We start from the raw sequence: 144,179 nt of genomic DNA, 5'->3' as shown, positions 1-144,179 counted from the left end.
TGCGCTGACGCGTTCAGCAGGCTTCCACTGGCCACCACTGAGGGGGCAGCGGAGAAAAGCGGTGAGATGGTCATGGCCGTTGATGCCTTTGACAGCGCAGGCTCCCCCGTCACAGCCCACCAGATCAAAATCTGGACCAACAGTGATCCCCTCCGATCTTTGATTAAGAAATGTGTCCTGACTGGGGATTGGGCGCCTGCACACGGAGCATGCCCTGAGGAGGTCAGACCGTTTCACAGGCGGATGGATGAGCTCTCCATCCAAGCCGACTGCCTACTATGGGGCAGCCGGGTAGTCATGCCCCAGAGGGGCAGGGAAGCTTTCATCAGGGAACTCCACAGCGAGCACCCAGGCATCGTGCTGATGAAGGCCATTGCCCGGTCGCATGTTTGGTGGCCGGGAATTGATTCAGGCGTGGAACACTGTGTTTGCAGGTGCACGACGTGTGCCCAGCTGGGTAATGCCCGCAGGGAGACCCCGCTCAGCCCGTGTCCCTGGCCCACCAGGCCATGGTCATGCATTCACGTAGACTACGCGGGCCCGTTCATGGGGAAAATGTTTCTCATTGTGGTTGATGCGTACTCGAAATGGATCGAGTACATCATTTTGAATTCGTGCACGACATCCACCACTGTGGAGAGTCTACGTGCGGTCTTTGCGACCCACGGTTTGCCGGATATCCTTGTTAGCGATAATGGCCCATGTTTCACTAGCTACGAATTCCAGGAGTTCATGTTGGGTAATGGCATCAACCATGTCAGGACAGCATCGTTCAAGCCGGCCTCCAATGGCCAGGCGGAACGTGCGGTCCAAATCATAAAACAAGGCATGCTCAGGATTCAAGGTCCCTCCCTTCAATGCCGCCTATCGCGCCTCCTGCTGGCCTATAGGTCCCGACCGCACTCGCTCATGGGGATCCCGCCCGCGGAGCTCCTTATGAAACGTACACTCAAAACTCGGCTGTCCCTCATTCATCCTGCCTTGTCCGACATTGTTGAAGGCAAGCGCCAGTCCCAAAATGAGTACCATGATCGTAATTCAAGGGGGAGATGTATAGAAATTGGTGACCCCATATTGTTCTCAATCACGCTTTGGGGTCCAAATGGCTTGAAGGTACTGTAATAGACAAAGAGGGGAATAGGGTCATCGTGGTTAAACTTAACAATGGGCAGATATACCGCAAGCATCTGGACCAAGTAAAAAACAGGTTCAGCATGGACGCTGAGGAACCTGAGGAAGATAATGAGATGGTATTCACACAACTGCCAGTGAACGAGCAACAAGAACATTCAGCAGCATGCACAGTCCCTGCGGGCAGCCCGGACAGGCCGGAATCACCACAGGGGACAGACACGCAGGCCAAGGCTCAACAGCCAGAGCCCCAACTGCGGCGCTCCACGAGGGAGCGCAGACCACCCGAAAGACTTAACCTGTGATCCCAATAAGACGTTGGGGAGGGGGGGGGGGGGAGGTGATGTCATGTATATAACCTTCATGTAACAACACTGCAATACTGTATATACTTGAGAAATGCACACCTTGACCACAGGGTGTGAACTTGTGGGAGACACTCCTCACCTGGTCATCCAGGTATATGAAGGGAGGTCCCACGCAGGGTCATCACTTCTTGGTCCTGTGAATAAAGGTGCAGGTCACAGAGTGACCTTGTCCATAGAATGTGCCTCGTGTGGATTTGTGGTATTGTGTAAGGACTTTACAAAAGATGCCATGGCACTATTTTGAAGAAGAGCAGGAGAGTTCTCACTGCCGTTTTGGCCAATATTTATCCATCAATCAACACCAATGACAGATTATCTGGTCATTATCGCAATGCTGTTTGTGGGACCTTGCTGCATGCAAATTAGTTGCTGTGTCTCCTTACAACATTACAACAGTGACTAAAGGATTTCATTGGCTGTAAAGCATTTTAGGATCTCCTGAGGTCACGAAAGGCGCAAGTCTTTTGTTGTTTCTTTAAGTATGCGCTTCATGCAGGTGCATTTTAAGTTAGTCACAGGCAAGATGGAACTGGTGGGATTTCTAATAAGGGGGCTCATCTCTTCTGAGTCAAAAATTAATGTAGAGATAAAAAGGAATGCTGAAAATATTACATTTTTTAAAAAGAAAATGTTGGAAATTCACAGCAAGTCAATCAGCATTTGACAGAGAAAAGATTAATATTTTTGATGTGGCCCTTCACCAAATCATGCAGGGTCAAGCTGGAATTAAAGAACAAGCCAGGACATGCCCAATGGAGTAAATAAAGTAGGAGAGAACAACAGGTACAAATAAGAGTTTGAATCTATAAACTGCATTTAGAAAGAGGCAGTAAATGGGTTTGAAAGACTGTAAGCACATTTTAAAATCATGGAAAGAATTGTCAAGTACTGTATGACAGAAATAAAAATAGGAAATACTGGAAATACTCAGCATCTGTGGAAAGAGAAACAGAATTAACCTTTCAGGTCGATGATCTTTCGTCAGACTTGGCAAAGGTGAGAGATATAACAGGTTTTAAGCATGGATAGCACGCTTCAGAAGGTGGTCTCCTCGCAGCTTAAGAGTGTGCAGGCAGAGAGGGAATGGGTGGCCACCAGACAGAAAAGGATGATCAGGCAGGTAGTGCAGGCGTCCTCTGAGTGCATCTCGGCTCTCCAACCAGTATTCTGTTCTGAGTACTGGTGGCGGCGATGGTTCCTCTGGGGAGTGCAGCCAGAGCCAAGTCCATGGCATCACGGGTGGCTCAGCTGCACGGGGGGAAGGGGGAGAGGGGAGGAAGAAGATTGGAAGAGCAATAGTGGTAGAGGATTCGATAGTCAGGGGAGCAGACAGGCGTTTCTGCGGCCGCAGATGTGACTCCAGAATGGTGTCACCGAAACGTTAACTCTACTTTTCCCTCCACAGATGCTGCCTGATCCGCTGAGATTTCCAGAATTTTCTGTTTTTATTTCAGATTCTAGCATCCGCAGTATTTTGCTTTTCTTTTGGTATGTTGCCTCCCTGGTGCCAGGGTCAAGGATGTCACTGAGCGGCTGCAGGACATTTTGAGGGGGGAGGGTGAAGAGGCAGAGATCGTGGTCCATATCGGTACCAATGACATAGGTAGAAACTGCAGGCAGATTTTAGGGAGCTACCAGAAAGATTAAAAAGCAGGATGGAGGGCTTTAGATTCCTGAGGCATTCGGACCATTTCTGGGGGAGGTGGCAAACTGGACCAGTTACACCTCAACAGAGCCGGGACCAATATCCTCGCAGAGGGCTTTGCTAGTGCTGTTGGAGAGGATTTAAACTAGCTTGGCAGGGGGTTGGGAACCTGAGAGTAAATTCAGAAGGGAGAGAAGTAAAGCTCCTTTTGGAAATGTAGGGGAGGACGAAAACCCCCTCATTTTACCCAGAAGGAAAAGGGCTGTGGGATCAGTCTGTGCTGTGAATTGAAACCGATGGAAGGAAAACTTTGGGACACAAATGGAGACCCCCCCCTCAGTGTTTGGACTCATAGAAAAGGGAATTTAATTTGGAACTATCTACCAGAAAGTTTGAAATCCTAAAGTGCACATGGAAGAAACTACGAACTTTAATCGAATTTGGGATTTTTTTAAAGGTCTGCAAGAAAAGGGGTGGAGTCAATATCAAAAGGGCCAGTTTGGACATTGGAACTAATCAAATTGTCTGGGAACTGTATACCCTCGAAACTTGCCCCTTGAAAACATTAGCATTTAAACAATGCCACATACATATTCCAACACCTTTTTCATCAGGCAGAGAAATATCTGGCTCAGGCCAGACTAGCACAATGGCTACAGGAGGCCAATGCAATCAACACCCACTCAAACCTTGAGTAGGTTAACATCAGTGGGGAAAAAAACCTAAAAACCTCAAACTGCTGCATTTTTCAAAATCAAAAGTCCACCAATGAGAAGAATCGACTTCAGCAGGGGAGGCGGACTGGATAATCTGGCTATAAAAAAGGGGTTTCTGACGTAGTGGTAGAGAGGAGTGATGATTTTCCCTGCCCTCGTGATTCAACAACCACAACCACAGGCCTCTCGACACTGAAGGAAAACCAGTGTCCGAAGACACCAAAGATAGAAGAAACAAACCACCAGACTGCGGAAGGCACAGTAGTGAGTATAACCTCTGGTCCCCAGAACTCCCAACTCAGTTAGGCCAGGAAAGGTGGGAGGTTGGGCATTGTACTGCTATACTGGTGTAAAGATTTTCGTTGTGTCCGTTTAGTGGGATTTAGGGGGATTGTTTTGTTGGTGTATTGCTGTTTGTTGAGTTACACCTTGCCAAATAAATTGGAAGCCTAAAGTTCCTCTTGGAATCACCTTGTCTCAGTTCTATTGTATTACATCTCCTGATCGTGAGTCTTATGTCAGAACCGTGTAAGGGAAGCTAGGAGCGCCTCGAAAATGCTCAACTGTGTGTCACAGGCTAGGGAAGAAGGGGTTAGGAGTGTTTGACACTCACAGGTGCCTCACAGGCTAGGTATAAGCTGTGGGGACGCACGAGTCTCAAAACCCCCTTCATAAGCTGTGGACACAGTCTGTCCAGGGGTGCTCTTGCAGCACTCAGGGTACCTCACAGGCCAGGCATAAGTTGTGAGGGCAGAAGCCCAGAGAGAGACACCCAAGGCACAACAACAACCCTGTGAAAACCCCTTACAGAACATGGCGACCACGAAGGGACTTAAGCAAACAGGAGATGTTAATATAACAGATGAGGTGATAAGAGAGGAAACTAAAATGGAGGAGAGAATTTCCTCATACATTTTTGGCAAGGTGAACCTCACCAAACCTTGGGTACAAGCCCTCACTCGGGCAGAGCGCCCAGTGGATGCTGCTGCCCAGTGGACAGCAGGGAAGGACCACAACCACAAGGTGGAAAAGGCCATCTGGCTTATCCGAAAGCTCGATCAGCGGGTGAAGGACTTGGAACAGAGTCTTCAGAAATCAGAGGAGCTCTCTGCTATCCGGGCTGCGGTTGGGGACAACCTGCTGGCCGAATTAGCTGGGGAGCAGCAAAGGAACCGGCAGTTGGAGGAGACCTTCCGAAATAGCCGGGACTATCTTCAGTGTCAGGTCACTGAGGCCAAGGGTAGTGAGGGGTCCCTCCGGGAACAGAACTCTCGGTACACCCAGAAAATTTGGGAACTGGAGAATAAATTAAAAGACGTACAGACAGCCTATAAAGTGGCCAGTCGCAGTGAGTTTGCAGATCACGGTCCCTGCCAGGAGAGGATTAAAACTCTCACCCACGCTCTATCCCAGGCAAAGGGGATGGTCGCCCTGATAGGACCTGGAGGGTCCACAGGGGACAAAGGAGAGTATTGGGGGTAGAGGAGAATCCAAAGGCAAGAGACGCCCGACCACCTCCTGAGGCACCGGTGGTTTGTCCGGTGGGGTACCAGGAGGGGCGGGGCACGCAGGTAGTAGCATTCCCAGGGCTGGGGGCAGGACCAATGTATCCCGCTCGGCAGCAGGGATGTGAGGCTCCAGCCGAGGGTCAGTTAAAGGCTGGATCAGGCGACCAGGCACTGTCTGCTGCACCGGGTATGGTGGGACAGCCGGAGGTAGAGGGACCAGCGCAGAAAGATCCTGAGCCAGGGCGGATGTGCCCGGTCAGGCAGCGCAAGTACGGTCCTCCACAGGGAGGTGGCCAAGGTCGGGGAGCGCTGGAGAGCGACTTTATTATTCCCCATGGAGTTCAATCACTCAGGGCCATGGTGGCCCATTTGGCCAAACTCACTCGCAGCGGGGACCCGTCTATCCACTTCATGGAGGTGATGCAGGCAGGGGAAATTAATGGGTGCGACGAGGAAGAGACAGCCAAGCTGCTGCTCTTCTCTCTGGACAGCAAATTGTACCAGGCCCTACCGGCAGAATGCCGGAGGGGACAGCGTACATTTACTGAGGTCCAGAGGGCCGTCCTTGAGGCTATGGGCTTCGATGACGGCAGTCCTTTCGAACGGGTCGAAAGGACAAGGCAGCTCGCAGGGGAAACCCCGCAGGCGTTTGCGGACAGGCTGTGGGTGGTATACCATGCAGCCTGTGGGGAGCTCCTCGACCGGGCGAATCTTTCCGCGGTACAGACTGGCCGCTGGCTGAGGATGCTGGTGGCAAACTGCTTGCCCCGGTTCAAGGCCAGGGCAGAACTGTGGTTCGATTCCCGGGACCCCAACCTCACCGAGGAAGCAGTGGTCAGGCAACTGGCACTGGTCCAACGGAATGGAGGAGGGGAGGAGGAGAAAACCTCCAAAGGTCGGGTAAATGAAGTAAAGCCCAACTCGATTCCCAAAAGGGAATGGCACCAGGAGGGTGGCCGCTCGATTGATAAGGAGGGTGTGTGCTACGGGTGCGGGAAAGCTGGGCATTTTAAAAGGGATTGCAGGAGCCCAGTAAAGAGATATGGGGGGAGAAGTCCTTCAGGAGCCGCCCAGAGTGGGGGAAGTGGAGTGAGCTCCTCACTATCCCTTGACCAGATAGTAGCTGCAGTGAGGACAGCGCTGGAGGGGACTGGGAAGGTAGCCAAGGCAACAGGCAGGAAAGCACCAGCAACACTGCCAGTACAGAGGCCGTGACTAGCCCAGACCCAGCCTGCATACCTGTGCCCACTAGAATATGACCCCTGGGGACGACCCTGGGTCAAGATGGAGGTTGAGGGTGTATTGGGTACCTACCTTTTGGACACTGGTGCTTCCAGCACGATAGTCCATTCGGAGGACCTCGCAACCTCACCTCTATCAAACGGGGTGCCGTATCAACCAGTTGGGTTCACAGGTAATGAGAAGGCTGGGTTTTTCTCAGTCCCGCTTGCAGTTTGTTTAGGAGCACTCCAAACACAATGGAAGTGCGTCCTGATGAACTGGGAGCAGGTGGGAAAAGGGATTTTGGGGGCTGATTTTATCATCGCTCGCCAGATCCTAGTAGACTTGAGGAATCACTGTCTATGGGGCACAGTGGGCACGGGAGCAGAGGGAGAAGTCATGGTTATTGATAAGAAACAGGGAAAAGGGACTCTGTGTACAATGAAGCCAAAAAGGGGTTACGACCTGGAGGTTCTGGTCTGTAACACCCCGGCCGAGTACCGGGCCTATGTTCAAGCAAATCTTGCAGCATTTGCCACCCATAAACACGACTGTGGGAGAGTCACAGGAGTGGAGGTTCGAATAGATGGGGATCCCATGTCGCGCCCGCAAAAGCAATATGGCTTTCCCCGAGAGGCAGAAGCAGACTTGGAGACAGCTTTAAGCTCGCTTGTCGAGCAGGGTGTTTTGAGACCCATAGCCATCCATGTCAACTCCCCGCTTTGGCCGGCTAGGAAACCGGACAATTCTTGGAGGGCTACGGTGGATTATAGGGTGCTCAATAAAAACATCCCAGCTTGTGCCCCCACAGTAGCGGCGGTTGCGGATCTGATAGGGGAAATCCCTGCATCCGCAACCACGTTCACAGTGTTGGACATATCCAACGGGTTCTGGTCTATCCCTGTACGGAGGGAAGACCAGTACAAGTTTGCCTTCACCTTCCGGGAACAGCAGTATACATGGAGTTGCCTCCCACAGGGCTTTCATAATAGTCCCAGCATCTTTCACCAATGCATGGCGAACTGCTTAAAAGGCTTCAGCCAGCCACACCAGCTGGTCCAGTATGTGGACGACCTGTTGTTGTTCACAGACAGCAGTGAGGAACACGGTCCACTGCTGGCCGAACTGCTGGTATTACTGAAGGAAGGGGGTTTTAAAGTTAACCCCAAGAAAGCCCAGATAGGTCTAGGAGAGGTAAAATTCCTGGGCCTGACGATAAGGGCAGGAGAAAGGGCCATTGATGAGGCTAGAAGAAAGGCAGTGCAGGAACTCCCTGTCCCTAGGGATGTGTCGGGGGTAAGGTCTTTCCTGGGAATCACTGGCTACTGTAGGGACTTCATCGAGGACTATGCAGCCACTGCCGCCCCTCTGCTCAGACTCCTACATAAGGGGGTCGAGTGGGAATGGGACAAGGGCTGTGAGGCAGCATTTGTCCGTCTTAAGAGAGACCTGCAGGTAGCACCAGCCCTCGGGGCAATTGATGGGGGGGAGGAATTCTTCCTGGAGGTGGCAGCCAGTGGTGACAGTTTAAGTGCAGTGTTGCTCCAGGGGCGAAACGGTCAGCTGAGACCAGTGGTGTACTCCTCCAGGGTCCTCACGGAGGTAGAAAAGGGATACTCCAATTGTGAGAGGCACTTGCTTGCCATCCACTGGGCAGTAAAGAGAGCTCAGATCTTTACCGGAATATCCCCCATTACACTCCTCACCCATCATACCCCGACGCAGATGCTGTTGGACGGGAGGATTAAGGACGGGACAGTGAGCAGTGCTAGAATCACTCGCTGGACCCTCCTCCTCTCCCAAATGACTTTAAAGGTCAAGGGCCTCTGCGAGCCCAGGCTCGCAGCAAATTTAATCTATCCAGGGCAGCCGCATCGATGCTCTGTGGAGGGAGTATGGGACATTAACTTTGGATTTCGGGCAGGGATACACCCCACAGGCCGCGAGATCTATGTTGATGGCTCCAGTTCAGTGTCCGCGGGTACAAGACTCACGGGCTGCGGAGTTTGGGATCCCAAGGCAGGAATTGCCTTGGCTCTTAAACTCCCATGCACCCTGAGCGCCCAGCAGGCGGAACTCTCAGCGGTGATGTATGTGGTCACACACCCCGAGGAATTCCCTACCCCATACACGATTTGCTCGGACAGCATGTTCACTTGCAATTCATGTACAGAGTATCTGGCGATTTGGTCACGCCGGGGGTACACCTCTGCGGATGGGAAGCCCCTTGTGACCAAACCCCTGCTAGAAAAGATCGTGGCTGCAGTGGGAGAAACCGGGGATGTATATATCCATAAGGTAAAGGCCCACTCCAAAACTGAGCCACGGGGGGAAGGTAACCAGCAGGCAGACCTGCTGGCAAGGGAAGGTGCTTGCACAGGTCGCCCATGGGACCCATATGAGGCAGGCAGGATAGCAGCAGCAAGAAGCAAGCCAGGGACACAAGGGAGCGTAGGGGCGGCTGCGGCCCCGGACCTTAAAGTAGTCCAGATGCAGGATCCGACCCTGAAGGCTGCCCTGGCTGCTATCAAAAGGGGGGAAAAGGCAGAGGGCCCATACAGTGCTGTAGATATTGCTGTGCGGGAAGGCATGTTGTTTAAAGGGGACAAATGGGTAGTGCCGCCACAACACCGGAGGGAATTCCTTCAGCTGGCCCATGAGGGTCCAGGTGCGGGACACCCTGGGCCAGAATCTACCTGGCAACGGGTAGAAAAGGCAGGGTGGTGGCCAGACCTCCGGGAAGACGTCCGCAACTTCTGTGCGGGCTGTCTGGTTTGCGCTGCAAACAATCCAGACCCTCAGAAAAGGAAGGCGTCTATGGGACACGTCAGGCGGGTAGAGGGACCATGGCAGTCGATCCAGATCGACTGCATCGGACCCCTACCGGCCGCCCAGGGAGGTTATAAATACTGCCTTGTCCTGGTGGATGTGTTTTCCAAGTGGGTGGAAGCCTTCCCTTGCCGAACAGCTACCGCGGTGGGGACTGCAAAAATCCTGGTGAGGGAGGTGTTCTCTTGGTGGGGTCTACCTCAAATCGTGGAGTCCGACCGAGGAAGCCACTTCACCGGCCAGGTGATGCAGGTCACCCTAAAGGTGCTGGGGATAAGAGCCAAATGGCATGTCGCCTACAACCCTCAGTCCTCAGGCCCCATAGAACGCCTGAACCGGACCCTAAAGGAAAGGCTGCGCAAGGAGACGGGAGACTCACCGAACAAGTGGGTGGAGGTCTTACCGTTGGTCCTCATGGGAATCCGGGCCAGTCAGTCAAAGAGCACAGGGTACTCACCCCATGAGCTGATGACGGGCTGGATCATGAGAACCCCAGTGCATGTGTTGGCGCCAGTTCTCACCGAAGGGCAGCTCCGAGAGGTGAACCGGGACCGGTTTGTCAGGAACCTGTTTGAACACCTGAAACAGATTCACTGGCAGGCTGCTAGTAACATGGGCAGACAGCATCAGAGTAACCGATTGCTGCTAGAACCCAGCAAACACCACGAATGGGAGATAGGGGACCAAGTCATGGTGAGGAACTATGCTCGGGTCGGGGTTTTTGAAGCATTATATATGGGACCATACAGCATAGTCGACAAGGCTAGCCCTATGGTCTATGCGGTTCGACTGCCTCGCCGGGTGAAGTGGTATCACATTAATCAGTGTAAATTGTTTGACCCCAAAAGAGGTAAAAAACAGAGGGGACGAGCAAGGGAAGGGAATCAGGCACTGGGGGAAGAACAGGCCCCAGTGGATTTGGAGGCTCCGGAGGAGGCAGTGGGCCCCGAAGCTCTACAGCTGGGGCTGGTTCATTGCTCCTGTAAGGCTATCCCACCACTGGGTAGAGGTTCCCAGCCCACTAACAGAAGTAGGGAGAAAGGCTCTACCATTAGCAAGGTTCAAGGGGAAGCTGAACCTCCCATGGTGGATCAGCTGGGGCTAGCCCAAGAGGTGGAGGAGATGGCACTGCAGCCCATAACGTGGGACTCTGCACCGACAGTAAGGAGGAGTAACAGAGTGCCACAGCCCAGGGCGCCGTGGTCCCCTGTTAACTTAGCCTCCCACCCCAGACTGATACGGCGAAAGACAACAGGGAGGGTGCTCTGTTGCACTAGCAAGGGTCTCCCACCGATTATCCGGGGCTCAGGACGGCCTTGGAGGGCAGCACAAGACTCATTAAGGGGGACCATATGAGCCCCTCAGCGGAGGACATCCTGGTCCCCAGGGTACGGTCAGCCAAGTGGTTGACGACGCCTGTACAGTGACAGGATATAGCCTGGCCACCCGGGGACGGGTGGCGGTGTGTATATTTTCCCTTCCTGTTTTGTTACTTTGTGTTGTGAGTATATGTGTTTAGGTAAGGCAGTTACGGTTGGGTACAGCATTTTTGGAACATGTTACGTGGGCCGAGCCTGGAGAGGTCTCTCAAGGCAAGGCCATGTTCTTCTTGCCTTTCAGATGTCAATACCTCCCTACTGGACGTTAGTGATGCTGGTATCGCTAAGGATCTGCACCGGGCACCGAGGGGACACCGAGGACTCCCTAGTTTTCGGATGCTCCGGGGGCAGAGCGCCGACAGTGACCACGGGAGAAGGGACTCCGGTGGCGGATGGCCGGGTCACCTACTCCCATGAGGGGAAATGGCCTGGGTGGTTGGGATCGAACTCCACCAAGTACTCCAACCATAAGGACTTTACCTACGGAGAGGCCTCCATCCCCTGCCCGGAGATCACTGTGGCCACTTCCAGAGTGAGAGTGACAGAAGGCAGGAAGGTATGCCTAACTTGCCAAAGGGACATACCTCTGGGACGGTGGTGGTGGCTCAGAAAGCTCAAGAGGGACATGGGAGACCGACACTCGGACTGGGATTGTCTGGATAATGATACCTACCGAACCATCATGGGGTCATCTGGCGGGGTCACGGTGTGCTGGGAGAAATGGTGGGCGTACGACCAAGGAATTTATTTGTGTATGTGGGGATCCACTCGCGTGTGTTCAGAGGGAGTCTCCATTGCTTTCTATAGGTGGTGGCAGGATGTCGGGGATGGGGTGGTATGGGATCGCAGCGGGGAGGCGTGTGTGACCCCCAATCCCCGGGTACCAGTAAACACCACCGAACTTGTAGTTCGGGAAAGGAAGCCCCCACCCACGGCCAAGCCCACCATCCCACACGAGTGCCCGATAACAACCAAGGGGCCGGGGAATGGTTTAGTGTTGGTCCCTACCGAGAAACTATTTTATCAGGGGGTACACTACGCAGTGGCATCAGTGGTGCTAAATCTGACAGAAGTCCGCCTACCTACGTGGTGTCCCCGGGAAACCGAGCTGTTATACCAGGCTCTGCTGCGGGAGATGTTCCGGAAGTTCTATGAACTGGACTTCGGGGATGTCAAAGTGACAGACTTGTATAAACAGTGGGATAGGGCCGAACCGGGCAGGCAGAAGCGTGGCACTTTAAATGACATTCTTACGGGGTTTAACACCGGGGCGTCCGCCATAAACAGTTTGGATAACATGCAGCTGGCCCTCCAGATAAATGGGTTAAAGAATCAGCTGCGCAAAGTCCTGGGGGACGAGAATACCATAGTGGGATCCGCGCTCCACGAAGAGGTGGCAATGACAGTTCACTTAAAGGAGATTATCTCTCAATTGGAGGCGCAGGCCAGGGCTGTAAACGCCTTGATTCGGGAGGATAGAAACGCCTCCGATCAAGCCGCCCAAAATGAGGTGTGCGTGCTCTATGGGGCCTGGTTGCTGGGAGAGGGACGGAGTAACCTCGAGGATCTGAGACAGGGACAGGTCCCCTCCTGGATCAGCAACCAGCACTTAGCAGCACTGCACCCTTACGATAATGTTTTGAGTCCTTGCCAACTTCGTGTAGCGTCGGAAGCCTACCCGGTACCGGTGGACTGTGGAAAGTCAAATCATACCATCATGGGTGTGGTGGTCAGGATGCCCGTGATGGGGGCGTCCCCACGACCAGCACCCCTGTACCGAGTGGAGAATGTGGGAGTCATTCGTGGAGGGGTGCATGTTCGATTCCAAGAGGTCCCACCTTATGTCACAATGTGGGAGCACACTGTGACAGGTACAGACATCTCGGGTTGTCGGAGCAGGGGAGCACAGGTAATCCTGTGCCCCCAGCACTTGAACGCTTTTGCAAGGCCACAATGCGTGTTCAGCACTGCTGGGGCAGAGCCTATCAATTGCACAATGGAGGTAATGGCCCCTAACCACATGCCTCCACAGGTAGCATATGTAGGCGGTGGGACATATTGTGTCACCACAAGTGCCCAACGGTATGAACACGGACCGGGAAGGTGGTGTCCAATTCCGTACAGCAGCTTTTGCTTTAAACCCAGGGCAGAGGTTCAAGTGGCACACACCAGAATCACACCCATCCCTGAACCTTCCACGATTCACCTCACGGTACAAAACAACCTCAGCCATCTACAACAATATGTCGCCCAGTTTGGCTATCCCATTGCCCCACTACCTGAGAAACTTACAGCCCTCCTCCAGGCAGTGGATTTGTCTCAAAAACATTTTTACACCATGGAGCAGAAAACTGAAATTCTAGCAGGGGATATTGCCCAGATTAAACCCCCAGCATGGTGGGATTTGGGAATACGGGCAGACATACCTGCATGGATCCGGGTGGGATCGCATGCCTTAGTAATCGGCCAACTCCTGATTGTAGCTTATCTGCTAGTTACAAGCTGTAAGCTCAGGAGAAAAAGAAAAAGAACGCAGTTCCTCAGGCTACTACACAGCCAGGAGAGCCGTTGCTAAACACTCAAGGTGTGTAAACAAAGCTTGACCGCGACACTTAGGCGGTTTTGTTATTTCCAGGGATGACTGCGTTTTCATACATGGCTCCTGGGGAGTTTGCAGGGCAGGTTTCTTTGTTTTACGTTTGAGACCGAAATGAGACTCAATGTACAATTACTGCTGTAACCTTAAGTACATATATGTATGTTGCTATCGTGTATTGTAACCTGTTGGATTTCTGTGTTTAGTACTGCGTTAAAAGGAATTACGATATATATCGACGGGATCAGTTTAGAGTTAAACTGGGGAAAGTTGGGCAATTTGGGAGACCTAGGGTTTTCCCACCACCCTGAACTTTGACACACTCGAGTGGTGTCTGACTGTGTCAGATGGGGGATTATGTAGGGGAGGACGAAAACCCCTCATTTTACCCAGAAGGAAAAGGGCTGTGGGATCAGTCTGTGCTGTGAATTGAAACCGATGGAAGGAAAACTTTGGGACACAAATGGAGACCCCCCCCCCCCCCAGTGTTTGGACTCATAGGAAAGGGAATTTAACTTGGAACTATCTAAAGGTCTGCAAGAAAAGGGGTGGAGTCAATATCAAAAGGGCCAGTTTGGACATTGGAACTAATCAAATTGTCTGGGAACTGTATACCCTCGAAACTTGCCCCTTGAAAACATTAGCATTTAAACAATGCCACATACATATTCCAACACCTTTTTCATCAGGCATAGAAATATCTGGCTCAGGCCAGACTAGCACAATGGCTACAGGAGGCCAATGCAATCAACACCCACTCAAACCTTGAGTAGGTTAAGATCAGTGGGGAAAAAAACCTAAAAACCTCAAACTGCTGCATTTTTCAAAATCAAAAGTTCACCAATGAGAAGAATCGACTTCAGCAGGAGAGGCGGACTGGATAATCTGGCTATAAAAAAGGGGTTTCTGACGTAGTAGTAGAGAGGAGTGATGATTTTCCCTGCCCTCGTGATTCAACAACCACAACCACAGGCCTCTCGACACTGAAGGAAAACCAGTGTCCGAAGACACCAAAGATAGAAGAAACAAACCACCAGACTGCAGAAGGCACAGTAGTGAGTATAACCTCTGGTCCCCAGAACTCCCAACTCAGTTAGGCCAGGAAAGGTGGGAGGTTGGGCATTGTACTGCTATACTGGTGTAAAGATTTTCGTTGTGTCCGTTTAGTGGGATTTAGGGGGATTGTTTTGTTGGTGTATTGCTGTTTGTTGAGTTACACCTTACCAAATAAATTGGAAGCCTAAAGTTCCTCTTGGAATCACCTTGTCTCAGTTCTATTGTATTACATCTCCTGATCGTGAGTCTTATGTCAGAACCGTGTAAGGGAAGCTAGGAGCGCCTCGAAAACGCTCAACTGTGTGTCACAGGCTAGGGACGAAGGGGTTAGGAGTGTTTGACACTCACAGGTGCCTCACAGGCTAGGCATAAGCTGTGGGGACGCACGAGTCTCAAAACCCTCTTCATAAGCTGTGGACACAGTCTGTCCAGGGGTGCTCTTGCAGCACTCAGGGTACCTCACAGGCCAGGCATAAGCTGTGAGGGCAGAAGCCCAGAGAGAGACACCCAAGGCACAACAACAACCCTGTGAAAACCCCTTACAGAAAGAAGAAAATTGGAAAGTGAATTTGGAAGGCAGAGGAAACAGAGAGAAAATAGACAACAAGGGAGTTTGGCAGTGCTAAATGGTATATATGTTAATGCAAGGAGTCGAGAGAATAAGGCAAATGAGCTGAGAGCACAGATAGACACTTGGGAGTATGATATTATAGCTATTACTGAGACATGGCTAAAAGAAGGGCAAGTATGGCAACTCAACATTCCTGGTTACAGGGTTTTCAGACGGGATGGAGAGGGGGATAAAAAAGGGTCACAGTATTAAGTAAAGAACAATTACAGCTGTGAGGAGGGATGATATGTTAGAAGGATCATCAAATGTGGCCACATGGGTTGAATTGAAGAACAAAAAAGGAGCGATCACACTGCTGGGAGTGTACTATAGACCCCCAAACATTCAGAGGGAGATAAAAGGGCAAATATGCAGGAAAAATTCTGAGAAGTGCAAAAACTATAGGGTAGTAGAAGTAGGGGATTTCAAGTACACAAAAATTAGTTCGGATAGAAGTAGTGCGAAATGTATAGAGGGAGCAGAATTCCTAAAATGCATTCAGGAGAACTGTTTCAGCCAGTATGTAGCAAGCCCAACAAGGGAAGGGGCAGTTCTGGACTTAGTTTTAGGGAATGAAGCTGGGCAGGTGGAAGGGGGAGAATCCGTGGGAGAGCATTTTGGTGAAAGTGATCATAATTCAGCTAGATTTAGGGTAGTTATGGAAAAGAACAAAGATAGACCAGGAATAAAGGTTTTCAATTGGGGAAAGCCAATTTTACTAAGCTGAGAGGTGATTTAGCCAAAGTCGACTGCAAACAGCTACTGAAGGTAACAGAGCAGTGGAAGACATTCCTGAAGGAGATAGTGAGGGTTCAGAACAACTATGTTCCCTTAAAGAAAAAGGGTGTGACTATCAAATCTAGAGCCCCCTGGATGTCAAGGGGCATACAGGATAGGATAATGAAAAATACTGACCAATACTGAGGGCTCAGTACTGCAGAAACCATAAAGGAGTATAGAAAGTGTAAGGATGAAATTAAAAAGGAAGTTCGGAAGCCAAAGAGAAAGCATGAAAAAATGTTTGCAAGTAAAATCAAGGAAAACCAAAAATATTTTATCAATACATTAAGAGCAAGAGGATAATTAAAGAAAGTGTAGGGCCTATCAGAGACCATAAAGCTAATCTGTGTGTGTGAGGCAGAAAAAGTGGATATGGTTCTTAATGAATACTTTGCATCTATTTTCACAAAGGAGAGGAACGATACAGACATTGCAATCAGGGAGGAGGAGTGTGAAATATTAGATGAAATAAACATAGTGAGAGGGAGTATTAAGAGGTTTAGCACTTTGAAAATGGATAAATCCCCAGGCTCGGATGAAATGTATCTCCCAGGCTGTTAAGAGAAACAAAAGAGGAAATAGCAGAGGCTCTGACCATCATTTTCTGGCGACAGGTGCTGAAGGACTGGAGGACTACTAATGTTGTACCTTTGTTTAAAAAGGGAGAAAGGGATAGACCAAGTAATTATAGGACAGTCAGCCTAACCTCGGTGGTGGGAAAATTCTTGGAGAAAATTCTGAGGGACAGGATAAATCTTCATTTCGAAAGACACAGATCAATTGGGGACAGTCAGCATGGATTTGTTAAGAAAAGGTCATATCTGACTAACTTGATTGAATTTTTTTGAGGAGGTAATAAGGGGGGGTCAATGAGGGTAGTGTGTTTGATGTAGTGTATATGGATTTTAGAAAGGCTTTTGATAAGTTCCCACATGGCAGACTGGTCACAAAAGTAAAAGCCCCTGGGATCCAAGGCAAAGTGGCAAATTGGATCCAAAATTGGCTCAGAGGCAGGAAGCAAACAATAATGGTTGATATGTGTTTTTGTGACTAGAAGGCTGATTCTAGTGAGGTTTTGCAGGGCTCAGTACTGGATCCCTTGCTTTTTGATGTATATATCAATAATTTAGACTTGATTGCAGGGGTATGATTAAGAAGTTTGCAGATTATTAAAAAATTGTCTATGTGGTTGATAATGAAGAAACTGTGGACTGCAGGAAGACATCAATGAACTGGTCAGGTGGGCAGAACAATGGCAAATGCAATTCAATCTGGAGAAATGTGAGGTAATGCATTTGGGGAAGGCTAATAAGGCAAGGGAGTACACATTAAGTGGTAGGATACTGAGAAGTGAAGAGGAACAAAGGGACATTGAAGAACATGTCCACATGTCCCTGAAGGTAGCAGGCCAGGTCAATAATGTAGTTAAGAAGGCATACGGAATACTTGCCTTTATTAGCCGAGGCATAGAATACAAGAGCAGCGAGTTTATGCTTGAACTATATAAAACACTAGTTAGGCCACAGCTAGAGTACTGTGTGCAGTTCTGGTCACCGCATTACAGGAAAGATGTGATTGCACTGGAGAGGGTACAGAGGAGATTTACGAGGATGTGGCCTGGACTGGAGAATTTTAGCTATGTAAAAAGATTGAGTAGGTTGGGTTTGTTTTCTTTGGAACAGAGGAGGCTGAGGGGAGATCTTATTGATGTGCATAAAATTATGAGGGGCCTAGATAGAGTTGATAGAAAACATAGAAATATAGAAAAATAGAAAATAGGTGCAGGAGTAGGCCATTCGGCACTTCGAGCCTGCACCACCATTCAATAAAATCACAGCTGATCATTCAACTCAGTAACCCTTTCCTGCTTTCTCTCCATACCCTTTGATCCCTTTAGCCGTAAGGGCCATATCTAACTCCCTCTTGAATATATCCAATGAACTGGCATCAACAACTCTCTGCAGTAGAGAATTCCACAGGTTAACAACTCTCTAAGTGAAGATGTTTCTCCTCATCTCAGCCCTAAATGGCTTACCCCTTATCCTTAGACTGTGTCCCCTGGTTCTGGACTTCCCCAACATCAGAAACATTCTTCCTGCATCTAACCTGTCCAGTCCATCGTCAGAATTTTATATGTTTCTATGAGATTCCCTCTCATCCTTCTAAACTCCAGTGAATACAGGCACAGTCGATCCAGTCTCTCCTCATATGTCAGTCCTGCCATCCCAGGAATCAGTCTGGTGAACCTTCGCTGCATTTCCTCAATAGCAAGAATGTCCTTCCTCAGATTAGGAGACGAAAACTGAACACAATATTCCATGTGAGGCATCACCAGGCCCTGTACAACTGCAATAAGATCTCCCTGCTCCTATACTCAAATCGCGTAGCTACGAAGGCCAACATACCATTTGCCTTCTTCACCGCCTGCTGTACCTGCATGCTAACTTTCAATGACTGACACCCAGGTCTCGTTGCACCTCCCCCTTTTCCTAATCTGCTGCCATTCAGAATATTCTGCCTTCGTGTTTTTGCCACCAAAGTAGATAACCTTACATTTATCCACATTATACTGCATCTGCCATGCATTTGCCTACTCCAAGTCACCCTGCAGCCTCTTAGCATCCTCCTCACAGCTCACACCACCACCCAGCTTAGTGTCATCTACAAACTTGGAGATATTGCATTCAATTCCTTCATCTAAATCATTGTTGTATATTGTAAATAGCTGGGGTCCCAGCACTGAGCCCTACAGCACCCCACTAGTCACTGTCTCCCATTCTGAAAAGGACCTGTTTATCCCGACTCTCCGCTTCCTGTCTGCCAACCAGTTCTCTATCCACGTCAGTACATTACCCCCAATACCATGTGCTTTAATTTTGCACACCTCGGGACCTTGTTAAAAGCCTTTTGAAAGTCCAAATACACCACATCCACTGGTTCTCCCTTGTTCCCTTTCATAAATCCATGCTGACTTGGACCGATCCTGTCACTGCTTTCCAAATGTGCTGCTATTTCATCTTTAATAATTGATTCCAACATTTTCTCCACTACTGATGTCAGGCTAACTGGTCTATAATTACCCATTTTCTCTCTCCCTCCTTTTTAAAAAAGTGGTGTTACATTAGCTACCCTCCAGTCCATAGGAACTGAGCCAGAGTCGAAAGACTGTTGGAAAATGATCACCAATGCATCCACTATTTCTAGGGCCACTTCCTTAAGTACTCTGGGATGCAGACTATCAGGCTTAGGGATTTATCGGCCTTCAATCCCATCAATTTCCCTAACACAATTTCCCGACTAATAAGGATTTCCTTCAGTTCCTCCTTCTCACTAGACCCTCGGTTCCCTAGTATTTCCGGAAGGTTATTTGTGTCTTCCTCCGTGAAGACAGAACCAAAGTATTTGTTCAACTATCTGCCATTTCTTTGTTCCCCATTATAAATTCACCTGATTTTGACTGCAAGGGACCTACTTTTGTCTTCACTAATCTTTTTCTCTGCACATATCTATAGAAGCTCTTGCAGTCAGTTTTTATGTTCCCAGCAAGCTTCCTCTCATGCTCTATTTTCCCCCTCCTAATTAAACCCTTTGACCTCCTCTGCTGAATTCTAAATTTCTCCCAGTCCTCAGGTTTGCTGCTTTTTTGGCCTATTTATATGCCTCTTCCTTGGATTTAACACTATCCTTAATTTCTCTTGTTAGCCAGGGTTGAGCCACCTTCCCTGTTTTATTTTTAGTCCCTTACTTAGGGAGTTTCGTATCTGGCATGCGAACTATGTGGCCTGCCCAGCGAAGCTGATCGAGTGTGGTCAGTGCTTCAATACTGAGGATGTTAGCCTGGGCAAGGACACTGATGTTGGTGCACCTGTCCTCCCAGGGGATTTGCAGGATCTTGCGGAGACATCGTTGGTGATATATCTCCAGTGACTTGAGGTGCCTTCTATACATCGTCCAATGCCTCAGATCCATACAGGAGGGCGGGTATTACTACAGCCCTGTAGACCATGAGCTTGGTGGTAGATTTGATGGCCTGCTCTTCAAACACTCTTTTCCTCAGATGGCCAAAGGCTGCACTAGCCACTGGAGGTGATGTTGAATCTCCACATCAATGTCTGCCTTTGTTGATAAGTGGCTCCCAAGATATGGAAAATGGTCCACGTTGTCAAGGGCCGCGCCGTGAATCTTGATGATTGGAGGAGGCAGTGCTGTACGGCGGGGACAGGCTGGTGGAGACCTTTGTCTTACGGATGTTAAGCGTAAGGCCCATGCTTTCATATGCCTCTGTGAATACATTGACTATATCCTGGAGTTCAGCCTCAGAAGGGCATCGTCCGCATACTGCAGCTCAACGACAGAGGTTGGGGTGATCTTGGACCTGGCCTGGAGGCGGCGTAGATTAAACAGCTTCCTACTGGTTCTGTAGCTTGGTTCCACTCCAGCAGGGAGCTTGTTGGTTGTGAGGTGGAGTCAATGCATCCACAATCCCTGCCGTTACTTCTCTTTAGACCCTAGGATGCAAGCCATCAGGTCCAGGGGATTTATCTGCCTTTAGTTCCATTATCTTACTGAGTGCCACCTGCTTAGTGATTGTGATTGTGCTAAGTTCCTCCCCACTATAGCCCCTTGACTATTCATTGTTTGGAATATTGTTAGTGTCTTCTACCATAAAGACTGATACATAGAAACATAGAAACATAGAAAATAGGTGCAGGAGTAGGAGTAGGCCATTCAGTCCTTCGAGCCTGCACCGCCATTCAATGAGTTCATGGCTGAACATGCAACTTCAGTACCCCATTCCTGCTTTCTCACCATACCCCTTGATCCCCCTAGTAGTAAGGACTACATCTAACTCCTTTTTGAATGTATTTAGTGAATTGGCCTCAACAACTTTCTGTGGTAGAGAATTCCACAGGTTCACCACTCTCTGGGTGAAGAAGTTTCTCCTTATCTCGGTCCTAAATGGCTTACCCATTATCCTTAGACTGTGACCCCTGGTTCTAGACTTCCCCAACATTGGGAACAATGTTCCTGCATCTAACCTGTCTAAACCCATCAGAATTTTAAACGTTTTTATGAGATACCCTCTCATTCTTCTGAACTCCAATGAATACAAGCCAGTTGATCCAGTCTTTCTTGATATGTCAGTCCCACGATCCCGGGAATCAGTCTGTTGAACCTTCGCTGCACTCCCTCAATAGCAAGAATGTCCTTCCTCAAGTTAGGAGACCAAAACTGTACACAATACTCCAGGTGTGGCCTCACCAAGGCCCTGTACAACTGTAGTAATACCTCCCTGCCCCTGTACTCAAATCCCCTCGCTATGAAGGCCAACATGCCATTTGCTTTCTTAACCGCCTGCTGTACCTGCATGCCAACCTTCAATGAATGATGTACCATGACACCCAGGTCTCATTGCACCTCCCCTTTTCCTAATCTGTCACCATTCAGATAATAATCTGTCTCTCTGTTTTTACAACCAAAGTGGACAACCTCACATTTATCCACATTATACTTCATCTGCCATGCATTTGCCCACTCACCTAACCTATCCAAGTCACTCTGCAGCCTCATAGCATCCTCCTCGCATCTCACACTGCCACCCAACTTAGTGTCATTCACAAATTTGGAGATACTACATTTAATCCCCTCGTCTAAATCATTAATGTACAGTGTAAACAGCTGGGGCCCCAGCACAGAACCTTGCGGTACCCCACTAGTCACTGCCTGCCATTCTGAAAAGTCCCCATTTACTCCTACTCTTTGCTTCCTGTCTGACAACCAGTTCTCAATCCATGTCAGCACACTACCCCCAATCCCATGTGCTTTAACTTTGCACAGTAATCTCTTGTGTGGGAAGGGGGGAGGGGAAGAAAGAATAAATGGGAAGGTCTGTGATGGGGTGGAAGGCAGAAATGATCCCGACAAAAGAGATGATGGTGCAAGGCAAATGGGGATGGTAATGGGACAAGTAAAGAAACAAAAGGTGGATCTAGAAGAGATATAAATGACAATAGCAGAATCATAACCAACAGCTGCTATCCGAAAAAATGGGAGCGGTGGTTATGATCTGAAATTATTGAACTAAATGTTGTGTCTGGAAGGCTGTAAAGTGCCTAATCAAAAGATGAGGTGCCATTCCTCGAGCATCTGTTAAGCTTCATTAGAACAGTGTAGAGGGCCAAGGACAGAGAGGTCAGAGTGGAAGTGGGGCAGAGAATTAAAATGACAGGCGACGGGAAGCTTGGAGGCACGCTTGTGGACTGACAGCAAAGCAATATAGAGACCGCATCGTGAGCAGAAAACACAGTATACTAAATTGAAAAAAGTACAAGTAAATCGTTGTTTCACCTGAAAGGAGTGTTTGGGGCCCTGGACAGTGGGACGGGAGGAGGTAAAAGGGCAAGTATTGCATATCCTGCGCTTGCATGGGAAGGTGCTTTGGGAAGGGAAGGGGTTGTTGGGGGTGATTGAAGAGTAGACCAGGGTAGCACAGAGGGAATGGTCTACCTTTTTTATCCAGGTTTTTTTGTCTCTCTTATCTTAATTCGCTTTCATACTCAACAAACTCTTCATACTTTCAAGAGTGCCTGCCCTCGCTTTGAGCTCCATGTGAGCTTTTAGTAATGTGACCAGGGAATGAACAGCAAACCCTGCCTGGTAATTGTTTTATGTTTCTGGACTTAGTCCTTCATACTTCAGTCTTTCTCTTGTTTTAAGCTTGATATCAAGCTAATTAATTTTACAAAGGGAGGTACTCACAGAATCAGACAGCACAGAAACATAGAAACATAGAAATATAGAAATTTACAGCGCAGAAGGAGGCCATTCCAGGCATAGACCATTCAGCCCATCGTGCCTGTGCTGGCTTTTTAAAAGAGCTAGTCCCATTCCACTGCTATTACCCCACAGCTCTGCATATTTTCCCCCTTCAAGTATTTATCCAATTCCCTTTAAAAAATTCTCAAGCAGAGTGCCGGGCTAACCGATCGCGGCAAGGACCCTACGTCCAAAGCGGCAACGAAGTGCACAGCCCATCTACCCTTTAACTTGCACCCCCCAGGGACACTAATGGGAGGCACAAATGACCCGAATTTCTCCTCCCTACTCTTCCCAACAATCCTCCTTATCCTGAACACTGAAAGAACATTTCCTACTGTACTAGTTTATCCCAAACATTGGAAGAGCATTCCCTACTTACTATTATGACATTTCTCACTCCAACAATCCATTTGTTCTTTAAGTGAGATACAGCCTTTAGTGCTGTATTATACACAGTTGCATGCTGTGGATTTGTGCCTATTATGAACTAGATTGAAACTTCAAACTTTTTTATCTAGATCCCTAAAGTGTTTAAAAATGGCTGAAAATCCTTGGCCTCATTCCACTGGCAGAAGTATGATAGAGTGGACGTCAGTGAACTCTAGTCCTGTTGCTGTCAAAGTATCCGGGGTCAGGGGACATCACTGATGGGCACTCACGCCACTATAGGCACACTTTGGTGGGAAAGATGACAGGGAAAGTGGCACCTTAGCTGGCATCACAAGTACAATAAGCTATATAATTTAATGCTCAATTGACTCCTTTGTCATGGAGGTAATTTCATTTTTTTGTGTTGGGGTGGGGGGCGGGGGGTCCTGATCCCAAGGTAGGCTCACATCCAGCACAAAAAGTGCCTATATGCCAGCATCATCCTGAAGTCCAGAGCACTCGGGCGTAACTCGGCCATGATTGAGGAAATTCCTGACTTGGGAATTTCTTCTTCCCAGCCTCACTTCCTTAGACATGATTGACCATCTTTAGGGCAGATGGAGGTTTTGTCTCAAACAGATACAGACTGAAACTCACTCACTAGGGCTGCGTATTTGGATCCCAGGAATAGTTTGCCACCTCAGCTGCACTGTTGATGGATTTACACTGAGAGTGGCCAACTGGGCTCTGCAGGCACTCAGTCCATAGTGTTGGACTCTCTGTACTCCCATTCATCAACTGTTTGCATTATCCTAAATATATATTCCTTCAGCTTGAAATGGGTCTTAGGTGAAAACACTAAGGGGGAGAAATTGGCCTCCTTTGCGCCTCCTGTTAGTGCCTCCCAGGGCGATAACAGGGCACTACCGGCTCTGCGACTGGGCACAGCAAGAGTACCGACGCCCGTAACATCCCTTGCAAGTTCACGACGGCGGTAAACCCTAAAGTCATGATGTCCTGCGCCCCAGAGATCGTGAAGTCATCCAGTGTGAGGCGCCCCGGTACCGCCCCAGATGCAAACTTCACATCTGCCCCTGCAGCAGTGCTGGTTGTCAACAGGGGCAGCTGTAGGAGGTGTTGTAAGGTAGGCCGGCCGCTTGGGGAGCGCTAGTTAAAGGGATTGCCGGTGAGGTAGAGGAAAAATCTTTATTCAGCCCTCAGGTAATTTTTTTTTCAATTTTCCTCTGCCGCAATTGAACAACCCTGCACTCTGTTAGAATGCTTGGGACTGATCGTCGCGGATTGCAGATGCCGTTGGCGAGGAGGGGATTTGATTTCTTGCAGAGCCTGCAGCAATGGCCTTTAAGGAGGGAAGGTGTCTCTGATCCTGGCAGCGCTGCACTGGATATTGTGCCGTGACTGCAACTGTTACCTGATTTAGCGCTTCAAGGGAAGTGGTAGCACTTGATTTAGCGCTCCACTTCCTTCCAAGTGCCAAGTCCATGACACCAGGGGTGGCTCTGCTGCACAGGAGGGCAGGAAAAAGAGTGGGAGAGCTATAGTGATAGGGGATTCTATTGTAAGGGGAATAGATAGGCATTTCTGCGGCCGCAAACGAGACTCCAGGATGATATGTTGCCTCCCTGGTGCAAGGGTCAAGGATGTCTCGGAGCGGCTGCAGCACATTCTGGAGGGGGAGGGTGAACAGCCAGCTGTCGTGATGCATATAGGTACCAACGATATGGGTAAAAAATGGGATGAGGTCCCACAAGCTGAATTTAGGGAGCTAGGATTTAAATAAAAAAGTTGGACCTCAAAGGTAGTAATACTACCAGTGCCACGTGCTAGTCAGAGCAGGAATCGCAGGATAGCTCAGATGAATACATGGCTTGAGGAATGGTGCAAGGGGGAGGGATTCAAATTCCTGGGACAATGGAACCGGTTCTGGGGGAGATGGGACGAGTACAAAGCGGATGGTCTGCACCTGGGCAGGACTGGAACCAATGTTCTAGGCGGAGTGTTTGCTAGTGCTGTTGGAGAGGGTTTAAACTAAAATGACAGGGGGATAGGAATCAATGCAGGGAGACAGAGGGAAGTAAAAAGGGGGCAGAAGCAAAAGGTAGGAAGGAGAAAAACAAGTGTGGGGAGCAGAGAAATCAAGGGCAAAAATCAAAAAGGGCCACATTACAATACAATTCTAAAAGGACAAAGAGTGTTAAAAAAACAAACCAGAAGGCTCTGAGTCTCATGTGAGGAGCATTCGTAATAAGGTGGATGAATTAACTGCGCAAATAGCTGTTAACGGATATGATGTAATTGGGACTATGGAGACATGGCTTCAGGGTGACCAAGGCTGGGAACTCAATATCCAGGGGTATTCAACATTCAGGAAGGATAGACAGGAAGGAAAAGGAGGTGGGGTAGCGTTACTGGTTAAAGAGGAGATTAACACAATGGTAAGGAAGGACATTAGCCTGGATGATGTGGAATCTGTATGGTTAGAGCTGAGAAACACCAAAGGGCAGAAAACGTTAGTGGGAGTTGTGTACAGACCACCAAACAGTAGTAGGGAGGTTGAGAACGGCATCAAACAGGAAATTAGGGATGCGTGCAATAAGGGTACAGCAGTTATCTGGGTGACTTTAATCTACATATTGATTGGGCTAACCAAACTGGTATCAATACTGTGGAGGAGGATTTCCTGGAGTGTATAAGGGATGGTTTTCTAGATCAATACGTCAAGGAACCAACTAGAGAGCAGGCCATCCTAGACTGGATCATGTGTAACGAGAGAGGATTAATTAGCAATCTGGTCATGCGAGGCCCTTTGGGGAAGAGTGACCATAATCTGGTAGAATTCTTCATTAAGATGGAGAGTGATACAGTTAATTCAGAGACTAGGGTCCTGAACTTAAAGAAAGGAAACTGTGACAGTATGAGACATGAATTGGCTAGGATAGATTGGCGAAAGATACTTAAAGGGTTGATGGTGGATAGGCAATGGCAGACATTTAAAGATCACATGGATGAACTACAACAATTGTATATTTCTGTATGTGTAAAAATAAAAAAGGGAAGGTGGCTCAATTGTGGCTAACAAGGGAAATTAGTGAAAGTGTTAAATCCAAGGAAGAGGCATATAAATTGGCCAGAAAAGGCAGCAAACCTGAGGACTTGGAGAAATTTAGAATTCAGCAGAGGAGGACTAAGGGTTTAATTGGGAGGGGGGAAATAGAGTATGAGAGGAAGCTTGCTGGGAACATAAAAACTGACTGCAAAAGCTTCTATAGATATATGAAGAGAAAAAGATTAGTGAAGACAAATGTAGGTCCCTTGCAGTCAGAATCAGGCGAATTCATAATGGGGAACAAGGAAACGGCAGACCAATTGAACACATACTTTGGCTCTGTCTTCAAGAATAACCTCCCGAAAATACTTGGGGACCGAGGGTCTAGCGAGAAGGGGGAACTGAGGGAAATCCTTATTAGTCAGGAAATGGTGTTAGGGAAAGTGAAGGGACTGAAGGCCGACAAATCCCCAGGGCCTGATAGTCTGCATCCCAGAGTACTTAAGGAAGTGGCCCTAGAAATAGTAGATGCATTTGTGGTCATTTTCCAACATTCCATGGACTCTGGATGTTGGGGAAGTCCAGAACCAGGGGACACAGTCTAAGGATAAGGGGTAAGCCATATAGGACCGAGATGACAAGAAACTTTTTCACCTAAAGAGTTGTGAACCTGTGGAATTCTCTGCCACAGAAAGTTGTTGAGTCCAGTTCGTTGGACATATTCAAAAGGGAGTTAGATGTGGCCCTTATGGCTAAAGGGATCAGGAGGTATGAAGAGAAGGCTGGGGTGGGGTACTGAGGTTGAATGATCAGCCATGATCATATTGAATAGTGGTGCAGACTCGAAGGGCCAAATGGTCTGCTCCTGCACCTATTTTCTATGTTTCTATGTTTCCTGGAACGCTAAATCGGAAGTTCACGTCGGCTTCACTTGCATAGCGCGCAGCGATATTTTCGCATTCCCGCAAAAGTTATTGCCCCAAACGGGGGGGTTTGCACTTTCTAGCCCAAAGAAGTTTAGTCCTTGGACTACTACAATTTCAGATCACAGAGTACTTACTATCAGAATCTTTACTGACCTTCACCACTAAATGATATCTGTATTAGTCATTATACTCAGTTTCCGATATGTTGTCATTTTAGTACATTCTCAATCTGATAATATTGCATGTTTATTTTAAAATAGATTAGACAGAGGAAGTGTTTTCATTTCAGTATCACTGGTAATGTGTTGTTCCAATGTGTGTAACACAGTACTGCTGTAAGGGGAATATTGCAACAGACTTGTCCATGAGGTTAACAAATAAATGGTTGATTTCTTTTAATTACCGGTAGTTTTTTTTTACTTCTGCTAACTTTTAACTTTTCATATTTTCCAATTTCTTTGTTATTTTGGCGCAGACATTACATAAATGTCACAACAGGTGCATAAATTGAAACTCAGAAGAAGCATGGAATGGCGATGCAAAATACCAGTACATGATGCCATAGAATGGCGAAGTTTCCAAGCTTACGTACAACATTCATTGCATGGTGAACTTATGATCCTGGTTGGGCCATTTGGAGACATGCTGTGCAGACTGAAGTATTTCTAACAGGGGAAAATTAATGGAGGAGCCACATCCTGATAACTGCTTTAGGAGTAACAAGCCTGTATGTTGTTAACAGGCTGCTTATTGCAGACTCAACAGACTGTGTGGAAAAGGGAAGCTAAAGATGAGAGAAATACAAAGTAGCAAAAGATCCTGAGGTAATTCACAAAAGAACTGATTGCACACAGAACTGCAAGAGTTTGGGTTGGTGACTAAAAACATGCTCGAAGAGATGACTTTTAAGGAGGATTTGAAGGTGGGGAGATATGACAAGCTGAAGAGGTTAACTTTAATTTTTATAGAGCCATTAACGTAACAATTGTCGAAGGCACTTCATAATTAGGCATTTGGAAAACAGTTGACAAGCCAGAAAAGGAGAGATTGAGAGGGGTGATCTTAAAGATCTTAAAGATCACACATTTTCTAATTGAATGTCGGAACAGGTTTGAGGGGCTGAATAGCCTACTCCTCTTCCTATGTTCTGAAAGCTTAGTTAAACAGATGGGTTTAGAGAAGGCTTTTAAAGGGGACGTGTTTAGGGAGAGAATTCCAGTGTGTAGGACCCAGGGCTTGCTGCCAATGCTAAAACAAAGGGAGGGACAAGATGATAGAGGGAGGAAAGTAGAGTTAAGGAATAATATAGGACTGGAGAAAGTTATAGAGTAGGAACGGGGAGGGAGGCCATGGAGGGAGAGATTTGTAAATTAAGATAAGGATTTTCAACTCAATCTGTTGGGGCACAAATGAGTCAGTGAAGGCCAGTGAAGACTGAAATGATGAGTGACAATAACTTGATATGACAGAAGATGTAGACAACAGATTTTGAGTTTGAGTTTGCGTTGGTGCAGCTTGGAAAGCAAGCTAGAAAATGTCAAGCCTGGAGTTAACAAAAGTACAAATGAGGATATCAGCAGTGGTGTGTGTAAGGTAAAGAAGTGGGGGGGTGCGGGGTGTGAGCGGGGTTGATGTATGAGGAGGCAGTGGGTAGTCTTGATGATAGACTGCCAGGCTCTGATTGTCATGTGTCTTACATTATTATATATAACTGTATCCTAACATGCTATACATGACTGTAATAAGATATGACCTGTAACCATCAGCATACCTTACCACCAGGGGGTGCACTTGCAAGAGACAGGTATATAAGCACAGGTCTCAGGCAAGTAAAGCATTCAAGAGCTGTGAAATAAAGGTGCAGGTCCAGAGTGACCTTGACTTCACTACATGCCTCATGTGAATCTGTACTGAGGGGACAGGACTTTACAGTGGCGACGGGTTACGGGATTACAGAATCCACAGAATGGCGATCAACGGATCAGATGAAAAGTACAATGCGGGAGACACTTGGGAGGACTTTATACAAAAGGCTCCAACAAAGCTTTGTAACCAAAGACTGGTTAGGCAACGATAAGGCAGACAAGAGACGAGCCCAGCTCTTGACCAGCTGTGGCTCGAAAACATACGCTTTAATGAAGGATCTGTTGGCACCCGAGAAACCAGCAAGCAAGTCGTTTGAAGAATTGAGCACACTGGTAAGAGCCAGCGAGCAGCCTACACATGGCCAGACACAGGTTCTACAACTACAGATGCTGTGTGGGCCAGAGCATACCCGACTTCGTGGCGGAACTTCGGAGGTTGGCTAGTTTATGTGAGTTCTCCGATGAACTGAGGAGAGAAATGCTGAGAGACTTTTTCATTGAAGGAATAGGCCACGCAGGCATATTCCGAAAGCTCATAGAGACCAAGAACCTGACCTTAGAGGCAGCAGCATTGGTTGCACAGACATTCTTGGTAGGGGAAGAAGAAACGAGGTTGATTTACAATGCAGGTAAGACAACTAACGAAATATTGGAACAAGAAGTTCACAGCACTAAACCAGCTGCTACCCCCACACACAGACAAAACATGGAGAACAGACTTTCGACAGCAGGCAGAAGCCAACAAGGGCCACAGGAACGGCCGTTCACACCTCATCAACCCACAATGCGAGCAATCAACTACAAACTGAGAGAAGCTCAAGAGAGATCAGCCAGACGCAGCTCATTCTTTGGGAACACTTTAAACAATAGTGTGGGGGTGGGGGTGGGCACTCGAGGTGTGGGTGTGGGCACTCGTCAAGGGGATGTCGATTTTCAACAGGCTATTTGCAGAAATTGTGAATATACAAGGCATTTGGCCCACATGTGCAAAAAAACGGCAGCTCGGCTGGTATATGAATCAGATGAGTCGGAAAGCGGACCAGAAGATGGTGGGGACAGTACCCGGGACACCGATGTACAGCAGGTCAACACGATCAATGGCCACTACTCCTACAACAGGACACCTCCTATAATGATGAGGGTCCTACTCAACGGGATATCTGTCAACATGGAGCTGGATACGGGAGCGAGTCAATCTCTCATAGGCGCTCAACAATTTGAACAACTGTGGCCGCATAAAAGAGACAGATCAAAACTCACAAGGGTCGACACCACACTAAGGACCTATACCAAAGAAATCGTACCAGTCCTCGGCAGCGCCATGCTCTCTGTCACACACAAAGGGACAGTGAACCGACTTCCCCTGTGGATTATCCCTGGAGACCCTGCAGCACTGCTGGGGAGAAGCTGGCTGGCAAAACTAAACTGGAAATGGGATGATGTCCATGCCATGTCATTAGAGGAATGGACCTCCTGCTCAACAGTTATAAAGCGATTTGAACATCTCTTTCAGCCAGGTGTGGGCACTTTCAAAGGGCCAAAGTCAAAATCTACATCACACAGGATGCTAGACCAGTCCATCACAAGGGCAGAGCTGTACCCTATGTGATGAGGAAAAAAATTGAACATGAACTAGATAGGCTTCTGCGGGAAGGCATTATATCACTTGTGTAATTTAGCAACTGGGCAAGTCCCATCGTCCCAGTCATGAAGCCTGATGGGTCCGTACGATTCTGTGGGGTCTACAAATCTACCATAAACAGAGTCTCCCTACAGGACCAGTACCCGCTGCCCAGAGCGGAGGACTTATTTGCCACATTGGCTGGAGGTAAACTTTTCTCAAAATTAGACCTCACATCTGCGTATATGACACAAGAATTGACCGAGGAATCCAAGCTACTCACCACCATCAACACACATCGAGGCCTTTTCATGTACAATCGATGCCCATTCAGCATCAGGTCGGCAGCTGCCATATTCCAGCGCAACATGGAGAGTCTGCTCAAGTCCATCCCGGGGACGGTTGTATTTCAAGACGACATACTTATCACGGGCAGGGACACCGACTCCCATCTCCATAATTTGGAGGAAGTACTAAAGCGGTTGGATCGGGTAGGCCTACGAGTCAAGAAATCCAAGTGCCTGTTTCTCGCACCCGAGGTTGAATTTTTGGGCAGAAGGATTGCCGCTGATGGAATCCGCCCAACAGAGTCCAAAACAGAAGCAATTCGCCTGGCACCCAGGCCACGGAATGTCTCGGAACTGCGCGCCTTTCTCGGGCTACTCAATTACTTTGGGAACTTTATGCAGAACTTAAGCACGCTGCTGGAGCCTCTCCACGTGCTACTCAGGAAGGGGTGCGATTGGTTTTGGGGGGACGCCCAGGAACGCGCCTTCAATAAGGCACGCAACCTTCTGTGTTCCAACAGTGTTTTCACTTTCTTTGACCCAGGTAAAAAGCTAGTTCTCACATGCGATGCGTCAGCGTATGGGGTCGGGTGCGTTTTGCAACATGTCAATAGTGCGGGCAAATTACAACCCATAGCTTATGCCTCCAGGTCACTTTCGCGGGCGGAGCGCGGGTATGGAATTGTAGAGAAGGAGGCGTTCGCGTGCGTGTACGGTGTCAAAAAGATGCACCAATTCCTTTTCAGGACCAAGTTCGTGTTAGAAACCGACCACAAGCCCCTCACGTCCCTCCTATCCGAGAGCAAGGCAATAAACGCCAATGCCTCGGCACGAATTCAATGGTGGGCACTCATGCTGGCGTCCTACGACTATACCATAAGGCACAGACCAGGCACAGACAACTGAGCCGACGCGCTCAGCAGGCTACCCCTGGCGACCACGGAAGGGTCTGACAAACAGGACTGTGAGATAGTCATGGCAATCAATGCCTTTGAGTCCACAGATTCGCCCATGACGGCTCGCCAAATCAGAGCCTGGACGGCCAGCGACCCCACGTTATCCTTAGTAAAAAGATGTGTTCTAACCGGTGACTGGGCAGAGGCTCGCGATGCCTGCCCCGAGGAATTAAAACCCTTTCACAGGCGCTGCATGAGCTATCACTACAAGCAGACTGCCTGATGTGGGGCAGCCGAGTAGTCATGCCTCTGCGAGACAGAGAGGCATTTGTCCAGGAGCCCCACCGCAAGCACCCGGTGATCGTTCTCATGATCCCACGTCTGGTGGCCTGGTATTGACGCGGACTTGGAGCTCTGCGTCCGAAGGTGCACCATTTATGCCCAACTCAGTAATGCCCCCAGGGAGGCTCCACTGAGCCCCTGGCCTACCAAACCGTGGTCGCGGGTGCACGTAGACTATGTGGGCCCATTCATGGGCAAAATGTTCCTCGTAGTTGTAGATGCATTTTCAAAGTGGATCAAATGCACCATTTTAAACTCGAGCACAACCTCCACCACTGTGGAGAGCCTCGCAACCATGTTTGCTACACACGGAATCCCTGACATATTGGTCAGTGACAATGGTCCGTGCTTCACCAGTGCAGAATTCCAAGACTTTATAATTGACCATGGCATAAATCACGTCAAGATGGCACCGTTCAAGCTGGCCTCCAACGGCCAGGCGGAGAGAGCAGTGCAAATCATTAAACAAGGCATGCTTAAAATCCAAGGTCCCACGCTGCAGGGTCGCCTGTCGCGACTGCTGCTGGCATACAGATCTCGTCCGCACTCACTGACTGGGATCCCCCCTGCGCAACTGTTGATGAAAAGGACTTTAAAAACAAGACTCTCATTAATCCTCCCAGACATGCACGAAATCGTTGAGGCAAAGCGCCGTAAGCTGACTGAGTACCATAACAGAAATTCGAGGGGGAGATGGAATGAGATAGGGGATAAAGTGCTTGTACTAAACTATGGCAGGGGTCCCAAATGGCTTGCAGGGACAGTAACGGGCAAGGAAGGAAACAGGCTATGGTAGTACAAATGGACAATGGCAAAACCTGCCGGAGATATGTAGACCAAGTCAAAAGCAGATTTACCAACAACACTGCGGAACCAGAGGCAGACTACAATGTGGAACTCGCACCACACCTGGTGGACAGACAGAGGGAACAACCTGAGGAAAGGGCAATCCCAACAGACAGCCCAGGCGAGTCAACAACAATCACAACAATCGAAACAGACAGCCCAGGCGAGATACCAGCAACCACACCCAAAGTAAAACAGACACCAAGGCAAACAACTGAACCACAACTCAGACGCTCCACACGAGAGCGTAGACCACCTGAGAGACTGAACCTATAAAGACAATAAGACCTTGGGGGAGGGTGATGTTATGTATATTACATTATTATATATAACTGTATCCTAACATGCTATACATGACTGTAATAAGATATGACCTGTAATCACCAGCATACCTTACCACCAGGGGTGCACTTGCAAGAGACAGGTATATAAGCACAGTTTTCAGGCAAGTGCAGCATTCCAGAGCTGTGAAATAAAGGTGCAGGTCCAGAGTGACCTTGACTTCACTACATGCCTCGTGTGAATCTGTACTGAGGGGACAGGACTTTACACTGATATCAACTTCAAAGCATGTTTGGAGCAGGGTGGAGCAGGGAGGGAGGGGAGGGTGGGGGGGTGGGGGAAGGGAGACCAATATCGTGTGGGAAGCGCAGAAGTAATTTCAGCTCATCTATCTGTGGTATTTTAACACAGCCACCTCATTATAATATTACTTCCGGATTTGGCATTGAATGCGCGGCAGTGGGCGTAATGCACACCCATAGGATGCAATCTCAACTCAAGTATTTAATGCGCCAATCCAAAGATGGAATTTGGAGGAGTTGGGAAGTTTTGCAGAGACAGCAATTGGAGAAGGTGGGCCCAAGGCTGCATCCCACTTTAACAACACCTCGCTTAATATACGACTGGTGGGGGGTAATGAGGAGACGGAGAGAGTACTTTTCCGCAGCAATGGGAGGAAGAAACTTGCTGCTACTACAAGAAGGGGTGGCTGGATGTGGCCTAGGAGGTCAGCAGCAGTAGCATTGTGCCATGCTCCCGGCTTCAGCGAAGGAAGCGCTTTAATGACTAAACCAGGTCAGGAAAGGCAAGTACAGTTGCACATTCACCTACATCCCGTTTTGCACATCACAACCCCCCTCTGTTTTGTCAAGCCTACTCCATCGCATCACTTCTCACTCAATTACATTGCAAGCACAGCCACCCTTCTCTTTCTCATCCCCATCTATCCATCCATCCACCACTGACACTTACCCTCATCCTTATGTAATTTCCCACCTCTCCCTGATAGTCACCTTCACCAAATGCCCTACATCCATCGGATGAACACATGCCATTATAGTCATTCTTAGGTCTGTTCTTTCCCCCCTTGCAGGAGAAGAGAGCACAGAACACCAAGGAGAGGGAGAGAGGCAAAAGTAGTCCTCCACAAATCTCATAGCTGACAACTGTAAAGGAGGAAGTGCTGGAGACAAGTGGCATCTTGGTGTCCCTGGCCATCACGATATAGACGTCCCAGCTACCTGGTAACAGAATTAAATAACATCCACCCACATGCCATACAACACTCAATCACGTTAACTTGAGTTCAGCATCGAGTGAAATATCATCTTTATAATGATAAGCTGCAACATTCTTACCTTGCCAGTACTAATTCATAAATTTTCGCTCCACCAGGGCAATCGATGGACCTCATGGATGACGAATCCTCAGATGAGCTGGTTCCCTCTGAGGGTGCACCATCACAGGGCTCGTGCTTACCATGTGCCAGCGCAGATACTCACACTTCAGTGGGTCCAGTTAGACAGATAGTTAGGTATGACTCACAGTTCACAAGTAAGTAAGAGCAGACAATGGTGGAAGGAACAGCTGTGGAGAGTCCACTTCAGAGGGTGCAGCCCTCTTCAAGCTCTGCCCAGTTGGGCACAGGTGCTATACCCCAACAGCTGTCGATGAAGAGGATAATCATTGAGGGACAGCATGAAATCTGCAATGTACAGACAGGCCTTCCATGTACAGTGTCCACGATTGCAGAGAGAATGGAGGAGTCCACCTCAAGCATGAATGGGTTGATGTCACAGAGCATTGCAAGCATGTCGTCTTCCATGGAGAGTGGCCAACCCCGAAGCACATCAATCACGCCAATAATAAGTCCATGCAGGTCTTGACCATGGTCGTGCAGACTCTGGATGGCAAAATATCTGGCACCTTAAATAGGATGACAGACATTTTAGCCTTGGTCTTAGAGCACATCACTGCTCTGAACCAAACTCCTCTCCAGCAGAGAGGTAGGAGTGAAGTGCAGTTGGCCCACAGGGATGATGGTGAAAGGGGACATTGAAGTGGGGGTTTCACACAAAGTGCGCCCACTCCCCACCCCCCAAGTCAGTAACCAACATGCTACCTCCTCTCCCACAGGCCAAGTCTGCCACTGCACAGATGCAAGTGGAGCAGTCTTTGGCGGAGCTCTCATGGGCTCCAACAACCACAGGTAGTTGGCCAAGAGCATCTCAGCAGTCAGAGCAGGGATCTGAGCAGTCTGCCTCAAACTCTGCTGAAGCCACAGGGGTTGCACCACGTAGGAGCAGTAGGAAAAGGAAGAGTGAAGTTTTGTTCTGACGAAAGGTCATCGGCCTGAAATGTTAACTCTGTTTCTCTCTCCACAGATGCTGAGCTGATGAGTTTTCCAGCATTTTCTCTTTATATTTCAGATTTCCAGCACCCGCAGTATTTTACCTTTGTTGTAAAATATTGTAGTTGCACAAGGGTATGTACATGGGGTGGATGAAAAAATTTTACTTTGCTAAGTTTCCGTTCTGTAGTAGAATCACGTAAAATGTATTACTTTGCAGCATTTCCCCATGTTGCCCATTCTGTGAGGTGTGCTCACTCCCCAAGCAGCAGTGAGCACACATCACAGATGGTATGCAAAAGCTCACTTCAAAGTTAATACTGTACTCCTATACCAATAAAGATTGATTTCAATGCAAGTAGGAAACACTAATCATAGACTCCTTTCTTTGTCTCAAAATTTATCAAATTAAGGTAAAGTTATTGGTAATGTACAAATAAATAGGGTTCTCGCATCCAAAGGTAGGTCAGGACACTCATGTTAAATTGATCAATTTGTTTTTATTGTGAAAGGCACAACTTATTTTTAGAATCATAGATTTTAACATCAAAGGGTTGAGGAGACCAGCAAGCACCCCCATGTTTGATATCCTGTGGATGCTTGGCAACCTGATACAAGTGAGATACACATTTGATCTCCTTTGTTCCTGGTTGCACAAAGAGATGGATAGTATATGTTGGACAGCTGCGCCCCGATGCATCAGTTCTTCAAACACTGTAGAGATAAATTGTTGGAGACTCCATTGGCCCAAAGAAAATGCACATACAAGTTATATTACAGGCTAGATCCAAGTTCAGTATTATCGAATTACTGACCGAATTAACAAAGGATCATGTAATTTGTTATTTTTGTATCAAGGGGGTAAAATTCTGTAAACTACTGATTGGCAGCCCATCCACTGTGGCTGCAGTGTCTACCATCCACAGAATACGCTAGAGCAACTCACCAAGACTTAATTGACAGCACCTCCCAAACCTATGACCTCCGCCACCTAGAAGGACAATGTGCATGGGAACACCACCTCCGCCAAGTACCCCTCCAAATCACCCATCAACCCAACTTGGACATATATCACATTTCCTTTCTTGTCGCTGGGTCAAAATCTTGGAACACCTTACCTAACAGCACTGTAGGAGTCCCTTTACCACACACACTTCAGCAGTTCAAGAAGGTGGCTCAAGGGCAATAAGGGATGGTCAATAACTGCCAGCCTTGCTAATGACGCATATATCCTGAGAATTAATTTTTTTAAATCTGCTGTATAATCTCTTGTTGATGCTTGTTATTTTTAATTAACCTATTCCATGGTTAAAGCCTAAATTTCAATCTGCCCGCTTTCCGAACTCTAGGAGATCATGAGGGCTCTAATCTATCCATTGAGCTAAATAAAGTAATAAGGATTTCTACTTAAACCCTAGGCAATGCTATGTAATCAGATATTCTGCATTCAAGGTCACACTTCAGTCCACATGGACCAGGAGCTCACTATGATCCTTGACACTGAATAAAGATAGATATGAGTAACATTCCAAAATGTAACATAAGAACATAAGAAATAGGAGCAGGAGTAGCCCATTTGGCCCCTCGAGCCTGCACAGCCATTCAGTAAGATCATGGCTGATCTGATCATGGACTCAGCTCCACTTCCCTGCCCGCTCCCCATATCACTTTACTCCCTTATCACTCAAAAATCTGTCTATCTATTAAATATATTCACTGACTCAGCCTCCACAGCTCACTGGGGCAGAATTCCATAGATTTACAACCCTCAGAGAGAAGAAATTCCTCCTCATCTCAGTTTTAAATGGGCAGCCCCTTATTCTGAGACTATGTCCCCTAGTTTTAGTTTCCCCCATGAGTGGAAATATCTTCTCTGCATCGACTTTGTCGAGCCCCCTCATTATCTTATATGTTTCAATAAGATCACCTCTCATTCTTCTGAACTCAAATGTGTATAGGCCCAATCTTCTCAACCCATCTTCATAAGTCAACCCCTTCATCTCCAGAATCAACCTAGTGAACCTTCTCTGAACAGCCTCCAATGCAAGTATGTCCTTCCTTAAATACGGAGACGAAAACTGTACACAGTACTCAAGATGTGGCCTTACCAATACTCTGTACAGTTGTAGCAAGACTTCTCTGCTTCTATACTCTATCCCCCTTTCCATAAAGGCCAACATTCCATTTGCTTTCCTGATTACTTGCTGTACCTACGTACTAACTTTTTGTGTTTCATGCACAAGGACCCCCAGGTCCCTCTGTGCTGCAGCACTTTGCAATTTTTCTCCATTTAAATTATAATTTGCTTTTCTATTTTTTCTGCTAAAGTGGATAACCTCCCATATTATTTTCCCATATGATACTCCATCTGCCAAATTTTTGCCCACTCACTTAGCCTGTCTATATCCCTTTGCAGATTTTTTGTGTGCTCCTCACAATTTGCTTTCCCACCCATCTTTGTATCATCAGCAAACTTGGCTACATTACACTGAGTCCCTTCATCCAAGTCATTAATATAGATTGTAAATAGTTGGGGACACAGCCCCGATCCATTATTAATTCCCCAGTCTCATCCTCTCGGGGACCAACATTTACTTTAGCCACTCTTTTCCTTTTTTATGTACCTGTAGAAACTCTTACTTGTTTTTATATTTCGTGTTAGTTTACTTTCATAATCTATCTTCCCTCTCTATCATTTTTTTAGTCGTTCTTTGCTGGCTTTTAAAAGTTTTCCAATCCTCTGGCTTCCTGCTAGTCATGGCCACATTGTATGCCCTTGTTATGAAATATCTCCTTAAATGTCTGCCACTGTTCATCAAGCGTCCCATAATAATCTATTTTCCCCGTCCACTTTCGCTAACTCTGCCTTCATACCTTTGTAGTCTCCTTTATTTAAACTTAGAACACTCGTTTGAGAACCAACTTTCTCACCCTCCAACTGAATTTGAAATTCAACCATGTTATGGTCACTCATTCCTAGAGGATCTTTTACTACAAGATAATTTATTAATCCTGTCTCATTACACCGTACTAGATCTAAAATAGCCTGCTCCCTGGTTGGTTCTGCATTGTACTGTTCAAGGAAACTATCTCGGATAGACTCTATGAACTCTTGCTCAAGGCTACCCTGGCCAATATGAAGGTTAAAATCGCCCATGATTATTGCTGTTCTTTTATTACAAGCCTCCATTATTTCTTGATTTATACTCTGTCCAACAGTGTAGCTACTGTTAGAGGGCCTATAGACTATGCCCACCAGCTACTTTTTCCCATTATTATTCCTTATCTCCACCCAAACTGATTCAACATCTTGATCCTCTGAGCCAATATTGTTTCTCACTAATACACTGATCTCATCCTTTATTAACAGTGCTACCCCACCTCCTTTTCCTTTCTGTCTGTCCTCCCGAATTGTCAAATACCCCTGAATATTTAGTTCCCAGTCCTGAACACCTTGCAATGTCTGTAATGGCTGTCAAATCATACCCATTTGTATCTATTTGTGCCATCAACTCATTTATTTTGTTACGAATGCTTTGTGCATTTATATAAAGAGCTTTTAAATTTGTTTTTTTACCATTTTTTTCCTGCTTTGATCTCACTCTTTGATTCCCCTGTATGCTTATACATTCTGTCCCTTCCTGGCATACTCTGGTTTTCATTTCCCCCAGTGCTATCCTAATCTATTGCCTTCTCCTTGTTCCTTGACTTTTTACATTTTCGCTCACCTGAATCCTCCCCCACTAATTAGTCTCAAGCCCTCTCCACAGCCCTAGTTATTTGATTCGCCAGGACCCTAGTCACAGCACGGTCTAAGTGGAGCCCATCCGAACAGAACAACTCCCCCTTACCCCAGTGCTAGTGCCAGTATCCCACGAACCAAAACCCATTTCTCCCACACCAATCTTTGAGCCACGTGTTTAACTCTCTGATCTTATTTACCCTATGCAAATTTGCTCGTGGCTCGTGTAGTAATTCAGAGATTATTACCTTTGTGGTTCTGCTTTTTAATTTGGCCCCTAGCTGCTCATACTCTCTCAGCAGAACCTCTTTCTTTGTTCTATCTATGTCGTTGGTACCCACGTGTACCATGACAACTGGATCTTCCCCCTCCCACTCCATGTTCCTCTCCAGCCCTGAGGAGATGTCCTTAACCTTGGCACCAGGCAGGCATCACAGCCTTCGGGACTCACGCTCACGACTGCAGAGAACCGTATCTATCCCCAGTAATGTCCGTAGCACCATACTGTGAACGTATGGTGTTACTGCACCAGAGTGTTTAATAAACAGTCAGGTCACCTGACAAAAAGCAGGCTTCCACAGACTTCTAGAGAGTTCCAGGAGCTGTGGCCATCTTAAAGACTTGTGTGTAGTGTGTGCTCTGAGAATCTATCACAAATGGCGACGAGGATGGGATATTTCGGATAATATAAAGCTGAAAATGTTGTTGGTGAAGGATTCAGCAAGATGACAGAGAGACTTTGAGAGCTCTATTTTGATTACAGCTACAAATTTGAGGTAAATTACAAGCACACTGATGAATTTCCAGAGTCAAAATGGCTGCACCTATGGGAGTGATGGGGCATTTAAGGGAATATAAACGTGACCGGGAAAGGTTCAAAGCATATGTGGATCGGCTAGAAATGTATTACACTGCAAATAACATAATCGAAGTCCCAGAGAATGCAAACCAGAATCGGGCGGTGTTGGAATTAAAAAGAGCGATTTTCTTAACTGAAACGGGGCCTGAGTTGTACGAAATGCTGATAAATTTTCTGGTGTCTGCCGATCCAAAGACACAATGCTTAAGGAGATTTTAACTAAGCTGGAATAGCACTATAACCCCGTACCCTTGGAAATTGCTGAAAGCTATCGTTTCAGTATACGAAATCAGAAGGCCGATGAAAATATCAGTGAGTACATTGTAACATTAAAAAAGCAATCTACTCACTGTAATTTCGGAAACTTTCAGAACCGAGCATTGCAGGACCGTTTTGTTTGTGGGATGAAAAATGATGCGATCAGAAGAAAGTTATTGGCAATGCCTGACATGCCTTTTGATATAGCTTGCCAGACAGCTAGGTCGATGAGCATGGCCGACCAATATTCCCGAGAATTTCATACCATTTTCAGTCGTCAGACAACCGAGGTGAATCGCCTGCAGGTTCAAAGTAAAAGGCGGTGGGGGCCCAAAGTCTCAGAAACTGGAAATTGTAACAGAGCATTGAAGTCCTGCTATCGGTGCTGTAGAATTTACCAATATCTCGCAACGATTCCAGGTACCTTTCCCCTGCAGAGGAGAAGAATCCCTTTCTGGACTTTTAAAATGGAAGGAAAACTTTGGGACACAAATGAATTTTAAAGGGGCAGACGAGGCCTGCAGGGGATAAAAGGGGGTGCATTCATGGAGACACCCCCCCCCCCCCCAGTGTTTGGACTCATAGGAAAGGGAATTTAATTTGGAACTATCTACCAGAAAGTTTGAAATCCTAAAGTGCACATGGAAGAAACTACGAACTTTAATCGAATTTGGGATTTTTAAAAGGTGTATGTTGGGTCTGCAAGAAAAGGGGTGGGGTCAATATCTAAAGGGCCAGTTTGGACATTGGAACTAATCAAATTGTCTGGGAACTGTATACCCTCGAAACTTGCCCCTTGAAAACATTAGCATTTAAACAATCAACGATGGAAGAAACATTTATCACCGCACCCGGAGGACCCAAATGTCACATACATATTCCAACACCTTTTCAACAGGCATAGAAATATCTGGCTCAGGCCAGACTAGCACAATGGAGAGCTCACCAACTTTGAAAAGCCTATTAACGCCAGATTAAAACCACTTAATCAAGTTTCAGTTAGCTGGGCTAGATTTGGTGGGAGATAAGGAAGCCTTTGGTGGGTATATCTATTCCCAGTTTTACCAAGGAACAGAACACAGAAAGCAGGACACAGACTCGAACAGCAGAACACAGACTCAAACACAGACAGACACAAGCAGCCGGAGGTGGGGAGGTGGGGAGTGAAGAAATGGAGTAGTGAAGGAAACTACAAGAAAGCATCAAGGACCGAGGCCAACGAAATGGAAGGTTGTCAGCAACCAAATTGACAACCCGGGCCACCACAACCACAACCAGCGAAACGACCAACCAAAACCAACTCAGCAAAAACCGAAGAATCAACACTTATTTCCACTCTACAATCTACTTCGGAATGACCAACGGGTGAGAAATTACCAAAAGGGACTAACTAAAACTATTCCTAACCAAAGAAAGTGGGTACTTACCCCATACATCCAAAACGCAACTTACCGCATCAACGGACGCTCCCCAACCAGAGACTACGCAGTCCGAAGTCCTCTCCTCCGACCGGGGTATGGCTCGCCTAGAAGGCCAAGTGCAGCGAACCCAGAAACCGCGATTCACCGGCAACTGTCAAAAAGGGGATTGGTGAGCATGGCCCTGAACCCACAGAGCTATAACTTAGTTAGTTAGGGGAATTGGGGGAGGGAGGCTGGGATAACTTGTGTAAATGTATCTGCATTCTCCTCTTTACCCCATTTAGAGTTTAAGCTGTATTCTTTTCCCCACAGGCTGCAATTTAACATTTTATTCAATGTGTTGTACCCCTCAGTGTGTATTGGTCTGTGTGTGTTATTAAAGGTTTGCCTTTTACTTCTTTTTAAACACAATAAAGCCATACCTGCTTCCCACCTTGAAACCGATTGTCTGTCCAAGTCTGTCACAGTCCCTTCATAATTCCAGTGTCTAGAACCAAGGGTGTGGGAGCGATTCGGAACCGCTCATATAAGGTCAGAAGGGAAAGCTGACCCCCTGCAAACCACCCCTTACAGTGCCTGGGACAACACATTGCTCAAAGTTGTCCATATGTGAAGGCAGAGTGTTTCTTCTGCAGCAAAACTGGGCATCTTGTGAAGGTATGCCGACTGAAGGGTAAACCAGCTTTCAAAGCTATGAGTCCAGCATTCAAAGATGAGTAGAAATCCCCAGAGACTAAATAGCATGGAAGAACAACAACAGGACGAGGAGATGTTAGAGTTACACGTCATCAGGAGCACGAGGTTATCCGACAACGATTCGAAAAGTAGCAAAATCCACATAGATGTTGCGGGATTCAAGATACCCATGGAAATCGACACGGGTGTATCCATGAGTGTAGTACCAGAGTTGCTGTACCGCGACAAATTATGTGATTTCCAACTGGAGAAATCCAAGATAGAGCTACCAAACTACTTGGGAGAGAACATTCCTGTCATAGGTCATGTCACTGTACCGGTGAAATACAAGGATCAAGTTCAGAGCTTGCCTCTAATAGTAGTGGCAGGAAATAAGCCTGCCTTACTAGGAAGAAATTGGTTGGGATCACTGAAGCTAGGGATAGTGGGTCCAGTGAGAAAGAGGAACTGAAGGATATCCTTATTAGGCGGGAAACTGTGTTAGGGAAATTGATGGGATTGAAGGCCAATAACTCCCTGGGGCCTGATAGGCTGCATCCCAGAGTACTTAAGGAAGTGGCCCTAGAAATACTGGATTGGTGATCATTTTCCAACAGTCTATCGATTCTGGATCAGTTCCTATGGATTGGAGGGTAGCTAATATAACACCACTTTTTAAAAAAGGAGGGAGAGAGAAAACAGGTAATTATAGACTGGTTAGCCTGACATCAGTAGTGGGGAAAATGTTGGAATCAATCATTAAGGATGAAATAGCAGTGCATTTCGAAAGCAGTGACAGGATCTGTCCAAGTCAGCATGGATTTATGAAAGGGAAATCATGCTTGACGAATCTTCTGCAATTTTTTGAGGATGTAACTAGCAGAGTGGACAAGGGAGAACCAGTGGATGTGGTGTATTTGGACTTTCAAAAGGCTTTTGACAAGGTCCCGCATAAGAGATTGGTGTGTAAAATCAAAGCACATGGTATTGGGGGTAATGTACTGACATAGCTAGAGAACTGGTTGGTAGACAGGAAGCAGAGAGTCGGGATAAACGGGTCCTTTTCAGAATGGCAGGCAGTGACTAGTGGAGTGCCGCAGGGCTCAGTGCTGGGACCCCAGCTCTTTATAATATACTTTAACGATTTAGATGAAGGAATTGAGTGTAATATCTCCAGGTTTGCGGATGACACTAAACTGGGTAGCAGTGTGAGCTGTGAGGGGGACGCTAAGAGGCTGCAAGGGGACTTGGACAGGTTAGGTGAGTGGGCAAATGCATGGCAGATGCAGTATAATGTGGATAAGTGTGAGGTTATCCATTTTGGGGACAAAAACACGAAGCAGAATATTATCTGAATGGCAGCAGATTAGGAAAAGGGGAGGTGCAACGAGACCTGGGTGTCATGGTACATCAGTCATTGAAAGTTGGCATACAGGTACAGCAGGCGGTGAAGAAGGCAAATGGTATGTTGGCCTTCATAGCTAGGGGTTTTGAGTATAGGGGCAGGGAGGTCTTACTGCAGCTGTACAGGGCCTTGGTGAGTCCTCACTTGGAATATTGTGTTCAGTTTTGGTCTCCCAATCTGCGGAAGGACATTCTTGCTATTGAGGGAGTGTAGCGAAGGTTCACCAGACTGATTCCAGGGATGGCTGGACTGACATATGAGGAGAGACTGGATCAACTGGGCCTTTATTCACTGGAGTTCAGAAGGATGAGAGGGGATCTCATAGAAACGTATAAGATTCTGATGGGACTGGACAGGTTAGATGTGGGAAGAATGTTCCTGATGTTGGGGAAGTCCAGAACCAGGGGACATAGTCTTAGGACAAGGGGTAGGTCATTTAGGACTGAGATGAGGAGAAACTTCTTCACTCAGAGAGTTGTTAACCTGTGGAATTCCCTGCCGCAGAGATTTGTTGATGCAAGTTCATTGGATATATTCAAGAGGGAGTTAGATATGGCTCTTACGGCTAAAGAGGTCAAGGGGTATGGAGAGAAATCAGGAAAGGGGTTCTGAGGGAGTGATCAGCCATGATCTTATTGAATGGCGGTGCAGGCTCGAAGTGCCGAATGGTCTACTGCTGCATCTATTTTCTATGTTTCTATGTTTCTATGGATTGAAGTGAGATTTTCCGTGTTGAAACGAGATTTGCATCAACGGATGATGTTATCAAGAATTATCCGAAGGTGTTCTGCGAAACGGGCAGTCCAATCCAAGGCTTCAAGGCAGTGTCAGGGTACAGAAGGTCGCTAAATCGGTTTACTGCAAGCCACGTACCATATGCATTCAAGGAGAAAGTTGAGCAACAACTCAAAAGACTAGAGACTGAGAACATTATTTCTAATATAGATCGATGTAATTGGGCTACACTCATTGTTGTTGTACCGAAGTCCTATGATAAGGTAAGATTGTGTGGTGATTATAAAGTGACCGTAAACCAGGTTCTAGAAGGTAATATCCTCAAATGTAGATTTGTTCTCAACACTGAAAGGTGACCAGATCTTCTCAAAGTTGGATCTTACGAATGCCTACTTACAGCTTGAACTAGATGAGGAGTCCAAGTCATGCTTGACTATAAATACTCATCTAGGTCTATATCAATTTAATAGGCTACCGTTTGGAGTGTCTTCTGCCCCTGCCATATTCCAAGGGGTAATGAACCAGATTTTGCAAGGTATTGAAGGGGTAGCATGTTATTTCGATGACATACTGATTTCAGCACCAAATAGGCAAATTCATAATAATATGTTGAATTAAGTCCCCAAATGGCTAGAGAAGCACTGAGTATGAGTGTCTGCTCATGAGTGTGAGTTATTTCAAAACTCAGTGGAGTACTTAGGGTACAGAGTAGACAAAAATGGTTTACATTCAACCATGAGAAAGCTGGATGCAATCAGAAATGCACCCATTCCCAAGAATGTCACTGAACTTTGATCATTTTTGGATCTTTTGAACTATAATGGGAAGTTCCTACCAAAATTTGGCTCCAGTATTACATCCGCTGAATGAACTATTGAAAAAACAGGTCCATTGGAGTTGGTCAAAAGAATGCGATACAGCATTCAAGGAGTGTAAAAGCGAATTGGTAGAGGGCACCATGTTAGTTCACTATGATGTATCTAAGGAGATCAAGCTAGCATGTGATGCCTCTCCATATGGAGTTGGGGCAGTGATCGCTCATGTATCACGTAGTGGGAGAGACCAATTGCTTTTGCTTCACACACTCTCAGTGCCAGTGAGAGTAATTATGTGCAAATCAAAAGGGAAGCTTTGACATTCATCTTTTGCGGTCAAGAAGTTCCAAAAATATTTGTATGGTCATAAGTTTACCATCGTTACGGACCATAAGGCCCTGACAGCAATCCTCCATCCAAAGTCCCCAGTTCTAATATTAGCTGTAGCCCGAATGCAGAGATGGGCTTTGATTTTGTCAGAATATACATATGATATTGAATACAGACGATCAGCTGATCACAGTAATGCTGATGCTATATCCATCACAAGTTACACCCGATAGGGAAGAAGTATTCCATTCTTCATACATTGATGAACTGCCAGTCACAGCTGAAGAGATTGGCAGAGCAACCAAATGTGACCCAGTGATGTCAAAGGTGTATGATTATATTGCAAGTGGCTGGCTAAACCAGGTAACAGACAAAGATATTCATCCATTCTTCATTCGTAGGAATGAATTATCAGTCGATAAAGATTGCATCATGTGGGGTGCAAGAATGGTTATACCAAATAAATTCAGATCCAAATTATTAGCAGACCTCCATGACCAGCACCTGGAAATGTGCTTGACCAAGAGTTTTTCACATAGTTATTTATGGTGGCTAGGTCTTGATAAAGATATAGAGTACATCGTGAGTCAGTGTACGACATGTCAATCGGTAAGCAAGCAACCACCATCAGTATCATTACAGCCATGGAAATGGGCTCCCAGGGTGTGGCACAGGCTGCGTATCGATTTTGCTGAGCTAGAAGGACAACAATTGTTCATTGTGATTGATAGCCATTTGAAGTGGGTTGAGGTGTTTCCAATGGGGAAAATAACAAGTAAAACATTAGACATTTTGCGAAGTTTATTTTCTTCATTTGGCCTCCCAGAAGAAATTGTTTCTGATAATGGACCACAATTTCATTCAGAAGAATTTGCACAGTTCACAAGCACAAATGGTGTGAAACATACCAAGGTTCCACTGTACCACCCTGCTTCGAATGGTGCAGCAGAGCGCACTGTACAAATTGTAAAACGCGCCCTCATCAAACAGATATTGGATCCAAATCCAAAGAAACGACAGTTGTCATTGGATCACAAATTGGCTAATGTTCTAATTACGTATCGTAATACTCCTCATAAAACTACTTGTAGACCACCAGCAGCGTTGTTTCTCAAACGACAGCCATGAACCAGATTCTCGTTGCTAAAACCAAATTTGGCACAGTCCGTAGAAGAGACACAATTAAGACAGAAAGAGAATTATGATAGAGGTAGAGTAAAAGATAGAAGTGTGAAATTAAATCAGAAGGTGAGAGTGAAGAACTATCACCATAAATGGGTAAAGTGATAACTAGGAAGAGTGGTAAAGATATGTGGTCCTCGCACATATTTGGTCAAGATGTTTGATAATGGACAGGTTAGATTTGTTCATGTTGATCATATTTTACCTACAGACATGGAAGTAGTTGAAGGTGGGAATGATTCAATTATTTCTGACATCAGATAGTTTTGATACACCAGTAGCATATCCTAGTGTACTGGAAACAAATCCAAGAGAAAATCAGAATTTAAGTCTGAGTCCGAGTCGGGAAAACAAACCATCTAAAGTTAGAGAGAGTTCAAATGGAAATCAAGGACATCCCTTGGAAGAAAACTTTCCTTGGGATCAGCCTCGATTGAGTTTAAATACGACACCATGTTTGGAAGGTTTTGTTCGAGAGTGAAGGTATCCTCTTCGAAACAGAAAACAACTGGTTACGCTTAATTTGTAAATATGGCAAAATAAATCCATATCCTTTGTTATGTATAACCATGCAAGTTATGTATGATGATTGTTGTTATAATAACTTTTTCATTGAGGGGGGAGAAGTGTAATGTCTGTAGCTCCATACTGTGAACATATGATGTTACTGCACCAGAGTGTTTAATGAACAGTCAGGTCACCTGACAAGAAGCAGGATTCCACAGACTTCTAGAGAGTTCCGGGAGCTGTGGCCATCTTAAAGACTTGTGTGTAGTGTGTGCTCTGTGAATCTATCACACCCCCTAATGATACTGTTCCTTACCACTACAATGTTTCTTTTTACTCCCGCCACTTGAATGGCCCCCTGTACCACGGTGCTATGGTCAGGTTGCTCATCCTCCTTGCAGTCCCTGCTCTCGTCCGCACAAGGAATAAGAGCCTCAAACCTGTTGGACAAGAGCAAGGGCCGAGGCTCCTCCATCACTACTTGCTGAGTCCCCATACCTGCCCCGCTTGTAGTCACACCCTCCTGTCCCTGACCACGGACCAAATTTGAATTAATTAATCTAAGGAGTGTGACTGCCTCCTGGAACACGGCGTCCAGGTAACTCTCCCCCTCCCTGATGTGTCGTAGTGTCTGCAGCTCGGACTCCAGCTCATCAACACGGAGCCAAAGTTCCTCGAGCTGCAGACACTTGCTGCAGATGTGGTCGTGATGAACCTCAATGGGATCAACCAGCTCCCACATGCAACAGCAGAAACACATCGCCTGTCCTGCCATCTCTAATGTATTTAATTAATTAGATTTAGTTTTTAGTTATTAATCCCGGCCGCTAATCTAAGGCCCTTAATTTAAAGCAAGAAAAGAGAGAAAAACTCACCAACCAATCACTTCCCTGCCTTCCTATGATGTTGAATGTAGTCGCCCTGTTCTCCTTTGTTGCCCGCTCTTACCTGCTCGCACTGCTCCCTGTGGTGGCTGGGTTGTATGCTGTTTTGGACTGCTCCCTTTATTCTCCGCTGCCGGTATGGTGTTCCCTCACAGGTCGGGGTGTCGGCGCTACACTAACATTATAGCAAAAGTCATGGGTTTTAAATAAGTGTGGTGGAGAAGCAAAACTTAGCATTGTTGACATACACATACCCTGTACTTACAAATAACATTACTGAGGAGTAGCAAATATCTGAAAATTAAGAGGGTATAAAGGATTGAATCTTATGGGCACTCCAGAAGTGACTGTGCAAAGCACGGGGAAGAAAGCTATTACCAGAAGTATGCTGGCTACATTTGAGCAAAAAGAAAAAGGAAGACTTGCATTTATATAGTGCCTTTCATGACCACTGAATATCTCAAAGCGCTTTACAGCCAATGAAGTACTTTTGGAGCGTAATCACTGTTGCAATGTGGGAAATGCAACTAGGAATCAGACTGTCCGAGAATGATCCCACAGAAAGGTGATGTGGAGGATGGAATGGTGAACTAAGGTATATTGAACCTAATCTGCTTCATTTGTTTTTTCACTTTCATCAAATCAAACATTTATTTGATTCAAATTGCCTGTATTTCAAGTGAAACCTGCTGACACAGGCCTACTCGTGTGTGTGTTGGGGGGAGGGGGCGGGGGAGGGAAGAGAAGAAATGTTTAGGATTTGTGCTACCTACTGATTTGTGAATGTTAACTGGTGTCCATGTGGACCTATAGCACAAGTCCCGGAACAAGTCCTGAATATTTCTTCCCCCTGCCAACAAACACACGAGTAGGCCTGTGTCAGCAGACTTCACTATATACAGGCAGTTTGAATCAAATAAATGTTTCATGGACAATACCATTTTAAATTACTGTCAGACACATTACTTAAATCACTGAACCAGGTACACATACTGCCTGGTGAGAAAACAACGAAAGAGATATTTTCAGGCTCCAATCTAATTATACCATGCAGGCTGATCAGCAAGCTGTCAAACTTGGTCATAAAAGCCCTGGCAAAAATGTTTTCTTCTACCCCCGTCCATCACCTTCAGGAGGTAAGTAATCAGAAGTAACCATCATACAACTGTCAGAAATCATGGTATCATCAACAAAGGCACCCCTTAGCAGTAAAACTTCTGTTTTGTCAGTGCACTTCACAAATGAGCTGCTTAATCCTATTCTCTTGCATTACTTCATCAGAACATTGTTCATTAGAGGCACAGCAGGTTTCTTGAGAAAGCTTTTTTCTCAGGATAAGTTTGAACATGTCTCTGGTATTTTCAAATGCTCTGTTCTATAGTCTTAAGATCTGCTTTATTTCCTAAGCCATGCAGTGTCATGTTTGCCTTTCCTGTAGCAAAGTGTAGAATATGAAATATATCAATTAAAAATTATTAATGAGGACAGAAATATAAAGCACATTAATGCTATCCTATAAATTACTTCTCAACAGCAGAATAAGTGACCTTGAAAAATATATTTTAGGCTTAAATTAGGCTTAAAACAAAATGTGATTTTAAAAAAATGTTCTTAAAGGCGTGCATCAAGAGGAAGATAGCAACAACAATTTATATTTATATAGCACCTTTAACATAATAAAACATCAAACATTTCTTCAATGTTTACATCCTGACAGCATTAAGCATTCCCTAGTCAGATATAAGAAGTTTCATGCAGAGTAAAACTCCATCCTCAACAGATCTCAGGAATGAAATTGGTCAGGGGTGAAATTCAGCACTAGCGCAAAATGGATATTATGGCTCCAACATTAGCAGGTGGTCGGGAATGGAGTCAGGTTGCTCGATTCTGCTATTTTAACCCTTATCTTCTCCTGCCTGTCTGGTTGGGTTAAAATAAAGGCTAATGAAACAGCAGCCCATTTTACACCCCGCAGAATTTTCTTTTCCACAATTTCACTCCCCAGTTCAACTCTAACCTCAGGAGAATCCCTTGGGACATTTCATAGAATCAAAGAAATTTACTGCACAGAAGGAACCCATTCAGCCCATCACATCTGTGACAGCCAAAAAAGAGCTAGCAAGCCTAATCCCACTTTCCAGCTCTTGGGCGTAGCCCTGTAGGTTACGGCACTTCAAGAGCATATGCTGTAATGTGGTGACCAGAACTTTACGCAGTACTCCAGCTATGGCCTAACTAGTGTTTTATATAGTTCGAGTATAACCTCCTGGCTCTTATATTCCATGCCTTGGCTAATAAAGAAAAGTATCCCATTTGCTTTCTTAACCACCTTAACTACCCATCCTGCTACATTCAGGAATCTGTGGATGTGCATTCCAAGGTCTCTCTGTTCCTTGACACTTCTCAGTATCCTACGATTTATTATGTATTCCCTTGCCTTGTTAACCCTTGAATTCCATTTACTACTTTTCTGCCCACCTGATATCTTCCTGCATTCTACAGCTTTCTTCTTCACTATCAACCACACGGACAATTTTTGTATCATCTGCAAACTTCTTAATCATACCCCCTACATAGGAACATAGAAAATAGGTGCAGGAGTAGGCCATTCGGCCCTTTGAGCCTGCACCGCCATTTAATGACTTCATGGCTGAACATGCAACTTCAGTACCCCATTCCTGCTTTCTCGTCATACCCCATGATCCCCCTAGTAGTAAGGACTACATCTAACTCCTTTTTGAATATATTTAGTGAATTGGTCTCAACAACTTTCTGTGGTAGAGAATTCCACAGGTTCACCACTCTCTGGGTGAAGAAGTTTCTCCTTATCTCGGTCATAAATGGCTTACCCCTTATCCTTAGACTGTGACCCTTGGTTCTGGACTTCCCAACATTGGGAACAATGTTCCTGCATCTAACCTGTCAAAAGCCGTTAGAATTTTAAACGTTTCCATGAGATCACCTCGCATTCTTCTGAACTCCAATGAATACAAGCCCAGTTGATTAAGTCTTTCTAGATATGTCAGTCCCGCCATCCCGGGAATCAGTCTGATGAACCTTCGCTGCACTCTCTCAATAGCAAGAATGTCCTTCCTCAAGTTAGGAGACCAAAACTGTACACAATACTCCAGGTGTGGTCTCATCAAGGTCTGTACAATTGTAGTAACACCTCCCTGCCCCTGTACTCAAATCCCCTCGCTAAGAAGGCCAACATGCCATTTGCTTTCTTAACCGCCTGCTGTACCTGCATGCCAACCTTCAATGACTGATGTACCATGACACCCAGGTCTCGTTGCACCTCCCCTTTTCCTAATCTGTCACCATTCAGATAATAGTCTGTCTATCTGTTTTTACCACCAAAGTGCATAACCTCACATTTATCCACATTATACTTCATCTGCCATGCATTTTCCCACTCACCTAACCTATCCAAGTCACCCTGCAGCCTCATAGAATCCTCCTCGCAGCTCACACTGCCACCCAACTTAGTGTCATCCGCAAATTTGGAGATACTACATTTAATCCCCTCGTCTAAATCATTAATGTACAATGTAAACAGCTGGGGCCCCAGCACAGAACCTTGCGGTACCCCACCAGTCACTGCCTGCCATTCTGAAAAGTACCCATTTACTCCTACTCTTTGTTTCCTATCTGCCAACCAATTCTCAATCCACGTCAGCACATTATCCCCAATCCCATGTGCTTTAACTTTGCACATTAATCTCTTGTGTGGGACCTTGTCGAAAGCCTTCTGAAAGTCCAAATACACCCACATCAACTGGTTCTCCCTTATCCACTCTACTGGAAACATCCTCAAAAAATTCCAGAAGATTTGTCAAGCAAATCCATGCTGACTTGGACCTATCACGTCACCTCTTTCCAAATGCGCTGCTATGATATCCTTAATAATTGATTCCATCATTTTACCCATTACTGATGTCAGGCTAACCGGTCTATAATTCCGTGTTTTCTCTCTCCCTCCTTTTTTAAAAAGTGGGGTTACATTGGCTACCCGCAACTCCATAGGAACTGATCCAGAGTCTATGGAATGTTGGAAAATGACTGTTAATGCAGCCGCTATTTCCAAGGCCACCTCCTTAAGTACTCTGGGATGCAGACCATCAAGCCCTGGGGATTTAGCGGCCTTCAATCCCATCAATTTCCCGACTAATAAGGATTTCCCTCAGTTCCTCCTTCTTACTAGACCTTCTGACCCCTTTTATATCCGGAAGGTTGTTTGTGTCCTCCTTAGTGAATACCGAACCAAACTATTTGTTCAATTGGTCTGCCATTTCTTTGTTCCCATTTATGACTTCCCCTGACTCTGACTGCAGGGGACCTACGTTTGTCATTACTAACCATTTTCTCTTTACATATCTATAGAAGCGTTTGCAGTCCATTTTAATGTTCCCTGCAATATTCCTCTCGTACTCTATTTTCCCTGCCTAATCAAACCCATTGTCCTCCTCTGCTGAGTTCTAAATTTGTCCCAGTCCCTGGGTTCGCTGCTATTTCTGGCCAATTTGTATGCCACTTCCTTGGCTTTAATACTATCCCCGATTTCACTTGATAGCCACGGGTGAGCCACCTTCCCTTTTTTATTTTTACGCCAGACAGGGATGTACAATTGTTGTAGTTCATCCATGCGGTCTGCAAATGTCTGCCATTGCCCATCCACAGTCAACCCCTTAAGTATCATTCGCCAATCTATCCTAGCCAATTCACGCCTCATACCTTCAAAGTTACCCTTCTTTAATTTCTGGACCATGGTCTCTGAATTAACTGTTTCATTCTCCATCCTAATGTAGAATTCCACCATATTGTGGTCACTCTTCCCCAAGGGGCCAAGCACAACAAGATTGCTAACTAATCCTCTCTCATTACACAACACCCAGTCTAAGATGGCCTCCCCCCCTAGTTGGTTCCTCGACATATTGGTCTAGAAAACCATCCCTTATGCACTCCAGGAAATCCTCCTCCACCGTAGTGCTTCCAGTTAGGTTAGCCCAATCTATATGCATATTAAAGTTACCCATGATAACTGCTGCACCTTTATTGCATGCACCCCTAATTTCCTGTTTGATGCCCTCCCAATATCACTGCTACTGTATGGAGGTCTGTACACAACTCCCACTAACGTTTGTTGCCCTTTGATGTTCTGCAGCTCTACCCATATAGATTCCACATCATCCAAGCTAATGTCCTTCCTAACTATTGCATTAATCTCCTCTTTAACCAGCAATGCTGCCCCACAACCTTTTCCTTTTATTCTATTCCTCCTGAATGTTGAATACCCTTGGATGTTGAGTTCCCAGCCCTGATCATCCTGGAGTCACGTCTCTGTAATCCCAATCATATCCTATCTGTTAACATCTATTTGCACAGTTAATTCACCCACTTTATTACGGATACTCCTTGCATTAAGACACAAAGCCTTCAGGCTTGTTTTTTTAACACCCTTTGTCCTTTTAGAATTATGATGTAGTGTGGCCCTTTTTGTTTCTTGCCTTTGTTTACTCGGCCTTCCACTATTGCTTTTTACCTTTCGACCATCTGTTTCTGACTCCATATTACTTCGCCCTATCTCGCTGCATAGGTTCCCAACCCCCTGCCATATTAGTTTAAACACTCCTGAACTGCATTAGCAAATTTTACCCCCAGGACATCAGTTCCAATCCTGCCCAAGTGCAGGCCGTCCCTTTTGTAAAGGTCCCACTTCCCCCAGAACTGGTTCCAATGTCCCAGGAATTTGAATGTCTCTTGCACCACTGCTCAAGTCACGTAGTTATTCTAACTATCCTGCTCCCTCAACTCTGATTAGCACGTGACACTGGTAGCAATCCAGAGATGACTACCAGTGAAGTCTAAATCATTGATATATATAAAAAGCAAGGGACCCAGCACTGAACCCTGTGGAACCCCACTGGATACAGCCTCCCAGACACAAAACACCTATCAACCATTATCCTTTGCTTCCTGCCACTGACCCTTTGCTTTACTAATTTCCTTTGGAATTTCACCTCTGCACTTTCCATACTCCTCTAGGCTTCCTGCAGAATTTAGCTCTCGGTATCTGACAGAATAGAAACATAGAAAATAGGTGCAGAAATAGGCCATTCGGCCCTTCGAGCCTGCACCGCCATTCAATGACTTCATGGCTGAACATGCAACTTCAGTACCCCATTTTTGCTGTCTCGCCATACCCCTTGATCCCCCTAGTAGTAAGGACTACATCGAACTCCTTTTTGAATATATTTAGTGAATTGGCCTCAACCTTCTGTGGTAGAGAATTCCACAGGTTCACCACTCTCTGGGTGAAGAAGTTTCTCTTCATCTCGGTCCTAAATGGCTTACCCCTTATCCTTAGACTGTGACCCCTGGTTCTGGACTTCCCCAGCTTTGGGAACATTCTTCCTGCATCTAACCTGTCTAAACCTATCAGAATTTTAAACGTTTCTACGAGATCCCCTCTCATTTTTCTGAACTCCAGTGAATACAAGTCCAGTTGATCCAGTCTTTCTTGATATGTCAGTCCCGCCATCCCAGGAATCAGTCTGGTGAACCTTCGCTGCACTCCCTCAATAGCAAGAATGTCCTTCCTCAAGTTAGGAGACCAAAACTGTTCACAATACTCCAGGTGTGGCCTCACCAAGGCCCTGTACAACTGCAGCAACACCTCCCTGCCCCTGTACTCAAATCCCCCTCGCTATGAAAGCCAACATGCCATTTGCTTTCTTAACCGCCTGCTGTACCTGCATGCCAACCTTCAATGACTGATGTACCATGACACCCAGGTCTCGTTGCACCTCCCCTTTTCCTAATCTGTCACCATTCAGATAATAGTCTGTCTCTCTGTTTTTACCACCAAAGTGCATAACCTCACATTTATCCACATTATACTTCATCTGCCATGCATTTGCCCACTCACCTAACCTATCCAAGTCACTCTGCAGCCTCATAGCATCCTCCTCGCAGCTCACACTGCCACCCAAATTAGTGTCAAGCGCAAATTTGAAGATACTACATTTAATCCCCTCGTCTAAATCATTAATGTACAATGTAAACAGCTGGGGCCCCAGCACAGAACCTTGCGGTACTCCACTAATCATTGCCTGCCATTCTGAAAAGTACCCATTTACTCCTACTCTTTGCTTCCTGTCTGCCAACCAGTTCTCAATCCACGTCAGCACACTACCCCCAATCCCATGTGCGTTAACTTTGCACATTAATCTCTTGTGTGGGACCTTGTCGAAAGCCTTCTGAAAGTCCAAATACACCACATCAACTGGTTCTCCCTTGTCCACTCTACTTGAAACATCCTCAAAAAATTCCAGAAGATTTGTCAAGCATGATTTCCCTTTCACAAATCCATGCTGACTTGGACTTATCATGTCACCTCTTTCCAAATGTACTGCTGTGACATCCCTAATGATTGATTCCATCATTTTACCCACTACCAATGTCAGGCTGACCAGTCTATAATTCCCTGTTTTCTTTCTCCCTCCTTTTTTTTTTTAAAAAAGTGGAGTTGCATTGGCTACCCTCCACTCCATAGGAACTGATCCAGAGTCTATGGAATGTTGGATAATGACTGTCAATGCATCCGCTATTTCCAAGGCCACCTCCTTCAGTACTCTAAAATGCAGACCATCAGGCCCTGGGGATTTATCAGCCTTCAATCCCATCAATTTCCCCAACACAATTTCCCGATTAATAAGGATTTCCCTCAGTTCCTCCTTCTTACTAGACCCTCTGACCCCTTTTATATCCGGAAGGTTGTTTGTGTCCTCCTTAGTGAATACCGAACCAAAGTACTTGTTCAATTGGTCTGCCATTTCTTTGTTCCCCGTTATGACTTCCCCTGATTCTGACTGCAGGGGACCAACACTTGTCTTTACTAATCTTTTTCTCTTTGCAGATCTATCGAAACCTTTGCAGTCCGTCTTAATGTTCCCTGCAAGCTTTCTCTCGTACTCTATCAAACATTTTGTCCTCCTCTGCGGAGTTCTAAATTTCTCCCAGTCCCCGGGTTCACTGCTATTTCTGGCCAATTTGTATGCCACTTCCTTGGCTTTAATACTATCCCTGATCTCCCTTGATAGCCACAGTTGAGCCACCTTCCCTTTTTTATTTTTACGCCAGACAGGGATGCACAATTGTTGTAGTTCATCCATGCGGTCTGTAAATGTCTACCATTGCCCATCCACAGTCAACCCCTTAAGTATCATTCGCCAATCTATCCTAGCCAATTCACACCTCATAACTTCAAAGTTACCCATCTTTAACTTCTGGACCATGGTCTTTGAATTAACTGTTTCATTCTCCATCCTAATGTAGAATTCCACCATATTATGGTCACTCTTCCCCAAGGGGTCTCGTACAACGAGATTGCTAATTAATCCCCTCTCATTACACAACACCCAATCTAAGATGGCCTCCCCCCTAGTTGGTTCCTCGACATATTGGTCTAGAAAATCATCCCTTATGCACGCCAGGAAATCCTCCTCCACCGTATTGCTTCCAGTTTGGTTAGCCCAATCTATATGCATATTAAAGTCACCCATGATAACTGCTGCACCTTTATTGCATGCACCCCTAATTTCCTGTTTGATGCCCTCCCCAACATCACTACTACTGTTTGGAGGTCTGTACACAACTCCCACTAATGTTTTTTGCCCTTTGGTGTTCTGCAGCTCCGGCCATATAGATTCCACATCATCCAAGCTAATGTCCTTCCAAACTATTGCATTAATCTCCTCTTTAACCAGCAATGCTACCGCACATCCTTTTCCTTTTATTCTATCCTTCCTGAATGTTGAATACCCTTGGATGTTGAGTTTCCAGCCCTGATCATCCTGGAGTCACGTCTCTATAATCCCAATCACATCATATCTGTTAACATCTATCTGCACAGTTGATTCATCCACCTTATTACGGATACTCCTTGCATTAAGACACAAAGCCTTCAGGCTTGTTTTTTTAACACCTTTTGTCCTTTTAGAATTATGATGTAGTGTGGCCCTTTTTGTTTCTTGCCTTTGTTTACTCGGCCTTCCACTATTGCTTTTTACCTTTCTACCATCTGTTTCTGACTCCATATTACTTCGCCCTATCTTGCTGCATAGGTTCCCATCCCCCTGCCATATTAGTTTAAACACTCCCGAACTGCATTAGCAAATGTTACCCCTAGGATATCAGTTCCAGTCCTGCTCAAATGCAGACCATCCCTTTTGTACAGGTCCCACTTCCCCCACAACTGCTTCCAATGTCCCAGGAATTTGAATCCCTCCCTCTTGCTCCACGGCTCAAGCCATGTATTTATTCTAACTATCCTGCTCCCTCTACTCTGATTAGCAATCCAGAGATTAATACTTTTGAGGTCCTACTTTTTAATTTAACTCCTAGCTCCCTAAATTCAGCTTGTCAAACCTCTTCCCGCTTCTTACCTATATCATTGGTACCTACTTATACCACGACAACTGGCTGTTCACCCTTTCTTTCAAGCATGCTCTGCAGCCGCTCTAAGACATCCTTGACCCTTGCACCAGGGAGGCAACATACCATCCTGGAGTCTCGGTTGTGGCCGCAGAAACTCCTATCCATTTCCCTTACAATAGAGTGCCCTATCACTATAGTTCCCCCACTCTTTTTCCCGCCCTTCTGTGCAGCAGAGCCACCCACGGTGCCATGAATCTGGCTGCTGGTGCCTTCCCCTGGTCAGTCATCTCCCCCAACAGTATCCAAAACAGTATATCTGTTTTGGAGGGAAATGACCGCAGGGTACTCCTGCACTACCTTCCTGCTCTTGGTCACCCATTCACTATCTGTCAGAAAGGGCCACATTACGGCCAAATTCTAAAGGGGCAAAGTGTGTTCAAAAGACAAGCCTGAAGGCTCTGTGCCTCAATGCGAGGAGTATTCATAATAAGGTGGACGAATTAACTGCACAGGCAGCTATTAACAAATATGACATAATTGAGATGACGGAGACATGGTTCCAGGGTGACCAAGGCTGGGAACTCAACATCCAGGGGTATTCAACATTCACGAAGGATAGACAGAAAGGAAAAGGAGGTGGGGTAGCGATGCTGGTTAAAGAGGAAATTAACGCAATAGTAAGGAAGGACATTAGCTTGGAAGCTGTGGAATCTGTATGGGTAGAGCTGCGGAATACTAAAGGGCAGAAAACGCTAGTGGGAGTTGTGTACAGACCACCAAACAGTAGCAGTGAGGTTGGGGACAGCATCAAACAAGAAATTAGGGATGCATGCAATAAAGGTACGGCAGTTATGATGGGCAATTTTAATTGACATATAGATTGGGCTAACCAAACTGGTAGCAATACGGTGGAGGAGAATTTCCTGGAGTGTATTGGTTTGATTTTCGAGACCAATATGTCGAGGAACCAATTAGAGGGCTGGCCATCCTAGGCTGGGTGATGTGTAATGAGAAAGGACTAATTAGCAATCTTGTTGTGCGAGGCCCCTTGGGGAAGAGTGATCATAATATGGTGGAATTCGTTATTAAGATGGAGAGTGACACAGTTAATTCAGGAGACTAGGGTCCTGAACTTAAGAAAAGGTAACTTCGATGGTTTGAGACGTGAATGGGCTAAAATAGACTGGTGAATGATACTTAAAGGGTTGATGGTGGATAGGCAATGGCAGACATTTAAAGATTACATGGATGAACGTCAACAATTGTACATCCCTGTCTGGACTAAAAATAGAACAGGGAAGGTGGCTCAACCGTGGCTAACAAGAAAAGTTAGGGATAGTATTAAATCCAAGGAAGAGGCATACAAGTTGGCCAGAAAAAGCAGCAAACCTGAGGACTGGGAGAAATTTAGAACTCAGCAGAGGACGACACAGGGTTAAATTAGGAGGGGGAAAATAGAGTGAGAGGAAGCTTGCTGGGAATATAAAAACTAACTGCAAAAGCTTCTATCGATATGTGAAGAGAAAAAGATTAATGAAGACAAATGTAGGTCCCTTGCAGTCAGAATCAGGTGAATTTATAATGGGGAACAAAGAAATGGCAGACCAATTGAACAAATACTTTGGTTCTGTCTTCACGAAGGAAGACACAAATAACCTTCCGGATATACTAGGGGACCGAGGGTCTAGCGAGAAGGAGGAACTGAAGGAAATCCTTATTAGTCAGGAAATTGTGTTCGAGAAATTGATGGGATTGAAGGCCAATAAATCCCCAGGGCCTGATAGTCTGCATCCCAGAGTACGGAAGTGGCCCTAGAAATAGTGGATGCATTGGTGATCATTTTCCAACAGTCTATTAACTCTGGATCAGTTCCTATGGACTGGAGGGAAGCTAATGTAACACCGCTTTTTAAAAAAGGGAGAGAGAAAACGGAATAATAGACTGCTGAGCCTGTAGTGGGGACAATGTTGGAATCAATTATTAAAGATGAAATAGCAGCGCATTTGGAAAGCAGTGACAGGAGAGGTCCAAGTCAGCATGGATTTATGAAAGGGAAATCGTGCTGGACAAATCTTTTAGAATTTTTTGAGGATGTAACTAGTAGAATGGACAAGGGAGAACCAGTGGTTGTGGTGTATTTGGACTTTCAAAAGGCTTTTGACAAGGTGCCACACAAGACATTGGTGTGCAAAATTAAAGCACATGGTATTGGGAGTAATGTATTGACATGGATAGAGAATTGGTTGGCAGACAGGAAGCAAAGAGTAGGAATAAACGATTCCTTTTCAGAATGGCAGGCAGTGACTCGCAGAGCTCAGTGCTGGGACCCCAGCTATTTACAATATACATCAATGATTTAGGTGAAGGAATTGAGTGTAATATCTCCAAGTTTGCAGATGGCACTAAACTGTGTGCCGGTGTGAGCTGTGAGCAGGATGCTAAGAGGCTGCAGGGTGACTTAGACAGGTGTGTGGGCAAATGCATGGCAGAGGCAGTATAATATGCATAAATGTGAGGTTATCCACTTTGGTGGCAAAAACAGGAAGTCAGGTTATTATCTGAATGGTGACAGATTAGGAAAAGGGGAGGTGCAATGAGGCCTGGATGTCATGGTACATCAGTCATTGAAAGTTGGCAAGCAGGCGTGAAGATGGCAAATGGCATGTTGGCCTTCATAGCTAGGGGATTTGAGTATAGGAGCAGGGAGGCCTTACTGCACTTGTACAGGGCCTTGGTGAGGCCTCACCTGGAATATTGCGTTCAGTTTTGGTCGTCTAATCTGAGGAACGATGTTCTTGCTTTTGAGGGAGTGCAGCGAAGGTTCACCAGACTGAGTCCCAGGATAGCAGGACTGACATAGGAGGAGAAACTGGATCGACTGGGCCTGTATTCACTGGCGTTTGGAAGAATGAGAGGGGATCTCAGAAACATAAAATTCTGATGGGACTGGACAGGTTAGATACAAGAAGAATGTTCCCGATGTTGGGGGAAGTCCAGAACCAGGGATCACAGTCTAAGGATAAGGGGTAATTCATTTAGGACCAAGATGAAGAGAAACTTTTTCAGAGAGTTGTTAACCTGTGGAATTCCCTACCACAGAGAGTTGTTGATGCCAGTTGATTAGATGTATTCAAGAGGGAGTTAGATATGGCCCTTACGGCTAAAGGAATCAAGGGGTATGACGAGAAAGCAGGAATGGGGTACTGAAGTGCACGATCAGCCATGATCTTATTGAATGGTGGTGCAGGCTCAAAGGGGCGAATGGCCTACTCCTGCACCTATTTTCTATGTTTCTATGTACTAGGCTTCTGCTTTGTTTACATAGATCAGCCAACAATTTATTTCATAAAAGTGAGAACTGTAAATATTCAAAGATAATACAATCATCTTTACTTCTGCAAACATATTTCACAAAATACATTTGGGATGAGAAATGGTGATGTGGAGTGTAGCTTCAACATGGTGTGCGCACAGCACTAAGTTGCAGGCTCATTCCCCATGAGTCACCACATGGTCAAGTTCTTAATTTCAACCAAGTGGTGATTAAAGATGTCTGGCAAGAACTATGTTCTTTGTTCCTCCCAAAAAAGGGAAGGGAAAGTAACATGACTCGACATCCCAGCCCACTCTTCCAGGGGCAAGCTGTGGAGCAATTTTGGGAGAGGTCTGCTAACATGTGCCTTGACAGTCTCAGGGAATTAGTGCAGTGATGAAGGGGCAAAATTAAGTTAGGATAATATTCAAAGTTGGATGAAAATAAAATCCTTTAATAACCCGGAATCAGTTTGTTGAATTCATCTTTAAAGTAGTCTATCTCATGTGCACAACCAGGCCCAATCTTTAAATAAAAGACTTAATAGCACTGTAAAAATTACTACCATATTTTTCAGCCAGCAAACAATCCCCAAGATTGGTTCAATTTCCGAGTGAGAAAAAAAGCTCCTACTCAATCTTCTGATAGGTATAACCTCGTAGTTCTTGTGTCATCCTTGTACATCTTTTTTGCCAATTTCTGGACCGGTTTGAATTTTTTTTTTTTTTTTTTTTAAGCATTAAGCTCCTTGTGATAAGTCAGTAATCGAAAGTAAACTCCTTGAAAATGCATAAAGGATAGATAAATACAATCAAATTAATTGTGACGGAAGCATTGCTTGCAGAAGGGCATAAAATTAGCAAATGAATTGCAATGTAGATAAGTGTGAGGTATTACATTTTGGTAAGAAAAATAGTCATATATTACTTGGTAAATAAGAATCTAAATGGGGTAGAGGTGCAAACAGATCTGAGTGTTCAAATACACATCACAAAGTAGTGAGACTCAGGTTAATCAAGCCATAAAAAACAAACTAGGGTTGTTTCTAGAGGGCTACAATTGAGAAGTTATGCTAAACTTGCATCAAATCTTGGTTAGATCACACTTGGAGTACTATGTGCAGTTCTGGTCGCCCTATATAAAAAGGATATAGACACACTGGAGAGGGTGCAAAAAAGATGTACACGGATGATACCACCATCATAGGAAGTCCCTCAAAACGAGGATGACTTGCTTCCACACCAGAAAGGGATGAGTTCACAGGTGTTTCAATGAAGGACCTAATATTCCAGGCCCTGAACGACATCCTGAAGGGTGGAAGATGCCTGTGCGTGGATTTTTTTTAACGTGTGGTGGCCGTTGCACACCAGCCACCACACTGTATTGACAGAGCTAGGTCCAGTGGCAAGAATTATCCAAGACGACTGGAGACCTGCTCAGAATTGCAAGATTATACCTATTAGGAAAGGATGAACAGGCTAGATCTCTTTCCTCTTGAAAAGAAAAGGTTGAGAGGTGACATAAAAGAGGTATTTAAAATTATGAAAGGTTTTGACAGTAGACACAGGTAGAGTATTTCCATTTGTGGGGAAGAGCAAAACTAAAACCATCAATATAAGGTGGTCATCAAGAAATCAAATAGGGAATTCAGACAAAACTTCTTTATCAAGAGTGGCGAGAATGTGGAACTTGCTACTGCAGGGAGTAGTTGAGGTGAATAGTATAGATAAGAACATAAGAAATAGGAACAGGAGTAGGCTATGCAGCCCCTTGAGCCTGCTCCGTCATTCAATAAGATCATGGCTGATCTGATCATGGATTTAGCTTCACTTCCCCGCCCGCTCCCCATAACCCCCTATCCCCTTATCGTTTAAGAAACTGTCTATTTCTGTCTTAAATTTATTCAATGTTCCAGCTTCCACAGCTCTCTGAGGCAGCGAATTCCACAGATTTACAACCCTCAGAAGATGGGCAGCCCCTTAATGGAAACATAGAAAATAGGTGCAGGAGTAGGCCATTCGGCCCTTCTAGCCTGCACTGCCATTCAATGAGTTCATGGCTGAACATGCAACTTCAGTACCCCATTCCTGCTTTCTCGCCATACCCCTTTATCCCCCTAGTAGTAAGGACTTCATCTAACTCCCTTTTGAATATATTTAGTGAATTGGCCTGAACTACTTTCTGTGGTAGAGAATTCCACAGGTTCACCACTCTCTGGGTGAAGAAGTTTCTCCTCATCTCGGTCCTAAATGGCTTACCCCTTATCCTTAGATGTGACCCCTGGTTCTGGACTTCCCCAACATTGGGAACATTCTTCCTGCATCTAACCTGTCTAAACCCATCAGAATTTTAAACGTTTCTATGAGGTCCCCTCTCATTCTTCTGAACTCCAGTGAATACAAGCCCAGTTGATCCAGTCTTTCTTGATAGGTCAGTCCCACCATCCCGGGAATCAGTCTGGTGAACCTTCGCTGCACTCCCTCAATCGCAAGAATGTCCTTAAAGTTAGGAGACCAAAACTGTACACAATACTCCAGGTGTGGCCTCACCAAGGCCCTGTACAACTGTAGCAACACCTCCCTGCCCCTGTACTCAAATCCCCTCGCTATGAAGGCCAACATGCCATTTGCTTTCTTAACCGCCTGCTGTACCTGCATGCCAACCTTTATTCTAAGATCATGCCCTCAAGTCCATCAGTGGAAACATCCTCTCTGCATCCACTTTATCAAGCCCTTATACGTTTCAGTAAGATCACTTCTCATTCTTCTGAATTCCAATGAGTAGATGCATTTAAGGGGAAGCCAGATGCAAATGAGGGAGAAGGGAATAGAGGGTTATGCCGACAGTGTTAGATGAGGAAAGTCAGGAGGCGGCTTGAGTGGAGCATAAACGCTGGCATGGACTTGTTGGGCTGAATGGCCTGCTTCTGTGCTGTATATCCTATGTAATTTTATGCAAGTACTACTTGCAGTGCCACTATATATGCAAGTCTGTTAATTGTTTTAAGAATTAAGAATGTGCAGGAAGATAAAGTAATTGAAATATTGTTGGCAACTGTTTATAATCTATAGGCTGATTTCAGTTTTAAATTTTTTTAAGCTATTCCATTCAGACCTTAAAGCAATGCTGTTTAATACTGAACAAATTTTATGATTGAATTTTTAGAAAAAAATTTAAATAAATCTACTTTAAAAATATGTAGGTTAGGCAAAAATAAGTTAAGACAACAATTTTCAAAGTTGGAAGAAACAGTCCTTTAATAACTGGGAATCAGTTTGTTCAATTCAACTCTAAAGTAGTCTACCACATATGCGCAACCAGGCCTAATTTTTTAAAATAAAATATCTAGTAGCACTGTACAATTACAACGATACTTTCCAGTTAACAAGCAATCCCCAAGTCTGTTGCAATTTCCAAGCGAGAAAACTATCTCTCACTCCATCTTCAGTCAACAAATTTAGCAGCACCCTCGCTATCTTGCAGTTGAATGGGTCTGACTTTACATTGAGCCATAGAAATCAGATGGCCCCAGGATCTGCCTTCCAGCTATGTCTGGTTAGGCAAGCTCAGCTGCAATGGCATTAGGGTTCTACAAATTACCTCAGCTCCTGAGGAGGGGAGAAAAAAAAAATCAGCCAAGTTTCCTGCACCCGATTCTCAGTGCTGCCTATAAGCCCAAACTTTCAGTGAATACAGAAACAGTCTTGGTTGTAATGCCCTGCTGTGTCTACTTCTTAAAGAATCCTACTTGGACAAGGTAATGAACAACTGACAGCAACTGTGAAACCCAACTCTAGTATCTGTACTTGTATAGAAACATAGAAAATAGGTGCAAGAGTAGGCCATTCAGCCCTTCGAGCCTTCACCGTGTTAAAGTTGTAATGCATGTGTTAAAGTTGTAATGCAATTAAATGTGAATATATATATTTTTTTGAGGTGTTCGAATGCACAAACTCAACAGGAATGTCAAACACAATGGCCCCACATCCTGCACTTATGTTCCATGAGCAGACTAACTGTAGCTGAAGAATTCATAGTTTGCCCTTGAAAATGTCAATTGTTGACAAAATAGCAGTTATGTTCAGATTAAAAAAATTTAAAGTGTTCAAATATCAGTCATTCTGCACCCTAACAATGAAGAATACCGTTACTAAAATATTATAATAATCCATTTCTGACCAAAAAAATCATCCTCTTTCAGACAGCTTTAATGTCCTTGGTGATCATTTGCATAGTCTCAACCCAGCTCCTAGCGATACAAACTTGCAACTCAAAATTGCCCAAGCTTTGGTACTAAATTTGGAGATTTGTGTCCATCAAAAGAATGAATAAGGTGCGAATGGGCAATCTCTCACTGGTACTGTGTGGTCACTCATGAGGTTGAAGTTAAAAGACACTTGGGAAGTGCAAAGAGAGATTTATTTTGCATGTAACCTTCAAGTGCTTGATGCTGACAAGCAAATGGAAAAAAAACTATAAACATCCAATGCTAGGTTGCTCTCACTGACCCAAATGAAAAATGATCACCTAATCCAAATCAAAGCTAGATTCCAAGAAATGGTTATTAAATCGTGTGGACACCAGGTATGCACAGGGATAAGCTTGTCAGTGATGCACCATCAAATAGCCTGCCAACACTCACCACCTGGGCTCACCAAGATTTTCTACTTGAGTGAGGTATTGGAGGAGCTGTGACCCCTGGAATCCATGCTTTCAGGAAGGGAGGTGAGTAAATTGGGAGAACATTAGAATTTTTTTTAAATTGGGGCTGACAAAAATACTTGACAGTTGAATTGAGGCTACTTTTTTTTTTTAAATTGCAAAAAGCACAACTGCTTTTTTGCCAGAGCCATTGGGGTAGAAATTCCGATGTCCTTGGGCCCGTAAGAAGCTTCTACGGACTCCCGAAGGCGTCGGAAAAGCCGATTTTCAGCGTGCAATGCTATGCGCTGAAAACCGGCTTTTCCGATCTGTCAAGCTGGAGCTTGATAGATCGTAACCAGATCGGGAGCGAGGACATTTGTACGTGCAAGATTGCAATATTTACGCATATCTTGCCCAGCAAATGTCCTCAAAAATCTTGCGCCTGATAGCCTACTTTTACAGTGTTTCAAAACACACAAAAGCATTAAAATAAAGTTATGAAAACATTGTTAAAAACCCTCCCCACTACGTTAAGTTTACTTTGTCAATTAAAACTTTTTAAAAATCAGAAAAATATTTTTTTATAAGACATTAATAACTTTAATTTAAATTAATCTTAAATATGTAGTGTATATTTTCTATTTTTTTTTTTAATTAGTGTTTCGGGTGCTTGGGGGGGGTTTCTCATTCATAGTAATGGGAGTTTCGGACTTATGAAATTCCTATTGCTATGAATGAGAATATACTATACCTGATTGGCTACCCAGAGCTCCAGGCCTGTGCCGTCCCGATGTGCATGCGCTGCAACATGCAGGGAGCGGAGGCCTGTGGATCGGGAACTCGAGTGGACGCAGCAGCATTTTTTCTTTAAAATCTAGTCGAACGCCCGCGAGAAGGAGAAAGCGGAATTTCTGCACCATTGATTCTCAGATGACTGGACACCAAACATGCAGTCGCTATGTAAAAATGACAACTGTTTTCAATTTGAGCTTTCTATATGCGACTGTTTTCTTTGCAACCAAAACCGACCTCTTTATGCAGTGGCACTGAATTTGCAACAACAAAACTGTGCATGTGCATAAGTACCAAGTCACATTTATGACTCAAATTCCAGTTGGGACCTGCCATGATGTCAACGGACCAGACACAATAGCAGCAACCATTTATTTTAAACAGAGACCCCTTGCCACCAAAAACTTCAAGGAAAGTTCCATTTCTTCTAACAGCAGTAGCACATGGTTGTTTAAGCTAGAGTTTTCCCAATGGCAAGAATGCCATCTGAGGTAACAAAGTAAACAGCAACAGTATTTTTGACCATGCAACCGGTTGAGTTTACTTGAAAACGTGTAAATCTAACAAGTTGTTTATTTTACTTCATTTATTTAATTTAAATCCAACTCCGAGGATTTTTCTGCTTGTAGTTGGCATGCAAAAATTTATTAAGCAAATTTAAAAAAAATGCAAATTACCAGATATATTTGAAGCAACCAAAATATACCAATTTCATTGTTATGTCCTAAAGGATTTATTGTAGACTTAATGAGAGTCAAAGCATTCACAGCTTTTAATTTTACAATGAGAATATACATCAGACCATGTACAAAGTGTACTTAAAACATACTGAATTTGTGAAACCAAGGGAGAAAATTTCAACACCAGTTACTACTAATATTGTACGGTTATGTCTGTACACTAGCAAATTACACTTTGTGCTTGGGGCTTATTTCTGAGCCAAGTATTTGATGTATAATTTTATCTACCCAAGTCAATGTAAACCGGACTTGCCTCGTGGTTTCATATTAGTATTAAAAATGTTACCATAAAAGTATGAAGTTCAAAGAATGTTTCAGATACCAAACATTCTAAGCAGAGCACTCTAATGCCACTCACTTTATCCTCTGTGAAGCATTTATGTAAATGATGGAAATCTGAAATAGAACCAGGAAATGCTGGAAATACTCATCAGGCAGCATCTTTGGAAAGATAAACAGCGTTAATGTTTCAGGTCTGTGACCTTTCGTCAGAATAATCACAGTAACTGAAAGGTTAACTGTTTCTCACTCCACAGATACTGCTTGACTTGCTGTGTATTTCCAGCATTTTCTGTTCACATGTAAATGTTAGCTGTTGTTGATAAACATTTATCACTATTAGTGAAGTTAGTCTGCCCATTAACTCAGTTATGAATTTAGAGGCTCAATTATTTTAAAGCTATGTCCAAATTTTACCCATTTAAAATAATTTTCAGGTTTTGTACACACAGATGTGATGATCAAAACAAGGCAAACTAAATCCATTAGATGTAGGGTGCGTTCGGTTGAAATCCAAATGGTTTTGTGCTAGTGAGGATCAAAATAGAATGACAAATGTTTCACTGTTTTACAGCAAGCTATGAAGTCCAATACGCAATACAGAGATCAGATTATTAGTTACAGTTAGATGACAGAATTTTATAATTAAAAAACCTTAATTTTTCCCTTAAAGCTTTTGGAAGAAAGTCATGGACATTTTTCACCTGTCTCCCCAAAAAAAAGTTTTTACAAGATGTGATCTGGCAGGTTATGCATATTTCGTGCAGATACCCACTTGCACTATGGAGTAGAAAATGGCCCATTTACAAGGAAGTCACTTTAACAGTCTTAGGAATACAACTGTACAACTTGAAACATCGACACCTCAGATTAAATGTGCCCTAAAAACTGAATTACAAAGCAATTCAGACAGTTCCTTTTTTAAAAAAAAGACAATTTTAGTTGCAGTTTAATACCCATTCTGCCTTAAATCATCACTTTATAACTTGTTAGTGTCAGATATCCACTAAAAGTATTTTAAGTAAGCAATGCAATATATGTGTGTAACAAAATACATATCTGTTACAAAGTACTGAGCCCTTTCAAAAAGATTGAAGAGTTTACCAAGAATAGTCAACACCAAGAAAAATATCTACACCCGTGACTTGGAAGATGAATAATTGAAGGAATTCTACACCAACATATACAATTCAAAAGCAACAGCTTGCATAAACACCATAATGATTAACTTTCATATTGTATTGAAAAGTTCAGACATTTCACAGACACCTTCCAACTCAGTGCAGTATAGTGCAAGACTCAGCTTCTACATATGCAAGGAAAAACTTGAATGACAAGGGGGGGGTAACATCACATTTATCATTTTTTTTTGCAGGATTTATACTGGTGACAAATTTACTGTCAGCAAAAAATAGTAAAGTGCCAAATTTGAAAAAGTACATTATACAAAAATAATACAGCTTGACAAAAGAACTAATGTAAGTAAAAACGTCATTGTGTCGAGTACAGAATAGCAATCAAACACATTTTTTAAAATCTTGTATTAAATTATGTACCCTTTGTACATTGATTTTTTTTTCCTGAGAAAGACAGCTTAAGAAAAAAAGATTTTCAAACATCTGTTTTAGGTCATCACAATTTTACTCCTGATAAGCTTAGCAATTTATAGCTGGAAGTAACATGACTTTCTAGGATAGCTCACCAACAGCTCCACATTTGTGTACAGAAAATTCATTAAAGTTAATTTCTCTTGGGTGCAAGCTTATTTTTTCTCTCCACCTCAACTGAATGTACAAGAAGGGCCACAGAAAAGTTGCACTGCAGATTAGAGATACTGACATTCTCCATGGAATTCACCTGATTAGCAACTGAAGACTAATTTTTAACTAAGAGTTGATTCTCAAGATTCCATGTCAGTGTAATTTAAAAAATGTCAGCTGCCCCGGTGACCTTATGCAGTCATGCAATGGTATTATGTTTAGTACATAAAGCCAGACTCAAGTGCATTAGCTCCATCAAAAAAAACTATTTTACAATCTAATTTATTAGCAATGTTGAAACTTAAGAAAAAGGAGTTTTAGTAAATCTGAACGTGATGCTTACTAAGTCTTTTTTCGTACCAGTATTTTTTTAAGTTAGTAAAATGGAGGATCAGGGGGAGTCAACTTAATTAGCATTAGCAAATTTGGTCACGGGATCAACTTAAAAAGACATTCCTAAATGGCTATCCACTGTTTACCAGGTCACTGGCATACAAGCATGATTTGAGGCACCTGCATATTCAAATACAGTGAGGAAATCAGGAGAATCAACGAGATGGAACTCGATCACTCATCAATGTAGGTGTCAAAAAGGGGACAAAAAAATTATAGTTACTGCCATTTCACACCATTACTGACTAAATGTGGAGGTGGGGCGGGGGGGGGGAGAAAACAGGACAAACAGAGCAGTTAAGTATTAAAACAATTGTATTTCATGCTACAGCCCATTACGAATTAATCAGCCAAACGAACAAAAAATGCTCTAGTAAAAACATGAGGCAATATGCCCAGAGGTGTAATGGCAAAGGAACAGAAGGAATTAAAATCACTCCTATGGAAAACACTGAATTTGCAGAGCTCATCACCTTCCAGCAAAAATGTAGCACATGCTTTAAATTTGGAATTTGTCAACTGTTAGTTAGGTTTCTTTTCCTCTCAACATCTGTTTGTACTACAGCTTGAAACCCATAATACTGTCCATCAACCCCATTTATACTGAGCTGCAGCATAAACAGAAGTGGTTTGTCAGTGGGTCAGAAATGTGAAACAGCAGCTGTTTGGTCAAAGCTGTGGGCTGATGGATTAGATAAGATCCAGCAGATCTGACGTGACTTGTTGCTACACCTTTGATATTACCACAATGTGAACCACAGTATCACAGTGGAAGATAATGACTGTATATCCAAGGGCAGTGGACATAAACCACAGCATCTAACCACTAAGCTTATTCTCTAGAGTTGGCATTTGGAGAATAATGGAGGACTGTCACGGTTGCTGGTTATTACAAACGTTCCACATCATTAAGCTAGCTGTTGTATAATAGATTTTTAAAAATGAATAAAGGTAGCAAAGATTGGATTTTCTACTGCACGCACAGAATATTCACCACAAACTTATATCCTACACTGCAGCTGGTCTTACAAACGTTAAGACACTATTCAAAAAGTTTTATTTAGGTTTTTTAAATATTCTAATTGCTACTTGTTTACAAAAAGGAAAGGGAAAGTGAAAGTAGAACAGTTTTGTGCAGGACTATGCCCTTACTACAGAACAATTTACACAATTTCTAAGTAAACTCCGTGCAAAATGTTACCAGTGTACAAAGGGTTTGTTTTCCTTGCATCACTGCTGCCATGTCAAGGCACTACATGGTCTGTATGGAAATTCTCATTTCCAGTTTACTCCTCCCTCTCCTGCCCCCCACCAACCTGCTCATATGCATGAATTTGTTTAACATTTGCAGCTAATTAAGTCTATTCACTGCTTAGGGAATAATAAACTAACACCTGAATGTCAGGTTTAGGTTTGTGACCTTATAGCTCAATATTTTAAGGGCAATCTTTGAGGCTTTCAAAACCATCACTAGTTTAATCCAACTACATAAGCATTTCAGTTATGGAACAGATTTGCGCTATTTTTTTTAAATGCCATTTTTGACTGAAATTTAATATGCCACAGGAAACAAATCATAAACATGGTATTTTCTCTTACTTGGATTTTACTCTGAAGGTTGGTATAGAACGCCAGGGTCCACTAGCTCAAGAATACCTCCGTCATACTGGTAATTGGAAATCACAGTACTCCAAATTTGCCATGCAATTCAGTTTCCAATTAGGAGCAAAGATGGTATCAGCAATATTGACAAATGGTTTGCACTTGACCACTGAAGTAAACAATGAAATTGCAATTTTTCCAATCCTGTTTTTAGTCAGTTAGTATAATGAGGTAATTCCATAGAAGTCAATGGAGCACAATTAGTTCACATTTGCTTGCTCTGGCAGGAGCACCAAGTTTGAAAATCACAGCCAAATGGCTATAATTGTGCTGATTAAGAATTTTGAATGTAATGATCTTTGAGCATTACAATATAAACAGGGAATTAGTAAGTGCCATGGAATAGAACAAGGCACATGAATCAAAGTGATAAAACACTTGTTTTCAAATGTTTTCTGCAAATAAGGTGTCAATGCCTAGCTAACAAGTCTCAGCGCCTCCCCAATTTCATTAACAAAGCTTTAAGAATTTGAGGAAGAGGGGGGAAGCGACCTTGTTAATTTGAACATTTGATTTATACTCAAGAAACTCTTCATAAAAAGGTATTTAAAAGGTAACTGCAAAAGCAGGGAAATTGCTCTATAGATATAAAATTAGATTTAATCTGAAAAAATTATTAGCATTTCCCAAAGTAATCTTGATTTTATGATGATCTTTAATAAGCTCCATAGCATTTTATAGAATGGCTTCAGACTTGTTCACAAACAGACTGCAAACCTATATACGACCACTTGTGGTATAGCTCTACAAAATGTGGCTTTGTTGTTTGAGATTAAACGAGGGACATGAGGCAAGACAGCAGATTGCAGAGAGGAAGTCTGTGTGGTTTTTCAACATAAACACTTTCCCCCATCAAGGTCCCAATCTAGAAGTGCAATGTAAAATTAGACTTTCCTGCATTTGTTCAGCTTAGTCATATCGTTCTGTTACAGCACAATAAAACGTGTCCTAAACACAAAGCTCCCAAGATTTTTTTTAAACTGGCCAATATAAAAATTTGACAGTAAAGTATATTTAAAAGTTCACCTGGCTAAATCTCACTATACATCCTTCCCCTTTTAAATCAACATTGCTGCTCAAAGTCCTTTTCATAGCAGTAACAGCAATTTTTATTTGAAAAAACAACTCATTTTAAATGTTGGGGAAAATACACAAAGTAATAATGCAAACTGAGGACAATAAATTTATTTATTTTTTTGTGCTGCCAGTAAGTGAATCAAGTAACTGGAAATGATCATGGTTACAACCAGCCCAAGAATGATATTTTGCAGTCAGCATTGTGTCCCTGCAGAAGAGAGAGTAGATACCATTAGTATATCCAACATTTAGGCACAAGTTTTGTATTAAGGTTTGCAGGTATAGTTTATGGCTAATTGTCACAGGAGGAAGGTTGTGTGAAGTTAATACACCTCAAAAGCAGTTCATTTGAAGTTTTACTCCAATTGTTTAAATACCGAAGCTGACATTTCTCTTTTTAATCACTGCTGTCGTCATCATCATCTTCATCGGATAAATTTCTAGGGGATTGGAGGGACCCACGGTAAAACTCAGAGCGATTTGGCAGAGTTGCAGTCAGCTGGCCAGTAGAGAGCAGATCGTAGCAGAAGGAGCACACACGTACTGGTTTGGAGGATTGGCTGGGAAGAAGGAATCGCTTTTCTGAACAGGGCCCACACACAACAAAACCACATTTGCGGCAGTGATGTCGACGGCTGACTGGTGTGAATTTGACTTTTTGACAACGCATGCATATATTCGCCTCTGAATCAGGCACCCAAACTGCAGCATGCTCATTACTGGGTACTTTCCCACTTTTTGACAACAAATCTGTGACACATTTGTTAATGTGATTCATCCACTCTGATTTCTCAGTGGCAGTAGCAGCATAAACAGCAAAGGATTTGGTTGGAGTCTTAATAAGCCAGCCATTACGCAGCTCACCATCATCTTCAATGGAATCAATTGTAACGTTCTCCAATGGAATTATGTGCTGCTTGTTGTACTTTTTCTTTTGGATGACAATATTTCCATAGACAAGGATGTCATTGAACAAAAAAAACTGCCTGGCTTTCGGCTTCTTTCGACAAAGCTTCGTAAGAACTCCCTCGCCTATGAGTACCCGACCTGGAATAGTCAGGGGTTGGCCAGCTGCACCAAAACAGCTCTCAACCATGCCAATGCGTCGAGCATTTGCTTCACTGTTTGCTAAGCGGTCCACCATCTTGTTTTCTGTAAGGGAAAAAAACACAAATTATAAGATAATATTTTTAAATCTAGCTACACAATATTTGGCTTAGAGGGGAAAAAAAAACAGCACTTTATTAAATATAATTAATCTTTAAGGTGGATAATGAAAAGAATTACAATCTACAACATCCACTATATAACTTAATCATCTACTTTTGTTGCAAGACAGAGGGACCAGACAGCAGACTATAGTTAAATCACAAGGAATGAAAATCAATAATGCAGATGTATGAAGAGAGCTACTGGAGTGTATCACAATGAAAGGATAGCAAGCGCATTAAATCCTAATGGATTGTTAGAATGTGAAATGCCCTACCAGAAACAATGACGGAAGCAGAACCCATAACCGCATTTAAAAGGAAGTGGATAAATATTTGAAAATAAATAATGGGCATGGGGAAAGGGTTTAATTGGAGAGCTCTTTCAGCAATTTGGTACAGGCATGATTGACCATCCTGGATATTTCCAAATAAAGGCTACCATTCATGTTGCCACAATTAGTTATTTTGACCTGCACAAATATCCCTTACAGAAAATAAGCCTTTAATATTCCATACTGAACGTCAATTAACAGCAATATACAAATTTGACATTTTAGATTTCCTCACAATTTTACACTTGATTTGGGTAACATATTTGATAGAATTTGTCTTCATCTTCCCATCCCCACCCTTTTCCCACTCAATTATAACGGTGGATTCACAACATTTCCACTACTAAGAAACAACATTCCTTGATAACTCTGCTTAAAATTTTAGGCCTGTGGAATTTAGTTAGTTGGTTAGTGGAACACGGCTGGAAAATTCCAATCATCTCCGAGCCAGTGAGTTGCTTTCTAGTACAAATGAGCCCAAATAAATTTACTTTGATTTTCAAGTACTGAAACATTAACAAGTATTTTAATTTTACTAATAAATATGCATTGTGATTATACGCACGAACGTGTGTTCCCTTCTGCACATGCGTGCCGTGGACTCCGCTCGATCCGGTCGCGCATGCGCAGTACGATACATGAGGAAGCCGGAAGTGGTTGAATTAGGTGTTTCTCTTAAAATGTTGCAACTTCAGCAAGCATGGATACAGCACTTTTCAGTTAATGACATTAATGCATTCAAAGAATTAATAGAATCGGTCATGTACTTGTTGCAAATACAGAAGAATACCAGGTTCCCACTTTGCAGACAAACAAATCCCTGAAACTAATCAGCCTTGGGAAGAGGTTTTTTCTTTAAATCTATGGCTATTAGCATACAAGGCTGGCAGAATGCATTTAGCACAAGCCGTTTTAAGGCAACGGGGATCATTTGAGCCCAGTGGGAAGTTGGGTCTAGATTGGACCTATACTCTCTACTTCAGAAGAATGAGAACTTATTTCATTGAAACATACAAGATTCTGAAAGGGATTGACAGGGTAGAAGCTGAGAAGTTGTTTCTCCTGGCTGGAGGGTCCAGAACTAAGGGTCACAGTATTAGGATCAGGGGTTGGCCATTTCAGGCTGATGAAGAGGAATTTCTTCACTCAGAGGGTTGTGAATCTTTGGAATTCTCTGCTCCAAAGGGCTGTGGATGTTGAGCCATTCAGTGTATTCAAGGCCGAGATAGATAGATTTTTGGACTCTAGGGGAATTCAAGAGATATGTGGATCGGGCAGGAAAGTGGAGTTAAGATCAAAGATCAGTCACGATCATACCGAATAGCGGAGCAGGCTCGAAGTGCCGTATGGCCTACTCCTGCTCCTAATTCTTATGTTATGTAGATGCTAGGGGATCCCCACACCCAGGAGGACAGTAGCAGGCTTGATTGGCAGCTCAAGTGACTAATCCCTGACACAGAGCTGATGGAGGTCAAGTTTTTGGCTTCCTGTTGAGCTTAAACAAACACATTCTGCTAGCTACTGCTTCTAGTTCTAGTTACTGGGTACGATAGACATTTCCAATTGCTTGTGGGTTGTGTGGATTTAACCTCTGGTGCAATTAACTTTGTTTAAATAATTAATTCCTGGGATGTGGACATCACATTCATTTATTGCCCATTCCCAGTTGCCTAATTCTGGGAGGGCGTTGAGCACCGAGTCTCGTCGCCGAGAGCATACAAAAATCAAGCGCAGACAGTGGATGAAGCGTGTGGCAAACCAGACTCCCTACTCACCCTTTCCTTCAACCACTGTCTGCCCCACCTGTTAAGAGACTGTAATTCCCGTATTGGACTGAGAACACACTTTTAATCATAGAATCAGAAGTTTACAGCATGGAAGGAGGCCATTGCGGCCCATCATGTCCGCGCCGGCCAACAAGAGGCTATCCAGGCTAATCCTACTTTCTAGCTCTAGGTCCATAACCCTTCAGGTTACGGCACTTCAAGTGCACATCCAAGTACTTTTTAAATGTGGTGAGGGTTTCTGCCTCTACCACCCTTTCAGGCAGTGAGTTCCATGCCCTCACCAACCTCTGCAAGAAGAAATTTCCCCTCAAAACCTTTTACCAATTACTTAAAATTTATGCCCCCTGTTTATTGACTCCTCTGCTAAGGGAAATAGGCCCTTTCTATCCACTATATCTAGGCCCCTCATAATTTTATACATCTTACTGAGATCTCCCCTCAGCCGCCTCTGTTCCAAGGAAAACAAATCCAGCCTATCCAATCTGTCCTCATAGTTTAGATTCTCCACTCCCAGAACATCCTTGTAAATCTCTTCTGTACTCTCTCCAGTGCAATCACGTCCTTCCTGTAATGCGGTGACCAGAACTGCACGCAGTACTCCAGCTGTGGCCTAACCAGTGTTTTATACAGTTCAAGCATAACCCACCTGCTCTTATATTCTATGCCTCAGCTAATAAAGGCAAGAATTCCTTATGCCTTAACAACCTTATCTACCTGGCCTGCCACCTTCAGGGATCTGTGGACATGCACTCCCAGGTCCCTTTGTTCCTCTACACTTCTCAATGTCCTACCATTTAATGTGTATTCCCTTTCCTGGTTAGCCCTCCCCAAATGCATTATCTCTCACTTCTCCGGATTAAATTCCATTTGCCACCATTCTGCTCACCTGACCAGTTGATTGATATCTTCCTGCAGTCCACAGCTTTCTTCTTCAATATCAACCATACAGCCTATTTTTGTATCATCTGCAAACTTCTTAATCATACCCCCTATATTCAAGTCTTATCATTGATGTATACCATAAAAAGCAAGGGACCCAGTACTGAGCCCTGCGGACCCCCACTGGAAACATCCTTCCAGTCACAAAAGCACCCATCAACCATTACCCTTTGCTTCCCACTTGCAACTTTACACTGGATCCCATGCGCTTTTACTTTCATGACCAGTCTACCATGTGGGACCTTATCAAAAGCATTGCTAAAATCCATATACACTACATCATACACACTGCCCTCATCAACCCTCCTGGTTACCTCCTCGAAAAATTCAATCAAGTTAGTCAGACACGACCTTCCCTTAACAAATCCGTGCTGACTGTCCCTGATTAATCAGAGTCTTTCTAAATGTAGATTTATCCTGTCTTTCAGGAATTTTTCCAATAATTTTCCCACAACTGAGGTTAGGCTGATTGGTTTTTCTCCCTTCTTAAACAAAAGGTACTACATTAGCTGTCCTTCAGTTTTCTGGCAGCACAATTGAAACCAGAGAGGATTGGAAAATGATGGCCAAAGCCTCAGCTATTTCCTCTTTTGCTTTACTTAACAGCCTGGGATACATTTCATCTGGGCCTGGGGACTTATCCATTTTCAAAGCTGCTAAGCCTCAATACCTTCTCTCTCTCCATGTTTATTTAATCTAATATTTCATACTCCTCCTCCTCGATAGTGTCTGCATCGCCCCTCTCTTGTGAAAACAGACAAGAGTGGAAAGCAAGTCATCCTCGACTCCGAGGGACTGTCTATGATGATGATCTTGGACTGCTACAGGAACGGTTTGTCACAACTGAGTGGCTTGGTATATTAAACGTGCACCAGAATGAATCCAGGACATGATGAGATTACCCTGATTCGCATGATATAAACAGCTCGACATTGCATACTGCAGACTTATACCAATATAACAGCCTCTTCAGTGAAAGACTGCACATTGGAAGGAGTTCAGAAGTAATGCAGCATAGCACTGTAGTAAAGTTAATCAATTATAGATTGCAAGCATAAGTTTAAGGAAACAGGCTAAGACACAAATGACTTTTGATCACAGTAAACAACTGAATTCATAATCAAGAGTCTCTGCAATCATTCATTTCTTCATGTTCCTTGTCACAGTAAGAAACTGCTGAAAGAATCTCACTGCAGAATTTTTTTTTAATGCCAACACGTATACTCTTGCACTGCTCCCATTCCACATTTATATTAGTCTACAAGCAAGGCCCAAGCTTGGAAACCAAAAGTGGATCTAGCAGAGCATCTGGCAAAGGATACGATAGTTTAACCCGAATGCAGACAACGTTGCCAGAGGGACAATGACAAAAGTCCTGAACTTAAATAAAGGCAATTAAAGATATGAAGGCAAAGTTGACTAAAGTGGACTGGGAAAACAAATTAAAGGGCAAGATGGTAGATAACCTGTGGCAAACATTGAAGGAGATAGGAACATAGAAAATAGGTGCAGGAGTAGGCCATTCGGCTCTTCGAGCCTGCACCACCATTCAATATGATCATGGCTGATCATGCATTTCAGTACCCCATTCCTGCTTTCTCTCCATACCCTTTGATCTCTTTAGCCATGAGGGCCAAGTTGTTGAGGCCAGTTCGCTAGATATATTCAAACTCCCTTTTGAATATATCTAACGAACTGGCCTCAACAACTTTGTGGTAGAGAATTCCACATGCCCACAACACAGAAGTTCCTACTCATCTCGGTCCTAAATGGCTTACCCCTTTTATCCTTAGGCAGTGAGCCCTGGTTCTGGACTTCCCCAACATCGGGAATATTCTTCCTGCATCTAACCTGTCCAATCCCGTCAGAATTTTATATGTTCTATGATATCCCCTTTCATTCTTCTAAATTTCATTGAATACAAACCTAGTCGATCCAGTCTTTCATAGGTCAGTCCTGCCATCCTGGGAATCAGTCTGGTGAACCTTTGCTGCACTCCCTCAATAGCAAGAATGTCCTTCCTCAGATTAGGAGACCAAAACTGTACACAATATTCAAGGTGTGGCCTTACCAAGGCGCTGTACAACTGTAGTAAGACCTCACTGCTCCTATATTCAAATCCTCACTATGAAGGCCAACATGCCATTTGCCTTTTTCACCGCCTGCTGTACCTGCATGCCAACTTTCAATGACTGATGTACCATGACACCCAGGTCTCGTTGCACCTCCCCCCTTTACCAATCTGTCATCATTCAAATAATAAACAGCCCTCCTGTTTTTAACCACCAAAGTGGATAACCTCACATTTATCCACATTATACCACATCTGCCATGTATTTGTCCACTCACCTAACCTGTCCAAATCACCCTGCAGCCTCTTACCATCCTCCTCACAGCTCACACTGCCACCCAGCTTAGTTTTTTCTGCAAACTTGGAAATATTACTTTCAATTCCTTCATCTAAATCATTAATGTATATTGTAAATAGCTGGGGTCCCAGCACTGAACCTTGCGCTACCCCACTAGTCACTGCCTGCCATTCTGAAAAGGACCCATTTATTCCTACCCTCTGCTTCCTGTCTGCCAACTAGGTCTCTATCCACGTCAGTACATTACCCCCAATACCATGTACTTTAATTTTGCACACTAATCTCTTGTGTGGGACCTTGTCAAAAGCCTTTTGAAAGTCTAAATACACCACATCCACTGGCTCCCCCTTGTCCACTCTACTAGTTACATCCTCAAAAGATTCTAGAAGATTTGTCAAGCATGATTTCCCTTTCATAAATCCATGCTGACTTGGTCTGATCCGGTCACTGCTTTGCAAATGTGCTGTTATTACATCTTTAATAATTGACTCCAGCATTTTCCCCACCACCGATGTCAGGCTACCCGGTCTATAATTCCCTGTTTTCTCTCTCCCTCCTTTTTTAAAAAGTGGGGTTACATTAGCTACCCTCCAGTCCATAGGAACTGATCCAGAGTTTATAGAATGTTGGAAATTGACCACCAATGCATCCACTATTTCTAGGGATACTCTGGGATGCAGACCATCAGGCCCTGGGGATTTATCTGCCTTCAATCCCATCAATTTCCCTAACAATTTACTGACTAATAAGCATTTCCTTTATTTCCTCCTCCTCGCTAAATCTTCGTTCCTCTAGTATTTCCGGAAGGTTATTTGTGTCTTCCTTCGTGAAGACAGAACCAAAGTATTTGTTCAATTGGTCTGCCATTTCTTTGTTCCCCATTATGACTTCACCTGATTTCTGACTGTAAGGAACCTACATTTGTCTTCACTAATCTTTGAAGAGAAATTTCTTCTCTCAGAGGGTCATGAATCTTTGGAATTCTCTACCCTAGAGAGTAGTGGAGGCTGGGTCATTGAATATATTTAAGTTGGAGATAGACAGGTTTTTGAAAGATAAAGACGTCAAGGGTTATGGAGAGAGGGTAGGGAAATGGAGTTGAGGCCAGGATCGGATCAACCATTATCTTATTGAATGGCGGAGCAGGCTCCAGGGGCCAGAGGGCCTACTTCTGCTCCTATTTCTTATATTCTTATGTTCATTACAGAAAATTAAGTGCTTTAGAAGTATAGTCACTGTTGTAATGTAGGAAATGCAGCAATCTACGCACGGCAATTACCCACAAATAGCAATAAGATAATGACCAGGTAATGCTGCAGAAATTGCGGTTGGAGGCTTCCCGCAGGAAGAAGCCTTCGACCTGAAAAAAATCTATGAAGTTACTTTGTGGTCCGGGAGGTTCAGCGACTTGCGGTCCTGGGCCTCTATGTGTAGGCCTGCGTAGAGGCCCACGTATCTCGGACGCAGGTGTTTTGCAAGCGTATCTGGGATCACGTGGGCCGGCCGAATCAAAGTAGGGGTATTCCCATTCATACTTGGTGAGTTCCGGATGTACGGAGCTGCCAGAAGTATGAATGGGAATACCCCAAGAATACACAAAACTTTAAAGAAATAAAACAGTTTAAATTAATTTAAATGACATTTAATTTAAAAAACAATTGTTAATTTTTTTTTAATATGTTTTAACAGTGCTAAAAATAAACTTGCCTTAATGGACAGAATTGCTTATATATTAAAAAAAAAGAGTGAAACATTTATTTTTTCTATTTTTTTAAAACTCTTATGCTGGTAAAATACCAGGTGAAATTATTTCATGGGCATTCACTGGGCAGAAGTTGGGAAAATAGCCCAACTCTCCACCTTCGAATGACCATTTCTGTCAGATACGTACGATCTGTCAAGAGAATTCTTGACAGATCACAAATTCCAGGATTCGGTGCACACAGTGCTCGGAACTTGCGGGTCTCCTACGGACAAATTCAGTCCCAATGTTTTTTTTAAAATAAAGTGAAGTTGGTCGAGGGATAAATGACAGCCAGGACACCAGGGAGAACACCACTGCTATTCTTTGAATAGCGTCATAGGATCTTTTACACCTACCCTAGAGGTTTAATGTCTCATTCGAACAACGGGTCACTGCCGCTAGTGGGTTCAAGCCCCACTCCATGATGAGCAGTTAATCTAGTGCTGCATTGGTGAAGGTGCGGTCTTTCAGATGAGAAATGAAACAGAGGTCTTGTCTGCCAATTCAGGTGGTTTTAAAAGATACCATTGCACATTAAGAGAAAGGAGTTCTCCCAGCGTTCTTACCAACTATTCCTTCCTCAACCAACAAATTAACTGTTATTTATCTTACCATCATTTGTGCGACTTTGCTGTGTACAAGTTTGCTACCATGTTTCCTAAATAAGACCAGTGATTGCACTTCATAATTCACTGGCTTTGGGACATTGAGGATATGAAAGGTGTTATATATAAATGCAAGCTCCTCTTTTCTTAATCTTGGTCAGTGTGGAGAGTGGGTGATGGCGAGGGAGGGCATTTCAACAAGTACAAACAAAATCCAATGCAGCTCGTTTATTTATCATTCAAAATCAGAAAATGCTTTAAACACTCAGTTGGTCAAGTAGCATCTGTCGCAAGAAAAAACAAGGTAGCATTTTGATTGCATCAACTGTGTCAGAATTGACGTTCTGACGAAGAGTTTGCACACTCAAAAAGTTAACTTGTTTGTTTTCACCACAGATGCTGCGTGACCTGCTGAGCGTTTTCAGCGTTTTTCTGTCTTGTTTCAGATTTCCAACATGTAAAATAGTTTTCTTTTTGTTCATATTGCTTGTAGAGCAGTTTCATTCACATTGACAGATGTGATTAAGAGACAAAAGGTCTATAAGCACAGAGGAAAAATAAGGCTGGCTTCATTAAAAAAAAATTCAACTGGTCATTGATCTTATTGTTGTTTGAATTGTTGCTGGTGCAAAACAGCCACTACACTTCTAAAGCACTTGAAACATTCCTAACTTCTATTCTCTACTGCAAACCACCTCCTTAAACCGTTTTCCCGTCTCCTGCACCCTCACCTTGAACAAGTATGAGGAGCTCATGGACTTCTTTGTCACTAAGATTGGGGCCATCCGATGAGCTACCTCTGCCACTTCCCTCTCTTCTCCTAGCCCACTGGGCCAAATTTCCTGCAAGGTTCTCCCCTGCCCTAGCCCTGAACTTGCATCTTTCTCTACTTTCTCTCATCTCCACTCTTGCCCTCTTTGAACTTAGCTTGTTCATGAGACCCACTTCCTGCTCCATGGATCCTATTCCCACTAAACTGCTGACCACCCAACTTCTTTTCCTGGCTCCCAGGAGAATGGTTATCGTTCAAGTACTGTACCCTTTTCTTTTCAATCTGCCATCATCGCCACTCTCCTCAGAAAACCAACCCTCGACTCCTCCACCCTCACAAACCACCGCCCCATCTCCAACCTCCCTTTTCTTTCCAAAGTCCTTGAACGTGTTGTCGCCTCCCAAATCCTTGCCCACCTTTCCTGGAACTCCACGTTTGAATCTCCCCAATCAGGTTTCTGCCCCTGCCACAGTACCAAAACGACTGTCACAAATAGCATCCTATGTGACTGATAAAGGTAAACTATTCCTCCTCATCCTTCTCAGCCTATATGCAGCCTTTGACCACATGATCCTCCTCCAATGCCTCTCCACCGTTGTCCAGCTGGGTGAGACTGCACTCCTCTGGTTCCATTCTTAATTATCAAATCGTAGCCAGGGAATCATGTGCAATGGCTTCTCTTGCCACTCCCACATAGTTACCTCTGGTGTCCCCCAAGGATCTATCCTTGGCCCCTCCTATTTCTCATCTTGCCTCAGCTCATCTGCTGCTGAAACTCTCATCCATCCATTTGTTACCTCTAGACTTGACTATTTCAATACACTACTGGCTGGCCTCCCACGTTCTACCCTACGTAAACTTGGGTCATCCAAAACTCGGCTGCCAGAGTCATAACTCGCACCAAGTCCCATTCACTCATCACCCCTGTGCTCGCTGACCTCCATTGGCTCCCAGTTAAGCAACACCTCAATTTTAAATTGCTCTATGGCTTCGCCGTTCTTCATCTCTAATCTTCTCCAGCCCCACAACCCTGCGAGAGGATCAGCGCTTCTCTGATTCTGGCCTCTTGCGCATTCCTGATTTTAATCGCTCAAATATTGGTGGCCGTGCCTTCAGCTGCCAAGGCCCTAAGCTCTGGAATTCCCTCCTTAAACCTCTCCACCTCTCGTTTCTCTTCGACTCTCCTGAAAATCTACCCCTTTGACCAATGCTTTTGGTCATCTGCCCCAATATCTCCTTATATGGGTCGGTGTCAAATTTTGTTTTATAACACTCCTGTGAAGTGCCTTGGAACTGTTTTTTTAAAAACGTTGAAGGCACTATAAATACAAGTTGTTAGTGGACAAGTAGTGGGCAAGTACAGCAACTTCATGTCCTTACATGGATTTCAACGCTGAGTGTATCGGCGAGGTATCAGTGGAGCGGAGCTTGTGGAGCAAGGTCATTCGGACACGAACTTCTGGATTTCCCATTTAATTACAGATGTAAGGATTCCGCAAGTTGTCACCGTTATGGAGTATTTGATTTACTCCATAACGGTGAACTCAGACTTGCAAACTCTGGGCCTTGTATCCAATAAGGTTATTCAAGTACTGAAAGGCGAATGGGTAAAAATGTCTTTGGCCCGGATTTTCTTACAAGGCTCAGAGTTTGCATGTTTTAGTTCATTTGGGACTTACCCCAGGTGTTGAGCCTGCTCATGAAATGCAGAGTCTTTTTCAGCTCACAAATAAGACTGAGTGTTTGGAATCAGATAACTTTGGGTTTACAAAGTATAGTATGGATAGGAGTGGACTTTCCCTCATGCCTGACCAACCTTATTACATTATTTGAAGTAACAGAAAGAGTAGACACGGGTAATGCAGTGGATGTGATTTACGTGGAATTTCAAAAGGCCTTTGATAAGATACCATATAGTAGATTCATGACGAAGATCAGAGCATGTGGAGTCAGGGGACAGTAAGCAGAATGGATAGCAATCAAGCTACAAAAAATCTCTGTAGGGATTATAGGTAGTTACGCAGACTGGCAGACGGTGGGAAGTGGTGTTCCAGAGATGTGCTAGGTCTACTGTTGTTCAGCATTACATAAATGATTTAGATTCAAGAATCAGAAGTACTACGAATCGAATACAGCTGTCCGAAAACTGGACATTTTTGAGGCGGCCAAGATGGCGACATCGGGATGCGCTGGACGAGGAAACCGGTCAAAACCGGTAAAGTAAACGCAGTGCCGGGGACCAGGGGCGGCGGGAATCGGAGGATTGGCAGCTGGCGACGAGCGCCAACAGAGGTCTGAAGTCCTGAAAATTCCGAAAAATGGCACCATCTTGGTCCCGAGGCTGCCGGATTCCAGACGATGTACCTGTATATCAAAATTTGAGAATGACACCAAATTGGGGGTATAGTTAAATTGAGGAGGACTGTGTCAAAATACAAGACGATGTTAAGAATCTTGCAGAATGGACATGTAAATGGCAAATTCATTTCAATATAGCGAAGGGTGAGGTGGTGCATCTTGGTAGGACTAAGGGTCCACCTACTCCTTGGAAAATCAGTATCCAAATGGGATGGAGGCACAAAGGGATCTAGGGGTACAGATACAAACATTAAAAGTATCAGCACCTTAACAAAGCCATACAAAGTGCAAACAAAACACTGGGGCTCATTTCTCAAGAATCGAATTCAAAAGCAGAGAAGTTATGAGCCTGCACCACCATTCAATAAGATTATGGCTGATCATTCACCTCAGTACCCCTTTCCTGCTTTCTCTCCATACCCCTTGATCCCTTTAGCCGTAAGGGCCATATCTAACACTCTCTTGAAAATATCCAATGAACTGACATCAACAACTCTCTGCGGTAGAGAATTCCACAGGTCAATAACTCTGAGTGAAGAAGTTTCTCCTCATCTCAGTCCTAAATGGCTTACCCCTTATCCTTAGACTGTGTCCCCTGGTTCTGGACTTCCCCAACATCGGGAACATTCTTCCTGCATCTAACCTGTCCAGTCCCATCAGAATTTCATATGTTTTTATGAGAACCCCCCTCATCCTTCTAAACTCCAGTGAATACAGGCCCAGACGATCCAGTCTCTCCTCATATGTCAGTCCTGCCATCCCGGGAATCAGTCTGGTGAACCTTCGCTGCACTCCCTCAATAGCAAGAACGTCCTTCCTCAGATTAGGAGACCAAAACTGAACACAATATTCCAGGTGAGGCCTTACCAAGGCCATGTACAACTGCAGTAAGATCTCCCTGCTCCTATACTCAAATCCCCTAGCTATGAAGGCCAACATACCATTTGCCTTCTTCACAGCCTGCTGTACCTGCATGGAGTGAACATTAAGTGATCCCTGTGTTAAACAGGGAAAGCGACTGTATGCATCAGAACTGCAGCATGCCAACATTGAAATTGAGATTTTAATTGGGATTATTGGTAACTCTGGAATTCACCTTTTGCGGAGCAATTAACGTGCTTCATCAGTTTAAAGCCCAAATCAAGAGACTTATCTATACTGTTTTTTTCCATTGGAACTACAAACAATTCTTCCCTGAAGCATCCCTGAACTTTTTTTTTGTAAATATCTGTTCTATAATTTTTTACTTTGCACCTCCTTTAGTGAATTTAAATTGAGAATATTTCAAAGACTTTTCGATTGAAATATTCAACAATGCCATACAACCTAGGTCAGTTACAAGACAGAACATCCACCAGATTAAATCCCCATTGGGAAAATCAGAAAAGCTGACCAGCTGCTTCTATCTACTGTACATAGTTTAATGTAGCTGGGAAGGGAGATTGTAGATGGATGGGGCAGGGGAAATTGCAAGCAAAAGATAGGAGGAATCTAAAAGAAACATCTTTAGAAATGAGAAAGGGGAAGTTCGGACAAATGAGCAGATATGGTACTAACATTTCACAATATTAAACAGTTGACAGTTAACAAAATAACTGGTCACTAATTGCATTTCATTACACTTCCTTTTCAGTCAGGTCACTCAGTACTCCAAGTGTTTGAACCACACATTGACATCATTGGAATCAGCTGAAAGCACAATAAATCACAACACTGTCTAAAGTAGTGACCTAATATAAGTGCAAATATAGTGGAGTGCTAAAAAAAAATTTCCAATTTTCTTTTCATTTTTGAAGAGTTTGTCTTGTGTAGATTATATATTTAAGTTTGCCATTTTAAAAAGGAATCAAATAAATAACCAATCCCTTCCCAAAAGACAGGAGAATCTGCAAAAATTCACATTCCATTTTCTCCATTCATTCATTCATTCATTCATTCATTCAACAGATTATAAAATGTCCCAGTAAATGCATACACCTACTATCCTATTTACACTAAAAACAGGTCAATGGGGATAATTTACTGTGCAACATGCTTTACCAGATGTGGAAACACTACTGGGAAATTTTAATTAAACATGTTGCAGGTTATATTTGAATCAATGCAATTTACAATTGCTTTAAAATACACGCACTGCAATATATGGGCCTTTCTAGTCTTTATTACAGAATTTCAGCCCTAGTCATAAATCTAAATGTTAAACTGATGTACTGTTCTGTTTTAAATTTGCTTGGTTTTATCCTCCATTACTAATATCTCAGAAATCTGACCCAGCGATGCAAGGAGGGACCTTACTATCCTACACAAAACAAATGTAAATATTTTCTTGATGAGCATTGTTTCCAGTCATCGAGATAAATTTAACTTTAGAAATGCTGCCCAACATGTTCTGCCAGAGAACAGTCTTTGGCTTGTCAAAAGGCTGCAATCATCATCTAAATAAAGTTCCTGCAATATAGGCATTTCATGAATGTTCTGCTGAGGGAGATTTCAAATCCAAACGGAGTACTTTGCACTGACAATTCAGTCCCTGTACAGAACACCTCAGGGAATTCTAGTAATATGGCAACTTGACATCTAGAAGTAGGCATCCTTGAAGTCTATCACTGTCGGCCAATCTCAGCATATTTGAATACAAGGTGCTCAATTCCATCTCTCGAGGAGCAAAATATGGGTCCTCTGATGTCCACAGTCATGCTTTGAATGGGGAATGCTAAGTTTCCCCATCAGTTTCCTGGAAATAAAAAAAAAGTTCCATCTGTTGGGGGCCACCGCCTTGCACAAATAGATACTGCAACGATAAATGCCATTTCCAAAAGACATTACTGGTTATGAATAAGACTAAACCGCGGACTCCACATTCAGAGAAGAGTAATCCCTTGTGGTCAAAAATGCACCACAACTTTCCATTGCACAGCATTCCCATTCAAAAAAGATCAAGTCAAGAGCTCTTTGGTAATGCCAAATAATAGATCGGGATTAGGCCCGCCCAAGACAGGCTGGCGGTCAGGAAGATTTTGGACATGTTTAAAGAAAAGAAACGAAACATGACCTCTGTTGATATGCTAGCAACAAGAATGAAGGGAAGCGAACTAAAGTGCTGAAAAAGTGCTTAAACCCTCTTGATTAAAAATTTCAGATGTACAATGCTATATTACCTAGTTATATAACTAAAGAAAACAAATTCTAAACTGAAGATCAGACACAAGAAAATAGAATGAGCAAATTCATATTATAATATATTATAATATCTGGCAACACTTCAGTAACTCAATTAAATTGGGATGGAGTGGGGGTGGAGGTTGGAAAGAGAATAACATGGTAAAAATAGTCGGGAGCCAAAAAGGGCAGCAAAGCAACTCATGATTGGAGAAGCACTGAAACTCAAATCTCAGGCCTCTGACACAGGCCTTTGTCTAGTGACGAAAATATTTCTGCAGACATGACCAACACCATGGAAAGAATAGTATTGGTAAGTTTAACCATCTCTAGGTGAATTAATGTGTGTTATAAATTTTACTTTTATAGGTAAGATACTAAGCTGGCTCAAGATATTAAAAAGTGAGGAAAATGTAGATGGTCTAGTCATGATCTTCCAAAACTCTCTTGATTCAGGAACTGTCCCCTCGAATTGGAAAATTACTAGTCAATCCATTATTTAAAGAGGGTAGGAGAGATAAACTAGGAAATTATAGTCCTATTAGTCCAACGTCTGTGTGGGGAAGACAGCGACCGAGCACATATGAACAGATCAGAAAGAGCCAGCATGGATTTATAACAGGCAAGTCATGCCTAACAAACCTAGCTGATTTTTTTTGAGGAGGTATGTAACGTTTTAAATAAGGAAGTGTCTATGGCTGTTATTCTTACGGACTTTCAGAAGCATTTATTAAGGTTCCACGTAAGAGACGTAACAAAAATGAGAGCATATGTAATTGGAGACAATCAATTGATGTGGGGAGGTAATTGGTTAGGAGATAAGAGAGAGAGTAGAGATAAGGGATATGTACACAAATTATCAGGATGTGATGAGTGGTGTCCCACAGGGATCTGTATTGGGGCCTCAGCTTTTCACAATATTTATAAATGACTTAGATGAAGGAAGAGAGATTCGTATATCCAAGTTTATGACAACACCAAGTTAGGTGGCACAGTAAATTAGTGTGAATGGGAGCAGAAAGTTGCAATGGGACAATAATAGTTTAAGTGAGTTGGCAAAACTGTGGTAGATAGAGCTCAATGTGGGGGAAGTGCAAGTTCATCCACTTTGGACCCAAGAAAGATAGAGCAGATAATTTTCTAATTGGTGAAATGTTAGGAACAGATTGAGGTCCAATTACAGAAATCGCTAAAATCTACTGGACAGGTGCGAATGGAATGTTGTTCTTTACCTCAAGGGGCTGAGATACAAAGGAGTGGAGTTATGTCACAGTTATATAAAGCTCTGGTTAAACCCTATTTGGAGCACTGCGTTCATTCTTGGCACAGCACCTCAGGAAGAATTTTTGGCATTGGAGGGGGTGCACTGATTCACCAGATACAGGGTTAAATTATGAGAACAGGTGGCATAGACTAGGCTTTATAACTTACCGAGATATCTGCGTTCCTCCAATTATGGCTTCTTGCGCATCCCCGATTTTAATCATTAATATCCTCTTATGTGACTATCAAAATTTGTTTGATAACGCTCCTGTGAAGTGCCTTAGGATGTTTTACTATGTTAAAGGCATATATAAATGCAAGTTGTTATATTCCCTTGAGTATAGAAGATTAAGGGGCAAGATAATTGAGGTATTTATGATTAAAGGAGTTTACAGGGTAGATAGAGAGAAACTATTTCCTCTGGTGGGGTATCCAGAAAGGGAATAACCTTAAAATTAGAGCTAGGCCATTCACAGGTGCTATCAGAAAGTACTTCACACAAAAGGGTAGTGGAAATCTGGAACTCTCCACCAAAAGCTGTTGAGGCTGGGTGTCAATTGAAAATGTCACAACTGAGTTGGATAGATTTTTGTTAGGCAAGGATATTAGGAGTTATGCAACTAAGGCAGATAGATGGAGTCAAGTTCAGATCAGCCATGATCTAACTGAATATTGGAGCAGGCTCGAGGAGCTAAATTGCCTACTCTTGTTCCCATGTTCCAAAATTACAATGGCTACACCAAACACTTCCATAAAAAATCTTTTCAGTACTTTGACTGGCTGTTTATCTGGTGCTTATTGATTTATGATTCGTAACTGTTCACTAGCTGATAGTGGTGATCATATACAATACAGTAACCAATCACCGTCATTCACTTAACAGAAAGTGGATTCTGATTGTTCAGTGTTATCAATAGGATTTCGTTTTTTTACTAATCATGCTTTGTGTAAAGCATGACATCCTATCAATGCACCTTATATGTAAGAATTTTATGCATACACAAAAGATATAATATTCAATTAAGGTGTTAACACAACTCACCTCAATAATTTTATTGAAAGCATCTGAAATATTGGAAGCCTTATACAGGTACAACGTCTCAAATCCAGCTGTCCAAAAATTGGAATTGTCTGAAAACCAGACATTTTTGAGAAAATCCCATTTGATAATCAGTAAAATAAAATCCGGCATTATTGTTCAAATATCAGCGGGCCGGACTAGTTATCGGCCTCGCCGCTATGTTTTAAATGGCCTTGTCGAATGACCTTCGACTCGGCCCGACCTGACCCACGCCACCATTATTACTTTGTCTGTCTCGGTAGCATATGTTGCTCTTGATTTTCTTGTCCGAAATCCGGAAAAATCCAAAGAATCGACACGATCTCGGTCCTGATGTTGCCAGATTTGAGACGCACCAGTACTTAATTTGAACCCTACTTACACAAACACAAAACTTTGACAGATGATCGATGTTATTTTACAGATTTTTCTGGATCATTTAAAAAACCCCAAAACACAGCACTTTCAAAAAGGTGTAGAGATTTCAGGATAAATGTAGAAAGGTCAAATATTTCCTGATCTAAATACAGGTTTAATTTTCAGTAACGAAGAATACTTCCTGCAAAAAGGACCTACTCAGTACCATCTTTGCAAATGATCTTTGGCAACTGAAGAGGTCATCTGACAAAAATAGAAATGGATAATGCATGTTAAATGTTTAAACAAGACAAGACTCAGCAGAATCGATTAACTTGCATTCTTTACAATGAATACACTTTAGCCACTTAGAAACATAGAAAATAGGTGGAGTAGGTCATTCGGCCCTTCGAGCCTGCACCGCCATTCAATGAGTTCATGGCTGAACATGCAACTTCAGTACCCCATTCCTGCTTTCTCGCCATACCCCTTGATTCCCCCTAGTAGTAAGGACTACATCTAACTCCTTTTTGAATATATTAAGTGAATTGGCCTCAACAGCTTTCTGTGGTAGAGAATTCCACAGGTTCACCACTCTCTGGGTGAAGAAGTTTCTCCTCATCTCGGTCCTAAATGGCTTACCCCTTATCCTTAGACTGTGACCCCTGGTTCTGGACTTCCCCAACATTAATAAGAACGTAAGAACATAAGAATTAGGAACAGGAGTAGGCCATCTAGCCCCTCGAGCCTGCTCCGCCACCCAACAAGATCACGGCTGATCTGGCCGTGGACTCAGCTCCACTTACCCGCCCGCTCCCCATAACCTTAATTCCCTTATTGGTTAAAAATCTATCTATCTGTGATTTGAATACATTCAATGAGCTAGCCTCAACTGCTTCCTTGGGCAGAGAATTCCACAGATTCACAACCCTCTGGGAGAAGAAATTCCTTCTCAACTCGGTTTCAAATTGCCTCCCCCCGTATTTTGAGGCTGTGCCCCCTAGTTCTAGTCTCCCCGACCAGTGGAAACAACTTCTCTGCCTCTATTCTGTCTATCCCCTTCATTATTTTAAATGTTTCTATAAGATCACCCCTCATCCTTCTGAACTCCAATGAGTAAAGACCCAGTCTACTCAATCTATCATCATAAGGTAACCCCCTCATCTCCAGAATCAGCCTAGTGAATCGTCTCTGTACCCCTTCCAAAGCTAGGATATCCTTCCTTAAGTAAGGTGACCAAAACTGCACGCAGTATTCCAGGTGCGGCCTCACCAATACCCAGTACAGATGCAGCAGGACCTCCCTGCTTTTGTACTCCATCCCTCTCGCAATGAAGGCAAACATTCCACTCGCCTTCCTGATTACCTGCTGTACCTGCAAACAAACTTTTTGGGATTCATGCACAAGGACCCCCAGGTCCCTCTGCACCGCAGCATGTTGTAACTTCTCCCCATTCAAATAATATTCCCTTTTACTGTTTTTCCCCCCCCCCTCCACCCCAAGGTGGATGACCTCACATTTTCCGACATTGTATTCCATCTGCCAAACCTTAGCCCATTCGCTTAACCTATCTAAATCTCTTTGCAGTCTCTCTGTGTCCTCCACACAACCCGCTTTCCCACTAATCTTTGTGTCATCTGTAAATTTTGTTACACTACACTGTCCCCTCTTCCAGGTCATCAAGGTATATTCTAAACAGTTGTGGTCCCAGCACCGATCCCTGTGGCACACCACTAACCACCGATTTCCAACCCAAAAAGGACCCATTTATACCGACTCTCTGCTTTGTTAGCCAGACAATTCTCGATCCATGCCAATACATTTCCTCTGACTCCGCGTACCTTTATCTTCTGCAGTAACCTTTTGTGTGGCACCTTATCGAATGGCTTTTGGAAATCTAAATACACCACACATCCATCGGTACACCTCTATCCACCATGCTCGTTATATCCTCAAAGAATTCCAGTAAATTAGTTACACATGATTTCCCTTTCATGATTCCATGCTGCGTCTGCTTGATTGCACTATTCATAGAAACAGAAACATAGAAAATAGGTGCAGGAGTAGGCCATTCGGCCCTTCGAGCCTGCACCGCCATTCAATGAGTTCATGGCTGAACGTGCAACTTCAGTACCCCATTCCTGCTTTCTCACCATACCCCTTGATCCCCCTAGTAGTAAAGACTTCATCTAACTCCTTTTTGAATATATTTAGTGAATTGGCCTCAACAACTTTCTGTGGTAGAGAATTCCACAGGTTCACCACTCTCTGGGTGAAGAAGTTTCTCCTCATCTCGGTCCTAAATGGCTTACCCCTTATCCTTAGACTGTGTCCCCTGGTTCTGGACTTCCCCAACATTGGGAACATTCTTCCTGCATCTAACCTGTCTAACCCCGTCACAATTTTAAACGTTTCTATGAGGTCCCCTCTCATTCTTCTGAACTCCAGTGAATACAAGCCCAGTTGATCCAGTCTTTCTTGATAGGTCAGTCCCGCCATCCCGGGAATCAGTCTGGTGAACCTTCGCTGCGCTCCCTCAATAGCAAGAATGTCCTTCCTCAGGTTAGGAGACCAAAACTGTACACAATACTCCAGGTGTGCCCTCACCAAGGCCCTGTACAACTGTAGCAACACCTCCCTGCCCCTGTACTCAAATCCCCTCGCTATGAAGGCCAACATGCCATTTGCTTTCTTAACCGCCTGCTGTACCTGCATGCCAACCTTCAATGACTGATGTACCATGACACCCAGGTCTCTTTGCACCTCCCCTTTTCCTAATCTGTCACCATTCAGATAATAGTCTGTCTCTCTGTTTTTACCACCAAAGTGGATAACCTCACATTTATCCACATTATACTTCATCTGCCATGCATTTGCCCACTCACCTAACCTATCCAAGTCGCTCTGCAGCCTCATAGCATCCTCCTCGCAGCTCACACTGCCACCCAACTTAGTGTCATCCGCAAATTTGGAGATACTACATTTAATCCCCTCGTCTAAATCATTAATGTACAGTGTAAACAGCTGGGGCCCCAGCACAGAACCTTGCGCTACCCCACTAGTCACTGCCTGCCATTCTGAAAGTCCCCATTTACTCCTACTCTTTGCTTCCTGTCTGACAACCAGTTCTCAATCCATGTCAGCACACTACCCCCAATCCCATGTGCTTTAACTTTGCACATTAATCTCGTGTGGGACCTTGTCGAAAGCCTTCTGAAAGTCCAAATATACCACATCAACTGGTTCTCCCTTGTCCACTCTACTGGAAACATCCTCAAAAAATTCCAGAAGATTTGTCAAGCATGATTTCCCTTTCACAAATCCATGCTGACTTGGACCTATCATATCACCTCTTTCCAAATGCACTGCTATGACATCCTTAATAATTGATTCCATCATTTTACCCACTACCAATGTCAGGCTGACCGGTCTGTAATTCCCTGTTATCTCTCTCCCTCTTTTTAAAAAGTGGGGTTACATTGGCTACCCTCCACTCCATAGGAACTGATCCAGAGTCAATGGAATGTTGGAAAATGACTGTCAATGCATCCACTATTTCCAAGGCCACCTCCTTAAGTACTCTGGGATGCAGTCCATCAGGCCCTGGGGATTTATCGGCCTTCAATCTCATCAATTTCCCCAACACAATTTCCCGACTAATAAGGATTTCCCTCAGTTCCTCCTCCATACTAATCCCTCCAACCCCTTTTATACTCCTATCTAGATGTCCCGCTATTTCTTCCTTAATGATAACTTCAAGCATTTCCCCCACTACAGATGTTAAACTAACAGGCCTATAGTTACCTGCCTTTTGTATGCCCCCTTTTTTTTTTTTTAAACAGAGGCATTACATTAGCTGCTTTCCAATCCGATTGCACCTCCCCAGAGTCCAGAGAATTTTGGTAGATTATAACGAATGCATCTGCTATAACTTCCACCATCTCTTTTAATACCCTGGGATGCATTTCATCAGGACCAGGGGACTTGTCTACCTTGAGTCCCATTAGCTTGTCCAGCACTATCTCCCTAGTGATAGTGATTGTCTCAAGGTCCTCCCTTCCCACATTCCCGTGACCAGCAATTTTTGGCATGGTTTTTGTGTCTTCCACTGTGAAGACCGAAGCAAAATAATTGTATACGGTCTCAGCCATTTCCACATTTCCCATTATTAAATCCCCCTTCTCATCTTCTAAGGGACCAACATTTACTTGAGTCACTCTTTTCCATTTTATATATCTGTAAAAGCTTTTACTATCTGTTTTTATGTTTTGCGCAAGTTTACTTTCGTAATCTATCTTCCCCTTCTTTATTGCTTTCTTAGTCATTCTTTGCTGTCGTTTAAAATTTTCCCAATCTTCTAGTTTCCCACTAACCTTGGTCACCTTATACGCATTGGTGTTTAATTTGATACTCTCCTTTATTTCCTTGGTTATCCACGGCTGGTTATCCCTTCTCTCACCGTCCTTTTTCACTGGAATACATTTTTGTTGAGCACGATGAAAGAGCTCCTTAAAAGTCCTCCATTGTTCCTCAATTGTGTCACCGTTTAGTCTGTGTTGCCAGTCTACTTTAGCTAACTCTGCCCTCATCCCACTGTAGTCCCCTTTGTTTAAGCATAGTACGCTCCTTTGAGACACTACTTCCTCACCCTCAATCTGTATTACAAATTCAATCATACTGTGATCACTCATTCCGAGAGGATCTCTTACTAGGAGTATTTATTATTTGTGTCTCATTACACAGGACCAGATCTAAGATAGCTTGCTCCCTTGTATGTTCTGTAACATACTGTTCTAAGAAACAATCCCGTATGCATTTTATGAATTCCTCCTCAAGGCTACCCAGTGAGATTTGATTTGACCAATCGATATGTAGGTTAAAATCCCCCATGATTACTGCCGTTCCTTTTTCACATGCCTCCATTATTCCCTTGATTATTGTCCGCCCCACCGTGAAGTTATTATTTGGGGGTCTATAAACTACGCCCACCAGTGACTTTTTGCCCTTACTATCTCTAATCTCCACCCACAATGATTCAACATTTTGTTCATTAGAGCCAATATCGTCTCTCACAACTGCTCTGATATCATCCTTTATTAACAGAGCTACCCCACCTCCTTTCCCTTCTTGTCTATCTTTCCGAATTGTCAGATACCCCTGTATGTCTAATTCCCAGTTTTGGCCTCCCTGCAACCACGTTTCTGTAATGGCCACGAAATCATACCCATTTGTAATGATTTGTGCCGTCAACGCATTTACTTTATTTCAAATGCTGCGTGCGTTTCGGTAGAGTGTTTTAATACTAGTTTTTAAACCATGATTTTTAGTTTTGACCCCTCCTGCAGCCCCTTTACATTCATACATATTGTCCCTTCCTATCACCTTGTAGTTTACACTTACCCCAGTGCTACTCTGCTCTGTTGCCTCCTGCCTTTTGCATTCTTTCTTGGGGTTCTGTTCATCTGAGCTCTCACCCACTCTAACTAGCTCAGAGCCCTCTCCTGGGTTCCCATCCCCCTGCCAAGCTAGTTTAAAGCCCTCCCAACCGTGCCATCAAAACCACCCGCGAGAACATTGGTCCCGTCTCTGTTGAGGTGTAACCTGTCCGACTTGTACTGGTCCCACCTTCCCCAGAAGCGGTCCCAATTGTTCAGGAAACTAAAGCCCTCCTTCCTACACCAACGGGAGAGTGGAGAGCACCAGTTCCAACTGTCGCAGGACGGAAGAGTGGAGAGCACCAGCTCCAACTGTCACAGGACGGGAGAGTGGAGAGCACCAGTTTCAACTGTCACAGGACGGAAGAGTGGAGAGCACCAGTTCCAAATGTCACAGGGCGGAAGAGTGGAGAGCACCAGCTCCAATTGTCGCAGGAGAGAGTGGAGAGCACCAGTTCCAACTGTCGCAGGAGAGAGTGGAGAGCACCAGTTCCAACTGTCGCAGGAGAGAGTGGAGAGCACCAGTTCCAACTGTCGCAGGAGAGAGTGGAGAGCACCAGTTCCAACTGTCGCAGGAGAGAGTGGAGAGCACCAGTTCCAACTGTCGCAGGAGAGAGTGGAGAGCACCAGTTCCCACTGTCGCAGGATGGAGAGTGGAGAGCACCAGCTCCAACTGTCACAGGACGGGAGAGTGGAGAGCACCAGTTTCAACTGTCACAGGACGGAAGAGTGGAGAGCACCAGTTCCAAATGTCACAGGGCGGAAGAGTGGAGAGCACCAGCTCCAACTGTCACAAGAGAGAGGAGGAGAGAGAGAGAGAGAGAGAGAGAGAGAGAGAGAGAGAGAATGCAATGTTCATTGGAGCAATTCCCTATTTGTTGAAAAAGCTACAGTGAACTTAAAAATGTGTTTTGAATGCAACATATATGGAAACAATGTTCTGATGAAAGGTCATCGACCGGAAATGTTAATTTTTGCTTCTGTACCTTCGGCTGCCGTCGAGCCACTGACGCCGCCCCTAAAGCGTGGCCGAATACTATATATGGAGACAAAGTGGTACTGGATTGGCATCAATACAGTTCTGAAATAAAGAGAGAACTTATAGCTCCAACAGGTTGTTTTGTCGAGATCAAAATTAATGGTGTCTCAAGTGGATCTGGGCATCACAGTGGTCCAAATTTTAAGTTAATGAATCAGAGCAGCACAAAATCATCAGTTGACAAAATTGGCCAAATTTTGCTGGAGTAGAACATCTAAAAGGTGTCTGTCGTTAGTTAGACTAGCCCTTACTCGTTTAGGTTTTTTAATTTTTTGCAACCATGGCAAGTTTAGTTCGTATCTACTGTGCCAATGCAGCAATATCATGCCTTTCAATGGTGAGGCAACAGTTAGATGCCATTTTGGCAAAAGCTAACGGCAGAGTAGCAACTTTTGGGTTTGAGTTTAACTGCACATCTGCCCCTCGCCTGAAGTTGCTGTACAATCTGCGCATAAATAATGGCAAGCACCTTTAGCCTCAGCATTTTGATAGAAAATTCTGGGCCATTATATTCTCAATCATGGCAAATTTGCATTAGCTACTCATATGCAACAATGAAACCTTTGCAGTTTAGGAACATGTGGTCAAGAAGTTATTATAGATTAAGACTGACCATATATTTCAGCACTATTTAGACAAGCAAGAAAAAGAAAAGAAAAAAGAGGAAAGAGCAAAAGAAAAAATTACTTGCATTTTATGGCCCCAAGTTTCGTCCCGTGGCGAAAACGGCGCACCTCCGAGCTGGGCGCCTGTTTTTCGCGCCGAAAACTGCGCCTCAAAAAAAGTCCGATATTCTCGAGCTCCTTGCTCGATGTCTGCTTGGCGCGGCGCACACTTCGCAGCAGGGGGCGGAGCCTAACACTCGCGGCGATTTTCTAAGTAGCAGGTGGCGGGTACAATTTAAATTAGCCTTCGTGGTGCCGGCAACCCTGCGCGTGCGCGTTGGAGCGTGCACGCACGCGCAGTCTCACACAAACATTGGCACTCGCCCATTTTTTAAAATACTGCAGAAAAAGTGAAGATTTGTTTCTTGGACCCCTGCAAAGGCTTGTAATTTAATTTTTTTTGATATTTGTGTGTGAGGGAGTGCTTTTAGCAGCACTGCTGAATAAATCACCTGCTGAAATCAGTGAGTTCAGCTTTTCACTGCTAAACTTGCAGAACCGGTGCTACATTGGTGCATACAAATTAAGGACTGTGTGTTTGGAGAAATAAGAGTGCCAATTCAACTTTGCAATGGATCAACGTCCACCAAGAACAAAGATGGCAAACCATTGCATAATACGTGCTGACGACCATGCAGCACCCATTCTGCAAATTTAAATATAAAACTGTCGATGTGGCTGCCTCTCCCTGTCCAAATGGCCACAGTCCCCCTCACAGCTCGAAGGCTGCTGCTGTATCTTCGGCTGCCGTCGAGCCACTGACGCCGCCCCTAAAGCGTGGCCGAATGGCCTCAAGCACCATAAAGAGCTGCGTGTGTCAGGTGTTGATTCTTCGGCTGCCGGCCAGCCACTGACGCCGCTGATATCCTATGGCCGAATGGCCTCACGTCGTTCCGCTGATGATTCTTCGGCTGCCGGCCAGCCGCTGATATCTCATGGCCGAATGGCCTCTGGTCCGTCCGGTGCTGCTTCTTCGCGGCCAGCCACGAAGAGAATGAAGGCCTGCCTCAAGCACTGCAGCTCAGCTCGAAGCTTGCTGCCGCTGCCGTCGAGACACTGACGACACACCCCTGCCTGTCTCCAACATGAAAGGCCTGCCTGAAGCACAGCAGCTCGAAGGCTGATGCTATTTCACACAGGTAGGAACATGGTTTATTTAATCTTTTCTTTGCTTATAAATTTTTATTCAGATTGGATTTATTTGTATAATATTTGTAGAATTATAACTAAGGATTGATAGGAGAATTTAATGACTTCCCTTCCCCCCCACCTCGTTCCCTACGCCTAATTTGTAACCTACGCCTGATTTTCTAAAGTGTAGACAAGGTTTTTTCGAGCGTACAAAAATCTTCACTTGCTCCATTCTAAGTTAGTTTGGAGTAAGTTTTCACTCACGAAACTTTGAAATCAGGCGTAAGTGGCCGGACACGCCCCCTTTTGAAAAATAAATTCTGTTCCAAAGTGAAACTGTTCGAACTGACTAGAACTGGAGCAAACTAAATGACGAGAATTCCGATTTCTAAGATACTCCGTTCTACACCAGTTGCTCCTAAAAATCAGGAGCAAATCATGTGGAAACTTGGGGCCATAGAGTGTCTTTCACCACCTCCAGAAATCCCAAAGCACTTTACAGCTTATTAAGTACGTTTGGAAGTGTAGCCACTGTTGTAATGCAGGAAACATGGCAGCCAGTTTGCACACAGCAAGTTCCTATCAGCAGCAATGTAATAATGATCAGAAAATCTGTTTAGTGATGTTGGTTGAATAAATATTGACTCTCCTGTTCTCCGAAATAGTGCCATGAGATTTTGTACGTCCACCTGAGAAGGTAGATGGGGCCTCAGTTTAACGTCTCATCTGAAAGATGGCATTTCCAACAGTGTAGCACTCACTCAGTGCTGCACTGGAGTGTCAGCCTAGATTGTGCGCTCAAGTATCTTGGGCTCAAATTTCCCCAACCCCTTTTTTCGGCACACTCTCCCGAGATGCACGACTTTGTGCGCTGGACCGGCGCCGAAAAACACACACACAATTCTGGCAGCTCTGCTGTGTCCCCTGGGTCCTGACACGGCGTTCCGCGTGGAATGGGGGGGGCTGAGCTACAGCCCTGCGCCAAAAACAGTGCCGACAGCTGCGCGCATACGCAGTAGAATGGTCACGCATGCGCAGTAGCTCCTTCCCATGATTGTGATGATGCAAGAAACAGGTTGGTGCGACTGAATTTTGATCGGGGCGAGAGGTTGGTCGACTTTGGCTGCAGTCTATTGGTTTGGACCGAGGATAGCTTGTCGTGCAGCGCTGGGCTGGCTTTGCGTTTGTTTGGTTGGGTGGCGGTTTGCCAAAGAGTCTCTGCAATGCTGTGTTGCGCTGGACCTTTGTGTCCTTCCACACGTGGCCCGCTTGGCTCAAGCACACTTGCTGACCGCTGAGCGTGCGCCTAAGTCAGTCCCCGTACGTCTTGTCGCCGTTGCTGTTGCCTGCTTTTATCCTCCGACACTCCATGCTGCCCAGCCACTGCTTCTATCTCTCTCGCTCCGACGTCGCCTGTTCCTCTGCCACTCTCTCTCTCTCTCTCTGAATCGGGACTCCAGGATTGTGAGAGCCGAGCCCGGGCTCCAGCACACTCGTGTACCCACCGCCCCTGTCTGTCCGCCTGTACTAGCCCGCCCGGGTTTGGTCTGGAGGACAGCGGTGTACGTGTTGTGCTGGAGATGCCGGCCGGTGCCGACAAAATACCTTTCTACCTACGACCCCAGGGCTGAACTCAGGCATGTTGGCCGATCTCCGAACTCCTTTCGGGGCTAAATGGAGTCGTCTGCCGTGCCTCACGCGAGGGAGCCGAAGCCCCATGCCTCTGCCAGGTTTCAAGCTGCCGTTTTCAAAGCCCGACCAAAAACCCCAAAAATGGGCAAAAAGGGAAAAAAAAGGGTTGAAAGTCGGTGGGGCAGCAGCAGCTTTCTCCCACACCAATCCCAGGCCGAAGGGACTCCCGCACAGCCAGCCGCTGCCGAGTTTAATTGAAGGTAGGATTTACTTCAGTTATTTATTAGTTCATTTAATTATTTACTTCAGTTCTTTATTTTTTATTGAAGCTTATTACTTTTTGTGCTTGGTTTGGTGCTTGGTGGTGCTTTAAATGTAGTTACTTGCGCCGATTCCTTAACTCTAGGTAAGGTTTTTCTGTGCAGACAGAAGTGGCAACATACGCTGGCCTAAGTTAGTTTGGAGCAACTATTTGCTGGCCAAACTCGCTTAAATGGCCAAAACAGGCGTAAGTGGCTGGGAACGCCCCCTTTTGAAAAAAAAACTAAACCAAAAAAAAACCTAACTAACTCACTTACACTGCCGCAAATTAATGGTCAGAATTGCAACTAAAAAAATACTCCAGAAAAATCAAATTGCTCCAAAAAAAAACAGAGCAACTCCTGGGGAAATTTGGGCCCAAGTGGGACCTGAACCCACAACCTTCTGACACGGAGGAGAGAACGTTACCATTGAGCCAGGGGTGACATGATTCACAGTTACATAAATGCAGCAGATTGGCTGTAAACAAGGCTCAAGAATATTACATACAACACAGTAACAGAACAATCATTTCTCAGTTCCTACATAGTAGCCTTGTATGAGAAGATGCGTTTTCTCCCCCTCCATTCTCACACTAACAATACTTCAATTATACGCAGACTAACTAATATTGTTTAAAAATGTGTTTACACTTTCTCCCAAATCACTTAAAACTGTGAAAAGTACTTTGCTGGCTTGAGAGCTCAGCCTGCCTAATGACAAAAAAGAATGGTTAACGGCATTGCTGCCTCCTGAAAAGTCTCAGCATACCACCTTCTGTAATCATTCTTGGCTCCTCCCGTGACACTAGCACCATTTCATTTATATCAGTGTTACAAAATCTAGGTTGAGGTGGGCAATAATGCTGCAATATAAAATGCGCTCAGTGAGAAAAGTATATTTAACAGTGTAACACTAGGAAATCAGTAAAGAGTAATAAAAAGGATGTCAACTTTTCATGATATATCCACTTGAACTCTTAAAAAAGACCCAGCAACACAATTATGGATTTTTTCCTTTCAAACCTGGGTTATGTCTGAAGACAGCATTTTGAGCTATATTACACAGGGAATGGTTGCAAATTCATTTCTTGTCGTGATGGGAGAAATGAGAGATTAATTAAAAACACAATTAAAACATTTTGGCACAAGTTTGAAATTCATACAAAAGATCAGAAGCAGGATACAATTTTAAAAGCTAATAAATTTTAAAAGGCAGATAACTTGGGATCAAAAACAGTGTGCATTTATCAGAGGGAGATGAGAAACTGGTATGTCCTGATTTTCTCCAAATTGAAGAATCAGCTGGGTTGGGAAGATTGCTTTACTGCATAAAATGCAAGAGAATGAGCCACCCTGTTGATGTATATTTAACTGTGTAACTAGGTATTTATTTGCAACTCTCCCACAGAGCATGAAATTGATTTAGTATTTTTTACTAAAGGGAATTAGCTACTCTGCTATACATACACACAAAATGTTTTATTTGTGAAAAAAATTGATTCCGCCATAGCTGGAGTATTGCATGCAGTTCTGGGCACCACAATAGAGAAATAATATAAAGCCATGAAATGAGTACAGCAAAGAAAGATTCACTTCAATACTAGTGATTAGAAGTTTTTCATTGGAACAGTGGAGGTCCTCCGTCCTTGCAAACTACCGCCCCATCTCCAACTTCCCTTTCCTCTCCCAAGTCCTTGAACACGTTGTCGCCTCCCAAATCCATACCAATCTTTCCCGCAATTCCATGTCTGAATCCCTCCAATCTAGTTTCTGCACCTGCCACAGTACCAAAACGGTACTCAAAGTCACAAATTACATTCTTTGTGACTGTTGACAAAGGCAAGCTATCCCTCCTCGTCCTTCTTGACTTGCCTGCAGCCTTTGACAAGGTTGACCACTATCCTTCTCAAACGCCTCTCCACCGTCGTCCAGCTGGGTGGGACTACACTCACCTGGTTCCATTCTTATCTATCTCATTGTAGCCAGAGAATCACCTGCAACGGCTTCTCTCGTTACTTCTGGTGTCCCCCAAGAATCTATCCTTGGCCCTCTCCTATTACTCATCTACATGTTGCCACTTGGCGACATCATCTGAAAACACAGCGTCAGTTTCCACTTGTAAGCGGATTATACCCAGCTCGAACTCACTACCACTTCTCAAAATCCCTCCACAGTCTCGAAATTGTCAGACTGCTTGTCCGACATCCAGTTCTGGATGAGCAGAAATTTTCTCCAATTGAATATTGGGAAGACGAAAATTATCATCGGTCCCCACCACAAACTACGTTCCCTAGCCACTGACTCCATCCCTCTCTCCAACTTTTGTCGGAGACTGAACCAGACTGTTCTCAACCTTGGTGCCATATTTGACCCCGAAATGAGCTATCAACCACATATCCACAGCATAGCTAAGATCGCCTAAGATCGTAACATCGCCAGTCTCCACCATTGCCTCAGCTCATCCGCTGCTGAAGCCCTCATCCATGCCGTTATTACCTCTACACTTGACTATCCACAACTACTCCTGGCTGTCCTCCCACATTCTATTGTGACCCCAGCTATTTACAATATACATTAATGATTTAGGTGAAGGAATTGAGTGTAATATCTCCAAGTTTGCAGATGACACTAAACTGGGTGGCGTTGTGAGCTGCGAGGTGGAAGCTAACAGCTGCAGGGTGACTTGGACAGGTTAGGTGAGTGGGCAAATGCATGGCAGATGTAGTATAATGTGGATAAATGTGAGGTTCACGAAGGTAGATTATCTGAATGGCGGCAGATTAGGAAAAGGGGAGGTGCAACGAGACCTGGGTGTCATGGTACATCAGTCATTGAAAGATGGCATGCAGGTACAGCAGGCGGTGAAGAAGGAAATGGTATGTTGGCCTTCATAGCTAGGGGTTTTGAGAATAGGAGCAGGGAGGTCTTACTGCAGTTGTACAGGGCCTTGCTGAGGCCTCATCTAGAATATTGTGTTCAGTTTTGGTCTCCTAATCTGAGGAAGGACGTTCTTACTATAGAGGGAGTGCAGCGAAGGTTCACCAGACTGATTCCCGGGATGGCAGGTCTGACATATGAGGAGAGACTGGATTGACTGGGCCTTTTATTCACTGGAGTTTAGAAGGATGAGGGGACCTCATAGAAACATATAGAATTCTGATGCGACAGGACAGGTTAGATGCAGGAAGAATGTTCCCGATGTTGGGGAAGTCCAGAACCAGGGAATAGTCTTAGGATAAGGGGTAGGCCCTTTAGGACTGAGATGAGGAGAAACTTCTTCACTCAGAGTTGTTAACCTATGGAATTCCCTGCCGCAGAGAGTTGTTCATGCCAGTTCATTGGATATAGTCAAGAGGGAATTAGATATGGCCCTTACGGCCAAGGGGATCAATGGGTATGGAGAGAAAGCAGGAAAGGGGTACTGAGGGAATGATCAGCCATGATCTTATTGAATGGTGGTGCAGGCTTGAAGGGCCGAATGGCCTACTCCTGCACCTATTTTCTATGTTTCTATCCTACTCGGCTGCCCATGTCCTAACACACACCAAGTTCCGCTCACCCATCGCCCCCGTGCTCACTGACCTGCATTGGCTCCCACTTAAGCAATGCCTCAATTTCAAAATTCTCATCCTTGTTTTCAAATCCCTCCATGGCCTCGTCCTTCCCTATCTCTAATCTTCTCCAGCCCCACAAGCCCCGCCCCCCCCCCAAGATGTCCGCGCTACTCTAATTTGGCTCTCTGGAGCATCCCCGATTATAATCACTCGACCATTGGTGGCCGTGACTTCTGTTGCCTTGGCACCAAGCTCTAGAATTAAAACTTACCTCCGACAACCTTTTGGTCACCTGCCCTGATTTCTCCATGTGGTTCGGTGTCAAATTTTAAAATCTCATCATACTCCTGTGAAGCACCTTGGGACTTTTCACTACGTTAAAGACGCTGTATAAATACAAGTAGTTGTTATTGTTGTTGAGAGAGATCTATTAAGGTTCCAAAACTATGAGGATTTGAGACGTTAACAGTGAAAGATTGTTTTTACTGGTTTGAGGTAAAAGGAAAAAACTGTTTCCATTTTAGTTTATCACTAGAAAATGAAGGGAAAAGTCTCAGAAAAGATTTCCCCCACCATCCCACACAGAGGACCATCAGAACACAAAATACTGAGGCTTTTAAAAGGGAATTAGATCGTCATTAGAAGAGGAATTAGAGCATTTGGAAAGTAAATACAAAAGGAAAAATGGAAAGAAACAGAGGATACAAGAACATAGGAAATGGAAGCAGCAGCAGGCCGTACAGCCCTTCGAGTCTGCTCGACCAATCAGATCATGGCTAATCTTCTACTTCAACTCCACCTTCCCGCACTATTCCCCATATCCCTCGATTCCCTTAATATCCAAAAATGTATTGATCTCTGTCTTAAAGGGCAGGAATAAAAACAGAACAGTGGAAACAGTTTAATCAGTATCTGCAAAGAAGGCAGGTTATTATTACAAGTGTATACAAAATTACAATGGACCACTTGGTTCATCCAGCCAGAAAAATCCTACAGTTCCCACGTATCCCAACTGCAGCATGTAATTGTTTCTTAAACAATTCCAAGGTTTTCATCCACTATTCTTTCTTGAAGTTCAATCCAATTGCTGATCACATTTTGTATGAAGAAATAAATTTGTCTTGAACTTTTGTCTCTGACTCAATCCAGTTTACTTTAAAGTAATTTGACATTTATTTTTTTTATACTGATAACTATCTTATACAGCTACAGTAGATCACCTCTTGAATTTCTCATTCCAAGGCAGTAAAGCACAACTTTCCTCATAATTCAGACCTCCAACACTGGGATCATTTTCCAGTGGTCAAGTAGCCTGACCAGAGCACGATACAGCTTGATCACATAAGAACATAAGAAATAGGAGCAGGAGTAGGCCCCTTCTTCCAAGTCGTTAATATAGATTGTAAATAGTTGGGGTCCCACCACTGATCCCTGCAGCACCCCACTAGTTACTGGTTGCCAACCAGAGAATGAACCATTTATCCCGACTCTCTGTTTTCTATTAGTTAGCCAATCCTCTATCCATGCTAATATATTATCCCCAACCTCGTGAACCTTTATCTTGTGCTGTAATCTTTTATCTGGCACCTTGTCAAATGCCTTCTGGAAGTCCAAATACACCACATCCACTGGTTCCCCTTTATCCACCCTCTTCGTTACATCCTCAAAGAATTCCAGCAAATTTGTCAAACATGACTTCCCCTTCATAAATCCATGCTGACTCTGCCTGACCGAATTTTGCTTTTCCAAATGTCCTGCTACTGCTTCTTTGATAATGGACTCCCAACATTTTCCCAACCACAGATGTTAGGCTAACTGGTCTATAGTTTCCTGCTTTTTGTCTGCCTCCTTTTTTATATAGGGGCGTTACATTTGTTATCACTTCTTCCTCTGACTATTTTGGCTAGTGTTGAACATTCTATCCGCTTTGATGATTGCTGCTCAACATCATTGGAAATTTTAAGCACTGGACCTACCAAGTCTCTTGGGTCTTTTCCAACTTCATTCTTAGTTATTTCAAATTCATTTATGGAGTTTGTGTTATTCATTTTTCTTCCCATCTTTAGTACCTTATATTTGCCCGCATTAAACTTCACCTGCTATCACCTTCCATATTTCCTACAACTCTTTGTAGTGCTTCTCCAATTCCACTGCCCGCCTAGAACATAACATAAGAAATAGGAGCAGGAGCAAGTCACCTGGCCCCTCGAGTCTGCTCCACCATTTATGATCTGATCATGGACTCCGCTTCACTTCCCTGCCCGCTCCCCATAACCCTTGATTCCCTTATCGCTCAAAAATTTGTCTAGCCCAGTTTTAAATATATTCAATGACCCAGCCTCCACAGCTCTCTGGGGCAGAGAATGCGATACAACCCTCAGAGAAGAAATTCCTCCTCATCTCAGTTTTATTCTGAGACTATGGCCCCAAGTTTCCACATGATTTGCTCCTGATTTTTAGGAGCACCTGGTGGAGAACGGAGTATCTTAGAAATCTCAATTTTCCACATTTAAGTTTTCTGCAGTTTTAGTCAGTTAGAACAGTTTCACCTTTGAACAGAATTTTTTTTCAAAAGGGGGCTTGTCCGGCCACTGACGCCTGATTTGAAAGTTTCCAGTGAAAACGTACTCCAAACTAACTTAGAATGGAGCAAGTGAAGATTTTTGTAGGCCTGAAAAAAACCTTGTCTACACATTAAAAAATCAGGCGCAGGTTACAAATTAGGCGTCCGGAACGAGGTGGGGGGGTGGGAAGGGAAGTCATTACATTCTACAATAAATCCTTAGTTATACTTATACAAATATTATACAAATAATTCCAACCTGAATAAAAATTTATAAGCAAAGAAAAGATTAAATAAACCATGTTCCTACCTGTGTGAAAGTGCTTCAGGCAGGCCTTTCAGGCAGGGAGAAGGCTGCAGGAAGCCTCACAAGTTGAGGCAGCTGTTCCCGACGGCGGGGAGGGGGGGGGGGGAGGAGGCAGTAAGGGCCCGACCGACCGCAGCGGGGGGCAGGCAGGCAGCCGTTCCCGACGGCTGGGGGGGGGGGGCAGTAAGGGCCCGACCGACCGCAGCGGGGGGCAGGCAGGGAGGAGGCTGCAGGAAGCCTCAGAAGTTGAGGCAGCCATTCCCGACGGCTGGGGGGAGGGGAGGCCCCCCCCCTGCCGTCGGTCGGGCCCGTCGGGAAACGGCTGCCTCAACTTCTGAGGCTTCCTGCAGCCTTCTCACTGCTGCAAGAAGCCTCAGTGCTGATCATGGAAGGGCAATGTGGTTTTATTAAAAAATGTTAAAAATTGAACAGCTACAAAGAACTACAAAAATGGCCGAGTGCCAATGTTTCCTTCACACTGCGCGTGCGCGAACGCTCCAACGCGCACGCGCAGGGTTGCCAGCACGAAAAAAACTCATTTAAATGGTACCAGCCCCCTGCTACTTACAAAATCGGCGCGAGTGGTAGGCTCCGCCCCCTGGGCGCCGCACCAAGCTGACATCGAGCTGCAAAGCACTCGAGAATAGAGCGTTTTTTTTCAGGCGCCGTTTTCGGCGCGAAAAACGGGCGCCCAGCTCGGAGGGGCGCCTGTTTTGCCACGTGTGGAAACTTGGGGCCAAAGTGTCCTAGTTTTAGTTTCCCCTAAACGTAGAACGTTATAAAATGTTTTTTGGAAGTCTAAGTTTTCGGCAGTCCACTTATACCTTTCATTCGAACTGAAAAGGATGGGGAGATAGAATTAGATAGAGGCAGTTAAAGAGCTGCCACTCGCATCATGAGCACAATTCTTCTATGCTGAAATTTCTGAGATTCTACACATATACACACATCAAGTGCTGCGCAAAAAATGTTACAGGAATTGTCTGACGGTCTGCTATGCAAGTTCTGCATACAGCATACTATCGCATAATTCCTGTAACATTTCCATGCAACGCTTCTCAGTGACGCATAATCCTGGTTAACCTAGTCAAATTTATTCTACCACACTTGATTGCGTCACTCTTCACACGATTGACTCCCAACTCTAGTCCAGACTGCCCTGAGCTGCAGCAGACTACAAATTACAGACTCAAATCGAATGAACAGCTCCAAGTTATGTGCAAATATATGGGGAAAGGCTAAATGTTTTGAACAATGATATGGAGCTAATTTACATTTTCTACCTTTTCACTCAACTCTCAAAAGATGCAAAACAATTTTCAAATGCAATGCATTTCAGGCTCACATACCAGTTCCATGTCATCTCCAAACTGATACAAGGCGGCTCCAATCTCCAGTCTCTAACTGAACCCAAACAATTCAAGAGCACATAGCAATGCCATCTTCTAGCTTTAGTCATGCATACACCAAATGAACACACCACAGAACATTTTATCAGACCACCCGTAAGTAACACTGCGGGAGAAATATGCACTCTTTATTCAATCGTTTGAATTAAACAGTGTAAATAACATAAAAATGAGAAATGAGTTTTATCTTTGTATTACGTAACTTAGCCTAAAAATAGGTTGTACAAGAAATGTTCCACTACAAAATGGTTCCATCCACTGCAACTCAAACCACTCTTTTCCACCCTTTTGTGAATGCTTCAAAGCTACCATAATTTGAGCTGTCTTCAACAACTGTTACAATCCAGTAAATTAATATTGGTGAAGTAACCAGCTTGACAATTTAAACAAGTACCAAAGTGCCTGCCATGACTGATATTACTTGTCCTCTGAACTGCACAATAGAAATGTTGCATTTAAATAAACAGAACTGGGTCTTAAAGTTTTCCCAAGGAACTATCTCAGATTACGTGGCAAAATTAGTCATTACAATTCTGGGGAGCGAGTGCGCTTGCCTATGGGAACTGATGACAAATGTATCTGGTGAGCACTAGGGCTTATTTCTAGAGGGATAGAATTGAAAAATAGTAAAGTTATGCTAAACCTGTATCGTACCTTGGTTAGACCACACTTGGAGTACTGCGTACAATTCTGGTTGCCATAATATAGAAAGGATATAGAGGCACTGGAGAGGGTGCAGAGAAGAATTACAAGGATGATACCAGAAATGCAAGGGTATACATATCCCGAAAGGATGAACAGGCTGGCTCTCTTCAGTTAAAAAAAAAAGGTTGAGGGACGACCTGATAGAGTAGATACAGAGAGCGTGTTTCCACTCATGAGTAAAACAGATAGTCACCAGCAAATCAAATAAGGAATTCAGAAGAAACTTCTTTACCCAGAGGGTGTTGAGAATGTGGAACTCATCACTACAGGGAGTAGTTGAGGCAATCAGTATTGATGCATTTGAGATGGTTATCTAGCCTATGAGGAAGGGGGGGAATAGGGGGTTATGCTGACAGAATTTGATGAGGAAAGACAGGAGGAAGCTTGAGTGGAGCATAAATACCTGCATGGACTGGTTGGGCCAAATGGCCTGTTTCTGTATGGTAAATCCCATGTAATGCTATTATTGTATTGGAGTAAAACGGGCCTGTATTCTCTGGAATTTAGAAGAATGAGAGGTGATCTCATTGAAATGTAGAAAATTCTTAGGCGAGGGCTTGACAGGATAGATGCTGAGAGGCTGTTTCCCTGAGCTGGAGAGTCTAGAACTAGGGGTCATAGTCTCATAATAAAGGGGTCAGCCATTGAATTGAGAAGGCATTTCTGTAGAAGGTTGTGAATCTTGGAATTCTCCACCTCAGAAGGCTATGGATGCTCAATGAGTACACTGAAGACTAAGATTGATAGATTTTTGGGCACGAAGGGAGTTAAGGAATATGGGGATAGGGCAGAAAAACTGAGTTGATTTAGAAGTTCAGCCATGATCTGATTGTATGGCAGAGCAGGCTCAAGGGGCTATATGGCCTACTTATGTTACTCAGTGACTGTATGTCAGCAAATATCATATCAAATGCACTTAAGACTGGTTTTAGCCTGGGACCTAGGTTGATAGACTGGGACCTCCTAGGAGGAAGGAGCCACCCAACAGCCAGAATAAGCCACGGATGGGTTGGTGAGGGGATGTTTACCCTGGCGGAAACAAATCAATTAGTATTACATGCAAGAATGGGCTATGGGAGAGCTGAACTGACATACAGAAGTGTTTGTTTTTATTCGTTCCGGGATGTGGACGTCTCTGACAAGGTCAGCATTTATTACCCATCCCTAATTGTCTTTAAGTGGTGGTGAGCCACCTTCTCGAACTGCTGCAGTTCGCGATTCCATCCCGTAGCATGCTACCCACCACCACCTCAGTAAAACCCCAACACTATACGAGATAGAAAAAGCCATAAGACAGCTTAAGAACAAGGCTACAGGAGCGGATGAAATCCCTGCTGAGGCACTGACATATGGCGGAGAGGCACAGTTGGTGCGAATACAAATCTCAGAGATTCAGCGATCGTGACTATCTTTAAAAAAGGGGACAAGTCCGACTGCGGCAACTACAGAGGAATCTCCCTGCTATCAGCCACTGGGAAAGTTGTAGCTAGTCGTAGAGTCCTCCTCAATCGTCTTCTCCCTGTGGCCAAGGAGCTCCTCCCGGAGTCACGGTGCGCATTTCGTCCCCTACGGGGCACAACGGACATGATTTTTGCAGCGCCACTACTGCAGGAAAAATTCAGGGAACAGCGCCAGCCATTATACATGGCCTTCTTCGACCTGACAAAGGCCTTTGACACTATCAACCACGAGGGTCTATGGAGCGTCTTCCTCAGTTTTGGATGCCCCCAAAAGTTTGTCAACATCCTCCGCCTGCTCAACGACAACATTCAGGCCGTGGTCCTGACCAACGGATCCATCACAGACCCAATCCACATCCGGACTGGGATCAAACAAGGCTGCGTCATCGCCCCAACCCTCTTCTCAATCTTCCTTGCTGCCATGCTCCACCTCACAGTCAACAAGCTCCCCGCTGGAGTGTAACTAAAATACAGAACCAGTGGGAACCTGTTCAACCTGTGCCGTCTCCAGGCCAGGTCCAAGACCACCCCAACCTCTGTCGTCGAGCTACAGTACGCAGACGACGCCTGTGTCTGCGCACATAGAGGCTGAACTCCGGGACATAGTCGATGTATTTACTGAGGCATACGAAAAGCATGGGCCTTAAGCTAAACATCCGTAAGACAAAAGGTCCTCCACCAGCCTGTCCTCGCCGCTCAGCACTGCCCCCCCAGTCATCAAGATCCACGGTGCAGCTCTGGACAACGTGGACTATTTCCCATACCTTGGTAGCCTCTTATCAACCAGAGCAGACATTGACAATGAGATTCAACACTGCCTCCAGTGCAACGTTCAGCCACCTGAGGAAAAGAGTGTTCGAAGACCAAGCCCTCAAATCTGCCACCAAGCTCATGGTCTACAGGGCTGTAGTAATATCCGCCTTCTTGTATGGCTCAGAGACATGGACCATGTACAGTTGTCACCTCCAAGTCACTGAATACCACCAACAATGTCTCCGCAAGATCCTACAAATCCCCTGGGAGGACAGACGCACCAACATTAGTGTCCTCGACCAGGCCAATATCCCCAGCATTGAAGCACTGACTGCACTTGATCAGCTCCATTGGGCAGGCCACATTGTTCGCATGCCAGACACGAGACTCCCAAAGTGAGCGCTCTACTTGGAACTCCTTCACAGCAAAGAGCCAAAGGTGGGCAGAGAAAACATTACAAGGACACTCTCAAAGCCTCCCTGATAAAGTGCAACATCCTCACTGACACCTGGGAGTCCCTGGCCAAAGACCACCCTAAGTGGAGGAAGTGCATCCAGGAGGGTGCCGAGTACCGAGTCTCATTGTCGAGAGCATGCAGAAATCAAGAGCAGGCAGTGTAAATAGCGTGCAGCAAACCTGTCCCACCCTCTCTTACCTTCAGCGACTATCTGTCCCACCTGTGACAGGGACTGTGGTTATCATATTCGACTGTTCAGCCATCTAAAAGACTCATTTTAGGTTGAATATGTAACTGGAAGCACCCAGCCCAAGTTCTGACTGACTTTCCAATTTGTAATTCGATCCATTTTGACTTCAGAAGCCACAGAGAATCGATCTCCCCAAAAGTCACCAAGTTCCAGCCGAAGTCCCTTACCTCAGTCCAAGTGGTACCTCCACGAGCTGAAGTCCCTTACCCCAGCGAAGGTGCATGACCTTACCCCGCACCCAATCCCGCCCCCCCCCCCCAACCCTCGGCCATAGTTGGAGCATTATGTACGGATTGTTAACAGATTTATTGAGCATGAAGTGAATAGTGACAGTGTTGTGACTTCTGGATTTCATCCACTCCAACGATGTCCCTTGTAACACACGCACTGAGCTTTCCGAGAAATCGGGTGTGGGTGCAATGGGAATTGAAAAAACGTGATCCGTCTTCCCAGAGTTCCGTCTCTCCCCTCATCCGTGTCTCTCTCCTCCCACCCACCCTCCCCCCGCAGGCGCTCGCTCTCTCTCTCTCGACCACCCACACACTCTTCTTCTCGCTCCCCCCTCCCCCCCACCTTGCCCCTCCCAGCTCCCCCTCGGGCTCTCTTTTTCTCTCTCCTCCCTCCCTCCTTCCTTCCCTCCACACAGGCTTTTTTTCTCCCTCCCTCCACCTTCCATGCTCTCTCTCTCTCTTCCTCCCTCCCCACCCCCCAAGCTCTCTTTCTCCCTTTTCTCCCCCCCAACCCTCCCTCCCCAAGCTCTCTTTATCCCTCTTCCGCGACCCCCCAAGCTCTTTCTCCCTCTTCCCCCCCCCCGCAAGTTCTCTTTCTTCCCCCCCACCCCTTCCTCCCCTCTCCAAGCTCTCTTACTCCCTCTTCCCCTCCCAACCCCCACCCTAGCCCTCTTCCTCTTTCTTCCCTCACCCCCCTCCCAGCTCTTTCTCCCTCTTCCGCCCCCTCCCCCTCTCTTTCTCCCCCCGCCCCACCCCCACCTCTCCCCAAGCTCTCTCTCCCTCTTCCTTCCTCCCCCCCCCGCCCAAGCTCTTTCTCCCTCTTCCCCCCCCCCCAAGCTCTCTTTTTCCCTATTCCGCCCCCCCCCACCTAAGCTCTCCTTCCCCTCCCTCTCCCCCCCCCCCAAAGCACTCCCTCCGCCCCCCCCAAAGCACTCCCTCCCCCCCAACCACCCACCCCAAGCTCTCACTCCCCCCTCCCCCCACCCCAAGCTCTCACTCCCCCCCCCCCCACCTATCCCTCCGCACCCCCCACACCCCAAGCTCTCCCTCCCCTCCACCCCAACCCCAAGCTCTCCCTCCCCTTCCCCCCCCCAAGCTCGCCCCCTCTCCCCTTCCCCCCCACCCCAAGCTCTCCCTCCCCTCCCCCCCCCAAGCTCTCTCCCCCTCTCCCCCCCCCCTCCTCCCCCCCACCCCAAGCTCTCTCCCCCTCCCCCCCCCCCCTCCTCCCCCCCCCCTCCTCCCCCTCCCCCCCCCCCTCCTCCCCCCCCCCCTCCCCCCCCCCCTCCTCCCCCCCCCCCCCCCCCCCCCCCCTCCTCCCCCCCCCCCCCCTCCTCCCCCCCCCCTCCTCCTCCCCCCCCTCCTCCTCCCCCCCCCCCAACGCCAGCTCGTTCTCTCTCCTCTCCCCCGCATGGCTCAGCAGGAGGCTCGGTTTGCCGGTCGGAGGCTCAGCGGCTCATAGGGAGGCTTCAGAATGAATGTGTTCGGGACCCAACTTCCGGTTCAGAAGCATCAGGGAAGGAGTCTCGAGAGGACACAGGTGCAGAGGGACAGAAAGAAGGGCAGTACAAATAGTCAGTCCCTAAAAACACTGATGAAACTATGCACAAAAGACAACTTTGTAGGCAAGAGTAATAAATTCTGAATTTTTTTGCAATATTTCATGTTAAATTTAACATCTTAACTTAGACATTACAAATATTGGTTACCGAGGACAACTGGCAAACATAATTATTTGGAAGCTCTCTGAACAATCTGATTCACTTGGCTAGCATCCTGCTTGGAGTAAAACCTAATGTATAAATTTGTATGTCACGCAATCATCTGGAAGGAATTTGCTGAAAGTGGAATAAACCTGCGTATCGTCCAATTGACTGCAAGAAGTTTGTAACAGAAATTAATTTGACTATGATTAACTAAAGTGTTACACTGAAGCATATGATAATATGCTTAAAAATGTACATCATGTATAGTGTGCGCTGTCAATTATACTTTTCTATTCCACACTGCCTCTTATATTTAGAGTAGAGAAATAAAGCCGAATCATTTACAACCTAAAGAAAGGTTTCCTTCAGCATCAGCATGTACCTGATTGCCTCAAGTCAGAATGTCTAAGACCAATTAGCCTCAAAGTAATCTTAGCAAGCAGAAAATAGATCTTGTGGCTTCAAAGGGACAGGTCCCTAGAGCAGAATATGGCATAATGCTTATCCTTATAAAGCAGTACTTCATCTCAACTTAAGCAACTCCACAGAAACCCAATTGCAATAAATATACAGTATAGATTGAAAATTAACTGATGTGACCCCTCAGTACATCAGAGAGGATTAAAATGTATTTTAAAATGTGTAAGGGAGTTATGCTGATTAAATTATAAATCTATCCTTTTTAATTGGTCTTGCAAAGTTTTTTTCATTTGAAAATGGACATTGAATTAAGTTTTATCATGAACATATTACAAATGTTAGGAAATTACCTTTTTTCTGAAATCACAAACGCAATAGACTAAAATGAGAAGTCGAAGCACTGAAGATTTTAACTTTTTCTGCATGTAATATTCCCTTTATGATGGAATATTCTTGAGAATACTCTAACATATGTAATAACAGTGTAAGAGTCTAACCCTAAATGCAGTTTCATTAAAATTTGATGGTAGGTTTGTTTTAATTGGCTTAAACGGTTAAAAAAAATAGAAGCAAAAGTACCTTCCTCTATTTGGTTTCAGGTTGCTATCACTGCTGTGCGCAAATTGGCTGTCACGCTTCCTTTCATTGCAAGTAACTACACCAATAAGTATTTAATTGGCTGTAAAGTAATATTATGAAATCCTGAGGTCATGAAAGGTGCTATATAAATGCAAGTCCATTCCTTTACAAAACCTTTTATTGCTGTGGCTTACAATTACAGTTTCAATCCCTTTAAGGATTGCAGGAAATTTCTGACATGCCACATGATGTGAACAAGCTAATTTATAGACGGACAGAAAAACTGATTAAGCAATAGAGGAGAGTACTTTATTTCTAAATTTTGTAGTGTATATTGTAAAATATGCAATATAATTATGTCCTGAAAAACCACATATTAAAGTGATAGCTAATGTTTTTATACACTTACTGGTATTCTGATCAAACCTAAAACCTGTCCTTTCTTTGCTGGTGTCAGTTTGAAGACTTGTTTTATAAATAAACTAATCTCTTGGGAAAATTAAATGCCAATTCTGACAGCATAGTCTTAAATATCTGTTAAGATTCATAGCTACACCCACCCCATACCACTCACTACTTTATTTTTATACATTGCATTTTTAAAAGAATTATGCTGAAGAGCCAGCTGTAAATTTAAAATAAAGCCACTTCACACAATCTGCCTACATGGATTCACACCAAGCTTGGATTAAACACCTCTCTATCAATTGGTCAAATTACCAATTGATAATGTCTGATTGTGCATTTTTTAAATGTTGTGTCTAACATTGAAACTCAGGATCAGGAATATTGTTGTCAGGTTAAATTTAAAGTTGCACTCTTGATTTGATCTGATCTAGCATTTACAGTTCACTGAAACATTTAATTTGCATGCGGACATGTGGCAATTAATGCATTTTTAACTCTTAACTATCTAAAGTATTGATGGACTTGCATACTACTGAAATGAACCACAGTGGCAGGGGAACAAAGGCAAAAGAAAAGGCTCAAAACAATCTCAAACCTCAGAAACAGAGTTTATAATCATCGACATTAGGGATTAACAGATTATTGGTATATGCAACATTGTGACCAAGGACGGATTGTCAGTAATAGCATCAAGCACAAGGTCATTCTGTAATGACTCAACGTCATAAGACTTCACGTCATTGTTTTTTTAATAAATTACAGACTTAATCCAGTTCTGTTGCTTCACCTGCTATACTGCAACCACTTCACCCCACACAAGAAAAAACCTGGAGGAAATGTGAGATAATCATCCTGTCCAGAGCACGTATATTTTTTCCTACTTCTAATTACTCAAACTATATTTATGCTTATTTCACAATACAAATCAATTTAAAGTTAGACTTTTTGTATTAGGTCTGGTGTCAAACTACAACCAGCGGAAAACAAACATAGAAAATAGATGTAGGAATAGGCCATTCAGCCCTTCAAGCCTGCACTACCATTCAATAAGATCAAGGCTGATCATTCTGTCAGTACCCCTTTCCTGCTTTCTCTCCATACCCGTTGATCGCCTTAGCCGTAAGGGCCATATCTAACTCCCTCTTGAATATATCCAATGAAATGGCATGAACAACTCTCTGCGGCAGGGAATTCCATAGGTTAACAACTCTGAGTGAAGAAGTTTCTCCTCATCTCAGTCCTAAAGGGCCTACCCCTTATCCTAAGACTACGTTCCCTGGTTCTGGACTTCCCCAACATCGGGAACATTCTTCCCGCATCTAACCTGTCCAGTCCCGTCAGAATCTTATACGTTTCTATGAGATCCCCTCTCATCCTTCCAAACTCCAGTGAATAAAGGCCCAGTTGATCCAGTCTCTCCTCATATGTCAGTCCAGCCATCCCTGGAATCACTCTGGTAAACCTTTGCTGCACTCCCTCAATAGCACAAACGTCCTTCCTCAGATTAGGAGACCAAAACTGAACACAATATTCCAGGTGAGGCCTCAGTAAGGCCCTGTACAACTGCAATAAGACGTCCCTGCTCCTATACTCAAATCCCCTAGTTATGAAGGCCAACATACCATTTGCCTTCTTTACCACCTGCTGTACCCCTGCATGCCCACTTTCAGTGACTGATGAACCATGATACTCAGGTCTCATTGCACCTCCCCTTTTCCTAATCTGCTGCCATTCAGATAATATTCGGCCTTCGTGTTTTTGCCCCCAAAATGGATAACCTCACATTTATCCACATTATACTGCATCTGCCATGCATTTGCCCACTCACCTAACCGGTCCAAGTCACTCTGCAGTCTCTCAGCGTCCTCCTCACAGCTCACATCGCCACCCAGTTTAGTGTCATCCGCAAACTTGGAGATATGACACTCAATTCCTTCATCTAAATCATTAATGTACATTGTAAAGAGCTAGGCTGGGGTCCCAGCACTGAGCCATGCGGCACTCCACTAGTCACTGCCTGCCATTCCGAAAAGGACCCGCTTATTCCGACTCTCTGCTTCCTGTCTGCCAACCAGTTCTCTCGATCTCTTGTGCGGGACCTTGTCAAAAGCCTTTTGAAAGTCCAAATACACCACATTCACTGGTTCTCCCTTGTCCACTCTGCTAGTTACATCCTCAAAAAATTCCAGAAGATTCGTCAAGCATGATTTCCCTTTCATAAATCCATGCTGACTTGGTCCGATCCTGTCACTGCTTTCCAAATGCGCTGCTATTTCATCCTTAATGATCGATTCCAACATTTTCCCCACTACTGATGTCAGGCTAACCGATCTATAATTCCCGGTTTTCTCGCTCCCTCCTTTTTTTAAAAAGTAGGATTACATTAGCTACCCTCCAATCCATAGGCAAGGAAGAAGAGCCAGAGGTCATGAGAGGCATCAAGGAGGCGCAGCTATCAAGTGAAGCATGCACTGGGTAATCAAGGAATGCAAGATGTGATTAGATTGTGGTTGTATACAACACAAGGAGAAGAAGCAGAAGGCTATCAGAGGTGAACGAAAAGTGGAGGTTGCAAAGGAAACAGGTGATGGGCAGTGCATAGCAGTGGGAAGCTGAGAGAGTTGAAGACAGCAGTCAGAAGCATAGGCAGGGAGGTTGCAAATAATGCAGAACAGTGGGGGCTGTGAGAGCCAATGAATAGCAGAGATCTTGGGTTCAGAGAGGATGATCCATCCATGGAACATAGGGTATCGTAGGATGGTTGAGAGGTGAGAAAGGTGCTAAAAAAAACTAAATTGAAGACTTAGAAGGAAAGGAATGTTGAAGTCCTACAGTGGAACACCATTGGGGAAATGTCACCATAGATGGATGTCATATCAAAAATTCGTATGGTTTCACTCAATAAAGGTCAAGAACATCTCCTGCTGATCACCACATATTTGAACAGACGAATCAGTACTCTTTCATTTGAACATTGGAGGAAACTGAGGAAAGCAAGGGCATTGAAACATAGAAACTAGGTGCAGGAAGAGGCCATTCAGCCCTTCTAGCCTGCACCGCCATTCAATGAGTTCATGGCTGAACATGCAACTTCAGTACCCCCTTCCTGCTTTCTCGCCATACCCCTTGATTCCCCCTAGTCGTAAGGACTTCATCTAACTCCCTTTTGAGTATATTTAGTGAATTGGCCTCAACTACTTTTTGTGGTAGAGAATTCCACAGGTTCACCACTCTCTGGGTGAAGAAGTTTCTCCTCATCTCGGTCCTAAATGGCTTACCCCTTATCCTTAGACTGTGACCCCTGGTTCTGGACTTCCCCAACATTGGGAACATTCTTCCTGCATCTAACCTGTCTAAACCCGTCAGAATTTTAAACGTTTCTATAGGGTCCCCTCTCATTCTTCTGAACTCCAGTGAATACAAGCCCAGTTGATCCAGTCTTTCTTGATAGGTCAGTCCCACCATCCCGGGAATCAGTCTGGTGAATCTTCGCTGCACTCCCTCAATAGCAAGAATGTCCTTCCTCAAGTTAGGAGACCAAAACTGTACACAATACTCCAGGTGTGGCCTCACCAAGGCCCTGTACAACTGTAGTAACATCTCCCTGCCCCTGTACTCAAATCCCCTCGCTATGAAGGCCAACATGCCATTTGCTTTCTTAACCGCCTGCTGTACCTACATGCCAACCTTCAATGACTGATGTACCATGACACCCAGGTCTCGTTGCACCTCCCTTTTTCCTAATCTGTCACCATTCAGATAATAGTCTGTCTCTCTGTTTTTACCACCAAAGTGGATAACCTCACATTTATCCACATTATACTTCATCTGCCATGCATTCGCCCACTCACCTTACCTATCCAAGTCACTCTGCAGCCTCATAGCATCCTCCTCGCAGCTCACACTGCCACCCGCAAATTTGGAGATACGACATTTAATCCCCTCGTCTAAATCATTAATGTACAATGTAAACAGCTGGGGCCCCAGCACAGAACCTTGCGGTACCCCACTAATCACTGCCTGCCATTCTGAAAAGTACCCATTTACTCCTACTCTTTGCTTCCTGTCTGACAACCAGTTCTCAATCCACGTCAGCACACTACCCCCAATCCCATGTGCTTTAACTTTGCACATTAATCTCTTGTGTGGGACCTTGTCGAAAGCCTTCTGAAAGTCCAAATATACCACATCAACTGGTTCTCCCTTGTCCACTTTACTGGAAACATCCTCAAAAAATTCCAGAAGATTTGTCAAACATGATTTCCCTTTCACAAATCCATGCTGACTTGGACCCATCATGTCACCTCTTTCCAAATGCACTATGACATCCTTAATAATTGATTCCATCATTTTACCCACTACTGAGGTCAGGCTGACCGGTCTATAATTCCCTGAACGTACTCGAGTGTTTTTTTTTCATCAAAACTAGCTCAGTTGTACCAACTAAGCTGGTGGAGTCCTGAAGAATATAGCTGCCAGAGTGGGAGAGAACACAACAAAGTAACCTACTTCACTTCATCCTCATCAACCTGTTGCAGAATCAACTCCCCATGACAACTTAGATCAACAAATGATCCTTATGAAAGGAAAACCTTGTCTCATGAGGACATCTTCCAGTGTGTAGAGTGGCAATACCACCATAATAAGTGAAACATACTAAGCATAGATATGGAAGTCCAAAAATGTGAATCCGTGATACGTTGTGGAGCCATCAGCAGCAGCTGAATTGTATACAACCACAATCTAATCACATCTTTCACTCCTTGATCACTGTCAAGCCAAGAGACCAAACCCTGGTTCATTGTGGAGTGTGGAAGGGTGTCCAGCACAAGGCATACCCAAGAATGAAGAATTTACCTCATGAATCATAAAATCATACAGCACAGAATTAGGCCATTCGGCACATCATGCCAATGAAGAGCTATCCAATTAGCACCACTTCTCTGCTCTGCCCCATAGCCCTGCACATTTTTTCCTTTCAAATATACATCGAATTCCCTTTTGAAAGTTACTATTGAATCTACATCCACCACCCTTTCAGACAGTATATTCCAGATTACAAAACAACTCACTGCATTAAAAAAAATGATGCTCTTTATACCCAAGTCTAGGGGAAGTACCGACAGAGCTACATAGACCCTCTAACCCCACCCCACCCAATGGATCAGTCGAGAATGGTGTTAGGTAATCAAGAAGCAAGCTCTGTGAACAACCCACCCTAAACCATGGCTTGTATCGTCATGAGTCGAGACAGAATTGATGTTCGCAAGCATCTTCAGCCAAAGGTATTGTGTGGTGATCCTTCTCGTTCCTACATTACAAAAGTGGCTACACTCCAAAAGTACCCCACTGGCTGTGAAGCACTTTGAGATGTCCGGTGGTCGTGAAAGGCGCTATATAAATCCAAGTCTGACTTTCTCCCCCCCCCCCCCCCCCCCCACACCCCCCAAAAGGTCCCATTCACAGGGTACCATTATCCAGGCAATTAGATCCACACCCGGTGACGTAGAGTGGCCTAGTGCCCTGGACATATCAAAGGCTACTGACTATGACAATGCCCGGTTGAAGATTAGGCACCAAAGCTAGCTAGTCCCCCAGCCAATCTGTTCCAGTACTACTATGATACTGGCATCTACTCAATGTGAAAGATTGCCCCGGTTTGCACTATACATATAAGCAGGATAAGTCTAACCCCAGCCAATTACTGTTCTATCAGTAAAGCAACGAAAGCCATCAACAATTGTGCCATCAAGCAACACCTATTCACAAATAATCTCTCCACTGACACTCAGTTCAAGCTCCAAAGAACTAACTGGCTTCAGATCTCATCAGCGCGTTAATCCAGACGTGGCCACAAGAGCTAAATGCCAGAGGAGACTGGAGAGTAGCTGCCCTCGACAGCAAGACAGCATCTGACCAAGAATGGCACCAAGCAGCCCTAGCAAAATTGAAATCAGTGGAGAGTGAACAGGAAAACCCTCCAATGGGTAGAGTCATACCTGAAGCAAAGGAAAATGGCTGCGGCTGTCTGAGAGCAGTCAACGCAGCCCCAGACATCGTTGCAGGGGTTTCCCATAGAAACATCGTTGGCCGAACCAGCTTCCCTCTTCCACAATGTCAGGCAGTTTGCTGATGATTCTACAGTGCTCGGTTCCATTTACAACTCATTTGATAATGAAGCAGCTCATGCCAGCCTACAGCAGGACCTGGGCTGAGAAGTAGCTAGTCGCATTCACACCACATATTACTAGGTGGTAGGGCAGAGTTTAGATACTCTGCAACAAGTAGCTCATCTTCTGACACCTCAAAACCTCTTCACAATCTACAAGACTCAAGTCAGGAGTGCGATGGAATACTCACCAATCACACAGCTGATGGGCACAGATGCAATAATCTCCAGGACAGAGCAGTTCACTTGACTGTTGCCCTGGCTGCTGGATTCCAATTTCTATCCCCTCAACAACTGGTGCACCGTGGCTGCAGTATATATGATCTAAACAGTTTAGTGCAGAATCTCACCAAGGTTACTTCAAAACACCCCCTCCACAGAGGAGGATACCATCAATGCATGGGAACACTATCGCATCCAATTCCCCCTACCGCTCACCCCCAAGTCACACACTATCCTGACTTGGACACATATCACCATTCCTTTGAGAGTCAATATCCTAGAATGGTGTACATAACACCATTTGGGGAGCCGCATCACAAGGACTGCCGCAGTTCAAGAAGAAAGCACACACTACCTTCTCCTGGGAAACTAGGAATGGATAATAAATTTGGCCTTGCCGACATCACCCACATCCAGAGAACAAGTAATTTTTAAAAAGTCCACCCAAATAACTTTTTCAGGTATCAGTAAAGATTTTACCTGTCTCCAAAATATTCAAGTAAACATCCAGAAAAGACATCCAACTTACAGCCTACATCATTAAACACTAACCAGTTGCTTTCCACCTGATGACATTTCTACAATCTCAAAAACTCAGGACATAGACCATATCATTCAATCATCCTTGCTTAAAGTTTTTTCATAACCATCAATTCCATTTCCACATTGTAGTCAGATGTATAGCCAGAATTATTTTGAAGCAATTATGTACTTCATTTAACACTTTTGCTGCAAACCTATACCACATATCAACAATTCTTATGAGTGGAACATTATAATTGTGCTCGAGGCTTAGAAACATAGAAAATAGGTGCAGGAGTAGGCCATTCAGCCTTCGAGCCTGCACCGCCATTCAATGAGTTCATGGCTGAACATACAACTTCAGTACCCCATTCCTGCTTTCTCACCATACCCCTTGATCCCCCTAGTAGTAAGGACTACATCTAACTCCTTTTTGAATATATTTAGTGAATTGGCCTCAACAACTTTCTGTGGTAGAGAATTCCACAGGTTCACCACTCTCTGGGTGAAGAAGTTTCTCCTCATCTCGGTCCTCAATGGCTTACCCCTTATCCTTAGACTGTGACCCCTGGTTCTGGACTTCCCCAACATTGGGAACATTCTTCCTGCATCTAACCTGTCTAAACCCGTCAGAATTTTAAACGTTTCTATGAGATACCCTCTCATTCTTCTGAACTCCAGTAAATACAAGCCCAGTTGATCCAGTCTTTCTTGATATGTCAGTCCCACCATCCCGGGAATCAGTCTGGTGAACCTTCGCTGCACTCCCTCAATAGCAAGAATGTCCTTCCTCAAGTTAGGAGACCAAAACTGTACACAATACTCCAGGTGTGGCCTCACCAAGGCCCTATACAACTGTAGTAATACCTCCCTGCCCCTGTACTCAAATCCCCTCGCTATGAAGGCCAACATGCCATTTGCTTTCTTAACCGCCTGCTGTACCTGCATGCCAACCTTCAATGACTGATGTACCATGACACCCAGGTCTCGTTGCACCTCCCCTTTTCCTAATCTGTCACCATTCAGATAATAGTCTGTCTCTCTGTTTTTACCACCAAAGTGGATAATCTCACATTTATCCACATTATACTTCATCTGCCATGCATTTGCCCACTCACCTAACCTATCCAAGTCACTCTAAAGCCTCATAGCATCTTCCTCACAGCTCACACTGCCACCCAACTTAGTGTCATCCGCAAATTTAGAGATACTACATTTAATCCCCTCGTCTAAATCATTAGTGTACAATGTAAACAGCTGGGGCCCCAGCACAGAATCTTGCGGTACCCCACTAATCACTGCCTGCCATTCTGAAAAGTACCCATTTATTCCTACTCTTTGCTTCCTGTCTGCCAACCAGTTTGCAATCCACGTCAGCACACTACGCCCAATCCCATGTGCTTTAACTTTGCACATTAATCTCTTGTGTGGGACCTTGTCGAAAGCCTTCTGAAAGTCCAAATACACATCAACTGGTTCTCCCTTGTCCACTCTACTGGAAACATCCTAAAAAAATTCCATAAGATTTGTCAAGCATGATTTCCCTTTCACAAATCCATGCTGACTTGGACCCATCATGTCACCTATTTCCAAATGCACTGCTATGACATCCTTAATAATTGATTCCATCATTTTACCCACTACCAATGTCAGGCTGACCGGTCTATAATTCCCTGTTTTCTCTCTCCCTCCTTTTTTTAATGTTGAAGACCCCACAATCTGGTTTTCACCACTCACACAGAGATCCTCTGACTGCTGTGTGCTTTCCTTCATCAAGCCCTTGGCCTCGTCTTCCTTTGATGCTTGATCATTCCTCGCCACAGCAATCCACCTTCGAGCACTAGTCTTTCCTTTACATGGAAAGCATCCCAAGACACTTTACAGAAGGAGGAATAAAAAAAATAAGGATAGATAAGGGAACGAATACTGAGCCATGCAGGCCAAAATTAGGATGTGCTTTAGAACTATTTGTTTGCATTGAGGATAAACACCAACACACACTGGTTGGGCCAAATGACCCATTTCTGTTTTGTAATTTCTATAGATTGTAGGCATTATTAAAACTTTAGACACTTACCCTGAATTTTAATAGGAAAATTATTGACTTCCTCTATATAGTTTGCATTATAAAGATGAAAATATATTATACAAAAGATCTATATAGTATTTATAGGATACAGTCAAAACACTGTACAAATTGGGCTTATTATTGAAATAGCTCCGTAACTACATAAAGTAATCCTCATCAAGCAAACCATTTTTTTCTTAAACGTACTGGTTCAGAGCACAGCTGCAGTGTTGCCTCACCTACATAAAACTTTCTAGAAATTTAGCACCAGTGAGGAGGACTCCGAATTTAATTAAATTATAAGTATATACAAAGCTCCACCTCAGAAGACTAACTCTAGACATTGTAAACTTCCCATAAAGTACTAGCCATCAGCCATAAACAGCCCACTAAGTTTCCTTTGTCATCAGGATTTTAGTCAAATTTCAAATTACCGTGAAAATAATAGCACCAGCAACTCCAACAGTTAACAAAAGATATTCACGGTGCAATACAGACACCCAGATTTTGCTTCAGCGCAAATACTTTTAATTTAAAACTAGTTTATATTAAATCGGAGCAAAATTTTAATTAGTATAAAAAATGTAAAATGTATTTTCACTAGTAAAGTGGCTCTCTTCAGCTAATAAGCCATTCCAAGAAATTGCTATGATCAGAAGAGTTGCAGCCAATTAAACCAACCAAGTGTCAGGATAATTATAAATTGACTGCGCAGGACCAGATTTAAACTCAAGCACATAGGCACAGGAGAAGGCCATTCAGACCAACAAGCCTGCTCGGACATTCAATAACTAATCTATACCTGAACTCCATTCACCCACCTTTGCTTCAAAACCCTTGATACCCATACCCAACAAAAAAACTCCATTGATCTCAATCTTGACAGTTTCAATTGCCCCATCATTTACTGCTTTTTGGAGGGAGAATTCCAAATTCCCACTACCCTTTGTGTGAAGTGCTTTCTGATTTCGCTCCTGATGGCCTAACTCTAATTCAGACCCTCAGCCAACAGAGTTAAAATAGAAATAAAGTTGAATTTGTAATAATATTCTGTCCGAGATAGTCACTTTTTTCGAATTATATTTTAATCCCATATACATTTTTTTTTAAAGTGACAGGCTGATCAATTTAAACACCTTGGATTCTGTCGATGGTACTCAATTTGAATGTCAATGTTCGATACAAGCCTTGAATCAAAACAACTCAAGTGTGCGATCTAAACATTCAAGCCCAGTGAAAGCTCACATTACCAGTGCTACGAGAAGCAGCACACGCCCAGAACGACGTTGAGAAAACAACTTGTTGCTACGACTTACTTTCTTAAAAAAAAACAAAAAGTCAACGCCTGTGAGCTGAAATTATAAACTTGGGAGCGTCGCAGAAATATCGCTGGTGAAACCTCAGACACTCAGAACTTAGCATTTTAAAGAACGCCAGCAATAGTTTGTGATTTTTTTTAAAAATTCACAACTACGTGTACATGTAAACACTCGCAAGTGAAATAAGACCCGCCGCCCGGGGCCGGGAGCGTCCGGCTCTCGCCGCCCGGGCTGTTGTTATTCATTCGGACCACACGCGACACAAGTTCCAACCTTACCGTTTTTCCCCTCGCATTTACCGCCCCAGACTGGCTGAATGTTAAAGCCCGGAGCCTGCTTCCCCACACGCTTTCCCCCATCGCTCTCTGTCCCCGGACCCCCGCCCCGCGCCAAGTTACCACAAGGGCAACAGTTCGCTCTTTTCTTACTTTCATCGACAAACGGCCGCCGCCGCCGACTCTCAACTTCCAGAAACAACCGCGACCTCTCGCTCGCTTACCATTGACTTCGTCAGGCGTTAAACTCGGCGCAGTTTACTCAGCCTCAAGCCGGTATCGAAGGCTGTCTCCAAAGCTGTCTCGCGGCACCCCCCTTCACTCGGTCACTCGCCGTTTCCCCTCACAGTTTCTTCTCTCTCCCCAGTGGATCGCAATATGGCGACGACGGGATTGGCATCAGGATCGCGAGCACCCAGGCGTCGCTCGAAACGTCGGCACGTACAATCCAGGCTGCCGGACGTCAGGGGAGGGGGGAGGGGGGAGGGCAGGGAATCCCGGCGCGTCACCTGAGAAGGCGGTTACGTCACTCACCAATTATTCAACACTGGAAATCACAGACCGCAACAACTTGCATTTAACATTGGACCTTCAACATCAGGCAAATGTCCCAAGGCACTTCACAGAAGTGTAAGCAGTGGGGGAAAAAATCAACACGGAGATATTTGGAAGGGTGACTAAGCCTAAGGAGAGGGAGGTGCAGAGCCAGAGATAAGGGAGACAATGCCAAAGCTTAGGGCCCAGACTGCTAATGGAGCAAAGGGAATGGGGGATGCACAGAAATTTTAAAAAAAGATGCACAGAAGGCCAAATTTGGAGGAACACAAAGTTCTTGAAAAATGACAGGCTGGATAAAGTTACAGTGATAGAGAGCGACTTGGCCAGAAGGAATTGAATACAAGGATCAGAATTTTAAATCTGATGTACTGGGGGCAGGAGCCACTGCAGCAAGACCTGGACAATATTCAGGATTGGGGTGATAAGTGGCAAGTAACATTCACGCAGTACAACTGCCAGGCATTGACTATCTCCAACAAGGGAGAACCACTGCCTATTGACATTCAACGTCATTATGCCGGATATGATGTAATTGGGATTACGGAGACATGGCTCCAGGGTGACCATGGCTGGGAACTCAACATCCAGGGGTATTCAACATTCAGGAAGGATAGACAGAAAGGAAAAGGAGGTGGGGTAGTGTTGCTGATTAAAGAGGAGATTAACACAACAGTAAGGAAGGACATTAGCTTGGATGATGTGAAATCTGTATGGGTGGAGCTGCGGAACACCAAAGGGCAGAAAACGCTAGTGGGAGTTGTGTACAGACCACCAAACAGTCATGGTGAGGTTGGGGATGGCATCAAACAGGAAATTAGGGATGTGTGAAATAAAGGTACAGCAGCTATCATGGGTGACTTTAATCTACATGTCGATTGGGCTAACCAAACTGGTAACAATGTAGTGGAGGAGGATTTCCTGGAGTGTATAAGGGATGGTTTTCTAATATGTTGAGGAACCAACTGGAGAGCTGGTCACCCTAGACAAGGTGTTGTGTAATGAGAGAGGATTATTAGCAATCTTGTTGTGCGAAGCCCCTTGGGGAAGAGTGACCATAATATGGTACAATTCTTCATTCAGATGGAGAGTGACACACTTAATTCAGAGACTAGGGTACTGAACTTAAAGAAAGGTAACTTCGATGGTATGAGACGTGAATTGGCTAGGATATACTGGCGAATGATACTTAAAGGCTTGACGGTGGATAGGCAATGGCAGACATTTAAAGATCACATGGATGAATTTCAACAATTGTACATCCCTGTCTGGTGTAAAAATAAAACGGGAAAGGTGGTTCAGCCGTGGCTCACAAGGGAAATTAGAGATAGTGTTAGGGAAAATAGAGTATGAGAGTAAGCTTGCAGGGAACATAAAAACTGACTACAAAAGTTTCTATCGATATGTGAAGAGAAAGAGATTAGTGAAGACAAATGTAGGTCCCTTGCAGTCAGAATCAGGTGAATTTATAATGAGGAACAAAGAAATGGCAGACCAATTGAACAAATACTTTGGTTCTGTCTTCACTAAGGAAGACACAAATGACCTTCTGGAAATACTAGGGGAACGAGGGTCTAGCAAGAAGGAGGAATTAAAGGAAATCCTTATTAGTCAGGAAATTGTGTTAGGGAAATTGATGGGATTGAAGGCCAATAAATCCCCAGGGCCTGATAGTCTGCATCCCAGTGTAAGGGATGGTCCCGGGGTCAGGTTCACCTCTGACCAACTTGAGTGGTTCGAATCGCTCCCACTCCCTTGGGTTCTAGACACTGGATTTATTTGGGGGATGTGATAAAGTGCAAAGGACAACTGTTTTTGGTGCAAAACAACTTTGATTTTATTAAAGACAAGAACATACAATATCAAACTTATAGTCACTCTAATAAAGAACAATACATTACACATTCAAAGGGGGTTACAGTAAAAATGACATCTCCCACCTCCCAATACCTAATTATAGCTAGGTTAGACTCCAGGGCAGGCAGGGACTATACTTACCAATCCTTTTTGGTCAGTTTGCGCTAGTTCACGATTTCGGGGTTCGTCTGTAGGTTCTGTTTGCCGTATCCCAAACGTCAGAGAAGACTTCTTACTGCGCAATCTTCAGTTGGGTTGAGTCCGCTGATGCGGTAAGGCATGTTTTGGATCTATGGGGTAAGTACCCAGTTTTCTTCATTAGAAAAACTCAAAGTCTCTTTAGATAATATTTTCACCTATTGGTAGTCAGGCCTTAGATTGTAGAGTGGAAACTTTCGATTCTTCGGTTTCTTCCTGTTGGAATTTTGTTTCGAATTTGGTCGATCGCAGTGGTTTTTCTTTGGTGCCACGTTGGTTGTGGTTGGTTGCTGCCGTGATGGTGATGTTCTTCCTTCCTTCAGGATTCAGGATTTTGAGGCTGGAGAAGTTAGTTTACAACTGTCGCATTGGTTTCTCTCCCTTCTTGATGACACAAGCGTGGTCTTGGTTGTGTGGCAAAGTATGTCATCTGAGGTAGTAGCAACCTTGTAGCTACCTAGCAACCTAACCTCTGTTAAAAACAAGGGCCAGTTATATGGTTTGAGCTGTTCTAATCTTGGCGCTAAATCAGTTCAGAATTCTTTGTTTAAATTTGGCGGGCTTGACTCTTTGTAATATTTTGGCGGGCTCGTTAAAAGTTAATATGTTTTGGGTGGGTTGATGTTCGAAAACTGTTTCCTGATGGAAATATTAGCTTGGTAATCGCAATGTCCTTTTGTGCTTAGTTTTTCGCATACAGGCTGGATTGGGCCTCCTTGTGATGTATATGCTGAAATGGTTTTCGAGGTTCAGGTTGATGGTTGGCTATCTCTGGGTTATTTGTTATAATGTTAATGTCTCTTGTGGAGAAGGATTCTTGAATATCCATTTCTCCAGACAAGTTATGTTAGTCCCAACACCCAGACTGCCTCAATAATCAAGTTGTCTCCTGTTAGTTCTTTAGGCCCGCCCATAGCCTTGAATTTGTCTTTTAAAAGTCCACAATTTGATTAAAGTTCGTAGTTTCTTCCATAAGCACTTTAGAGTTCTAAAATTTCCGGTAGATAGTCCCAAATTAAATTTCCTTTCGAATGAGCCCAAACACTAGGGGGGGGCGGGGTGGGGCGGGGGGGGGGGGGAGGTTCTTGTGAATTTTGCATCCTTTCAGTCCCCCCTGTTGACACTCCACATTCTTGAGTGTCAAATCAAGGTAAGCAAAATTCCTGCTCCTGAGAGTCAACCTTCCCTGCATTTATACCAGCTAAACATTACCCTGCATCCCCCGTTGAAATGCTATGCAATTTACAAGCTAATACAATCAATATAATTCGGTTACAGCATAGAGGGGGTACGATGCTCCTCCTTTACTTGGTTTTTACTGTAAAATAATGGTATACAGTTTAAATAAAATAAAAGCACATAGTCAAAACACATTCTCAAGTAACATAAAGGTCCATAGCCAAACACATTTTAAGTAACACTCTTACAACACTCAATATTTTCGGTTTACAGCAGGTAAAATCAAATACAAATTAAACATGGTAGTATGGTGTCACCCCTTCCTGCACGATTCCCAAGTTCGGCCAAGCAGCGTATAGCACCCTTTGGTGCCTGACCTGACGGCCTCAGCATTTCACTCGGCATGTGAGACACCATAAGCAAAGAATAATAGTGAGTTGACAGATAACTAAAGTATGGGAAGCGATTCAGATCCATACTGGGACTTCTATATTTCTGAAAAGGTCCCACCAAGGTGGAATGGTGATCTCGAGAATCTTTTTCCCTATCTCAATTTTTTTCTGTTTGAGAGTGTAGAAGTGTTTTTGTGAGATAATTGCAGCTTTTAGCAGAACGGTAAGATGTTCGGGTAGAGGGGAAATTGCATAGCCAAAATGTACAACATAATCCTGCAGGTTTGTAATGTTTTCCTTCACAGTGAGGTGGACAGTGGAGGGTTCAGGAATGGGGACAATCCGTTCCTGGGCCACTTGAACTGATGCCTCAGGTTTGAAACAAAAACTGCTGTCACTCACCAGACACCAGAAGTGTCCATGCTGGTAGTGGGGCGCACTGGTGGTGACACAATATGTCCCACCCCCTATGTATGCTACCTGTGGAGGGACATGGTCTTGTGCCACTACCTCCATGGTGCAGTTAATAGGTTGTGCGCCAGCAGCTTTAAACCCACACTGTGACTTTGAATGGGCACTCAAGTACTGGGGGCACAGTATTACGTGTGCACCCCGGCTCCGGCACCTGGAGAGGTCAGTACCCGTTACAGCGTGCTCCCACTTTATGACATAGGATGGGACCGCTGCGAAACGAATGTGTGCACCTCCCTGAATAACTCCAGTGTTCTCCACCCGGTATACCGGTGCGGGTCAGGCTGCCCCACCCATGACCGGCATCCTTAATACAATTCCCATAATGGTGTGGTTAGATTTCCCACAGTCTACTGGGACAGGGTAGGCTTCAGAGGCTAGGTGGAGCTGGCACGGGCTTAGTGAATTGCTGTAAGGGTGGAGGGCTGCGAGGTGCTTGTTCCTGATCCAAGAGGGGAGTACACCTTGTTTTAAATCCTCTAGGTTGTTGCGGCCCTCGCCCAACAATCATGCCCCATACAATACGCACACCTCGTTTTGTGCAGCCTGGTCCGAAGCGTTTCTATCCTCCCATATGAGTGCATTCACTGTCTGTGCATGTTTTTCCAGCTCAACCGCTATTTCTTTTAAATGGACAGTTATAGCCTGGTCCTCGTGTAGTTCTGAACCTACTACTGTGTTCTCTTGTTTCAGGATTTTCCTCAACTGGTTCATTAAACCGTTTATCTGTGTTTGCAGTACTATGTCATCTAGGCTATTTATTACAGAGGATCCTGTATTGTAGGCAGTGACAACGTCATTTATGATTCTCCTTCTAGGTCTCCCCAAGCCCATGGTGTCCGTAGTGTTTAGGGTGTATAGGTCTGCTTTGTCTACATTTCCAAAGTCTAACTCATAAAATTTCTTGAACATGTCTCTAAGTAGGGCCTGATATAGCAGCTCTGTTTCCTTCAGGCACCATGCAGGTAGGTGTACCTCGGTAAGGTTTAAAATTACTGAAGCTACTGCATAATGTACCCCCTGATATAACACCTTTTCGGTCGGTACCAATACTAATCCGTTCCCAGGTCCCTTGGTGGTGGTAGGACACCTTTCTATTACTGTGCGTATTGGCGGGGTTGTGGGCAGGGGTTTCTTACTGTGTGCTCTTAGTTCGGTGACGTTAATTGGGAGTGGGGAGTGTGGGACCGTGCATCCGTATAGGCTAGAATCCCACCCCATCCCTTCCCCTTCATCTTGCCATTGCCTGGCGAAGGCGATCGATATGCCTGCGGGACAAATATTCTCTGATCCCCACATGCAAACATGAATTCCTTGTTCAGATTCCCACCATTTGTCCCAATACACTTTTACTCCACCCCGTGTCCCTGTGATGGTGCAGTATGTATCATTACCGAGTCTTTCCGAGTCCGATAATGTTAATACAGAATCTTTTCCCTCAATCTGGTTCAGCGAATTCACTGAGTCGAACACCGTAGCCGCTTATAACAAAGCAGACTTTATTAATTGTTTCACCGGCCGGGACTTATCAGAACGAAGGAATGCTCTCCCTTTAGAGTGCACTCACTCCCCACGGACAAGTCCCGTTACAATGTAGGGCCGCAACGGTTATACATTTTCAGTACATGATACAATTTGAGTGACATTCAGTTCACCCTATCCTCTTATGATCCCTCCTTCCCTTTTTCCACTCATGAGCCGACATCTGGCCTTCCTGGCCCAATTAAGTATGGGCACGCAGTTATGTGTAGCAGCAATTGTTCAACTGTTTTTACACAAAGAGCCTTTCTCACCCTTGTTATTGTTTCAAGTTTACTGGTGTGACTAGCAAGACCTTGAGCCAGTCTGTTATTTATGCCAATGTTGTAACATTTGCAGTCTGACATTCTTAATGCTATTCTTCCATGAATCCTTTGTTCAATTCACTGTCTCTATACATTTTCCCACATTCTCAACTTCACTGTCTCTATACATTTTCCCACATTCTCAATTCCTGGTCACATGCGTCCTTGCTGAGTTTTCTGAGCCACCACCATCTTCCCAGGGGAATGTTTCCTTTGCAAGTCAGACATACACGTTTTCCCTCTGTAACACTGACTCGGGCAGCGATGATCCGTATTCGGGGGCATGGAACATAAGAACATAAGAACATAAGAATTAGGAACAGGAGTAGGCCATCTAGCCCCTCAAGCCTGCTCCGCCATTCAACAAGATCATGGCTGATCTGGCCGTGGACTCAGCTCCACTTACCCGCCCGCTCCCCAGAACCCTTAATTCCCTTATTAGTTAAAAATCTATCTATCTGTGACTTGAATACATTCAATGAGCAAGCCTCAACTGCTTCCTTGGGCAGAGAATTCCACAGATTCACAACCCTCTGGGAGAAGAAATTCCTTCTCAACTCAGTTTTAAATTGGCTCCCCCGTATTTTGAGGCTGTGCCCCCTAGTTCTAGTCTCCCCAACCAGTGGAAACAACCTCTCTGCCTCTATCTTGTCTAACCCTTTCATTATTTTAAATGTTTCGATAAGATCACCCCTCATCCTTCTGAACTCCAACGAGTAAAGACCCAGTCTACTCAATCTATCATCATAAGGTAATCCACTCATCTCCGGAATCAACCTAGTGAATCGTCTCTGTACCCCCTCCAAAGCCAGTATATCCTTCCTTAAGTAAGGCGACCAAAACTGCACGCAGTACTCCAGGTGCGGCCTCACCAATACCCTATACAGTTGCAGAAGGACCTCCCTGCTTTTGTACTCCATCCCTCTCGCAATGAAGGCCAACATTCCATTCGTCTTCCTGATTACCTGAGGCCTTCCCGTCGGTAAAACCTTCCTGGCTGGAGTAGCGGTTAGAGTTAGATCCCAGCCACCCTGGCCATCTTCTCTCGTGGGCGTAAATGGCGAGTTCTTCCACACCTGGGGTGCCACCCCCGGCGGTTACGATCAGTGCTCTTCCTCCTGAACACCTGTAGATGAGGGATTCTTCCACGCCTCCTCGGTCACTGCTGCTCATCCCTATCAGGGCGAGCAGGAACAGGATCCTTTCCATACTGTTCTCTTTCCTGTCGGGGCACATAAAACAGATTATCTAGCCCTGAGAAAGCTCTCTGGCTTGACAAAGGTGACCGAGTTCCAATTTGGGCTCATAGTCTTTAATTGACTGGCTGTCTTATTCAGTTCCTTGTGGACTGATGTCTGCTGCTAACTTTTATCTCACAGCCGTTTTGCTTGTTATCTCACCGGTGCTTCCTTAATAGCCAAACACCGCGGTAGATTCTTCTTACTCCCGGGTATTACCCGGCCTGTGCCTCTTTTAATAGGTGCACAGGTAGATTATTTTCCTTACCCCAGTGACTAATACATATCATTACACATCACACAGATAATCTTACACTACTCTAACTTATTCACTAAACATTCTTAAATTCATATCGTACTATATATGTACATCTGCCACCCGTCTCCGGGTGGCCAGGTTAATTCCTGCCTTCTTTCTTTCTTTTTCTTCCGCTGGGTGTCCAGCAAAGTCGGTAATAAGTCGGCCTGCACCGCCGGACCCGGAGTGTCCAGACCGGAAGTGGGTTCAAGTCCCACACTATCGGGGGAACGTCCCCTCCAGTGCTACAGCACACCGCTCCTTTGGGGGTGGCTGCCTGTTTCGTTTCGTCGCCTGGGGGTTCTGCCTGGTCGAGGGCTATGGATTGGGGACTCCCACTTGGTGGCTGGTTCACCGCTATTGTTGTAATGTAAATGTCTCCTATGGAGAAGGGTTATCGAATCTCTTCTGGGAGTCCCTCATTGCCCGAAACTACGGGCTGGGTGTCCCTGCTCGTGGGCTGGTCTCTGACCTTAGGTGCCCTTTTGCAGCTGGTCCCTCTCCCGGGGATGAACCATTCAAATTGGAGCGCTGGTGACCACGGTGTCTTTGGCCGTGGTGTGCGGGGAGTCCTTCTTAAGGCTCTGGCTGCTGGAGGTGCGTCCGAGTCGCAAACGATTGGGGGGACAGCTCCTCCAGTAACACAGTCCGCCGCCCCTCTAGGTGCAGTCTGTGGGTCTGCCACGTCCCCTGTGGGATTTCCACAGTCGGTGGCTGTTGGCTGGGGGTCCCTGTCTTTAGTGCGGTTTACAGTTTTTGGCCGTCCCTTATGTTTAGCTGCTGCCCCTGGGTTGTAAAGTTTGCACTGGTTTATGTGGAACCACTTTGTTCGGCGGGGCAATTTTATGGCATAGACCATGGGGCTTGCCTTGTCGACAATGTGGTACGGTCCCATGTACAGTGCCTCAAAGACCCCTACTCTAGCGTAGTTCCTCACCGTGACCTGGTCCCCTATCTCCCACTCGTGGTGCTTACGGGTTCTAGCAGCAGTCGGTTACTCTGATGCTGTTTTCTCATGTTGTTAGCAGCCTGCCAGTGAATCTGTTTAAGGTGTTCAAACAGATTTCTGACAAAGCTGTCCCGGTTCGCTTCCCTAAGCTGACCTTCCGTGAGTACCGGGGCTAACTCATGGGTGGGGGTTTGCATGGCTCTGCCGGTCATGAGCTCGTACAGGGAGTACCCCGTGCTCTTTGACTGGCTGGCCCAGATCCCCATGAGGACTAGTGGTAGGGCCTCTACTCACCCCTGAGTGAGTCCCCTGTCTCTTTGCGCAGCCTTTCTTTGATAGTGCGGTTTAAACACTCCACAGGCCCGGATGACTGCGGGTTGTGGGCGGCATGCCATTTACCTTTGATGCCGAGTACCTTAAGGGTCTCCTGCATCACCTGCCTGGCGAAGTGACTCCCTTGGTCGGACTCCATGTATTGTGGTAGTCTCCATCGAGAGAACACTTCTCTGACCAGGATCCTGGTTGTTCCCAGGGCAGTGGCTGTTCTGCATGGGGAGGCTTCCACCCATTTAGTGAATACATAGAAACATAGAAACATAGAAAATAGGTGCAGGAGTAGGCCATTCAGCCCTTCTAGCCTGCACCGCCATTCAATGAGTTCATGGCCAAACATGAAACTTCAGTATCCCCTTCCTGCTTTCTCGCCATACCCCTTGATCCCCCTAGTAGTAAGGACTTCATCTAACTCCCTTTTGAATATATTTAGTGAATTGGCCTCAACTACTTTCTGTGGTAGAGAATTCCACAGGTTCACCACTCTCTGGGTGAAGAAATTTCTCCTCATCTCGGTCCTAAATGGCTTACCCCTTATCGTCTAAATCATTAATGTACAATGTAAACAGCTGGGGCCCCAGCACAGAACCTTGCGGTACCCCACTAGTCACTGCCTGCCATTCTGAAAAGTACCCATTTACTCCTACTCTTTGCTTCCTGTCTGACAACCAGTTCTCAATCCACGTCAGCACACTACCGCCAATCCCATCCACCAATACTAAGCAGTACTTGTAGCCTCCCTGGGCAGTGGGTAGGGGCCTGATGTAATCGATTTGGATCGACTGCCAGGGTCCCTCTACCCTCCTGATATGTCCCATAGACACCTTTCTTTTCTGGAGGTCGGGGTTATTGGCCGCGCACACCAGACAGCTGGCACAGAACTCGCGGACGTCCTCCCTGAGTCCTGGCCACCACCCTGCCTGTTCAACTCGTTGCCAAGTGGTCTCAGGTCCTGGGTGTCCTGCTCCTGGACCCTCGTGGGCCAGCTGGAAGAATTCTCTCCGGTGTTGTTGCGGTACTACCTATTGCTCCCCCCTGAATAGCATGCCTTCTGTAATGGCAATTGCTGCGGTGCCGTACGGGCCGTCTATCCTTTCCTCTTTAGCTAGCGTGTTCAGGACAGTTTTGAGGACGGGGTCTTGGATCTGAACCGTTTTTAGGACTGGGGGCAAAGCTATCTCTGCCTTCCCTGCCGTTCCAATCCTGCCCCTGACCGCTGCAATGGGTCCTGAGTTGTACGGATCCCAGAGCTTGCCCGTGCAGGCACCTTGCTTGGCCAACATGTCAGCCTGCTGGTTTCCCTCACTACGGGGTTCTGTGGTGGAATGTGCCTTCACCTTATGTATATAGTTATTCCCTTCCTCCCCCACGGCTTTCATGATCTTTTCCAGCAGGGGCTTAATTGCCAGGGGTCTCCCATCTGTGGATGTGTATCTGCGGCGGGACCAAATAGCCAGGCACTCCGTACATGAACATACTGTCTGAGCAAATCGTGTATGGCGTAGGGAATTCTTCGGAGTGTGTGACTACGTACACCACCACAGACAGTTCAGCGTGCTGGGCGCTCATAGTACTGGGGAGTTTAATCGCCATGGCAATGCCTGCCTCAGGGTCATAAACTCCGCAGCCTGTGAGTTGTTCACCCGCAGATACCGTGCTTGAACCGTCCACATAGATCTCTCGGCCTGTGGGGTGTAACCCCACCCAAAATCCTATGTTAATTTCCCATACCCCTTCTATGAAACACCGGTGGGCAGTCCCTGGATAAATCATGTTGGCTGCAAGTCTTGGCTCGCAAAGACCCTTTACCCTTAGGTCCATTTGAGAGAGAAGCAGGGTCCAGTGAGCAATGACATTGTACATTAATGATTTAGACAAGGGGATTAAATGTAGTATCTCCAAATTTACGGATGACACTAAGTTGGGTGGCAGTGTGAGCTGCGAGGAGGATGCTATGAGGCTGCAGAGTGACTTGGATAGGTTAGGTGAGTGGGCAAATGCATGGCAGATGAAGTATAATGTGGATAAATGTGAGGTTATCCACTTTGGTGGTAAAAACAGAGAGACAGACTATTATCTGAATGGTGACAGATTAGGAAAAGGGGAGGTGCAACGAGACCTGGGTGTCATGGTACATCAGTCATTGAAGGTTGGCATGCAGGTACAGCAGGCGGTTAAGAAAGCAAATGGCATGTTGGCCTTCATAGCGAGGGGATTTGAGTACAGGGGCAGGGAGGTGTTGCTACAGTTGTACAGGGCCTTGGTGAGGCCACACCTGGAGTATTGTGTACAGTTTTGGTCTCCTAACTTGAGGAAGGACATTCTTGCTATTGAGGGAGTGCAGCGAAGATTCACCAGACTGATTCCCGGGATGGTGGGACTGACCTATCAAGAAAGACTGGATCAACTGGGCTTGTATTCACTGGAGTTCAGAAGAATGAGAGGGGACCTCATAGAAACGTTTAAAATTCTGACGGGTTTAGACAGGTTAGATGCAGGAAGAATGTTCCCGATGTTGGGGAAGTCCAGAACCAGGGGTCACAGTCTAAGGATAAGGGGTAAGCCATTTAGGACCGAGATGAGGAGAAACTTCTTCACCCAGAGAGTGGTGAACCTGTGGAATTCTCTACCACAGAAAGTAGTTGAGGCCAATTCACTAAATATATTCAAAAGGGAGTTAGATGAAGTCCTTACTACTCGGGGGATCAAGGGGTATGGCGAGAAAGCAGGAAGGTACTGAAGTTGCATGTTCAGCCATGAACTCATTGAATGGCGGTGCAGGCTAGAAGAGCTGAATGGCCTACTCCTGCACCTATTTTCTATGTTTCTATGTAAATCATTAATGTACAATGTAAACAGCTGGGGCCCCAGCACAGAACCTTGCGGTACCCCACTAGTCACTGCCTGCCATTCTGAAAAGTACCCATTTACTCCTACTCTTTGCTTCTTGTCTGACAACCAGTTCTCAATCCACGTCAGCACACTACCCCCAATCCCATGTGCTTTAACTTTGCACATTAATCTCTTGTGTGGGACCTTGTTGAAAGCCTTCTGAAAGTCCAAATACACCACATCAACAGGTTCTCTCTTGTCCACTCTACTGGAAACATCTTCAAAAAATTCCAGAAGATTTGTCAAGCATGATTTCCCTTTCTGATCCATGCTGACTTGGGCCTATCATGTCACCTCTTTCCAAATGCGCTTCTATGACATCCTTAATAATTGATTCCATCATTTTACCTACTACCGATGTCAGGCTGACTGATCGATAATTTTCTCTCTCCCTCCTTTTTTAAAAAGTGGGGTTACATTGGCTACCCTCCACTCCATAGGAACTGATCCCGAGTCTATGGATTGTTGGAAAATCACTGTCAATGCATCCGCTATTTCCAAGGCCACCTCCTTAAGTACTCTGGGATGCAGACTATCAGGCCCTGGGGATTTATTGGCCTTCAATCGCATTAATTTCCCCAACACAATTTCCCGACGAATAAGGATTTCCCTCAGTTCCTCCTTCTTACTAGACCCTCTGACCCCTTTTATATCCAGAAGGTTGTTTGTGTCCTCCTTAGTGAATACCGAACCAAAGTACTTGTTCAATTGGTCTGCCATTACTTTCTTCCCCGTTATTACTTCCCCTGATTCTGACTGCAGGGGGCCTACATTTGTCTTTACTAACTCAATATACAGTTGCATATGACCATCGAATGTATCTTTACACTATATACAATATGCCTGTACCACCAGAGTGTGCAACTGGTAGAGACCTAAAAGTCACCTGCACACCGCCGGTAACCAAGTATAAAAGGGAGCTCACTTTACTGTAACCTCATTTAGGAACTTTAATAAATGGACTAAGGTCACAACAGTTCAAGTGCAATATCTTATCTCGTGGGGTCATTACTAGAGTGCTTACAGACACAACTATAAGCCGAGTCGATCCAGTCTTTCTTCATATGTCAGCCCTGCCATCCCGGGAATCAGTCTGGTGAACCTTCGCTGCACTCCCTCAATAGCAAGAATGTCCTTCCTCAGATTCGGAGACCAAAACTGTTGTGTATGGAGAAAGAGTCAGACTGAACACTGTGAGCTCAAAGTAAAGTGTGACCGTAGTCTTTTATTGCAGGTCTCCAGAGTACCTCTCCAACCTGTGAAGCCTTCTTAAATATCTGTGCTCCCAAGGAATTATGGGATCCCTTGGGATTCCGGGGAATGAGCCCTCTGGTGGCTGTAGAGAGTAAATACAAATCCACATATCTAACAACATTCCCCCCAAAGTCAATAGTGTAACTATTTACAATGTGAGTCGACCTGGGGCCCTTCTTGCCCTAGTTGATCGTCTCGGTGTGAAAGCTGGTGTTGTTGAACCATTTGTTGGGCCCTCGCTGGGCTGCTGTGCAGCTGGCCTTGCTGGGCTGCCTGGTGTGTTGGGCCCTGCAGGGCTGCTGTCGATGATGAGTTCTGCTTCGTGGTCAACCGTGGTGTCGGTTGCCACTGGTGTATGTGTTGGGGGATCAAAAAAGGTAGGGTCCAAAGTGGGTTGGTCAGGGTAGTCCGTGAATCTGAGTTTGATTTGGTCCAAGTGTTTCCGGTGAATTAGTCCATTTGAAAGTTTGACCCGAAACACCCTGCTCTCCTCTTTGGCCACGACAGTGCCAGGAAGCCACTTGGGACCTTGTCCATAATTTAATACAAATACAAGATCATTGACTTCAATCTCGCGTGACACATTTGCACTATCATGGTATGCACTTTGTTGAAGCCGCCTGCTCTCCACCTGCTCATTTAGATAATGGTGAACTAACGAGAGCCTTATCTTAAGTGCTCTTTTCATGAGCAGTTCAGCAGGTGGGATCCCAGTGAGTGAGTGGGGTCTCGTGCGGTAGCTAAGCAGGACTTGGGATAGGCGAGTCTGCAGTGAGCCTTCAGGTACCCTCTTCAAGCCTTGCTTGATGGTTTGCACTGCTCTCTCTGCCTGACCATTGGACGCTGGTTTAAAGGGGGCAGATGTGACATGTTTGATCCCGTTATGGGTCATGAATTCTTTAAACTCAGCACTGGTAAAACATGGCCCATTGTCGCTCACCAGGACATCGGGTAAGCTGTGAGTGGCAAACATGGCCCGCAGGCTTTCAGTAGTGGCAGCGGACGTGCTAGCCGACATTATCTCACATTCAATCCACTTGTAGTAAGCGTCTACAAACACAAGGAACATTTTACCCAAGAACGGGCCTGCATAGTCGATGTGTACCCTAGACCACGGTTTGGAGGGCCAAGACCATAAACTTAGCGGCGTCTCCCTGGGTACATTGCATAACTGCGAGCATGTATTACATCTGTGAACGCAGGACTTTAAGTCCGCATCGATACCGGGCTACCACACGTAGGATCTGGCTATCGCTTTCATCATTACAATGCCTGAGTTGGTATTGTGGAGGTCATTGATGAAGGTGTCTCTGCCCTTCTAGGGGACCACTACTCGATTGCCCCACAGAAGGCAGTCTGCCTGTACAGACATTTCATCTTTGCGCTGCTGGAACGGCTTTATCTCTTCCTGCATTTCCACTGGCACACTGGACCAGCTCCCGTGAAGCACACAGCTTTTGACTAGAGATAATAAGGGGTCCTGGCTTGTCCAGGTTTTGATCTGCCGGGCAGTGTTGGGTGATTGCTCACTCTCAAATGTTTCCATAACCATGGCTAGATCTGCAGCTGCACCATTTCCACCCCCATGGTGAGCAATGGAAGCCTACTGAGAGCATCGGCGCAGTTTTCTATGCCTGGCCTGTGGCGGATGGCATAGTTGTATGCGGACAACATGAGCGCCCATCTCTGGATGCGGGCCGATGCGTTGGTATTTATCCCTTTACTCTCGGAAAACAGGGATATAAGTGGCTTATGGTCAGTTTCGAATTCGAATTTTTGCCCAAACAGGGGACCTACCTGTGAAGATTAGTGATCTTTTCACAGCCCAGTGAGTGGCTAGGAGGTGCCGCTCACAGTTGGAGTATCCCTTCTCCACATCCGTGAGTATTCTGGAGGAGTAGACCACTGGTCTCAGCCGGCCGTGCCGCTCTTGGAGCAGTACTGCACTCAGGCTGTCCCCATTGGCTGCTACCTCCAGGAAAAACTCTTTACCCCCATCGATTGCCCCTAGAGTTGGCGCGGTCTACAGGTCTTTCTTGAGTTGGATAAATGCTGCCTCGCAACCTTTGTCCCATTCCCACTCCACTCCCTTGTGTAGGAGTCGGAGTAGAGGGGCTGCGGTGGCTGCATAATCCTCAATGAAATCTCTGCAGTACCCGGTTAGCCCTAGAAAAGATCTTACTCCTGTTACTGTGTTGGGGATGGGTAACCTCTGCACTGCTTCCCTTCTAGCTTTGTCAATGGCTCTTTCCCCAGCGCGCACAGCCAGTCCCAGGAATTTTACTTCCTTCAGGCCAATCTGTGCCTTCTTGGGGTTTACTTTAAATCCTTCTTCTTTCAGCAGCTCCAGCAGTTCAGCCAGCAGTGGGCCATGCTCCTCCCCCTCATCGGTGTTCGGTAGCTTGGGGATCTCTTGGGTCGAAACAGGCCTCAGCCTTGGTTCTTATTTGGGGTAAACTGTTAGCTACTCGGCTTTGGAGCCAGTGTGCTAACTCGTCCGGGCTTAAGTGATCTCTGTCTATGTCCCCACTACAGGCGCTTTGGTACACAGGCCACAATTGATCTGCGAAAGCCTGGGGGGTTTCCCCTGTAAGCTGCATCATTTTCTCCACTCTGGAGAAGGGACTTTCGTCATTGCAGCCCATAGCTTCTAAAATGCCTTTCTGGACGGCAGCAAGTGTTCTCTGTCCCTTTTTGCTCTCAGTAGAGAGGGACTGGTACAGCTTGCTGTCCAGGGATGGGAGGAGCATCTTTGCCATTTCTGCATCGTCGCACCCATTAATATCCCCTGCCTGTTCCACCTCCATAAAGTGAACCGAGGGGTCTCCCTTTGGAGTTGGCTTTCCCAAGTGGTTTATCATCGCCCTAAATTGTTGGAGAGTGTGGGGGACCACAAACTGACTTTCCAGGGGCCCTGGACCCCCGGCAAGGTGGGCGGGCCAAACTTCTGTTGCTGCACATTGGCCCTGGTTCTGGCTCTCCCTGTTCTGGCTCGCCTACCCCTCCTCCCTGCTGCCAAGCTGAGCTGAAACTCGGTGCCACAGAACATAAGAATGTAAGAATTAGGAACAGGAGTAGGCCATCTAGCCTCTCGAGCCTGCTCCACCACTCAACAAGATCATGGCTGATCTGGCCGTGGACTCAGCTCCACTTACCCGGCCGCTTACCATAACCCTTAATTCCTTTATTGGTTAAAAATCTATCTATCTGTGACTTGAATACATTCAATGAGCTAGCCTCAACTGCTTCCTTGGGCAGAGAATTTCACAGATTCACAACCCTCTGGAAGAAGAAATTCCTTCTCAACTCAGTTTTAAATTGGCTCCCCCGCATTTTGAGGCTGTGCCCCCTAGTTCTAGTCTCCCCAACCAGAGGAAACAACCTCTCTGCCTCTATCTTGTCGATCCCTTTCATTATTTTAAATGATTCTATAAGATCACCCCTCATCCTTCTGAACTCCAACGAGTAAGGACCCAGTCTACTCAATCTATCATCATAAGGTGATCATCTCCGGAATCAGCCTAGTGAATAGTCTCTGTACCCCCTCCAAAGCTAGTATATCCTTCCTTAAGTAAGGTGACCAAAACTGCACGCAGTACTCCAGGTGCGGCCTCACCAACACCCTGTACAGTTGCAGCAGGACCTCCCTGCTTTTGTACTCCATCCCTCTCGCAATGAAGGCCAACATTCCATTCGCCTTCATGATTACCTGCTGCACCTGCAAACTATCCTTCTGTCATCCAAAAAGAGTTTCATGCACAAGGACCAATTGTGGAGCAGTGGAGGCGTGTCCTGCACAGTTGGAGCTGAGCTGCAGAGAGGAGCAGCTATCAACTTTTGCTCCTGCCTGGAGAGCCCTGAGACCAGCCCAGGAAGAGAAGGAAGAAAGGGGCTTCACCTTCAACTTTAACCCAGAGGGAGAGGAGGAAAAAGCAGAAAACTTTTTTAACATCTTTTTTACCATTCTGCAAGGAGTTGGAGAGAGGGGGAAAAGACAAACAACATCCAGTGTGGAAGGAGGGAGACTCTACATTTCAACAGGTGGGTGTTGGTGCATTTCCCAAAAAGACTTTGTTGTATCGGTGGGGGGAGGAAAGAAGACCACTGAGGGCCGGAACATCGCGGGGGGTGTGTGTGTGTGTGGTAGTGTGTGTGGGGGCCTTGCTTACAACTAGGCCCCACACACAATTGGAACCCCCCCCACCCCCCCACATTTGCCTAGCCTGGGATAGCTGGAGCTACCAGGCTGAAGATTCTTTAATCACCCCATTAACATCGTTAAGAGTGTGTGCCTGGTGGCTCTAGCTATCCCAGGTGAAGACGTCTTCTCCCCTCACCTGAAGACCATCCCAAAGACTGTGTTTGTGTTTTTTGCCATCTGGGGATTGCACCCACCCACAGCTGCGAGGGGAGACCTGACCTCGCAGTCCCTTCCCAACCCCTCTCTCTTTCTCTGTTACTCTGTTTCTCCCCTCTCTCTCTGAGGCCTCTTTCTTCCAAATTAATAAAAAAAAAACAATTAAGACAACTGAGCAGAGGGAGCAAGGCCTCTCCCCAATTGCCAACGAGGGGAGAGGTGCCTCGTTAAGGGCTCCTCTGCTCAGTTAAATATACGAGGCCATTAAAGACCATTAAGGCCTGTGACTTTGGGGTGGGTGTAGCCCTTAAAGGGACCCCGTGATGGCGACCCCATCCACGCCGGTGGCAGGGCCAGCGAAGACGTATGCGCAGGTGGCAACCGCTTCCACGGCACCTCCTGCGCCACC

The 144,179-nt window shown here is 44.9% G+C and overlaps 1 protein-coding gene across 4 annotated transcripts; it reads right to left on the bottom strand.

The window, feature by feature from the left end:
* Positions 1-67,230: 67,230 nt before the first annotated feature.
* plekhf2 (pleckstrin homology domain containing, family F (with FYVE domain) member 2) lies at positions 67,231-126,388 on the bottom strand. 4 transcript variants are annotated; one of them, XM_070894432.1, is made up of 3 exons: positions 126,178-126,388; positions 124,029-124,167; positions 67,231-73,572 (listed from the first exon to the last, which is right to left on the bottom strand). In XM_070894432.1, exon 3 carries the CDS (start codon positions 73,562-73,564, stop codon positions 72,818-72,820), a length of 747 nt encoding a protein of 248 aa, XP_070750533.1. In that variant the 5' UTR covers positions 73,565-73,572; positions 124,029-124,167; positions 126,178-126,388; the 3' UTR covers positions 67,231-72,817. The 4 variants fall into 4 exon arrangements, with proteins under 4 accessions (XP_070750533.1, XP_070750544.1, XP_070750552.1 ...); XM_070894443.1 differs by lacking the exon at positions 124,029-124,167 and adding an exon at positions 87,058-87,271; XM_070894451.1 differs by lacking the exons at positions 124,029-124,167; positions 126,178-126,388 and adding exons at positions 87,058-87,271; positions 104,406-104,475.
* Between the last annotated feature and the right edge of the window lie 17,791 nt (positions 126,389-144,179).

Source organism: Pristiophorus japonicus, chromosome 1 (assembly GCF_044704955.1).
Source record: "Pristiophorus japonicus isolate sPriJap1 chromosome 1, sPriJap1.hap1, whole genome shotgun sequence".
NCBI classification, from domain to species: Eukaryota; Metazoa; Chordata; class Chondrichthyes; family Pristiophoridae; genus Pristiophorus; species Pristiophorus japonicus.
This window is presented reverse-complemented; position numbering and strand designations above follow the sequence as displayed.

Coding starts and splice junctions, on each gene's coding strand:
- plekhf2 (XM_070894432.1), bottom strand. CDS start 73,564: ATGGTGGACCGCTTAGCAAACAGTGAAGCAAATGCTCGACGCATTGGC.